The 113610-nt window shown below is 39.1% G+C and overlaps 1 protein-coding gene and 1 pseudogene across 1 annotated transcript; both read right to left on the bottom strand.

Moving 5' to 3' along the window:
• Positions 1-731: 731 nt before the first annotated feature.
• LOC123805340 (glycerophosphodiester phosphodiesterase domain-containing protein 4-like) lies at positions 732-96618 on the bottom strand. Its single transcript, XM_045817814.1, is given in 18 exon segments — positions 732-980; positions 1033-1223; positions 9387-9439; positions 10170-10252; positions 14082-14229; positions 26074-26228; positions 27012-27233; positions 39504-39660; positions 53183-53265; positions 53671-53790; positions 53792-53817; positions 54615-54692; positions 55519-55612; positions 55683-55781; positions 59808-59867; positions 62256-62349; positions 93151-93254; positions 96433-96618. Coding segments are annotated over 18 exon segments (2202 nt in total).
• LOC123805535 lies at positions 16589-18723 on the bottom strand (annotated as a pseudogene).
• Positions 96619-113610: the final 16992 nt, after the last annotated feature.

A 113610-nucleotide genomic window follows, 5' to 3' on the forward strand; every position in this document is an offset into this window, starting at 1 on the left:
CACCGCAGTGGTCTGCCCTCCTGCATCATCATATATATAGATGGAGATACTGAGGCCCAGAGACGAAGTGTGAATAGGTGGTGGTCACCTCCTGGAACTCAGGTCACTGCTTCTACCATTGCTCTGCCTGATAGAAGGGGCTCCAGAGCCTTGTTTGGGCTTTAGTTTCCCTTCAAGGCCAAAGATCACTGGGTGGGCTCGGGATTATGGCACATTCCCAGTGGGGAATTAGCCATCAATAAGCTATAGAGATGCATCCCACAGCAAACTAGGTCATAGAACATGTGCGTGGGGTGAGATCTTTGCCTCTGACTCATGCCCAGGCCACTTATTTTCTGACTCAGGATAGCATAGGTTTCGTACTCCTTCTCTTGTCTTTGTCACCCTAAGTGACCATGAGGGCCCCAAAGAACACACCACTCCCCTCTGCCTTCCTGAAAGGCTGCCTTTATTTACATACTGATGTCCACCCAGCCACCCCGTTAGCAGCGGGTACTGTGAGGGGAGGAGGAGACAGACCCTGTATCACCCAGAGAACAACGAGCTCCAGCTGCAAGACCACAGCGGCTGTTTTTCCCTTGCCTGTGCGCTGGAACTGCAGCCTTTATAAAGGGGCTTGACCAGAATCTTATCCCAGAGTCGTAGTGGCTTTTCTGTACTCCTTTCTTGACCGATTCCGACTACCACTAAACTAGCGCAGAAAGGAAGCAGAAGAAGGTGGCAAGATGGGGCTAATTCTTCTTTGCAGACAGCCCAGAGGAGAAGGACATGATGGTTGTGGTAGAAAATATAAGAGATGATTCTTGGGAGGATTCAATAATGGAGGTCCTTTTGGGTTGTGTTTCAGAATGAGGGACCTCTATGGAGGAAATTGTTCATTCATCCACCTTCAAGGCAAGCACTGCTGTTTAAAGGGTGGCCTTCCTGGTGGCCTCCCATGTGGGGGTTTGGATGGAATCAGAATCCTTAAAGGGTATCAGCTGTCTAGTGTCACCCTTGCAGGCATCAGTGGTGTTTGATGGTTTTCTTGACTGGCTCTGGTTTGTTCTCTTTCTCCTCGGGGACTGCTGACAACTCGGCAGGTCGTACGCTCTTGGCTATGGCTGGGTAGAGGGGTTTTACAGTCCAAGGTATTTCTGCAACTCGGGAGGGTGGCTCTACAGAGACATTTTTTAAAGCTCGTTTCTTACTTTTTCTCTTTTCGAGGCTTATATTCTCGGTATCTGTGGGACAGAAAACACAAAAACACAGATGCCTCACATGTCGCTTCTTCAGTCTTTGCTGAAGATCCTAGTCGTCTTTAAAATGTCAGTCCCTCACCTGCCATCTCAGGTTCTTCCCCCCTATTTCTTGCCCTAATGCAAACTTTATACAGATTTTATCATGGTCCACCAGTTCGGCATGGTACCAAAGTTTAAGACTTCAGTCTATTGTGTGAGGTTCTAGCCCCCCATGGAAGCCGCCAGAAGACAGAAACTGACATCTGCTTAAAGTTCATGCATTTCACAACCACTGCTTCCAAATCAGTTTGAATAGAAAAATGAATAATCTCCTATTAAGATGTTAACTTTTTAAGTTCAAATCCTTTGTCTTGTCTGTCACTATATGCACAGTGCCCAGAAGTGTCTGTCATGCAATAATTTTTATTTAACTGACTGACAGAAAAATTAGATGGTGGAGTTATCTTCTACTAATGGAACTAGAAAATGGACTCTTACCAAAGGCAAATTAAAAACTGGATAACATATGAAACCAAGAAAACATCTTAAATTATAAAACAATTTACAATAAGGGGAGGAACTATGGGGCCAAAAGCTAAAAGAGAGAATTCAAAGAGGTAAGCCCAGAATTCGGTTATTTTTGTGCTGAAGGTAATTGATTTTTTTAAGTTACATTTTATTAATCATCCTATTACAGTTGTCCCAGTGTTTCCCCCTTGGCCCTGTTCCACCCAGCACCCCTCACTGCCTCAGGCAATGCCCACACCATTGTTCATGACCGTGGGTCATGCATATAAGTTCTTTGGCTGCTCTGTTTCCTACGCTGTACATCCCCATGGCTATTCTGTAACTGCCTATTTGTACTTCTTACTCCCCTCACCTCTTCACACATTTTCCCGCAACCCCTCCCATGTGGTAACCATCAAAACACTCTCAGTATCCATGATTCTATCTCTGTTCTTATTTGCTTAGTTTTTAGATTTAATTGCTTATAGATGTGTAATTATTGCCATTTTATTCTTCATACTTTTGATCTTCTTTTTTAAAATTTTATTACTTTTTTTATTGTTCAGTTACAGTTGTCCTGCCTTTTTCCCCATTGCTCTCCCCTATCTCATCCCCACCCATTCCTACAGTCAATCCCCCCACTGTCCATGCCCATGAATCTTCTATTCATGTTCCTTTGCTTGCATCTTTCTTTTCTTTCCCCCATTACCACCCTCCCCCCTCTCCTCTGGTCACTGTCAGTTTGTTCTTTATTTTATTGATTATGCTGTTACAGTTGTCCCATTTTTTCTCCCCTTTATCCTCCTCTGCCCTGCATACCCCTCCCTCCAGCATTCCCTCTTCCCCTTAGTTCATGTCTATGGGTCATACATCTAAGTTCTTTGGCTCCTCCATTTCCTATACTATTCTTAACCTCCCCCTGTCTATTTTGTACCTACCAATTATGCTGCTTATTCCCTGTACTTTTCCCCCAATCTCCCCCTCCTCCTCCCCACTGATAACCCTCCATGTGATCTCCATTTCTGTGATTCTGTTCCTGTTCTAGTTGTTTGCTTAGTTTTTGTTTTTGCTTTTGTTTTTTTTTTTAGATTCAGTTGTGAATAGTTGTGAGTTTGTTGTCATTTTACTATTCATAGTTTTTGATCTTCTTCTTTTTCTTAGATACGTCCCTTTAACACTTCATTTAATAAGGGCTTGGTGATGATGAACTCCTTTATCTTGACCTTATCTGGGAAGCCCTTCAATTCTAACTTGACTTTATCTGCCCTTCAATTCTAAATGATAGCTTTGCTGGATACAGTAATCTTGTATGTAGGTCCTTGCCTTTCATGACTTGGAATACTTCTTTCCAGCCCCTTCATGCCTATAAGGTTTCTTTTGAAAAATCAGCTGATAATCTTACGGGAACTCCTTTGTTGTTAACTGTCTCCTTTTCTCTTGCTGCTTTTAAGATTGTCTCCTTATCTTTCACCTTGGTTAATGTAATTATGATGTGTCTTGGTGTGTTCCTCCTTGGGTCCATCTTGTTTGTGACTCTCTGAGCTTCCTGAACTTCCTGGAAGTCTATTTCCTTCACCGCAATGTGGGGGAAGGGGAAGGGAAGTTCTCCTTCATTACTTTTTCAAATAAGTTTTTGATTTCTTGCTCTTCCTTTTCTCCTACCAGCACCCCTATAATGCAGATGTTGGAATGTTTAAAGTTGTCCCAGAGGTTCCTAAGCCTCTCCTCATTTATTTGAATTCTTGTTTCTTCATTCTGTTCTGGATGAATGTTTATTTCTTCCTTCTGCTCCAAATTGTCGATTCGATTCTTGGCTTCATCCACTCTAGTGTTGTTTTCCTATAAATTGTTCTTTATTTCAGGTAGTATATCCTTCATTTCTGATTGGATCTTTTTTATGTTGTTGAGGTCATCATTAATTTCCTTGAGCATCCTTATATCTGTGTTTTGAACTCTGCATCTGATAGACTGCTTATCTCCATTTTGTTTAGTTCTTTTTCTGGAGCTTTTATCTGTTCTTTCATTTAGGTTATGTTTGTTTGTCTCCTCATTTTGGCAGCCTCACTATGTTTGTTTCCATGTATTACACAGAGCTGCTATGACTCCCTGCCTTAGTAGTGAGGCCTAATGTAGTAGGTGTCCTGCAGGTTTCGGTGGCACAGCCTCTCCTATCAGCCAAGCTGGGTACTCAAGGTGCACCCTTTGTGTGGGATGAGTACACCCTCCTCTTGTAGTTGAGACTTGATTGCTGTTGGAAGATCAATGGGAGGGATTTACTCAGGCCAGTCAGCTGCAAGGACTGGCTATGACTACTGACCATGAACCCCTGCCCTGCCCTTCATGGAGGATCAGCTGTGCTGAGGCGGGTAGTGGTGCTCTGATGTGCTCTATACCTGTCCACTGCATGTGCAGGATCTGGGTTTTCCTGGGTGGTGCAAGCTAAGATCAGCCCTCACCTGTGTTTTGCCAGGGACCACTCTGCCTGAGCTATAAAGCAATCTGAGATGCCTGCTACTTGTACTGGGCTTGGAGCTTCCCAGGCAAAGTCAAGCTTTGAATCTAGGCTGGTTGCTGCTAGTGATGGCTTGGGACCACTTAGCAAGAAGTATGGAGGTTGGGGACTCACTGAGGCTGACTATCACTTGTCTGATAGGATTTAGGAAATTGTGCAGCATGAGCTAAGACCAGCTATTCATATGGAAAAGCAGCTTGTATGGTCGCATAGGTTGGGTAGGATGGCATCTCTGGGGATCTTCAGGGCAGTGAAAACAGTGTTAGCCAGGTTGATGGACTCTCAGATATGACACGCCTGTCGGTGCTGTGGCTCTGTGTGGGGAGGGTGCAGGAAAGGGTCAATGGCCTCTGCCCACCTTTCTGTCTGGGAGAAAGCTGTACCCCAGGCTTGCCTTGATGCCAGACACTTCAGTTTCTCCCTGAATGCCCCACTGGTATCTTTCAAGCTGCTGTCCTGGTGCTGGAGCTCAGAGGGAGTGAGTCTGAGTGTCTGTGTGTGGGTTCTTGAAGAGGAACTGCTTGGGACTCCAGAAGTTTCTTCCACTGACTCAGTCCCTGGTGGTTTTGCAGCCAGAAGGTATGGGGACTTATCTTCCTGGCACTGGAACCCTGGGCTGGGTGACCTGGTATGGGGCTGGGACTTCTCACTCCTGAGATATCCCTCCTGAATTTTTATCCACCACACATGGGTGTGTCTGTGCCCCTCCTACCAGTCTGGATGGATGTGGTTTCTGGCCGGAGTTGTCAGACTTCCATTCAGTTTGATTACTGATGGTTCTGAGTGATGGTTGTTCTATAATTTAGTTGTAAGAGCTTCATCTTTTGTCAGCTTCACAGGAATAAGGGGATTTGTTTTTTATTGCTCTTAAGTTGACTTTGTAGGTCAATTCCATGACAACCAATATCTATGATAGTTTCTCTCATTTATGAATGTGGTATACTACCCCATTTATTTGCATCTTCTTTCAGTAAACGTTTGTAGTTTTAAGTAAAATGTCATGTATCTTTTTTGCAAGAACTTGCAAATTTTCCCTTAAATTCATTTCTATTTTGTACTTTCATGCTGCTGTAAATAATGTTATTTAAAATTTTTTTAAGTTATTGATTTCTGTATCCTGAGATATTGTTTAACTAACGTATGTTTCAGTAGGATTGTTGCTGTTTGATTCCTTAGAATTTTTTAAATGTAAATTATTGTATCTGCAAATTAAAAGTTTCGTTTCTTCCTTTATGCCTGTCATTTATCTTAATTAAACTGGCTAGGATCTCCAGCACAATGCTGAATAGAAGTTGTGAGAACAGGTATCCTTGTGTTATTTCTGATCTTACAGGGAAAATATTCATTGCTTCACCATTAAAAATGATATTGGCTTTTTAGTAAATATATTTGTAAATGTCTTTGATCTGATTGAGGAAGTTTCATCCCTATTCCTAGTTTGCCCAGAGCTTTTCTCATAAATTAGTGCTAACTTTTGTCAAATGTACTTTTTCTAGTTTATTTTGTGAATATGGTGAATTATATTGAGTAATTTTGAAATGACATATTCATCTTGCATTACTGGGATAAACCCCATTTGCTCATGATATATTATCCTGTTTAAACTGATGGATTCAATTTGCTAATACTTTGTATTTTGAAGTTTAAGTTCTAAATGATGTGTATATTTAGTTCTCCTAATGTTTTTGCCAGGTTTTATATGAGGGTATTGTTGGCCTCAAAAATCAGCTGGGAAATCTTCTTCTTCTTCCTTTTTTTGGAGTTAGCATAAGATTAGTATATCTCTTATACATTTGATTAGTGAGTGAAACTCTTTGGGCAATGGACTTTTCTTGTGGTGAGGTTTTTGATATACAAATGATTGTGATAGTGGGTTATTAAAATTTTCTATTTCCTCTCACAGTTCTGGCAAGTTGTGTATTTCAAGGAATTTGTCTACTTCATTTAATTTGTTAAATTTAATGGCATGGAAATGTTTGTAATTTATCTTTTTATGTCTAGGTTCTAAAGAGATATTACCTGTTTCATTTATCATTCATCATATTGGCAATTTCTCTTCCCCTCCTCCCTCCCTCTCATCTTGCTAATAGTATATCAATTTTATTTTTTTTCAAAGAAACTTTTGATTTTTTTGTTTTCTGTATTGTTAGTACCTTTTCTATTTGTACCATTGATTCCTGCTGTCTTTACTATTTCCCTCCTTTTCCTTGGAAAAAATTTCTTAAGGTAGAAATTTAATATGAAACATTTCTTCCTTTTAACATTTAAAGTTATAAAGTTCCCTCTAAGTCCTGCATTAGCTGGTAACCCACAAATTTTACTGTTGTATATGCATTATCCTTTAGTTTAAAATATTTTCTAATTTCCATTGTGATTTATTCTTGATCAATGGGAATACAGTTAGAAATACATTAATTTCTAGCATTGAGAAGCTTAGCTAGATATTTTAATGTTTATTTCTTATTCAGTTTTGTTGTGGGCACAGAGCATAGTCTAGAAGATTTCAGTCATTTGAAATTTATTTATTGAGACTATTTTATGGTTTTTCATATGATCTGTTTTTGCAAATGTGCCATGTCATATACATTTGAAAATACTGCATATTCTACAGTTGTCAGGTATATTGTTTTATGTTATTTAGGTCAAGGTGAATGAAAATGTTTTTCAGACACGTACATCCTTTCTGATTACTATATTTTTCTGTGTTCCATCTTTCAGGTACTGAGAGAGAAATGTTAAAATCTCTGACCATAAATGTCTTTCATTCAAGGTTGTTTCATGTGTTTTGAAGCTGTATTATTAAGTTCTGACCCAGTTATAACATAACCTTCCTGATATAGTGACCTTTTCATCATTATGAAACTTTAGTTTCCAATAATACTCAACATTTTCAAGTGTGTTTTTTTCAGATACAGTCATACCTCACTAATTGTTGGCTTCAGAACTTCTCAAACCCTGTACTCATCATATTTTGATGAGAAAAAAATGTTTCAGCATTTGGTGCTTGCTCACTCGGCACTTGCCCTCTGGCTAGAACTTGTATGAGTCACAGTGCCACCCCACAAGAGAAAATGTTTTATCACTCATCACTTGAAAAATTCTTTCGGTACTCATCGGTTGTGACACTTGTCAAGAGTTCCTGATACCGCTGTACTTCTTAGGCTGAGGTGGTTGTGGCGCAAGATGTTCTCTGTGTTGGCGGCTCTATTCCCTTCAACCTGAATGGAGCTGGACTCAGGTTCTGGCTTCTGTCCAGTCTTCCTGTTCCTTCCCTGATTCCAAACTTAGTCCACAAATGCACAGCCTTTCGATGCATTTTCTTTTTGCTTAGTTTAGGCAAAACTTGTTTCTGTAACACCAAACTAAAAACTTAAAAATAGGCAAACTTTTACATTTATTTTCTACTCTCCTTATTTTCTTATCATCATTTCAACATGTGGGGGAGTTGAGGTAAGTAAAGTTAACTTTTTCTAAGTTAATTTTCTAATCCTTCATTCAATGTGAATACATCTCCAAATTTTCCTTCAAAACTTCACTCCCATCCATGATTTCCTCACCATTTCCATGCTCTTCCCACTTCATGGCTGGATTACTGTTATGGGCTGAGCCATGTGCCCCCAAATTCACTATACTTGATGGGGCCTTTAAAGAGCTGATTAAAGTGAGGCCATTGAGGGGGCCCTGAGCCACTCTGACTGGAGGAGGGAAAATCTGGAGACAGACAGACAGACAGACAGACAGACACTGAAGACGCATGCGCACACAGAGGGAGGGCTGCGGGAGGGCCCAGCATGGAGGAGGCTGTCCGCAAGCCCAAGGCAGAAGGCTCAGAAGAAACCGAACCTCCTGACGTGCTCATCTTGCATTTCTAGCCTCAGAAAACGTGAGATAAATAAATTCCTGTTGTTTCACCCGTCCAGTCTGTGACATTTTGTTATGACAGCCCTGGTTTAATCATACAACTGCTGAAAACAATAAGGACCCTGGAATACAGCCTTCAGACCTCTTACCAGCCAGGACAGTGATCTTGAGACCCATGTAGCTCAGAGTCACCTGAGAACTCTCTGCCCCTCCAGAGAGTCAGGCAATCTCGGTTGAACCTTCAGTTTCACAGCAGGAAACACCACTGCCTTCCATTTAACTTACTCCAATTTCTGGACTCATTTTTTCACCATCTCTGTGGATCCGTTCCTGACTCTAAGCATTGATTGGATCGTTCAGTCAGCTGCCCCTGGTGCACAGCATCTCAGGATAGTCACCCCTGTCCACAGAAACTGAATTCCTTCATGACTTTGTGGCTTTACTGAGGCTCCAGGAGCTGTGTGAGGAAACTGAACCATGTGCTGCAGTCCCCTGCTTCCTGACGGGCTTTCCTGTTGCCATTGCACTGGCTCCCTGAACCCGTAACGCACTGTGTGGTTGTCTCCTTGTGGAAATTAAAGCCAGCTGCCCTTCCCCTTACTGGCCCATCTCACTTCTTCAGCCCCTGAGTTCTCCTGCTGAATAATAAATTATTATGATTCCACCCCTGTACGCAGAAGTCCAGCACACCGCTCCCTGGTTTGAATCTCACTTGCCATCTCCCGATTGCTTACACACAGAGCCCAGATTCCAGTCCCGCATTTCGGGACCTCTGCAGTGTCCCCCCCACTCTCCAACACTCGTGACCCGCAGCTGAAGCCCCGCCCATAAAGCACACCCAGCCCTGCCGGGCACAGAAGCCTCTCTGGCCTGGACCTGGGTGCTGGGCCCATGGTGCCATCTGCTACCCTCTCGTCTGCTCCTGCACTGTTCTCTGTGGGCCATCCCTCTGCTCTCTTGGGCCACCCTCTACAGACAGTTTTTTGTTATCTTCAGCCCTTCTCAGAGTGCCTGGTACAAAGTGTGATGAAAGAATATATGAACAAGTTAACAAATAAACACCATGTTCAAAATTTTCCAAGGGGGTCCCACTGCTTAAAGACTAAAGTCAAAAACGAAGCCTGATGTCAAGGGCCCTCCAGCATCTGTGCCCAGCCACATCTCCCAAATTCTCCCTGGTCCCCACCCTCAGTTTCCCAGACTCCCTCGGCCCCTGTCAGACACGCAAAGAGCAGACCCTGTGTCTCGGGGGCACTGGGCAGCCCTGGGCAGGCCTCGGGCATTACCTGTGGAACTGCGGGTGCTTTCAAAGACTTTTTGTTTTTTGCTCTCTCTCCACCTGGAAGGAAGCAGACCATCCTTGAATCTCACAGATCTCTTCCAGAAAAAACAATAATCTAAGGCAGTAGCCAGAAAAGAAACATTACCCAGTCAAGCTCTCACTTAAGAACTCGCACTTTCCCCTGCAAAGGAAAACTACAAATGAAGACGTGATGGGCGTGACGCGGCCCACACAGCGCGTCTCCTCTAGCTAAGCTCCGCTCCCTGGATGTCTCCTCTCGCACTGGAGCCTGGCAACCCTGTGGCCTTTTCCCGGCGAGGATTCTCCAATGCCATTTTCCTGGACAGAAACACACTGTTGTCTGGGGAGGGGCAGTGGTTTCCCTGGTCGCCGACAACGACGGGGCAGATCCAGGGCTAAGGGCCAGGCTTCCACGTTCACGGACTTGCTCCTTGCACCGCATCCCGCTGTGTCCCGGTCTCCACCCTCTGGCGCCCCTCAGTGGGATGGCACTGAGCCTCTGGCTACAGGCTGTAACTGAGTGCTAGTGACAGCCCTTCCCCCCAAATACTGTCCCATGCTGAGGAGGTGGAAGGGGTGTGAGGAGTTGCAGGCAGCAGGAGAAGAAATGAAGGGCTCAGATTATTAACCTGAGAACCTTGCTGAAAACTTGCCTCGGGGGATGGATTAGAGGAAGCGTGTTTAACTCTTTTCTTAACTTTCCACAAGAACCATTTATACTTTTATTTTGGGAAAAATTCATTTAAAATTATAAACATATACTTACCAATGAAAACAAAATATGGCAATAATAAAAATAGAAGAAACAATGTCCAGGAGAAGCCACGTGAACATATAGTAACCTGGTGTCTGCAAAACAGAAAATAAATCACTTTCAAGTCAAAGAACTTTACAGACGGAAGTGATGTTTGACCATATGGGCCAAGCCTCCCGCTCTGCTGCCCAGCCTGGGGCGCAGTGGAGGGGCAGCAGACCCGCTGGAGAAGCTTGTTCTGAGCGGGGGGCCTCAAACACAGAGAACGCCTGGGGCTACCAGCAGTCACCTCCCACGGTTGGGGGCTCTACAAGGGGTGGAAGGGCACACCTCCCCACCTCCCTCGACCTTCCGCACGGGGGGCCTGGGGGAGCCCAGAGAAGTCACACAGCAAGTCTGCTCGGAACCCAGGACTACGGCCTAAGTTCCGGGGCTCCCCTGCCCTGTGTGTTCATAGCACGGCTTCCCCAACCTGGCTGTGCGCCCAGATCTACCTGGGCAGTGACACAGGTCCCGGGTCTGCCTGCAGACCTCGGGAATGAGAACTCCTGTGCTTTTAACGAGCTCCTTGGGTGATACTGAAGCAACCCACCTGTGAGCTAGCATTTAGAAATCACTGTTCTGCATTGCGATGCTTCAGGTAAGTAGGCTGAAACTGTAACTCTCCCTGAACGTGCCCCCTCCTCCACGCTCCTGGGTCGCCCCTGTCCCAGAGCTCCATCTCCTGGGGCCTCTGGTGTGACTTTCCTAATTCCCTGGTGGGACCCTCCCTCCCCCTCCCCTGTGCCCCCTCCAGTGTTACTTGATGCTACTGGGTGGCACTTTTTACTCTTTCTTAGGCCATTCTCCCCCATCCCAAGGTCTTTCTTGGACTGAATCATAATATTAATAAAAATACTAGTCGTCATGATAATAATATGAACAATTAAAGAGCATTTACAGGCCCTAAGGAAGCGTTCTAAGCACGTTTAGGATATTTTCACATCGAATCCTCACAACAGCCCTGCTAGGCTGGTACCGTGGAAGCTCTAAACCAACGTCCACTAAAACTGAAGTTCTTACTGAGGCCCCCTGAGCAACACACCAGCTGGGGCTTTGACCTGCTCCAGGATGCGCACCAGGTGGGCATCACCGAGCAACGCCAAGAATAAGTTGTTCTTGCTTCTAAATGGCTTCGAATAGATCCATCTTTTGCATAATTTTGCAGTGTAATTAAATGTTACTGGAATTTCAGGGAAATAAAAGTATGTCATTTTCAAGAAAACTAAGTCAGTGAGTTGAAAAACTCAATGAAGAGCAGTAGGTCATTAGACAATAAACTGCATTTGAATTAGGTGTGAGTAGAATACTATAAGAAATGCGGCAGGAAGATTATAAAACTTTGGTTCACGAAACCTTATTCAGATTGTTTCTCCCTATGATGACATTCTTGGTCTGCTTTAATGAAATGAACCTTAGAAATCATAGCTAGTTCATCTGGATATTTAAATAAGCAAGAGAATACCAAATCCAATTAGCTAAATTATCCTCATAGACTCTGACTCTCTGTCAAAAGGTGGATGGATATTTTAAATTAAAAATAAAATGTGTAAAGCATGTGTGTGGTAGATTATAAAATGACCACAACATTCCTCCCAAAATGGAAGCCTGTGCACAACATGACTTTGCTGTTCCTTCCCATCAGGAGGTGGAGTGTGTTTCTCCCCTAGCCCACCTTGAATCTGGACTTGGATATGTGATTTTCTTTGGCCAATAGAACATTAGCAAGCAGCACACTGGGAGAACCTTGAAGAGTATGTGTGCATCGGGGCTTGACCTCTCCTGCGGCTGGGGGCCCGTTGCCACCAGGCGAACATGCTCAAGCCTTGAGGATGACCGACCCTGTGAAGAGACACCCACCCAGTCATCCCAGGGAAGACTCCAGACACATGAAGAAGGCCAGTCTAGATCATACAGCCTAGCCACACTGGTCCAGACCAAAGGAACCACTCTATCCATGATCATACAGACTATAGCAAATAGTCTAAGCAATAGTCTAAGCAACTCAGTTTTGGGTGGGTTTTCTTTTTCTTTAGGTAGGAAAAGCTGATGGACTATATGTCTTTTTTATGATTCCCCACTTCAAATTTTTCAATTAACAGACCAATGATCAGAGGAGACTGTGTTGGATAAAAGTGCTTCTGTGTACTGTTATCATTCCTGGCTTACAAATAAACAAACTGTGGCACAGCAGGTTAACTAACATTTCAAGTTCACACAATGAGTGATAAAGCCAAGATCTGAACCTGCATATTCTGATGCCAGAGCGTGGGCTGCTTGGGAAAGGCCTGGAGCCACTGGCCCCGCCTCCTGGAACAAAGTGACTCGGGGCCTTTAAAAACAGCGCAGGCCCGGTGTAGAAGAAAGTTTGTTGTATTTTTTTACTCACACACTTTTTTTTTTAAATTTTGAATCACATGAATTTATTATTGATTCAAGTATTAAAATGAAGTTTTACTTAACAAAGTTTTATTTAATATATCCACAGAGACAACTTTGAAACATTATTGATTTAGGGGGATAGGATTATGGAGGAGTGTATAGCTTTCTAATTTATGCATTTTTGTAATGATTGAATTTTATGTGACAAACAAGTTTTCTTTATAATCAGTTTCAAAAACAAAAAAGTTAGAAAAATATATGGTACACACATAATGGGAAAAGTACAAGGACAGACACGGGGAGAGGTTTCACCTTTGCCAAGGGACCTGCCATCCAAGGTTTCTTTCAGGGTCACCTCGAGAGAGCTGCTCAGGCCACCCGAAGAGGTTGGCAATTTTACAATGCCACCAGAGGGCCTCGACGCACTGCTGGCCCTGTGAGATTGTGTCCTCGACCCTGACCCCTTTCTCCTGGCCCTGAGCCTGAACTGGTCAGAAAAGAAGGTTAGTCAGGCTGGAGGACGGAGACGACAACCTGAAATATTTAGGCTTCTCTTGCCTAAAGCTTTAACTTTCAAGGCTGTTTGGAGTTTGGGTCAGTACTCTGCAGCAGACACACCTGATTCTGATTTGAGGCTTTTTGGTGTACTAAAATAAACTTTTAAAAATTATCTAAGGGTGACTAGAAAAGCTATGGGACCTGAGTACGATTTCATTCAGGGGAACAGAAAGGCCTAACTCACAGAGCATTTTAAAGTGGCAATGGAAGGAAAGTAAGCTGTCCTCTGGTGTGCGCTGCTGTGTCCTGTTTAGGAAACCTACCGCACACAGATAAGAAAAACAGTCTTTGTGGCAGTTAACCAGTTAGCCGGGCTCTGTCTAAGTGATGAGACTGAGCTAGGACTTTTACCCCAGGCCTGCAGGTCCCTAAGCCTCTGGGAATACGCAGTAGCAGGGCCAGAACGGAAAATCACTAGGTGACTGGACCATGACTCTCTTCTTCAAAAAACACCTTGTTCAGGACACACAGGTGTCACTTTGGAGTCGAGTACACTTGTTTTTCTCTCCAAACTCCATGCCGCTATCATTGTGCCATGCCTCTAGAAAGGTGGGGGCAGCGGTACCAAAACTCTTGGCTCCAACCTCAATCTGAATCTTGCATTGTGCAACAATGTACAAGAATCTTAATATCTTCAAGCTTCATTTCCTTGTGGGGATAGTAATAGTGGCAAATTCAGAGGGCTAAATTACATAATGCATGAAAAGAACACTGTAAGGAGTCAGTTAACGGCAATTATTAGAATAATACTAATTTCTCCCTCAAAATCACAAAAGGACCTGGGTGAGAAAAGGGAGATCACTACACCTGCAATATAATACAGGTCTGTGCTCTTAAGCAGTTCTCTAGACAACTGACTACACAGTGGGCAATGCACAGGTCGGGTAGGGAACATCAACTCCTACTACATCAGACTTGGGAGACCAATCTGGGCAATCAGCTCACCATGAAGTAGTAAGGGCGATTGATCTGCCTCAGGAGATGAATATTGTCTGTGGTCACTGAGTGAATCCTGGAGCACCATGCCAGTGAGAAGAGCCATGGCTCATTGACAAGGTACAAGTTGATGGTGATGTTAGCTGCTTTATAATCTCTGGAACAAAAACAGAACCCATGGGGGATTGACACTTAATCTTAGCCTCATAGCTACCATGTCTGTGAAAGGCTTAAATCACTAGGAGCACCCAGTCCTTAATAAACAACTTAAGATATGACATGCAGGCAGGTCCGTTTTGCAGTGAGAGAAAGGAACGGGTTGAATACCTCTGCTCCCACACCAACAGTGGCGCTAGTCAACTGGAGGGCCTAAGGGTAAAAACAAAAAGAGGAACAGAAAGGAAAAAGGAAAAGAGAAATGGAAGGAAAAGGGACAGGGAAAGGTAGGCAAAAGGGAAGCCCCATACGCAGTATTTGCTAACTTCCACAGTGTAAGTACTCCTATCACAGTCAATTTAAGCCACCACTGGTAAAACAGGTTTTCAAAGTTTCTGAATATTTAATAATTGACTCTCATAAGAGTATGAACAAGCTCTAGCACATCATTGGGTAGCGGCTATACTTGCTTCCATCAAAGCACTTGACAGCACACTCCTCTATCTGCTTTCATGTGTGTCTTCTTTACTTGAGTATAAGCAAATGAAAGGCAGAGACAGAATCTTATTCATCTTTGTGTATACAGAAGCTAGGGTAATACCTGCCTTCTAAAATAGTAATTGAAGAAATGAAGAAATGAATACCAATCTGGTGAATATTTAATTTCAAACATAAAGAATTTTTACAAGCACTAAGGGAAATGCAACCAGACTTTCCCCAATGTACTAAATGTCAGTAGATACTCCTGCACTGTCTAGAGAAATAGGAAGAAGATAAGCAGAGAAATATTTAATAATTCAAGTTGTCATTTTCAGGGATTCAATTTCTTTATTTTTTTTCTTTTTGGCTGGTGACATTTTATTTGTCCTTTTCCTTCAAACAGGATAACTGAAGATACAGACAGTATTCAATAAAATAAAATGGATGAAACAAATTCTAAGAAACTGCAATGCCACATGCTACAATTTAACCTAATTTTATTCATGCTTGCCTTGAGATGGGAATGAATCCTTCAGTAAAAACATACAGTAAAAACAAAATATGTCTTATCATATACAACTTTTCGTTTGTTTGTTAAAGGACTTTTATTTTTTTTAAGATTTTATTTATTTTTTTTAGAGAGAAGGGAAGGGAGGGAGAAAGAGAGGGAGAAAAACATCAATATGTGGTTGACTCTCATGTGGACCCCACTGGGGACCTGGCTTGCAACCCAGGCATGTGCCCAGACTGGGAATCGAACCAGAGACACTTTGGTTCACAGCCCATGCTCAATGCACTGAGTCACACCAGCCAGGGCTATCATGTACAACTGTTAAACTACAATAATGATGTATTTTAACTACTTCCATGCATGCCAGTCTAACATAACAGTTTTTTTTTTAACAAACACAATTAAGAATGCTAGGAGCAATTTATAATAAAGTAATTCCTAATTTTTCTTTGTAGATAGATCAAGCACCTCCAAAATACAAATTCCTATACACAGTGAGCACTTTACTTAAAATGAATACTTAAGTGAATTAAGCATGTGGACAGCCTTAGAATAAGCTGACATTATACATTCAGCTAAGGAGGCAAGAAACTATAGTGCCAAATGGAAAAAGTGTATTTGCAAATAAACCTCAAAAACCAAGTTAATTTTTATAATTTAATGCAGCAAATATACAGATTTGCTAAAATAAATAAGATGTGATGTAGTAACACTTCACTATAAAGAATGCATACCAGAACATTTATAAATGGTGAGTGAATCTTAAGAACACTTTACTACAATAGACGCTGGCTAAAGAGAAGTGCATATTGCGAAGCACAAGGGGTGCTATATGTTTTCCACATACTTTTGTTACCTCCAGGTAGATAACACATGTGTACCAAATTCAGCATTCATTTTCAGTTGCTGCTGGTATCATGTATTTTAAGAAATGTGTACAGTATGAGAAACTTGAAAATACTCATGAATGAAAAATGTTTTAGGAAAAAAAGATATTTTCATGCAATTATGCACCGACTCACTGTGTAAATTTCAAGGCAAGATTTTTGTTTCCTGTACAACAGATCACTGTTCTATGACAGAATGTTTTTTACTTGTCTTAGTGCATTTTTGTCTCCTCCTGCATTGTATAATTTTGCTCTATTCTTTATTTTTGTGTGCAAACGACATGCCAGTTAAAATGAAAACCATCTCACATGTAGAAAAAAGGTCTGGATTTTAAAAACCAAGAACTAATAAAATCCTTTCTAAATGACACAAGATTCAGGTTTTTTTTACCAATTCAAGTAAAAAAATGACTTAAACACTAGTAAAATAAAAGACAAACACATTTCACGAAGGATACAAAGAGAAATGTCTGCTGAGTGTTTCAGTTCAGATGTTTCAGAATGCTGCTGTATATTTCATGAGCAATCTGAGGGGAAGATTTCATAGCAGAAGGTGTTAATGTGGCCTGCATTGACTTAAGTGGTGACCCAACTGGACTGTGAAGCTGTGGGATGCCTGTGGATTCAAGCTGCTTGTTAAAGAGGAACTCACCACTGTTACTCAGAAATCCTTCCTCATTTCCTCTCTCCCCAAGCTTCCCATCTCATACAGGCTCAGTTTCTAGCATTTCGGTATCTTCTTTCCTACTGAAGAATGTGTCCAAGTAATTGGTGTAGTGCTTTCCTTCTCAATTTGTTCATCCTTCCTTATCTCACAACAAAACTGATTTATGAGAAAACAGTCATCCCCACTCCCCACAAACTGGCTATCCCAAGAAGACTGGTACAAAGTTTCTAACTGAGCCAAATTTGCCATTTCCTTTTTCTGTTTTTCTTGTCTTGCTGACTTTGATATCAAACTTTTCAATTCTACTTGGGACACTGAGCTATTCAAGTCATTTAATTTATCAACAACATCAGTAGGTTCATGTTGTGAACTAAGCTGAATAGTTCCTGCAATAAAAGAATCAAAGTCAAATCCCTGGTTCTTTTCCCTTTCTTTTTCAGGCAGTTGCTGTGATGCCTCCCCTAGAGCTATCTGGGCTTTAACCAACCCACTCCTTTCACATTTTGACTTGCCTTTCTTATCAGATTTTCCTTTGTTTTGTTCTTTCCAATTGGAAAGATCTATAATAAGCTTGGGTTCATAGTAATGGTTAACGTCACTCTCTCTCCAAACTAAGTTATCTAAATATGACGATGACCTCATTTTGTAGTTGCAGAAAACAGTTGTAGATGGCTACACTCCAGAACACAGTATTTGTTTTCATGATGATCTGAGTACTGCCAACAAGGCTCAGTAGAGTAATTGGTATCAAAAGCAAGATCCTCCAAATACTTTTTGCAATTTCCATCCAAATATTTTCGTGGATCAACTTGTACTTCTTCATCAGTGACATCAGACAAAGCCCTGAGGTCACACTGAACTTCATCAACATCAAAGTTGTTATATATAGGCTCATCATGCTCTGAAAATTGACAATCATGATATCTTTCCCAGTTATAAATGTGGCTATGAGATTCATCCATAAGCAAAATATCATCAACTTCATCTTCAATATGAAAAGGATGGCTGGAAATTGGGTCATCCACTGGAGAAGAATGTATGCTCATGCAAGGATGGGAAAGTGCCTCTTCTGCTATCAACCGATCCATGGGGCTAAATGTCAAAATTTGTTCCCATAATCCAGTGCTTCTTGACTAATTCCTGGAAGCAGCTGAGTTAAAGGTTTGTGTGGCTCAGTCATGTCATTTCTAATGTAAACTGGAATTACACTGAGAAGCTCCTGATGATCTTCCTCATGAACAACAGGAATAGATTCTACAATTAGCTACATCTGTTCAAGTTCATGTGCACCTGAAAAGAGGGTTTTACCAGTCAGCATTTCAGCAAAATGCAGTGTGCAGTCCACATGTCAATGGCTTTAGTATAATTATTACAAGAAAGTAAAAGGCATGGAGATCTGCACCATTTAGTAACCAGTCCTTCAGAAAGATGACCCTTATGGGAATAATGGGGATCCATGATTCACTCTATCTTCAGCACCAAGTCTTCAGTGTCATTGAAAAGATTAGCTGGTTTGAGATCTCTGTGTAGTATGTTTACAGAGTGAATATATTTGAGCCCACGTAGCAGCTGATACATGAAAAGCCAGTATGCTCTTCCAGTAAAGGACCCTGCTCCAGCAAGTTAGCTAAGTCTGTCTCCCTGTACTCCTGAACAGTGTAAACACTGTTCTGATTGGTAAGAAAGCCCACCATCATCAACTGGCTCCACTAGGACCAAGAATTTCAAACATTTCACAATGTTATCATGGTCAAGTCTTCTAATAATTTTGATTTCATGTAGAGCATGTTTGACACTGATTTTCTTGATGGCTACTCTTTTGTCACCATCATTGTCTACAGCAGAAAAAACCAAGCCATTGCCTATACAACCCAATGGTTTTAAGTCCGTATACCTAGAGCCCAGATCAAAACCATGAATGTTCATGTGACTTTCAAATTTCTCTGCCATTTTGAAACTTTTACTATTGCCTTTTCCTTTCAAATTGTTGAACTTGTGTAAACAAGGAAGAAAACTGGCATCAAAAGGAAAGATCTTTCAAAAAGGAAAAAGAAAAATAATTTTGCTTCCACAGCAAGAAGGTTTCATGATGTTCACTGCATATCCAACCAGGCCCCTTGAGTTCCCCTTAGATTTAAAGCTAAAAAGCTCTCCTTACATTGAGCATTGAACAGACTGTAGTGTTCATAGTTCAAGAAAGGGGCAGCAACTCTGCAGACATCTAAAAAAATTCGAGCAACTCAAACAGAATCAAATGACACTATGCACTCAGATTTACTGTGCTAAACGATTTAACATTTAACAAAAACGTGAATAAATATGCACACAACAGGCTTCTGTGAACATTCTCCTCACAGTGCAGCTACATTCAGTGTTGGAGTGGCCCTGGGCAGCATCATTTTAAGGTGCCAGTAAGCACTATTTCCGTTTTGCTTCTTTTCTTCCTTTGTTGCTGTATATTTCAACAGGAAGCCCTGGCAGCTGTTGGTTAACAGATGTCTTTTGTTAGTGATCAGTTGGCTCCAGGTCACCACAAACACAGTCAGAGCTACCGTCCATTTTACTCGGATACAACGGGACTTCTCCGACTCATCGAGGGAGTGCGGGGCCCGCAGGCAGCCCCCAGTGTTGGCTCAGGTCTCCGGCTGTGCTGGCGGCAGCGGAGTCTCCGAGGCTCTTGCTTTGCCGCAGTTGTCGCCATGAAACCCTGACCCTAAATTTCTTAGAAAAGACATCCTGTCAGCAATGTCAAAAATTTTCTTGAAAATAGAGTTGGTATAGCATACTGATAATAGCTCTGTACAAGCCTGAGTTTCAATCACAGCTCTGTCATATGCTGGTGAGGCAGGGTTCTTACACGGAGTATATAAATTAAGATAAAAGTAGCAACAGCTTTGCAGGAGGGTTGTCAATTAGTTACCCTACATGTCTCTAAGACAATTCTACAGATCACCTAAAGATAAACAGAAATAAGAAAACAGTGGTAAAAAGCTACTTAACAAAATTTTTTAAATTGTATTTACCCCATTACCATTTAGTCCCCCATAGTCCCTCCCCACCTCTGCGATTGCCATACTGTTGTCCATGTCCGTGAGTCTTTTTTACTTTTTGCTCAATCCCTCTACTCCTTACCCTCCCCCAGAGCTGTCAGCCTGCTCTCTATCTATGAGTCTGTCTCTAATTTGCTTGTTAGTTCAGTCTGTTCCTTCGATTCCACGTATGAGTGAAATCACATGGTATTTGTCTTTCTCTGATTGGCCTATTTCACTTAGCATAATGTTCTCCAGGTCCATCCATACAGTCACAAAGGTTGAAAACTTCTTTTTTACAGCCAAGTAATATTCCATTGTGTAAATGTCCCACAGCTGTTTTATCCACTCATCTACTAATTAAGATTTCAATGACTTACTTCACAGAACTAGAACAAATGTCTCAACAATTTATATGGGACCACAAAAGGCCCTGCATAGCAACAGTGATTCTGAGAAAGAAGAACAAAGTTGGATGAATCATGGTACCTAATATGAAACTATGCTATAAGGCCATATTCATCAAAACAGCACGGTACTGGCATAAAAACAGACACATAGATCAGTGGAACAGAATAGAGAGCCCAGAAATAAACCCACATGTTTTCAGTCAATTAATATTGGACAGAGGAAGCAAATACATAAAATGAGCTAAAGATCATTTATTCAATAAGTGGTGTTGGGAAAACTGGACAGATACAGGCAGAAAAATGAAACTAGACCACCTTATTACACCACATACAGGAATAAATTCAAAATGGATCAAAGACTTAAATGTTAGACCCCAAACCATTAAAATTGTAGAAGATACCATAGGAAGCAAAATCTCAGACATTGTTCCTTGCAATATTTTATCAGATATATTTTCCCAGACAAGGAAAATAAAAAAAAATAAACAAACGGGACTACATCAAACTAAAATGTTTTTGCACAGCAAAGGGAACCATCGACAAAATAAAAAGTCAACCCAGGGAAAGGGAGAACATATTCACCAATATATCTGATAAGGAGTTAATATCCAAAACTTAAAAAGAACTTACAAAACTCAACACCAAAAAAACAAACAACCCAGTTAGAAAATTGCCAAAGGACTTGAACAGACACTTCTCCAAAGAGGATATACAGATGGCCAATGGATATATGAAAAATTGCTCAATGTCACTAATTATCAGAGAAATGCAAGTGAAAACCACAATGTGATATCATCTCACACCTGTCAGAATGGCTATCATCAGTAAATCAACAAACAAGTGCTGGTGAGGATGTAGAGAAAGGGGAACATTTTTGCACTGTTGGTGGGAATTCAGACTGGTACAGCTACTGTGGAAAGCAGTGTGGAGATACGTCAAAAAATTAAAGATGGGTCTTCCTTTTGACCCAGCGATCCCACTTCTGGGAGTATATCTGAAGAAACTCAAAACACTAATTTGAAAGAACATAAGCACCCCTATGTTCATTCCAGTGTCATTTACAATTGCCAAGATATAGAAGAATCCCAAGTATCTAAAAAGCTACTTTAAAATTTTTTTAAATAATGCACAAAGAACAATCCCATTTCTGTATATTAATAGTGAACATATAGAGACTGAAATTAAAAACACTATATCATTTAAAACAACCTCAAAGAAAATGAATAACTTAGGTATAAACTTAACAAATAAGCATAGGAACAGTAACTTGAAATCTAAAAAACACTGATGAAAGTCATCAAAAATTATTTAAATAAACGGACAGATGTACATGTTCATGGATTAGAAGACTCAACATGGTGAATATGTCAATTCTCATCAAACTGATTTGCAGGCTCAATGCAAATCCTATCAAAATCCCAGCAACATGTTTGGTATAATTAGGCCAGCTGATTCCAAAATTTATATGGAAAAGCACAACTCCAAAGAAACTAAAACAATCACAGAAAAGACTAATAAGTTGAGAGGGAATCACCCTATTCCATATGAAGGCTTATGATATAGTTACAGTAATCAAAACAGTATGGAACTGAAAGGCATAGGCACATAGATCAGTGGAATATAATTTAATACCCAGAAATTGCCCCGGCTGGTGTGGCTCAGTAGACTGAGCACTGGCCTGTGAACCAAAGAGTCACTGGTTAGATTTCCAGTCAGGGCACATGCCTGGGTTGCGGGCCAGGTTGCAGGCACATGAGAGGCAACCACACACTGATGTTTCTCTCTCTCTTTCTCCCTCCCTTCCCCTCTGTCTGAAATAAATAAAAAAAAATCTTCAAAAAAATAATACCCAGAAATAGTCCCACACAAATATGCCCAAATGAATTTTTAAAGATTTTATTTATAGAGAGAAGGGAAAGGAGGGAAAAAGTGAGGGAGAGGAACATGAATGTGTGGTTGCCTCTCATGCACCCCTAACTGGGGTCCTGACCTGCAATCCAGGCATGTGCCCTGACTGGGAGTTAAACTGGTGACCCTTTGGTTCACAGGCTGGCACTCAGTCCTCTGAACCACACCAGCTAGGGCCCAAATGAATTTTGACAAAGGTACAAAAGCAATTCAATGGAATAAGGAGGGGTTTTTTTCTTTCAACAAATGGTACAGGAGCAATTGGACAGGCAACTGAAATCATAGGAATGGAGCTGGAAAGGAACACAGTTTCACATGTTATTAAAGTAAAGCTGTTACAGATTCAAAATATTATAACTTTAAGTTAAATGTAATGCCCATGGTAACCACAAAGAAATAGTCACGAAGTATACACAAAAGAAGATGAGCAAAGGATTTAAACATTTCCCTAACAAAAAAATCAATTAAACATAAAAGAAAACAATAAGGCAGAAAACTAGGGACAAACAAGCTATAATGCATATAGAAATAAAAAAATATCAAATGATGGAAACAAAATAACAGATATTTACAGAAATGACTGAAGTAACAAAATGCTAGAAGTCCCTCCCTATAAGCAATTATTTTAAATGTAAATAGATTAAAGTTTCCAATAAAAAAATTGACATAATAGATAAAAACACATTAACCAACTTTATGCTGTCTGTAAGAGACTCACTTTACATTCAAAGACACAAATAGATTGCAAGTAAAAGGATGAAAAAAAAAAAACCCAACTCCATACAATGAGTAACCAAAAACAGCAGGGGTAGCTGTACTAATATCAGACAAAATAGATTTATATCAAAACAGGTTATGCGAGATGAAGAAGAATTTTATACATCAGTAAAAAATTCAATACATCAAGAAGATATAACAATTGTGAACATTTACACACATAATGACAGATCAGCCAAATTTATAAATCAAAAACTGACAGAATTGAAGAAAGAATAGACAGTTGTACAATAATAGTTGGAGACTTCAATATCCCATTCTCGATAACTGATAAAACTAGCAGACAGAAATTAAGGAAATAGAGGATTCAATCAACAGAAGAAGCTAACTACCTAACCGACGTATACAGAACATTAAACCCCAAATAACAGCATACACACTCTTCTCAATTGCACAGGGGGCATTTTTTCAGAATAGACCATACATTAGATTACTAATTAAATGTCAGCAGGTGTAAAAAGATAGATATCATACAAGATATCTTCCTCAATTACAATAGGATAAAGTTGGAAGTCAATAACAGAAGAAAAACTGGAAAATTCATGTATTTGTAAAAATTAAGCAACACAGTTTTAAACAACCAAAGGATCAACCAAGAAATCACAAAGGAAGTTAGAAAATACATAAATGAATGAAAATGAAAACACAACATATCAAAACTCATGGGGTGCAGCTAAAATGGTTCTAGGGGAGAATCAATGCTTACATTTTAAAAAGAAAGAACTCATATCAACAACCAAACTTTAGAAAAATTATACTAAGAGAAAATTGACCCAACATAACAAGGGGAAGAAAATGATAAAAATTAGAGAAGACATAAACAAACTAGAGAGCAGAAAACCAACTAAGAAAAATCAATGAAACCAACAGTTAGTTCTTTGGAAAGACTGACAATATGATACACTAAAAAGAACAGAGAAAATACTCAAATTACTTAACTCAGAAATAAAAGTGAGGACATTACTACCAATTTTACAGAAACAAAAAGGGTCATAAGAGAGTACGAAGTATGAAAAACTTTTCCCCAACAAATTGGATAAGCTAGATTAAATGGATACATTTCTAGAAACACAAAACCTACCAAGACTGACCCAGGAAGAAATAAAGGAGGCCTAAGGAGTAAAGAGATTAAATCATTAACCAAAATCTCCTGAAAAAATTCTAGGCCTGATGACTTTACTGTTGAATTCCCCAAACATTGAAAGAGGACCGATACCAACCCATTAAAATGGCTGCATGGAACAGATATCAACAAGGACATGAAAGATGTGGAAAAACTAGACCCTTGGGCACTGTTGGTAGAGCTGCTATGGAAAACAGTATGGTAGTTGCTCAAAAAATTAAAAATAAAACTACTATATGATCCAGCAATACTATTTCTGGGTGTAACAGTTATACCTTGAAGATATTTTGGGTTTGGTACCAGAACACTGCAATAAAGAAAGTACTGCAATAAAGCCAGTCACACAAATCTTTTGGCTCCCCAGTGCATATAGAATTCATGTTTATACTATACTACAGTTTATTAAGTGTGCAATAGCATTCTGTCTACAAAACAATGTACACACCTTAATTTTAAAAATTCTTTATTGCTAAAAAATTGCTAACCATCCCCTGATCCTTCAGCAAGTTGTAATCTTTTTTTTCTGGTGGGGGTCCGGCCTCAACGTCGGTGACTGCTGACTGATCAGGGTGGCGGTTGCTGAAGATGAACGTGGCTGCGGCAATTTCATAAAATAAAACACTGAAGTCTGCCCCATTGATTTGACTCTCCCTTTCACAAATAATTTCTCTTCAGCAAATGATGCTGTTTGATAGCATTTACCCACAGAACTTCTTTCAAAATTGGAGCCAGTCCTCTCAAACCATGCATGAGGGTTAGAATCAACTTCTTCCAATCTCCTATTAATGCTGATATTTTGACCTCTTCCTATGAATCATAAATGTTATTAATGGCATCTAGAATACTGAATCCTTTACAGAAAGTTCTCTATTTAATTTGTCCAGATCCATCAGAGGAATCACTATATATGGCAGCTAGAGCCTCATAAAAAGTATTTCTTAAATAAGACTTAAAAAGTCAAAATAACTCTTGATCCATGGACTGAAGAATAGATGTTTTGTTAACAGGCATGAAAACAACATTAATCTCCATCGGAGCTCTTGGGTGACCAGATGCATTGTCAATGAGCAGTAATATTTTGAAAGGGATCTTTTTTTCTGGATAGTAGTTCTCAATGGTGGGTTTAAATGTTCAGTAAATCATGCTGTAACAGATGTGCTGTTATACAGTCTTTGTTGTTCCACTTATAGGGCACAGGAAGGGTATATTTAGCATAATTCTTAAGGGCCTAGGATTTTTGCAATGATAAATGAGCACTGGCTTCAACTTCAGCAGCTGCATTAGCCCCTAACAGAAGAACCAGCCTGTCCTTTGAAGCTCTGAAGCCAGGCATTGATTTCTCTCTAACTATGAAAATCCTAGATGGCATCTTCTCCCAATATAAAACTGTTTAATCTACACTGAAAACTTGTTTTTTTAGCATAGCCACCTTCATTAATTATCTCAGCTAGATCTTCTGGATAACCCGCTGCCACTGCACATCAGTGGCTGCTGTGCAGCTCCCCCTTGCACTTTCATGTTATAGAAATGGCGACTTTCCTTAAACCTCATAAACCTCTGGTAGCTTCAAACTTCTCTTCTGCAGCTCCCTGAACTCTCTCAGCCTTCGTGGAATTTAAAAGAGTTGAGGACTTTCTCTAGAGTAAGCTTTTGATTAAGAAAATGTTATAGCTGGTTTGATCTTTTATCCAGACCACTAAGCTATTCATGAGGCACTGCAATTCATCTCGTAACAGCAGGAGGAAATAAACACCTTTCTTAGTTCTGACTTTTCAACAATAACCTTATAAAACCCAAAAAATGCCAAGCATACAAAAACGTGTGTTGAATGATGAGAGACTGAAGCACAAAGGAGAAGGGGCTAGTCTATACTTGGTAAATGTTTGTTGGTAGAGGGAGAAAGAAGGAAAGAGAGGGGGATAGGGGATTCCGAACAGATGGCCACACACAGAAATCCCGAGATGGAAAGGGGAAGCTGAGTCATTTGGTCAGAATGCAGGTTTTGGTGCAAGGGAGGCAATACATGCCAAGAGCAGTGTGGCCAGACACTTACCTCAACCCGTTGTAGAACAACCTCTTGTAGTCAACATTTATTATACTGATATTTTCTCTTGTAAGTTCTTCAATGGGATATAGCCGGCCCACTTGCTGAAAACCAGGAGCTTCTGACTTGACATACTTCCTATCACTACCTGGCAGCCAATAAATCTGTAAGAAAACAGGAAACCTTTCAGTTTGTACCTGTCTAGGTACAATCCCATGTAGGATAGATAGAGCCCCATTCCATTACTCATAACAGTCTATAGGGAGCAGAGAGGGATTCCAGCCCTTGGCCTAATATTGTCTAATAAACTCTTACAGTGGGGCTTTCACCAGTCGTTCTGCAGCTGAGTTTTCTCAGGTAACATCATGGGGGTCAAGGGCCCACTGTGTGCAGATAGCCTCACACTGCCAAGGTGGATGAGGGGGTAGCAGGTGTGGATGAAAGATGAGAATCATAGGCATCTCCTCTAGCTGATGCTGCTAAACATCATCTTTGAGAGGGTTCATTTCCTGCCAACAGGGAATGCTATTATGACTCATCTGTGCAGATAGTTCCATTGGTATGAGATAAATATAACCCACTGAGATGAATATCAGTGAGTCATTTTTGGTTGCCACATGTAGCTGTGTAAGAAACAGTCTCCAGCCCTGGCTGGGTTAAAGCATCATCCGAATATGCCAAGGTTGCTGGTTCAATATGAGATCAGGGCTCATACAAGAAGCAACCAATGAATGCATAAATAAGTGGAACAATAAATCAACCTTTCTCCCTCTTTCTTCCTCTCTAAACTAAATTTTTAAAACAAGAAACAATCTCAATTTCTATAGAGAACAAAATTATTTAAGGATGACAGGAAAGATCTATAGGTTGGTCAGTTTCATCTGCTATGCTCCAGGGACATGCTCCCCACCTCTCAACCTCTACCATAAATACTGAAATAGACGTACCAGATGTTGCTCAATTTTAGAGTCAAGGATCACACGTACTACTTGTTGGATAATCGTTTTTCTGAAAGGGTTTTTTCCTGCAGGGTTATTCAGATCAAATATCACAAATTTTCTCTCCTTCTGTGCAAGTTCCAATAAATCAGTAAGTTTTGGAATTTTTTGATTTTTTGCTTTTTCTCTATCAGCTTCTGATAAGGGTTCCATATCATAAAATGGTTTGAGCTAAAAAAGAATAAATAGAAAAGAGCATGTGTTAGCTTCCATCAGAAGCATTTTACAATACTCCTGCCATATAGCTTGACACCTAGTCCTACCTATGTGTTGCTCCATTACCATTCAGCCCACCAGGCCATCTGAAATACTGGTCCTGAGCTAAGAGTTACCAAAGAGGGAAATTAAATGCAATCTCCATAGGTAATTATGGTCTGTGTTGAAGAACCTGTTACCAGTATATTTGCACTGAAAGTCTTTCATGTTCCTGTCTTAACCTTTCTTTTCAGACTTGTTTCTCTAACTCAAGGTAATCCAATTCCTTTTCAGATGCATTGGCTTCCAATAATTGCTCTCACTGTTCTAGAAATAGCCTATGGCTTCAGACTGAATTGGAGTCCATCCCAGCTCTACCACTCATTTGCCTTCTGGGCCATATCTTCCTCTCAAAATTCTACCCTTCACCTACAAGGTCCAGTTCAAACGCTACCTTGTTCATGAAGCCTTCTTTAAATATTCCCGAGCTAAAGAGACTTTGATGGTGTTAAACTCCAATGGACCATTTTTGTGCCTCTGTAATTGTATGTCTCATTCTGTCTTCTACAGTTATCTGTGGATGTCTTAGACCAGATGAAAATCCTGGTTTCATATGCTTCTTGCTAAGTAACCTTGTAAAACCACTTACATTTTCAAGATCTTCATTGCCCAAACTATAAAGCAGGGGATGGGAGGGAAGAGATAATCTATTAATTTCTCCAGATTATTTTGAAGATCAAATATCATAAAATATTTATAGGGTCTAGGACAGGGGTGTCAAACTCATTTTCACAGGGAGCCACATCAGCCTTGTGGTTGCCTTCAAAGGGCTGACTGTAATTTTAGGACTGTATAAATGTAACTACTCCTTAACTAGGTGCAAGGAGCTTGATGCTGCCGCTGGGTAGAAATAAAGTATCGGGCCAGATAAAATAAGGTGGAGGACTGGATTTGGACCATGGGCCTTATGTTTGCCACCTGTGGTCTACGAGCATGTCTGGGACACAGAACAGTGCACAATTCACTTAGTTCCCTCACTTTCTACTGCTTCGACTGCAGTGTAAACTCCCTTACAGCAGGAACTGTAATCTGTCTTTGCAACATACAGTATTTCACCTTACACCTTAGCCTGTACATATGGCTGCTTTTATTATAATTTACCTATTGCAGATTACTTGTGAGTGAAGTCAAAGAAGCAGTAGCCACTATATTTTCTTAATTCAAATAATCTTCTCTCTGTACAATTTTATCTTCATTCTCATTCTCTCAATATACAGCATTTTACCTTATACCTTAGCCCATACATACAGCTGCTTTTATTATAACTTACCTATTGTAGATTATTTGTGGGTGAAGTCAAGGAAGCAGCAGCTACTATATTTTCTTAACTCAAATAATCTTCTCTCTGTATAATTTTACCTTCATTGTCATTTTCACCCTTTCTATTTCTTCTCCTTCCCTTGACCTACTTAGCAAGTTGCCTTTTCTCAGCTTTCTCTCAGGAAGAAACACATTGCACAATACCCCCATGTTAGACTGGAAGGCAGATCATAGAAGCTAAATTAAACCATAGTTCAATGAGAGTTTTTTTTCATTCTCAGAAAAATAGAAATTTCCTTCAGGATTCAAGATTTTGTTTGACTGTACCACATCTAAGACACCTGATTCATTTAACTGTTAGAACTTAATGTGGAGAAGATTGTTAATAGAACAAGATGAAATAGGCCCACCAGGGATGCAAGAATGGTACAATATTCACAAATCAATAAATGTAATACATGACATAAACAAAAGCAAAGACAAAAAATCACATGATCATATCAATAGATGCAGAAAAAGCATTTGATAAGGTACAGCACCCATTTATGATAACAACACTCAGCAAAATGAAAATAGAAGGAGCATTCCTCAACAAAATAAAGGCCATATATGCAAGACCTATAGTCAACATCATACTCAATGGGCAAAATCTAAAATCTTTTCCACTAAGATCAAGAACAAGACAAGGTTGTCCACTTTCACCACTTCTATTCAGTATAGTATTGGAAGTTTTATCCACAGTGATCAGACAAGAAAAAGGAAATAAAAGGCATTCAAACTGGAAAGGAGGAAACAAAACGGTCACTGTTTGCAGATGACATGATAGTGTACATAAAAATCTTATAGAATCTACTAAAAAACTACTGGACCTAATAAATGAATTTGGAAAAACAGCCACATGAAAGTCAATACTCAGAAATTAAAGGCATTTTTGTACATCAACAGTGAAATATCAGAAACATAAATCAGGGGAAAAGTCCCATTTGATATAGCAACAAGAAAAATAAAGTACCTAGGAATAAACCTAACCAAGGAGGTAAAAGACCTATACTCAGAAAACTATACAACCCTGAAGAAAGAAATTAAGGGAGACACAAACAAATGGAAGCATGTACCATGCTCATGGATTGGAAGAATTAACATAGTCAAAATGGTCATACTACCCAAAGTGATTTATAGATTCAATGCAATCCCTACTAAAGTTACCAATGACATATTTCACAGATACAGAACAAACATTTCAGAAATTTATATGGAACCATACATGACCCCAAATAGCTGCAGCAATTTTGAGAAAGAAGAACAAAGCAAGAGGGATCACAATGCTTGATATCAAACTGTATTACAAGGCCACTGTAATCAAAACAGCCTGGTACTGGCATAAAAACAGGCACATAGACCAATGGAACACAACAGAGAGCCCAGAAATAAACACAAGTTGCTAAGGTCAATTAATGTTTGACAAAGGGGGAAGAAGCATAAAATGGAGTAAAATTAGCCTCTTCAACAAATGGTGTTGGGACATCTGGACAGATACATGCAAAAAAAATGAAACTCGATCACCAACTTACACCATACATAAATAAATTTAAGGTGGATAAAAGACCTAAATATAAGTTGTAACACCATAAAAGTCCTAGAGGAAAACATTGGCAGGAAAATCTCAGACATTTCACACAGTAGCATCTTCACAAATATGTCCCCTAAAGCAAGGGACATAAAAGAAAGAATAAACAAATGGGACCTCATCAAACTAAAAAGCTTCTGCATGGCTACAGAAAGCAGCACTAAAATGAAAAGAGAACCAACTATATGGAAAAACATATTTGCCAATGATACCTCCGACAAGGGTTTGATCTCCAAAATATATGAAGAATTCACATTACTCCACTCCAGGAAGACAAAAAACCCAATTAAAAAATGGGCAAAAAACTTGAACAGACACTTCTCTAAGGAGGACATATAGAGGGCCCAGAGACATAGAAAAGATGCTCAACATCACTAGCCATCAGAGAGAGGCAAATTAAAAGCACAATGAGAAACTGGTGAGCACACTTCACACTGGTCAGAAGTGGCCATCCTTAATAAATCAACAAACAAGTCCAACAAACAAGGAGAGGATGTGGAGAAAAGGGAACCCTAGTGCACTGTTGGTGGGAATGCAGACTGGTGCAACCACTGCGGAAAAAAGTATGAAATTTCCTCAGAAAACTAAAAAGTGGAACTGCCTTTTGACCCAGCAATCCCACCACTGGGATTATATCCTAAGAGCCCTGAAACACCAATCCAAAAGACCCGATGCTCCCGTATGTTCACAGCAGCACAATTTACAATGGCCAAGTGCTGGAAGCAACCTAACTGCCAATCAGCAAATGAGTGGATCAAGAAACTATGCTACATTTACACAATGGAATACTATGTAGCAGAGAGAAGGAAGGAGCTCCTACCCTTTGAGACAGCATGGATGGAACTGGAGAGCATTATGCTAAGTGAAATAAGCCAGGTGGTGAGGGACAAATACCATATGATCTCACCTTTAATTAGAACATAATCAACAAAAGAAAAAAGCAAATAAAATATAACCAGAGACACTGAAATTAAGAACAATCTAACAATAGACAGAGGGGAGGGGGAAGGATGCAATGGGGGGATAGGTTTTCAGGAACTCCTACAAAGGACACACGGACAAAACCAAGGGGTCGGGTGGAAGCAAGGGAGGGAATTGCGTTTGGCTGGCATTGGGGGGAAAATGCAGACAACTGTAGTTGAACAATAATAAAATAATTTTTTAAAAATTAAAAAAAATGGGACAGGCCAAGACAGGATTTAAATGACCAATCTATACATAATATTTAAAATGTCACTGAATGGACAAAAAGAATAGGAAAAGCACTATAGGAAGACACATATGAAGCTTTTCCTTTAAGGATAAGCTGTATGAAAAATTCAAAGTAATAAATAAATAAATAGATACATAAATAAAGAAATAAATATTAATTAACAACAGAGCTTACAAGTATATAACACAGGTGGCAAACACAAGGCCCGTGGGCCAAATCCGGCCCTCCACCTTGTTTTATCCCTCCTGGAACCTTGTTTCTATCCAGCAACAGCACCGAGCTCTCACTTAACTGTTATGGAGCAGTTACATTTACACAGACCTAAAATCACATTTGGCCCTTTGAAGGCAACTGCAAGGCTGATGTGGTCCCTGGTGAAAATGAGTGTGACACCACTACTATATAGGATCCAGTAACCTATAAGTGGTACTATGGGGTAGATGTAACAGCTGAAGCAAAGTCTCTTTTTTTGTATATGACATAGGGGATTTAGTAAAAAAATAAACTGGAATGGGACCATGCCAGTTTAGACTATCTCCAACATGCAGTTGTGTATTTTCAAAAGCCAAAGGAAGTAACAATACAGAGATGAAAATGAACTTCTACTTCTCCACAGAAGACACCCAGTTCCTCAATTAAGGACTAAAGGGTCCTCAGTTCTCTTTTCCCATGCTTAGAGAAATCACAAGTAGAAGAGCCATTGGGTGATTCAAGGTATCATAATGTTTATTAAAGAGGACGATTGTCTAAATCTGCCCAATACTCCACATAAAGGAAACCACTCAACAGACCATTTGTGAAGTATCTGTAAATACAGAGGAACAACAATACAGTTTCTGTTGATACAGGTGCCACCACTTCACTATTAATCCCCATACCATAGAAAATCAGAGTGCTCAGAGTAGCACTGAAGTAGTGGGGCTTTCTACCAGTCCAAGTCCTCTCCCCCATCCCACACTATAACTGTGATTTTGAGGCCACTGTCAGACACACTTCTTCCCTGTGGCGCTTTCCCATAAGCTTCATCATTAGGAATCTGCTCTGTAAAAATTACCTCAAGAAGAAATGTATGCAGACAAATGATTTGTAACAGTCACAGAAAATTCTACTGCACATTATCAAATTATAGTGATGGATATTAGTATATTGATTCAACAAATAACCAAATAATTGGCTATGGTACCAAAACCCCTGAGGGCAAAAGAGGCAGAATAATTGTAATCAAATCCGTAAGAATTCAGATAACTCTGTGGACACTGTTGGCCTAACATCCTCTTAATGCTGAAATTGTGGGAGTTCTAAGCCAACTGTAAGAGGCTCAATGTAAGAAAGATTAATTATCCCTGTCATTATCTGAGCAGTATGTCTGCTTATCTGCTTCAAAACAAAACAAAAACCGGAGATGGTGGAGGATACAGAGTCACCCAATGTCTTTGAGCTATTAACCAACGAGTTATACCTCATTTTCTAGTACTGCCTACCCAGTTATTCTCCTGTTGGTCCCATTTCTACTTTCCTTTGAGGAAGACAACCAGTATTTATTGCCTTCACTAGGAAGAACAATCAACAATTGCCCTGGGAACTTATGCTTCAGGCATTTACTGAATGCCCAACCTACTCTTCTCAAGCCAACCAAGATCTTAAGAAGATGCAGCAGCCCATCTTAAAATTCTAAGACTGACTCTATAACTGTTGCAGGAGATCGCATAGAAAGAATTCTGAGGTTGTCCTGCTATTGCTGGCCAGCATTTAGCATCCTGGTTTCCAGGCAACACCTTTTAATACTTAGGTAGCAGCTAAGAATGTGCATCCAGAAGAGAAATAAAGGCAGGGCAGTCACCATTGCAATCTAACAAAGAACTTAATAGAGGAGGCTAAAAGCAAAGGAAGATATGTCTCACCCATGACCCAGTAGTCCTGAGCCTGGTTTGATAAGGCTGCTGGGCATTCCAAACAACAAGATACTGCAGAGGGCAAGCCCTTGAAAGTCTCTATGTATCATCTTCACTAGCTGGGAAAAGGAAAACCTTGAGACTGTGTATTCATTACAAGCCCTGGAAGGGGAGGGAGTCTACAGTGCCCAGAGAAAAGATCCATGAAACAACTTTGGTTAATTGCGCGACCCCTGTCATGTATGCAGAATGAACAGAGTCTGGAGCAAAATAAGAATTCAGGCTAACAGACCCCCACCCATACCTACATTTGGGTAGTCACGTCTCCCTAGAGGAAAGCTGGCATCACCTTTAGCCATTAATCAAGATGTAACTTCTTCATTCCCGCCACTCCCAACAAGTAAGTCCTCAGAATAAAGGACTTGTTCTCTTCTCTTGGAATTTTCTTGCCTCATGGGGGTCTCCTGGCCACTCAGCCTCTGGTCCAGGGGTCCCTGATAACCTAGGCTCTGGCCATCTGGGTGCTGGCCACCCGACTTCTGGCCACCCTGCTTTTGCCACCCTTGCTTTTGCTCTCCCATTAGAACTTTGCAGTAATAAACTTTGCATTCATGCTAATAGGCTCACTGATCAGTAATTCCTTACTGCGTAGGTGAGGGAAGAACCAGGGTTTTCTCCCATAACTCTGCTCATAAAAATTTTAAGAAAAAAATTTAATTCTACAAGATAACAGTTCATTATCCAGGGTTCAGCATACTTATTCTGTGAAGGACCACATGCTAAATATTTTTAACTTTGTGAGACAAACAGTCTATCCTGCAACTGTTCAGCTCTGCTGTTGGACTGTAGAAACAGCCCTCGACAATTCATAGGTGAGTAAGAATGGCTATGTTCCAATAAACTTTGTTTACTGACAATGAAATTTCAGTTTTATATTTTTTAACACATCATGAAACATTATTCTTTTGTTTTTACCCCCATCATTAAAAACGTGGGGGGAAACAATTCTTAGCTCACAGGCTGTACAAAAACAGCCAGTAGGCTGGATTTGGACACTGGCCATACTTTGTCAGCCTTTGATCTGGGCCATGCTATATTGGCTAAGGAGGGATATAATGTAATGAGATTACAAAGTATCCAGAATTATCCAAAACCAACCACTAAAGACTATTAAGATGATTTCTGGGATTCATGGGATGTTGCAAAATACAGAGAAGGCTTCTGTGATTTGACTTAAATAAGTTGGAACCATTCTCATGAATCACAGAAACCAAAGACCTTCAGTGATCTCAAATGTTTCCTCAACAATCATCTTTGCTGGTCTCCCAGATCATCACAAACCTTCCTTTTTGAAAGTACACAGAAGGGGGAGACCATGCTCCTTAAGGTACTAACTCAGCAGCGTGGCACGTGTCAAAGACTCACTGTTACCACTGCCTACTCCCTGTCCCCGCAGCAAGGCTTCTTTTCTCTCCTCAGAAAAAGTGCAGTCCTGGCTGAATTAGTCTAAGTGTCTCCAGATCCTGTACTAGCTTCACCTTGCTACTGTGTGATACTACATTTCTACAATCCCTATTGTTCACCGCAAATACCCAATATTTTTATGTTAGTTGACTAATTGCCATTCAGTTATAGTCTCTTTCTCATGTGACCACTCACCAGTGTAACACTCTTAACACAGCAACGGTATTATCCTTACCAGTGAGAAAGACTCTCAGGATTTCTGTAATTTAATGGTCCAGGCCAGGAACAGTTATTTTGGATGGTCCTATATCAAATCTTGATTTAATATTGTTTATTGATAGGTTTTATTTTTTAATGAAAAAATAACAATAGGCTGATTATGCAATAATTTTTCTAGATTTTCTTACAGAAACTCCAGTCTATTCCCAGAAATCAAATTGGCTCAAGTGGCCAAAACACGGGCTTCCCTAGGGGGGTGTGAGATGGCTAAAAAATAAAAAGGGTGACTCTCTACAATGACTGCTTGTCTGCTTCTGAAGCAGTTCACTGAAGAATGTGATGGAGGGAAAATGAGGATTTTAACCTTCTCAGTTATCTATATTAAAAGTAAATAAATAAATAAATTACCCAAGCCTTGAGGCTTCCCAAACAAATTGGGATTGTAAAGGCGGAGGTGCACAGTGGGAGAGACATGAGAGGAAATGCTGCGGCACAGCATCATACTGAACAGAAAGCTCCCATAAAGTCTGTAGACAGGGAAGGGCCTCTCACAGAGAAGAAAGACCATTCTACGGAGTTCAAGAGTTACATCGTTAATGCACAAAATGTGGCCCCGATTCTGGAAAACAAAACACTAGAACTAATCAGGTTGTCAGGTTCCTGATGGCCACCTGGTAGCACCAATTACCCTCAAATAGATACTTCCCCAAATCCTCCAGGATGGCGCAACTCATCACAGGAGGGAAACATTGACTGCAATATTAAACAAGAGCTGATGGGCAACTTTTCTAAGATATCAACATATGTGACCAGTTTTCTTCATCAGCTGTAACTAACATAACCCCGAAAAACCTACAAAAGTGAGACATGGATTGAAACCTTGCCCAAAGGGACCCACTCAAAACAGGTTTTTACAGTTTTTTCCCTCTGTGGGTAAAGAATTTGTACTAGTAATTTCATAATGATTTTATGGACAGGCTAAAGCATTTCTCTATTAAAAAGTAACCATCTTAAAATGGCTTTAAAAACTATTATATATTTGTTTTCTCTACCTAAGCCATTCTACCTTACTATATTGTAGTAGAGGAAAACATTTTACTTGGATATTTATTTTAAATTATGCAAAACTTTGCTTCTTACTGAAACACCTCCTGTCCTTATACTCACCGTACCCTTGAAATTGGAAAGAATACATGAAATGTGGAAACTAAAATCTGCCAAACTACCAAATACCCTTGAAGTTCTGTGCCCTCAAGCACTGCCCTTTTCTCTTAAGCTTTGCGTTCTTTCTTACGAGGAAGTCCTAGGTTATCTCTCTGTCAACTACTCACATGCAACCCCACGTTTTGGGAATATCTCCACCCAAAATTCCTACCAGTCCTTTATAAAAACCTCTTTTAGTTGAATATCATAAAGGATTAACCAAGATATCTCAGTCCTATCATTAGAGGAACATGCTGGAAAACAGCTCACAGGAAGACTACCCTGAGAACGACCATACCAGATACTCTGCACTGCAGTAGAGCAGTTAAAGTAGAAGGAATTCATCCTTGGATGCCCACTTCCCAGCTAAAACGACATCACCCATCTACAAGAATAGGGAAGGTTCAGCCATTAGAGAGCAGAAACCTAGGTTCTCCAGGGAACCACTGCAAGTCAAGGGCTAACCCAAGGTCCTTGTAACTAGCAAACAACTACTTGAAGTAGAACGGCAGCCATGAAAAAGCACTAAGAAAAGATTCTCCTGATAAATGCCAACCTCGCCTTTAATGCTTTTGTTCTTTATCTCATGGTCATACTTGTGTTTTCATTAAATTCAGATTATACACTGCTGATTTAGCCTATCACATTCCTCTTACTTAAAACAGTAATTTGTCCAATTCTGTGATTTTCTAGACAACCATCACTGTAACTAAAATTCAGCTCCACTAAACTATTACTACTGTAAACAACTTCAAAATATACTGGACAAGTGATTCCACTTCTGGGTATATACCCAAAGAGAAGTAACACAATAATTCAGGAGAGTATGTGCACCCCTATGTTCACTGTAGCACTATATACAATAGCGAAGTTATGGAAGCAAACCAAGTTGACACTGACACATAAGTGGATAAAAAAGCTGTGGTGAATATGAGGTCTGTCCAGAAGGTATTCTGCACGTAATATTTAAAATAGAGACATTTTAAAAGAGATACAAGATATAAGAAACATTGTACCTAGGACAAAGATGTCTTAGTCCCCTTCAAAGTAGGCACCTTGGGACCTCATACAGTTCTCCCAAACACCATCAGCTGCCCATCACATTTTCCTGAATCTCATCGATGGTCTCAAATCTCTTCCCTTTCAAAGGTGATTTTAGTTTTGGGAAAAGCCAGACATGACAGGGTGCCAAATCTGGGCTCTAGGGGGCTGAGTCACCTGGATGATTTGATGTTTCACCAAAAACCTCTGTACAAAGATGTGATGCATGAGTGGGCATATTGTTGTAAGGAAGCTGCCATTCAGTTGTCCATACCTGCAGCTTTCGGATTCATTTGAATAGTTTCTGCAGAGTAATGTCAAGCTTAACTCAAAATCTAATGCAGATTTGTTGTTGTACTTGCTCAGTCATTTTGAATGCAATGGCCACATAGTACACATGCTCACTCAACAATGTCTATGATCCCCACTGACTAGTACAATGAAGTTGTCATTGTTCACACATGCACATTCCAGTCCACTCTCCATGGCTGCCAGGTTACATCAATGACACACAAGTAGAGTATCATCAAACATAAAAATAAACAAAATCTTACTGTTTGCAACAGCACAGATGGATCTAGAGGTATTATGCTAAGTGAAATAAGTCAGTCAGAGAAAGACAAATACCATATGATTTTACTTTTATGTAGAATCTAAAGAACAAAATAAACACACAAAATTTAACCATATTCATAGATATAGAAAGCAAACTGGTGGTGGCCAGAGGGCGGCAGTTTAGAGGACTGGGTGAAAGAAATAAAGAAATAAGGAGTACATATTGGCATCTACACAGTAGAGATGGTCATGTAAAGTAGAGCACAGGGAAAAGAGTCGATAATAATGTAATGACTATGTATGTTACCAGGTAGGCAATGGAAATATCAGGGGGAATACTTTATAAAGTATATAATTATCTAACCACTACAAGTATACCTGAAACTAATATAAAATAGTAATGAATGTAAACTTTAATTAAAAATAAAATAAAAGTAATAAAATAATATAAAAATAAAAGAAAATATTCTGAACATACCATCGCTTGTAAACTCCTAGAAAATCTGAAATTAATGCTTCTAAAGTGAATATGATAAAAAAATATTCTAATCCACAGATGTTAGTCTGCTATCAAGTGACATGGATGAATGGATGGATGGATGGATGGAGACATGGACACACAGACACGCACACGGACAGCCAGTGGAGGATTGCCACATTTAAAGACTGTGACTCAACTTGATTGTAGAAATCAGTCTAATTCCCAATCGGATTTCTCTTTATAGGTTACACTTGCTAATGTAGTATTATGGTATAATTTTTTTAAAAGGCTCAAACATTGAAAGCAATTACTTATTCCTAGGAAGAGGACAAAAGTCAAATGTTACATATAGAAATAATGGAAGAAAATACAGATGTGTTGTACTGACTGCATTAGTTTCCAAGGGCTGCTATCACAAATTACTGCAAACTTGGTGAGTTATAAAACACAAATTAGCAACCCAAAATTGACTCTAGTTTAGCACTTACCACAATGTATGGTAATTTACTGTTTCATATTCAAGGCACTAATCTCCATTAAGTCTAAATCTATGTTTATTCATCATTGTATTCCTTGTATCTAGTACCCAATAGGTACTCAATAAATATTTTTTGAATGGTAAGAAGAGAGAAGGAAGAGAAAATGTTTCCTAGTCTTCCTTATCTATGATTTTGAGCTATTCAAAATGGCCAGGAAAATGTAATGTACACAGTAGGAATCCTATAAAAGTTTACACAATTCTTGGATAAAAGGGAACTAAATGGCAATCATAAGATTGCAAGTTTGTCTTCAGAATTTCCAGTGAGTGTAGAAACAGTAATGAGATTGACTGCATTATTGGAAAAGTCCTTCTGACAATGCTATAATCCTGCCACCAAACTGGAATGAAATTGTGTGCATTCTTTTTAAATCATCTCCCAAGGACATGTTTATTGATTTTAGAGAGAAGGGAAAGGAGAGACAGAAACACCAGTGTGAGGGAGAAACATCGATCGGTTGTCTCTAGCATGGGACCAAATCTGCAACCTAAGCATGTGCCTTGACCAGACATCGAACCTGGAGCTTTCAGTTTACAGAACAACACTTCAACCAGTTGAGCCAAACTGGGCAGGATGAATTGTGTGTATTGTTGACTATCTTCATCTAAAACCTTTATCTCCAGGAGCAGCACATGACCTTGTACTAGAGAGGGAATCAATGCAGGATTGTTGAGCTGGATAATGTGTCTTACCTGTGGTTGTAGAAACCAGCGGCCAGCATTCAGAGTTGACAGGAAATCCCAGTAGAAGAGGTTAGATGTTATATTGGAGGCATTTGGCATGATCTCCCTGATGTTGGTTGTTCTTCTCAGGTCATAGTCATGCATGAGGAAAGGCACCCCATCACAACTGTAGGCCGAGGGGGGAAAGAGAGGAATGAGTGAGCAGCTTAAATTCAGCCTCCTGGGCAGCCAGAGTTCTCAGAAAGCCCATCAAGGTCACAAGTCTTACTGGGTTCTGTACTCCCTCCCAAATCTCAGCAAAGGCCTAGGTACTAGTCATTTATCCTTTGATGCCCATATTTTTCTGCCCTAGTGATAAATTTTTTGTGACATATAATAACTTTATCAGTGATGGTAAAAGATGAGCTTCCCTATTCAGGGGCTTTCTGGCACCAAAAAAACAAAAACAAAAAAAAGATACAGTGTTGACCTGAGTGTTAGGTGAGTGGGGTGGTTATGGAGCAAGGCCCTGGGGTTCCAGAACAATACTAAGCAGGCATTCGTACAATCCCCATGACTTTTTCTGACCCATTTACCAGCAGGCACCTGCCCTGAGTGTTTCTGGTACTATTCAGAAACACTGTGGTGACCATTCACATTCGATGGTATCATTAGAAAAGTTCCTCATTCTCTTAGGAAAGATGAACAAATGAAATAAGCTCTACCATCACCCAGGCTTCCTTTAGCAGGTGAACACAGGACTGCGGCACAGGGAGGGCGGACCCTATGTGCACCCGCTACCACGCTGAAATGGGGAGATGGAGGTCAGCTGAGGGAGAGGTCAAGATGGCTAGAATTTGTGTACTGGGGTCCCAAAGATGATGAAGGTAAATTAATACATAAATACATAAATAGATTTCTAGGGAAATATGTACAGATGTCTTTATGTATGTCTAAATATCAATCTCTACAAAGGCAGAGTAAAACTAGAAATCTTGTTATTTAAAACATGTAAAGTATTTACTTAACAAAATACGATTAAGTATTATTCAAAAACCTCCAAAAAAGATGATTAAAATGTTAGACTTATAAATGCAATAAGGTTTAGAAATAAATTTAAAAAGCTATGTTATTAAGTAAGAACTAGTGTCCTGAATGTAACAAGCTAAACAGTTATATTTTTTTAAATCTTCACCTGAGGGCATTTTTTTTCATTGTTCTTTAAAGACAGAGGGAAGGAGAGAGGAAGGGGGAAAGAGAAACATTAATGTGAGAGAAAAAATTGATCAGTTCCTTCCCACACCAGTCTAGACTAGGGATAGGACCACAACCTATGTATGTGTCCTTCTTGGGAACTGAACCTGCAACCCTTCAGTTATGTGATGATGTTCTAACCAACTGTGCCACAATAGCCAGGGCTAAACACTTATTTTGATTTTACTCATAATGTTTCTGGCACACAAAACTCACCTCAAGGCACAAATCAAAGTTATATTTAACCAAAAAAAGGAAAATAAAAATGTTCTATATACACAAAAGACAGACTAATTCATTTCTAGGAGACCAGCACAATAAGAAAAATGAAAAGACATTCTTAGGCAAATCATAGGTGCCAATTAGAAATCTGCATCTACATAAAAGAATGAAAAGTATAAGACATGATAAATGTATGAATAAATATTTAAAACTATTTTATCATTTTTAATTTTAAAAAATACATTAATAAGAAAAATTAATAACAATGTAGGTGCAGCAACCACCAACACAAAGCATGTGTTCCTGTTAGAGACAAACTTGCTTGCCAGCCAGGATTTTTTAAGATGGTGGCAAAGTAAGTGGATCTTACTCTCACCTTCTCCCAGAACCAAATTGGAAATACAGCTAAAGTGGAGAACAATCACCTTGAATTACCAACTAAAGGCTATCTGACAAGGAGATTTATAACGAAGGAAAGGTAGAAAAAGCCACCTCAAGACTGCTTCAAACAGGTTGCCAAGGGCCAGGCATAGACAGCATCTGCCACTAGCTTACATCGAAGTTCCTCCCTAGAGATCCTAAATGAAGACATCAACTGACCAGCTTCAGACAACATGGGAGCAGGTTCCAAGAAGCTTAGCAAGCATATACAAGGGAGAGCACCGCAGGCACTAAACTGTGAGAGGTGAACTCTACTTTTTTATTCTTTTGATTCATTTAACTATTAGAACTTAATGTGGAGAAGATTGTTAATAGAACAAGATGAAATAGGCCCACCAGGGATGCAAGAATGGTACAATATTCACAAATCAATAAATGTAATACATGACATAAACAAAAGCAAAGACAAAAATCACATGATCATATCAATAGATGCAGAAAAAGCATTTGATAAGGTACAGCACCCATTTATGATAACAACACTCAGCAAAATGAAAATAGAAGGAGCATTCCTCAACAAAATAAAGGCCATATATGCAAGACCTATAGTCAACATCATACTCAATGGGCAAAATCTAAAATCTTTTCCACTAAGATCAAGAACAAGACAAGGTTGTCCACTTTCACCACTTCTATTCAGTATAGTATTGGAAGTTTTATCCACAGTGATCAGACAAGAAAAGGAAATAAAAGGCATTCAAACTGGAAAGGAGGAAACAAAACGGTCACTGTTTGCAGATGACATGATAGTGTACATAAAAATCTTATAGAATCTACTAAAAAACTACTGGACCTAATAAATGAATTTGGAAAAACAGCCACATGAAAGTCAATACTCAGAAATTAAAGGCATTTTTGTACATCAACAGTGAAATATCAGAAACATAATCAGGGGAAAAGTCCCATTTGATATAGCAACAAGAAAAATAAAGTACCTAGGAATAAACCTAACCAAGGAGGTAAAAGACCTATACTCAGAAAAACTATACAACCCTGAAGAAAGAAATTAAGGGAGACACAAACAAATGGAAGCATGTACCATGCTCATGGATTGGAAGAATTAACATAGTCAAAATGGTCATACTACCCAAAGTGATTTATAGATTCAATGCAATCCCTACTAAAGTACCAATGACATATTTCACAGATACAGAACAAACATTTCAGAAATTTATATGGAACCATACATGACCCCAAATAGCTGCAGCAACTTTGAGAAAGAAGAACAAAGCAAGAGGGATCACAATGCTTGATATCAAACTGTATTACAAGGCCACTGTAATCAAAACAGCCTGGTACTGGCATAAAAACAGGCACATAGACCAATGGAACACAACAGAGAGCCCAGAAATAAACACAAGTTGCTAAGGTCAATTAATGTTTGACAAAGGGGGAAGAAGCATAAAATGGAGTAAAACTAGCCTCTTCAACAAATGGTGTTGGGACATCTGGACAGATACATGCAAAAAAAATGAAACTCGATCACCAACTTACACCATACATAAATAAATTTAAGGTGGATAAAAGACCTAAATATAAGTCATAACACCATAAAAGTCCTAGAGGAAAACATTGGCAGGAAAATCTCAGACATTTCACACAGCAGCATCTTCACAAATATGTCCCCTAAAGCAAGGGACATAAAAGAAAGAATAAACAAATGGGACCTCATCAAACTAAAAAGCTTCTGCATGGCTACAGAAAGCAGCACTAAAATGAAAAGAGAACCAACTATATGGAAAAACATATTTGCCAATGATACCTCCGACAAGGGTTTGATCTCCAAAATATATGAAGAATTCACATTACTCCACTCCAGGAAGACAAAAAACCCAATTAAAAAATGGGCAAAAAACTTGAACAGACACTTCTCTAAGGAGGACATATAGAGGGCCCAGAGACATAGAAAAGATGCTCAACATCACTAGCCATCAGAGAGAGGCAAATTAAAAGCACAATGAGAAACCACTTCACACTGGTCAGAAGTGGCCATCCTTAATAAATCAACAAACAAGTCCAACAAACAAGGAGAGGATGTGGAGAAAAGGGAACCCTAGTGCACTGTTGGTGGGAATGCAGACTGGTGCAACCACTGCGGAAAAAAGTATGAAATTTCCTCAGAAAACTAAAAGTGGAACTGCCTTTTGACCCAGCAATCCCACCACTGGGATTATATCCTAAGAGCCCTGAAACACCAATCCAAAAGACCCGATGCTCCCGTATGTTCACAGCAGCACAATTTACAATGGCCAAGTGCTGGAAGCAACCTAACTGCCAATCAGCAAATGAGTGGATCAAGAAACTATGCTACATTTACACAATGGAATACTATGTAGCAGAGAGAAGGAAGGAGCTCCTACCCTTTGAGACAGCATGGATGGAACTGGAGAGCATTATGCTAAGTGAAATAAGCCAGGTGGTGAGGGACAAATACCATATGATCTCACCTTTAATTAGAACATAATCAACAAAAGAAAAAAGCAAATAAAATATAACCGGGGGCACTGAAATTAAGAACAATATAACAATAGACAGAGGGGAGAGGGGAGGGCACAGTGGGGAGAAGGGTTTTCAGGAACTCCTACAAAGGACACACGGACAAAACCAAGGGGTCGGGTGGAAGCAAGGGAGGGAATTGCGTTTGGCTGGGGTGGGGGGAGTTGTGGGGAGAAAACTCACAACTGTAGACAAATGCAGACAACTGTAATTGAACAACAATAAAGTAATTTTCAAAAAAGAACACTGAAAAACATGCAAAGACATGGAAGCTAAATAACATGTTATTAAACAATGAATGGGTTAACAATGACATCAAAAAAAAATTAAAAGATACCTTAAAACAAATGAAAATAAGAATACAACCCAAAATCTATGGTGCACAGCAATAGCATTCCTAAAAGGGAAATTCATAATATTACAGGCCTACCTCAGGAAATAACAACAAAAAAACTAAAATAAACAATCTGACTTTACATTTAAAGTAACTTGAAAAAAAAACCCAATAAACAAAGCCCAAAGTAAGTAGAAGGAAAGGAAAATAAAGATCAGAGCACAAATAAACAAAATAGGAGTCTAAAAAGCAATACAAGAGGTTAATGAAACCAAGAGCTGGTTCTTTTAATAGATAAACAAGATAAACACACCTTTAAACAGATTCATCAAGAAAAAAAGAAAGAGGACCCAAATAAATGAAATTAGAAATAAAAGAGAAATATATATTTCTCTTTTAGAGAAATACAAGGATTTCTCTAAGACACCAAAGAAATATTAAGGATTGTAAGAAAATATTACAAACAACTATGTGCCAACAAATTGGACAATCTGAAAGACATGAATAAATTCCTAGAAAAATGGAATCTTCCAAAACTGAATCAGGGAGAATTAGAGAATCTGAATAGACAGATTACAACTAGTGAAGTTAAGGCAGTAATCAAAAAACTCCCAACAAACAAAAGCCCTGGACCAGATGGCTTCACAGGTGAATTTTACCAAACATTCAAAAAACTAACACCCATCATTCCCAAACTTTTCAAAAAAAATTCAAGAGGAGGGAAAACTCCCAAGCTCATTTCATAAGGCCCACATTATCCTAATTCCAAAACCAGAATAAGACAGTACAAAGAAAATTATAAGCCAAAATCCCTGATGAATATAAATGCTAAACTCTTCAATAAAATATTAGCAGACTGGATCCAGCAATACATTAAAAGATCATATACCATAATCAAGTGGGATTTATCTTGGGGATGCAAGGTTGGTACAATATCCACAAATCAATAAATGTGATACACCACAAAAACAAATGAATAGTTGCAGAAAAGCATTTGATAAAAATCCAGCATCCATTTATGATAAAACCACTCACCAAAGTGGAAATAGAGGGAAAATACATAAACATAATAAAGGCCATATATGACAAACCCACAGTCAACATCATGCTCAATGGGCACAAACTTAAAAGCATTTCCTGTAAGATCAGGAACAAGACAGAGATGTCCCCTGCACCACTCTTATTCAACATAGTACTGGAAGGCCTATCCACAGCAATCAGCCAAGAAGAAGAAGAAATAAAAGAGCTCTCCAAATTGGAAAGGAGGAAGTAAAACTCTCAATATTAGCAGATGATGTGACATTGCACATAGAAAACCCTAATGACTCCACCAAAAAGCTACCAGAACTAAGAAATGAATTCAACAATTAGCAAGAAAGACAATTAATATCTGGGAATTGGTGGCATTTTTATACGCCAATAATAAACTCTCAGAAAAAGAAACTAAGAAGACAATCCCAAATACTATTGCAATAGCAACAACAACAACAAAAAATAAGGTACCTAGGAATAAACTTAACCAAGGAGGTAAAAGACCTGTACTCGGAAAACTATAGGACAAGGAAGAAACGAGGAAGATACAAATAAATGGAAGCATATACTCTCTTCATAGATTGGAAGAATTAACATCATTAAAATGTCTGTACTACCCAAAGAAATCTATAGATTCAATGCAATTCCTATTAAAATGCCAATGGCATATTTCACAGATCTAGAACAAATATTTCAAAAATACATATGGAATAAAAAAAAACAAATAGCCTTGGCAATCTTGAGAAAGAAGCATGAAGTTGGAGGGATCACAATACCAGATATGAAACTATACTAAAAAGCCATTGTAATCAAAACAATCTGGTAGTGCCATAAAAATAGAAACTAGATACACACACACACACACACACACACACACACACACAATAGCCCTGGTTGGTGTAGCTCAGTGGATCGAGTGCGGGCTGCGAACCAAAGCGTTGCTGGTTCGATTCCCAGTCAGGGCACATGCCTGGGTTGCAGGCCAGGTCCCCAGTGGGGGCCACATAAGAGGCAACCACACATTAATGTTTCTCTCCCTCTCTTTCTCCCTCCCTTCTCCTGTCTCTAAAATAAATAAATAATTAATTTTAAAAAAACAGAATAGAGTCCAAAAATGAACCCACACCTATATGGTCAATTAATATTTGACAAAGGAGGCAAGAACATACAATAGGGTTAAGACAGTCTCTTCAATAAATGGTGTTGGTAAACTTGGGCAGGTTTATGGGAAAAAATGCAACTTTGTCACCAACTTACACCAAACACATAATTAAAATGTGTAAAGAACTTAAATGTAAGTTGTGAAACCATAAAAATCCTAGAAAAAAACATACTAAAATCTCAGACATCTCTTGGAGCAATATTTTTGCTGATGTCTCCTAGGGCAAAAGAAACACAGGAAAAAGTAAACAAATGGAAGTACATCAAACTGAAAAGCTTCTGCATAGCAAGAGAAACCAGGAACACAATGCAAAGGGAACCCACTGAATGTGAGAACATATTCTCCAATGATACATCTGATAAAGGGTTAACTTCCAAAATATGAAAAGACCCTATACAACTCAACACCAGGAAGACAAACAATCCAATTAAAAATGGGCTAAGGACCTGAATAGATACTTCTCCAAAGAGGACATAGAGATGATCAAATTAAATTTGAATAGAGTTCCAAATTAAAGCCACAATGAAGTAGTTTTACACCTGTCAGAATGACTGATATCAAGGAATCAACAAACAACAATTGCTGGCAAGGATGTGGAGAAAAGGGAACCCTAGTGTACCGCTGGTGGGAATGCCCATGGGAGCAACCACTTTGGAAAACAGTATGCAGTTTCCTCAAAAAATTAAAAATGGAACTGCTTTTTGACCCAGTTATTTCACTTTTGGGAATATATCCTAAGAATCCTAAAACACCAATCATAAAATATATATGTACCCCAATGTTCATAGCAGCATTATTTACAATAGCCAAGATCTAGAAACAGCCCAAGTGCCCATCAGTAGGTGAGTGGATAAGAAAGCTGTGGTACATTTACAATACTATGTGGCTATAATAAAGGAAATCTTACCCTTTGAGACAGCATGGATGGACCTGGAGATTATTATGCTAAGCAAAATAAGCCAGTCAGAGAAAGACAAATACCATATGATCTGACTAATAAACAAAATTAACAACAAAACAGAACCAGAGGCATGGATACATGGAACAGACTGACAAATGTCAGAGGGGCAGGGGTGGGGGGGGTGCTGGATAAAAAGAGGTGAAGGGATTAACAAAAGAATATATATGCATAGCCCGTGGACACAGACAATAGTGTGGTAAAGGCCAGGGGGAGAGGTAGGAGGGGCTGGGTTGAGGTGCACAAAGCAGGGGGCAGGTGGGAAATAGGGAACATCTGTAATAGTGTCAACAATAAATAATTTTAAAAAATTTAACCAAGGATGTAAAAGACCTGTACTCAGAAAACTATAGTACACTGAAGAAAGAAATTGAGGAGGATACAAATAAATGGAAGCATATGCCATGTTCATGGATGAGAAGAATCAACATCATTAAAAGGTCCACACTACCCAAAGCAATCTACAGATTCAACACAAGTCCTATTAAAATACCAATGGAGTATTTCATAGATCTAGAATATTTCAAAAATTTATATGGATCTAAAAAAGACCCCAAATAGCCCCAGCAATCTTGAGAACAAAGTACAAAGTTGAAGAGGTCACAATGTGTGACATTAAACTATACTACAAGGCCACTGTAATCAAGACAGTCTGTCTGGCACTGGCATTAGAATAGACACACAGATCAATGGAACACAAGAGAGAGCCCAGAAGTAAACCCATGTCTCTATGGTCAATTAATATTCAATAAAAGAGACACAAGTATATGATGGAGGAAAAACAATCTCTTCAATAAATGGTATTGAGGGAGATGATCAACTTACACTATACACCAGAATAAACTCAAAATGGATAAGGACTTAAATATAAGTTGTAACAGCATAACAGTACTAGCAAACAACATAGGCAGTAAGATTTCAGGCATCCCACATAGCAATATTTTTACTGATATAAGTCCTAGAGCAAGGGAAATAAAGGAAAAAATAAACAAATGGAACTTCATCAAATTAAAAAGCTTTTGCACGGCTAAAGAAATCATCCTCAAAATGAAAAGGGAACTGACCATATGGAAGAACATATTTGCCAATGATACATTGGATAAGGGTTTAATCTCCAAAATATATCAAGAACTCATATGACTGAACACTAGGATGACAAAAAATCCAGTTAAAAAATGGGCAAAGGACCTGAACAGACACTTCTCCAAGGAGGACATACAGATGGCTCATAAACATAAGAAAGGATGCTCAGCACCATTAGCCTTCAGAAAGATGCAAATTAAAAGCACAATGAGGTATCACCTCACACCTGTGAGAATCGCCATCATTAATAAATCAACAAACAAGTGCTGGCCAGGATGTAGAGAAAAGGGGACCCTAATTCACTGTTGGTGGGAATGCAGACTGGTGCAGCCACTGTAGAAAACAGTATGGAATTTCCTCAAAAAATTAAAAGTTGAACTACCTTATGACCTGGCAATTCCCCTGCTGAAAATATACCCTAACAATCCTGAAACACTAATTCAAAAGAATCTATGCACCCCAATGTTCATAGCAGTTCTATTTATAATAGCCAAGTGTTGGAAACAGTAGATGAGTAGATTAAAAAACTGCGGTACATTTACATAATGGAACATTACGCAGCAGAAAGTAGTCCTACCTTTTGTGACAGCAGGAATGGAACTGGAAACTGTTATGCTAAGTGAAATAAGCAAGTCAGCAAAAGACAAATACCGTATGATCTCACTTATAACTGGAATCTAATGAACAAAATAAACTAATGGAAAAAAAACTGATTCGGAGACATGGAAACATGGAACAGACTGATAGTTATAGGAGGGAAGAAGGGAGAGTGGGAATGGTGGAAGGAAGGGGAAGGGACTAGTCAAAGAATATGAAGAACATATATGAATGACTCACAGACATGGACAACAGAGAGGTAATTGACTCAGGGTGATGGAGTGGGCAAAAGGGGTAAAATTGGGACAACTAATAGAATAAACAATAAAAAAAGCTATTTATAAAGTATGACAGTAAATAGTAAATGCTATGATATTTTTTAAATAAACAAGCCTTTTGATCAAAATAACAAAAAAACAAAAAATGTCCATTGGCAGATGAATGGGTAAGCAAAATGTGGTATGGACATACAATACAATATTTTTCAGCCTGAAAAAGGAAGGAAAGTCTGTCACATGCAACAGCATGGATAAACCTTGAAGACATTATGCTAAGTGAAATAAGACAGTCAGAAAAATACAAATTCTATATGATTCCACTTATACAAGGTATACAAAGTAGTAAAATACATAGAAACAAAGAGTAGAATGGTTGTTACCAGGGGCTAAGAAGAGACGGCAAGAGAGAGTTGTATAATGGTGACAGACATTCCGATTTCCAAGATGAAAAAATCATTGAGATGTTTCATGACAATGTAAATATAGTTAATGCTTCTGACCTGTATACTTAAAAATGATGAAGATGATGAGTTTCAAGTTTTATGTTTTTTAACACAATAAAAAAAGGAAGAAAGTTATGACATATGCTACAGTATAAATGAAACTTGATACTGTGCTAGGTAAAATGAGCCAAAAACAAAATGACAAATACCATATAATTCCACTGGTATGGGTTAGAGTAGACCAACTCACAGAAAGAGGAGACAGAATAGTGGTTGCAAGGGCCTGAGGGAGGGAGAGATCTAGTTCCGACCCTGGCTGTGTCACGTGCACTCCAGCCCAGTGACCTGACCAATACATTTCAAACCACGTTTCCTCATCTTTGAATTAAATGTTCATTTCTTTTCTGTTTGCCTCAGAAAGGCTGTGGAGGGAGTTTGTACTCACCACATTCACTAATTTATTCATGCTACAGACAAAGCCTCTCTCCTGCCAGGTGCTCAGGTACACAGAGTTTTACAGCTAGCAGGTCTTTTGTCCACACCCCTGCCCTGACCCTTTGTTTTCCCTTGGACATTGCTACAGCCCACTACCCAGCTCCCTGAGAAGTCTCCCTCATAGACTGCCCAGTGAGTCTTCCTAAAACAAGAAGGGAATCTGTTAAAACCTACCGCGGCTGCCCTCCACACATGGAAGCGTCTCCTTGATCCAGCCTCAGTGAGCCTTGCAGCCAATCCTCCTCCTCATGTGGCCCTCTCCTGTCCCCACAGCACGCCAATTTGGCATCCATGCAGGTTAGCGCGCTGATGTACGAAGTTGTCGTTTCTGATTTATATGCCCTTGAATAAGCTGCTGCCCCTGCCTGGAATACCATCTTTCTGCATATATATTTGGTAAAATAATATTTTTTCCTTCAAGACCCAACCCGAAAACAATTCAGAGTACACAGGTGTTTTTCACACAATAGGAAATGGCCTTTTGCTCCACTGAGGTTCCATTGCATTTGACTAAATCTTCTCTGGAAGGCACTCCCCACAAATGGCTTATTTATTTATTTGTTTATTATTTTATTTTTCCATTGCCATTTAGTCCCCTTAAACACTCCACCCCTCACGATCAATCACCACACTGTTGTCCATGTCCATGAGTCCTTTTTCCTTATTGCTCAATCCCTCCACCTTTTACCCCCCTTAGCTATCATCCTGCTCTCTCTAAGTTTGTCTCTATTTTGCTTGTTAGTTCAGTTTGTTCATTAGGTTCCACATATGAATGAAATCATAGGTATTTGCCTTTCTCTGACTTCTCTTATTTCACCTACCATAATGTTCTCCAGGTCCATCCATATTATCAAAAATAGTAAAAAAATTTTTGTTTTTGTAGCCAAATAGTGTTGCATTGTGTGAACTTCCCACAGGTGTTTTATCCACTCATCTACTGATAGACACTTGGGCTACTTCCATATCTTGAAGATTGTAAATAATGCTGCAATGAACATACAGGTGCTTATGTTCTCTCGAATTAATGTTTTCAGGTTTCTTTGGATATATTCCCAGAAGTGGGGTTGCTTGGTCATAAGGCAGTTCCATTTTTAATTTTTTTGAGGTATCTCCATAGTGCTTTCCACAGTGGTTGCACCAATCTGCATTCCCACCAACAGTGCAAAAGGGTTCCCCTTTCTCCACATCCTCACCAGCACTTATTGTTTCTTGGTTTAATTGATGATGGCCATTCTGACAGGTGAGAGATGATTTCACACTGTGGTTTTCATTTCCATTTCTCTGGTGATTAGTGATGTTGAGCATCTTTACATATGTCTATTGGCCATCAGTATATTCTCTCTGGAGTAGTGTCTATGAGTAGTGTCTAGGAGTAGTGTCTTCAGGTTCTTTGCCCATTTTTAAGGGGTTATATCCAAAAATCAGTTGCATTTTTATGTGCTAATAATGAACTAACAGAAAGGGAAATTAAGAAAACAATCCCATTCACAATTGCTTTAAAAAGAATGAAATACCTAGGAATAAGCCTAGCCAAGGGTCCTTCATACATATTCCCTGACATGTATACAACAATAAAAAAGAAAGAAAAAAAAACACAATAGAAAAAGAAAGAAAAAAAACTAACCAAGGATGTAAAAGACCTGTACTCCAAAAGTTACAAGACACCAAAGAAAGAAACTGAAGAAGATTCAAATAAGTGGAAGCACATACCATGTTCATGGATAAGAAGAATTAACATCATTAAATATTCATACTACCCAAAAAATCTATAGATTTCAATGCAATTTCTATCAAGATTCCAATGACCTATTTCACAGAACTGGAACAAATATCTCAAAAATTAAATAGAACCAAAAAGGCCTCACATTGCAACAGTAATCTGAGAATGAAGAACAAAGTTAGAGGAATCACGATACCTAATATCAAACTGTACTATAAGGTCACAGTAGTCAAAACAGCACGGTACTGGCATAAAAACAGACACATAAATCAATGGAACAGAATAGAGAGCCCAGAAATAACCCCACATGTTTATAGTCAATTAATATTTGATTGAGGAAGCAAACATATAAAATGGGCTAAAGATTGTTTATTCAATAAATGGTGTTGGGAAAACTGGACAGATACAGGCAGAAAAAGGAAATTAGACCACCTTATTACACCATGCACAGGAGTAAATTCAAAAGGGATCAGACTTAAATGTTAGACCCAAAACCAGAAAAATCAGAAGAAAACATAACCAACAAAATCTCAGATATTCTCATAGCAATATTTTTTCAGATATATCTCCCCAGACAAGGGAAACAAAAGAAAAACAAACAAATGGGACTACATCAAACTAAAGAGTTTTTGCACAGCAAAAGAAATCATCAACAAAATAAAAAGACAACGAACAATGGAAGAACATATTCACTGATACATCTGACAAGGGGTTCATAATCAAAATTTATAAAAAACTTACAAAACTCAACACCAAAAAAATACAAATCATCTTATACTGTGGTAAACACACCACATCTCCTTCACTGGCTGGGAGCATCTCCTCAGTAGGAGTGCATTGTACTCATTTGCCTCCCAATGGCACTCAGAAGAAGGCCTGGGATACAGTGGGTGTCCAGGGACTGTTAGGTAAGCACATTGCTAGGTAAGGGCATGGGGTTTAAGGTTAAGCATGGTTTGCAAGGGGACAAACATGAATTATGTGTGGAGTCTATACAGAGTATGATGATTTCTGAGCTCATACTAAGAGACTGACTTGGAAGGGAGCAGTGGTCCCTGTGAGTGCGCTCTGTGCATCCACGGCACATGAGCACAGGAGGTACCCCCGGGGCTCGTCCTCTCTACAGCTCGCCCAGGCTGGTCATCTTCCATCTCATCAGCCTTCTCTCCTTCCCACCAACCTCTGCTTTCCTACCTCACGTATATGTCAGTCTCCAGCCCATAGGCCCCATTTTCAACAGCTTTCTCAAAGGACATCATGGTATTCTCAGGCCCCAGCTGTGGAAGAAAAGGACATCAGACCATCTACCTCCGAGTTTCTCCTCCCAACATCCCTTTAATAGCAGGGAGGGAGCCCAGTGACAAAAGGGCTTCAGGGAGCAGCGCTTGGCTGCCTGGGAGATTATTTTTCAAAGAGCCTGCCTTTATTCCCCTCCACCCAATACGGACCTGGGACTATGCTCATCTGAGCTTCTGAGGCAATGCCACTGGGCACAGTAACGAGAAATGGACTGAGAGGTGACCTGGGTTCAAGTGCAACCTCTACAATTAACTCTTTATCTGGTAATCTGAAGCCAACCCCTTTTCTTCTCCAGAGATTCCTGAGATTCTGAGGTCCCCTCCCCTTATCCATAAAGCCCACGCACACAGGTACTCACCCATGGACACCAGGCTCACACCTACCATGGGCGCACCTCTATGTCCAAAGAGGCCCGGCTTGGGTCCCAACTCATCCTTCTCCTGAAGGCAGGGAGAATGAATCCCCAATGGCACCAGAAAGAGACAGCAAAGGATAAGAAAAAAATGGCAATCCAATAGCCACTTGTACAGCTGAAAAAGTTGGAAGGAGGGCAGAGTAAGAAGAAAAAGATAAAGAGAGATGGAGACCCATTCAAAGCAACTAACTCTCCCAAAGCAGCAGTCAGCGAACACGCAGTGTGTGGGTTTCATGGGCTCTGTGGATCGCCTGACGTCCTCTCTAGTTCTGTCACATCCCCACTTGGTTTCAGTGATTTGAAAGAACAGGACTATCCAAGTGTGAGCATTATTATGAAGGCAATATTATTCTATGGAAATCTACAGGAAATGAACTGTGCAGGGGGTGGGAAGGAAAGGAAGGAGAGGGATGTTAAGGAATTCCTCCTCAGGAGTAGGGGCACAATGGCTGCTGCTGAGAAAGCCCTGAAGCCTGTAAAGATTGGCCTAAAACGCCCCTATATAGAATGCAGTGCAGGACAGTGGAAGGGGTGCCGCTGAGAGAAATCTGAGTTCAAAGCCAGAGACTACCACTGACAAGCTGTGTGACTAAGGACACATTGCTTAACCTCTCTGGCTCTCCATTTTCTTCCTTCTGAACATTGGGGCCATCTTGCTGCTACCATCTACCTCACAGAGTCGATATGCCCATGTTGACTCATAATGGGTACTCAAGAAACATTAACACCTCATTTGCTTCTGTGTCTCTCTGTGTCTCTCTCTCACACACACACATTGCTCATCCAGAATGCCTGTTAAAACTGGTCACTCCCGAACACTTATTATTGCAGACTGAGAATTTTACCCATTTGTGTATTTTAAGTTACCAGCGATACTTTAATCACTTTCAAATACATATCTCTAGCTCTAACCTCTCAGCTTTGTGAGTCTAGTACATCTCTTTACTCCTCTTCTCCCATAGTGTATCATCTTTTTTCTTCTGAATCTAGCTAAAATTTCAGAAATGGAAAAGAGTTCATTATTGTTCCCTTTAAGCTCTTGCCCCAAAAATTTCCTATTTTTCACACTACACACACACACACACACACACACGTACAAACACACAATGGCAACACTACCAATCTAGTCACTCTCTTGTCTCCAGCCTTGTACAGTCAGGAAGCAAACACTCCTTGTTTAACCAAGAGTAAAAAGAGACACATAAAAAATGATCCTGCTAGTCTCTCAGTCAAGATCCTGAGAAATAAGTTCATTCTCAAGGCAATGTAATGTATAGCTCTGATTCTCACTTGTTTCCATGATATTTGGGAAAGAATGGAGAGGAAACCAGTGGCAGAGGTAGACATTCTCAAGCAGGTGTGACAGTGACTCACAGTGGCCTGTTTTGCATTACTAGAGTATAAGCAGGGACCTCTGACCTAGTCTAAGCTCACTAGTGAAACCAGTAATGTTTGAACACAATCTGAAAGAACAGAGTGACTAGTACCATCCCTGTGTCAAATAACATTAATGTGGCCTCTACCCTCCCCCCCCCCAACCCCATTCCCTTTCAGACAGTCACTGTGTTAACAACATGGAGATCTTTCTTACTTTCCTAGGAGAATCGTCTTAAGAAGCAGGCCTGTCTGGTCAGGAAAATGTGCTGACAGGCCACGTGGGCTTGTGAGTTTGACCACAGGAACATGCCTGAGTAATAAGCTAAAGGAATTTCAAAAGGGCAGAGTGGTGACTATTTACCAAGCTCGTGTTTTGCTGAGTGGAGTATGCAAGCTGAAGCCAGAGCTGAAAGGATGAGGCTCCACCCACATGACATACCTTCTTGTTCCCAATGGACCAAGTAGAAGGCCACAGGCCAGGAAAGGAGAACCATCATGGTTATGCTGCTCAGGTGTATGTAGGGAGCCAAGATCTGGGAAAAAGCCAAAAGTCAGGCTGGATGCACTGGACAAACAGTGCTAGCCCTGCAGGATGATGCGTACCTTCAGTGAGAGCCCCAGTGTCAGCCACCGGTCATGCCAGAATTTGCATAAAACCGTCATAAAAAACGTGCATATCCCAATCACTAGCACAATCAGGATCTGGGGAAACAAAACAGTATCTCCTGACTGCCAGGCACTAGGCTTTGATGATCAGAACTGTCCTTGGGAATTGGGTGTGTCCCCACAGTGCCAGGGACCTCATTTCCTCATCCTTTACTCTGACCATCCTGCAAACCCCCGATGTTGGATAAATCCAATCATTTACCTTCTTTGCTCCCGAGTATTTGTTGTATAGCATGGCTGGGGAAAGAATCACACAGCTACGTGGTCTGCTGCCTTTACTAATTATCATCTCCAGCCTCCACTCAGCCCTTAGCATTTTCTGGAATCTCTCACTCGGTTCAACAATGAGCATTACAAATATCCACTACTTCTTTTATTCCAATTTATACCATCACAGGTATATATTTTATAATTACCTTTGCAATGTATGTTTTCCCAATAGACTGTAAACTTCATGAAAGCAAGGGTAGTATTATGATTACATCCACACTGCCCTGCAGAATGTAGTGAGGATGTAATCATAATCACATTTTAAGCATTCAATAGTTTTTGAAGAGATTAAAAGAATCCACCTGACAGAACACTATATACTTCATAGAGGAAAAACATTGAGACCAAGTAATATAACTAACTTCTTCCCCTTAAAATGTAGTCTTTTATAAATGTGCTGCCCTCTGGAGACTTCTTAGTTCCTTTATTTCCATAATTTCTATATTTATTAAAGTAATTGTATCAATAATTGAACCTTCTTCCAAAATAACTCCAGGGCTTTCTGGCATGAATGCTTAATTTTACCAAACCTTTAAGAAAGTAATATTTTCCAATCTTTACCAAATTCCTCCAGAAAATTGAAAAAGAGATAACATTTTCTAACTTCTTTCATGAAGCCAACAAAACATTAACACACAATCTCTATAAGGGCATTACAAGAAAAGAAAAGCACAGTCATGTACCACAATAACATTTCAGTCAACAATAGACCATGTATATGATGGTGGTCCCATAAGGTTAAAATGGAGGTGAGAATTTTCTCTGCCCAGAGAGGCTGTAGCTGTGGTAATGTCACTGCGTGATGCACTGGTCAAGGGTTTATGGTGATGTGGTGTAAACAAACCTACTGCATCGCCAAAGATATAAAAGCATAGTACCTTTTCTATGTTTACATATGTTTAGATACACAAATACTTACCAATGTGTTATAGTTGCCTACAGTACCAAGTACAGTGACTTGCTGTACAGGTTTGTAGCTAAGGAACAATGTGCTACACCCATCGCTTCGGGACACAGTGTGCTCTGCTGTTTAGAGTTGATTAAGTACACTCTGTGATGTACGTACAATGATGAAACCACCTAAGGACACATTTCTCAGAATGTATCCTTGTTGTTAAGCGGCACATGTACAGGCCAATCCCTCCTATGCACACCCATGCAAAAATCTTAATTCCCCATTAGCAAACTTAACACACCACGACACAACAGTTTAACTGTCATATCAGACTCATATGAATCTCATGGGATTCTATGATCTTAACCAACATGAACCTTAACTAATAACTTAAAGAGTGCAAGCAATTATAGGAAAAAGTTTAAAATTATAGGAAAAATAAAACATCTTCCCTTGGAGAAATCTGATCTTGTCAAATGCAGATATTCATAATAAATTCTTCCCTGTCTTGTAATAGGATACATTCTGTCTGATCTTGGACTTAAAATGTGTGCTGCTTTTTGAGCAAAGTATGTGGAGACAGTGCTTCACAGAGGGCATCTTTGATGGTTATGGAACATGCTTATCTGATATCCATTAATTATACAACTCCAGTCAGCCATGCCTCCCACCCTACAGATCTATAAATTCCAGGGTTCTTTAAAATAAACAACTCAGATGCACTAGGTTATGACATGCTAGAAATTTTCATAGATAAAGAATCTCTGTTATCTTTAGCTAAGAAGTATTTTTAGTGTGTATGTTTCCTAGAAGGTTGGGATATTAGCATATTACAAGGAGTTTTGATTGAGGTCATTGATTCCTCTCTGAGCATCCCTAAGTAGAAGAGGAATGGGTTATAGGCCCAGTGCTAACCCTTTCCTCCTAGGTTTATTCCGAGTACACTAAAACTAAAACTCCAAGCCAACAGGATCCCCCTTGCCAATAGAAGCAGTCTTTCCTCCCAAGTTTTATATAAATAGTCCTCAGGTTTAAGGTAGTTACCTTCCAAGGAAATGCCAACTCTTATCATACACCACCTCTATCTCTTCTCATTGCCTGCAGACTCAAACCTGGAATTAGATACCAGAATGCCTCAAGAGATAAAGGCTTTGTTAAATTATATTGACAAAAAACCTAAAGAATGTGTGTGAGAATGAATACTAAGAGTGCTAGGAAAGGAGAAAAGAACATAGTTTTAGATCAGGCTAACTGTATTGATATGTGCACACAAATTCCCTTCAGAAGTTTATCAGAATCTAGTATTTTGCATCTCAAAGTGGATCTAATTGTTTCTTTGGTTATCAGAAACCCTGGCTCAACAGTGGCCCAGGCTTGATGAAATCGGTGTAATACAGAAGGAAGTACACAAAGATGTAATGAGAAAAGTGTGCTGGAATGCTCTCACCCATGATAAGCCTACCCTCTCCCTGTCACGTTCTGTGGGGTGATGTCTCAGAGGACACTGAGAACCGCATGGTACGGAAAGGGTCAGCATCCTTGAAAGATGCTGCAGGGACTCTCCCCTGTGCCTGAGGAAAGCTGAGAGATGCTGCCATTGAAGCTGGCTTCCTGACTTCAAGGCAATGACAGGGTCCTGCTGTGGCAGAGGCCATGCAGCAGCAGGGGCAAGGCGAGCGTGATTCTACGACAGGCACGAGCCTGGGACGTAGCAATCAGATGGTTCATCCCAGAGGCATCCTCTGTAGTGACTAACAGATCACAGTGCCTCAACTTGAAAAAAGGCAGTGATCTCAATGAGACCTGTTTTCTTTGCTTCTCAATCTGCATCCTTTCCCTGTGAGACCTTATGACTTCTATTTCCATCTGTTCCAATAACTCTGTTTTTTCTCCAGCCACCTGTAATTAACAACTCTTACATTTATATGCCAGTTCACATGTCTCGAGTATAAGGAAATTGAAGGGGACCCCTTCTGAGGGGTCTGACATGTTCCCGCGTTTCAGGAAACATGAGGAAATGTGTCAAACCCATGCCTGAAGCGGTGTGTCCAAAAGCAAGGGGCTGTGCTCTGCTGCACAAGCACGTGGCAGAACAAAACGAGGGGGGAGGCCATGCTGGAATGACTTGCACGTTCACAGATGGTGGGACACTGAGGCCTGCTCCCTGGGGACCAAACACCGATCCTTTGACAGAAGTCATGCTGGTGTCATCTTAAAAAGCTTCAAGTGAAGGGGCCTCACCAGACAAACTTGGGGGCTATAGGAAGACAGGCATTGGCTCCACCAAGAGTTGTGGTCAACTCTCAGCAGGTTCTCAGCAGGAGGGTCTCTGAGAAACACTTGGAAAAAGCCCATGGGCAAAGGGCCAACTCTTGTTGCATGTACCTGGTCCTGATGGGTCAACCCCAGGTGCCCCGCTAGCCCTTCCTTGTGGGACTGTGTTCTCTGATCCCATCTGCTGTTCCCCTGAGCCCGCCCTCCTTTGGTGAGAGAGGTAATGGGACCACTGTGCTCTCTCCACAGTGGGGGACGGGGGAAGTCATCAAGCTAGAGTTTGGGTTTCTACAACAAACTAAGTTTTTAATGACTAAAATGAGCATGTCCTTGTGACTATATAGGACTGGGAAAGGAACCTCAGATTTTAATGGGACAGGAAGAACAGAGTCAGAGACTAAGTTTAATAAGAAGCGGTGAAAAAAAATAAAATTTGTGCTCAGATCCTTCAGAAAATCAGTTCTATCTGTTAGAAATTTAATGATTTCAGTTGAAACAGAGTAAGTAGATCTGTTCCTTCTAACAGGAACAATGAAAAAAGCACAGCTCTGCATTAACACTGAGTGCCAAAAAGGCACATTCAGTCCTGGTTTGAGGTCCCCTTGAAGATTCAAATGTCCCACCTTATGACACCAGTGCAGGTAGAGTTCACAGCCTTCCCAAATCAACAGAAATCCAAGTACCTGAGAAAGCAAAGAAGAAAACAGAGGTTATTCTGAAGTCACCGAGTTGTGGCCCACAGCACTGTTCTGCAGTCAAACACCTTTCCCTTCTGGCACTTCTTGCCATACCTGCACTTCTCAGCCTCTGGGAGTTTGCCACGCTGTTCCACTGCCTGAAAAGCTCTCCCTCCCCAGGCCGCTGACCTTTCAAAGCTGGTTCAAATGTCCCCTCCTGTCGTAACTACTACCAGCATCCCCAGGAAGAACTAATTATTATGCTCTCCACACTCTGACATCCTGCCTAAGTTCCTCCAACTTCCCTCCCCCTGTAATGGACCTTACTCCTGGAATTATTGCTTAGACCCACTTGTGAGAGAACAGAGGACAGGAGACAGCATGTCCAAGGGTTATTTAAAATCTCTTTCTTGAGGAACCAGTGTCATTGTCACAACTGTTAACCATCCCTGTTAACTCTGGTATTTAGGTAATAAATCTTAGTTAGATTTCAATCTCAACTTAGCCAGGCACTCAGTTTGTGTGGAGATGAAAATTGAAAACTGGAGTTCTCAGATGCTTAGGATACAACTAAGTGTTGGGATGTATATGGCACTTCCCTTTTTACCAAATTAATTTTATGTACATAATTTCATTTCTTCTTTACCCAGCCCTATCAAATACCATTTTATTAAATATGATCATTCTCATTTCAAATAAAAGAAACTGAGTCTGAGAAGAGTAATCTGACTTGATCAAGTTCAAAGTAACCCAAAGATAGAGCTGGAAATAGAACTCAGGTCTCCCTCTTTGTTCACTGTTGTTGCCACTGTATGCATGCAAAAAAGGTAGGGTAGAGTAGGGTTGTTAAAATACACTTGTTATTAGACAGTAGAACTCATTCCCCCGCAAAAGCCAACTACAGCAGTTCATGTTTACTGTGTGTGAAAACAGTCCCATTCAGTGGCCAGAGTTTGGCTCAGCTACTTCATTCATCTGCATTTTCCCCATTATAAAGAAAAGTGTCTAACTTGTCTCTCCACCTATAGTCACCCTCTACGCAACTACTAAAGCGATTTTCCTAAAATGGAAATCTGATTTATGCTAAAAGTTTTAGACTTATTTTCCAGGCTTCCGAAAGCTGTCACAGGCCTATGTTTGTAGCCATGTCCCCCATTATTCTTCATTAAGCCCTTCGCACTAACAGACTAGCCTTTCCCTCTTACATTGTCACACCCCATATTGTTCTGTCTTGCCAATTTGTCATGATGTCTCTCACCTGGAATGTTCCTCTCCATCCGCATACACTCATGTCCAAGGCCAACAGTCCTTCATGATCCCACTCTAGTGCCCACTCTTCCAAGAAGCCTTACTTAATCCTCTTGACAGAAGTCACCTCTTCCTTTCCAGAATCCATGTAGAAGTTTATTTAGGTCTCTCTAATGACAATTATAATGCTCTGCCTGTGTTAGTTATTTTTCTCTATGATTTAGTGACCCTGCTAGATCTAAACTCATTGAATTAAGGAACTGTTGTAACTTTTTATCTGATACATATCTCTTTGAAATGCACTGCATAGAAACAAGAACTACTTATGGTTTTTTTAAATCTCTCTATAACTCAGTAATTATCACTCACAATGATTAATATATTTTGTTGAAAAAAATTAATGCAAATGGCATCTGATTTGACAGTTTCATTCTTCTATATCAAACCAGATATCAGCGGGAACAAGAAACCGTGATATAACAGATGCATATGCCCTGTGCATAAGTGGGGACTGAACAACTCTCATTACCTAAAAGTTATTCTCCCAGAAGCTTTCCAATCCACTTCCACAGGCCTTTCTCTGGCCTGGTCTGAATTCCTATCCCTACGTGACACCACTACGTGACAACAGAAGCAGGGTCACTATTGCCAAAAGACTTTTACTAAAATGTAATTTGCACCTGGACTAGTAGACTAGCAGTTGTACATTATAACAGGTTTAAAAAGCAAGCTAATCTGTGAGGCCCAGAAAGACTGATTCTCAGGAGACAGGAAATGAAATGAGTCAGTTCAGTCTGTAAAGGTACTGCTAGGGTGCCTGAAGGTAAAGCTGTGGGTGCCTAAAATAACAATACTGAGTGAGCCATAAAATAGGCTATGAAACAGCAGAATAGAAAAAGGATGTTTTGCCAACTTTTCAAAAGGTCAAAGTGACAAGATGCATCCTCTAATAGCACAGGTCTGTTTTTCTCCACCAATCCCTTGTGCCTAAAATTTGAGCAGTTGATGCAAACCACAGCTCTACTTAGACAAGAGCAATCTTAGGTTCCGAGGGTTCCCGGCACCAATTGGGCACCATATCATAGGCAGGAGCACCTTGTGAGGTTACTCAGGAAGGGAGTGGGGGGAACAAGGAACATTACTCACCAATAGCAATGAGGAGTAGGCAACCAGGATTCCAAATAAACTCAGCAAAAGAAGGGACCAAAAGAACCAGCATTTTGTAATTAGATAAACAACCCTGCAAAAACATGTTTCAGTCCTTAAAATATACAAGAAAATAGCAGCATTTGTGTCAAGACTGGACTAGCTGTGGCATAAAAACACCGAGGGAGATAAGAAGAGAAACATTTCGGAACATATCTGTAAACAGCTCGGGGACATTTAGTTAGGAATTTAACTTCGACCTATACACAATGTGATACCTTAAAGGGGTCTGTGTAAGTGGTATGAATTTTTTGTTATTTAGGATATATACTAAAAATTATGTCCTCTTTCAAAAGCAATATATTAATACAGAAATTCTGAAATTCTAAAAGAGAAAACTCACCCTTAAGTTCACCACCTTAATAAAACTAATGCTTTCCAGTTTGGCAGGTTCCTTGTCTACGTGCCTGTATATTTTCCTACATAAATGCCATCACGGACACTACCTTAATTACTCTCTTTATATATATATGTTTAGGGTTTTTCTTATGCTTGATTTCTTCACCTTTTTCACCAATCCTGCAACCCACATCCCCTCTGACAGCTTAGTCTGTTCTCTACAGATGAGCTTGTTTCTATTTTGTTTGTTAGTTTATTTTGTTGATTAGATTCTACATGAGTGAAATCATATAGTACTTGTCTTTCTCTGACTGGCTTATTTCACTTAGCACAATGCTCTCCAGGTCCATTCATGCTGTTACAAAGAGTAAGATTTCCTTCTTTTTTTTTTTTTGGCTACATAGTATTCCATTATGTAAATGTACCACAGCTTTTTTTATCCACTGATGGACACCAGGGCTGCTTCTGAATTTTGACTGCTGCAAATAACACTGCAAGAAACAAAGGAGCACATATATTCTTTTGAATGTTTCAGATTTCTTCAGATATATTCCCAGAAGTCGAATCACTGGCTCAAAAGGCATCTCCATTTAAAATTTTTTGAGTTAACTCCATATTGCTCTCCACATTGGCTGAACCAATGCATCACCACCAACATGAGAGTTCCCTTTTCTCTACATCCTTGCCAATACTTTGTTGGTTGATTTACTGATGATGATCATTCTGGCAGGTGTGAGGTGATATTTCATTGCGGTTTTATATGTTTTAAGTATATTTTATTGATTATGCTATTACAGTTGTCCCATATTTTTCTCCACTTTATCCCTCTCTGCCCTGTAAACACGTACCTTTCAGCATTCCCACCCCTTCCCCCCTTAGTTCATGTCCATGGGTCGCACATGTAAGTTCCTTAGCTTCTCGATTTCCTATACTATTCTTAACCTCCCCGTCTATTTTGTATCTACCAATTATGCTTCTTATTCCCTATACCTTTCCCCCACAATCTCCCTCCTCCCCCTCCCCACTGATAACCTCCATGTGATCTCTGTTTCTGTGATTCTGTTCCTGTTCTAGTTGTTTGCTTAGTTTTTGTTTTTGAGGTTTAGTTGTTGATAGTTCTGAGTTTGTTGTCATTTTACTGTTCTTAGTTTTTGATCTTCTTTTTCTTAGATAAGTCCCTTTAACATTTCATATAATAAGGGCTTGGTGATGATGAACTCCTTTAACTTGACCTTATCTGGGAAGCACTTTATTTGCTCTTCCATTCTAAATGATAGCTTTGCTGGACACAGTAATCTTGTATGTAGGTCCTTGCCTTTCATGACTTCAAATACTTATGTCCAGTCTTTTCTTGCTGGTACAGTTTCTTTTGAGAAGTCAGCTGATAATTTCATGGGAACTTCTTTGTAGGTAACTGTCTCCTTTTCTCTTGCTGCTTTTAAGATTCTCTTCTTGTCTTTAATCTTGGGTAATACAATTCTGATGTGCCTTGGTGTGTTTCTTCTGGGATCCAACTTCTTTGGGACTCTCTGAGCTTCCTAGACTTCCTGGAAGTCTACTTCCTTCACCAGATTGAGGAAGTTTTCCTTCATTATTTTTTCAAATAAGTTTTCAATTTCTTGTTCTTCCTCTCTCCTTCTGGCACCCCTATGATTCAGATATTGGAACATTTAAAGTTGTCCCAGAGGGTCCTCAGCCTCTCCTCATTTTTTTTGAATTCTTATTTCTTCATTCTGTTCTATTTGGAAATTTATTCCTTCCTCTTTTTGGTTCTAAATTAGGAGTGTCAACCTCATTTTCACCAGGGGCCACATCAGCCTCGAGGTTGCCTTCAGAGGGCTGAATGTAATTTTAGGACTGTGTAAATGTAACTGCTCCTAACAGTTAAGTGAGAGCTTGGCACTGCTGCTGGGTAGAAACAAGGTGCCAGGCTGGATAAAACAAGGTGGAGCGTTGGATTCAGCCTGCAGGCCTTGTGTTTGCCACCTGTGTTCTAAATTACTGATTTGAGTCTTGGTTTCCTTCCCTTCACTCTTGGTTCCCTGTATATTTTCCTTTATTTCACCTTGTTTAGCTTTCATTTCTTCCTTCATTTTGCAACTTAATTCAATAATTTCTGTGAGCATTCCAATTACCAGTGTTTTGAAGTCTGCATCTGATAGGTTGTCTATCTCTTCGTTACTCAGTTCTTTTTCTGGAGTTTTGATTTGTTCTTTCATTTGGGCCATATTTCTTTGTCCCTGCACACCTGTTACATTGTAAGGGGCAGAGCCTTAGGTATTTGCCAGGGCAGGACAACCCTTTTCCTGCATTGTGGCACTGTACGTGGGGGCGAAGTCAGAGAGGGAACAGTGCCACTTGACTGGCTCTCACCCTGCTTTCCATCACTTCCCTCACTCCCCACAAGCAGATTGTGCCCTTTCAGGTGCTGCTTCCCAGGTGGGTGGGTTTGTGTACATTCTAGGACCCTGTGGGTCTCTCCAATGGACTCTCCTATGAGAGTGGGAGTTTCTCCTGCCTTTGTCACCCCCACAGGTTTTACAGCCAGAGGTTTTGAGTCTTTAGTTTCCCCATGCTAGTACACTGGGTTTTCCAGTCTCACTCCCATTGTTCCTCCCAACTTATCTGCACATGAATGTGGGACCCCTGGTTAGTCAACCCCTGCCTCGCCCATGTGGTTTACAGCCTTGCTGCATGTCCTCTCTGCCCATTGGCTACCTATCTCCATCCCTCTTACCAGTCTAACTAAATTTTTCTTTAACTCCTTGGTTGTTGGACTTCCATACAGTTCAAATTTCAGGCAGTTCTAGTTGTTTTTTATTTTTAAACTAGTTGTTATCCTTCTTTTGGTTGTGTGAGGAAGTGAAGCCTTTCTACCTATGCCTCCATTTTGGCCAGAACTCTTCATTGTGGTTTTAATTTTCACTTCTCTGATGGTTAGTAATGCTGAGCATCTTTTCCTATAGCTATTGGCCAGCTGTATGTCCTCTTCAGATAAGTGGCTATTCAGGTCCTTTGTCTATTCTTTAATTGGACTGTTTGTTTTTTTGGTGTTGAGTTGTATAAGTTCTTTTCATATTTTGGAAATTAGCCCCTTATCAGATGTATCATTGGTGAATATGTTCTCCCATTCAGTAAGCTGTCTTTTCATTTTGTTGGTGGTTTCCTTTACTGTGCAAAAACTTTTGTTAGTCCCATTTGGTTATTTTTTTATTTCATTCCCCTTGCCCAAAGCAAGACATCAGAAAAAAAATACTGCTATGTGAAATGTCAGATTTTACTGCCTATGTTTTCTTCTAAAACTTCTATGGTTTTGAGTCTACCAGTTAAGTCTTCAATTCATTTTGAGTTTATTCTTGTGTACAGTGGAAGAAGGTAGTCTAGTTTCACTTCTTTTGCATGAATCTGTACAATTTTCTCAAAACCATTTATTGAATAGACTACCTATTCCCCAATGTATGTTTTGCCTCCTTTATCAAATATTGACTGACTATAAAGGTGTGGGTTTATTTCTGGGCTCTCTATTCTGTTCTGTTTATCTATGTTTCTGTTTTTATGCCAGTACCATGCTGTTTTGATCACTATGGACTTACAGTAAAGTTTGATACCAGGTAGTGTGATTCCTCCAACTCTGTTCTTTTTCAAGATTGCTGTGGCCATTCAGGGTCTTTGCAGTCCATATAAATATTTGGAATATTTTTCTAGTTCTGTGAAATATGTCATTGGTATCTTGATAGGAATTACACTGAATCTATAGACTGACATTTAAAAAAATTTTCTTAGATTTCTTTAAAAAATTTTTTTATTATTGTTCAATTACAATTGTCACCATTTTCCCCCATTACTCTCCCCTGACCTATGCACCCCGCCCCCACATCCCACCATATTGTCCTTGTCCATGGGTCCTTTATATATATTCCTTGATCACCCTTCCCCTTCTCCACACATTTATACCCCTCCCCCATCCTCTCTGGTTACTGTCAGTTTGTTCTTTATTTCAGTGTCTCTGGTTCTATTTTGCTTGCTTGTTTTTGTGTTGATTAGGTTCCACTCATATGGTATTTGTGTCACCACCTGGCTTATTTAACTTAGCATAATACTCTCCAGTTCCAATGCTGTTGTGAAGGGTAGGAATTCCTTCTTTCTTTCGAGTAGAATTCCATTGTGTAAATATGCTATCGTTTTTTGATCCAATGATTTACTGATGGGCACTGAGGCTGTTTCCAGCACTTGGCTGTTGTAAATAATGCTGCTATGAACATTGGGGTGCATAGGTTCTTTTTATTGTTTTTTGGGGGGATTCTTAGGCTATAATCCCAGCAGTGGAATTGCCAGGTCAAAAGGCAGTTCCATTTTTAGTTTTCTGAGGAAACTCCATACTGTTTTCCACAGTGGCTGCACTAGTATGCATTCCCACCAAGAGTGCACTAGGGTTCCCTTTTCTCCACAACTTCATTGGCACTTGTTGTTTGTTGATTTGTTTATGATAGCCATTCTGACTGGTGTGAAGTGGTATCTCATTGTGGTTTTAATTTGCATCTCCCTGATGGCTAATGATGCTGAGTATCCTTTCATATGTCTATGGGCCCTATGTATGTCCTCCTTGGAGATATAGATTGACATTTTAATTATGTTAATTTTTCCTAGTAGTGAACATGGTATATGCATCCACTTATTTGCATCTTCTTCAATTTCCTTCTTCAGTGTCATATGATTTTCCAAAAAACAAGTCTTATATATCACTGGTTAAATTTATTCTGAGGTATCTTTTGAAGCAATTGTGAATGGAATTTGTTTCTTAGTTTCCCCTTCTGATAGTTAATTATTGGTGTATAAAAATGGAACTGATTTCTGGATGTTTATTTCGTATCCTGCTACTTTCTTGAATTTATCAGTTCTAGTAATTCTTCAGGGTTATCTCTATATAGTATCATGTCATCTACAAATAATAATAGTTTTTCTTCTTCCTTTGCAATCTGGATACCTTTTAATTCTTCTTCTTGTCTGATTGCTGTGGCTAGGACTTCCAGTACGATATTGAATGAGAGTGGTGAAAGCAGACATCCCTGTCTTGTTCTTGATCTTAAGGAAAACAGTTGTAGCTTTTGCCCATTAAGTATGATGTTGGCTGTGGGTTTGTCACATATAGTCTTTATTGTGTTTAGGTATGTCCTCTCTATTCCCATTTTTATAAGACTCTTTTTCATCATAAATGGATGCTAGATTTTATTGAATGTTTTTTTCTGTGTCTGATGATATGATCCTATGGTTTTATCCTCCATTTTGTTTATATGGTGTATTATGTTTAGTGATTTGTGGATATTGTACTAACATTGCATCTCTGCAATAAATCCTACTTGAACACAGTAGATGATCTTTTTAACACATTGCTGGATCCAGTTTGCTAATGTTTTGTTGAAGATTTTTGCATTTATGTTCATCAGGTATATTTGCCTATAATTTATGTTTGTAGTGTCTTTATCTGCTTTTGGACTTAGGACAATGCTGGCCTCATAAAATAAGCTTGGGAGTCTTTCTTCCTCTTGAATTTTTTTGTGATAGTTTAAGAAGGAAAGGTATTAGTTCTTTTTTGGATGTTTAGTAAAATTCACTTGTGAAGCCATCTAGTCAAGAACTCCTGTTTGTTGTTTTTTTTTTTTTAAATATTGTTTTGATTTCACTAGTTGTAATCTGTCTATTCAGATTCTATGGCTATTTCTGATTCAGTTTTGGAAGGTTGTATGTTTCTAGGAATCTATTTCTTTCAGATTGCCCAATTTGTTGGCATGTAGAAGTTCATAATATTTCCTTACAATCCTTTTTATTTCTTTGGTGTCAGTTATTACTTCTCCTCTTTCATTTCCGATTTTATTTATTTGGGTCCTCTTTCTTTTTTTCTTGAGGAATCTTGTTAAAGGCTTGTCAATCTTGCTTATCTTTTCAGAGAAATAGCTCTGGTTTTGTAGACCTTTTGTATTGTTTCTTTTAGACTCTATTCTGTTTATTTCTACTCTAATCTTTTTTTTGTCCCATTAACTCTTTTTTTTCCTTTTTTAAAGATTTTATTTATTTTTAGAGAGGGAAGGGAGGGAGAAAGAGAGAGGGAGATCATCAATGTGCGGTTGCTGGGGGCTGTGGCCTGCAACCCAGGCAAGTGCCCTGACTGGGAATCGAACCTGCGACACTTTGATTCGCAGCCCGTGCTCAATCCACTGAGCTACGCCAGCCAGGGCTCCCATTAACTCTATTTTTTTTATTGTTGTTCAAGTATAGTTGTCTCCATTTTCCCCTCACCACTCTCCCCTGCCGTACCCATCCCTGCCTCCCACACTCAATCCAACTTGTCTTTGGCTTTGTCTGTGGGTTCTTTATACATGTTCCTTAATGACCCTTCCCCTTGTTCTCCCGTTATTCCCCTTCCCCATCCCTCTGGTTACTGTCACTTTGTTCTTTATTTCAATGTCTCTGGCTATATTATGCTTGCTTGTTTGTTTCATTGATAGGTTCCACTTATAGGTGAGATCATATGGTATTTGTCTTTCACCACCTGGCTTATTTCACTTAGCATAACGTTCTCCAGTTTCATCCATGCTGTTGCAAAGGTAGAAGCTCCTTCTTTCCTTCTACTGTGTAGTATTCCATTGTGTAAATGTACCACAGTTTTTTGATCCACTCATTTACTGATGGACACTTAGGTTGCTTCCAGCACTTGGCTATTGTAAATAATGATGCCATGAACATTGGGGTGCATAGGTTCTTTTGAATTGGTGTTATTTCCTTCCTTCAACTCACTTTGGGCTTGTTGTTCTTTTTCAGTTCCTTTAAGTGTAATTTCAGATTGTTTATTTGAGTTTTTCCTTTTTTCCTAAGGTAGGCCTGTAATGCTATAAATTTCCCTTTTAGCAGTGCTTTTGCTGTGTCCCATAGACTTGGGGTTGTTGTGTTTTCATTTTCATTTGTTTCAAGGTATCCTTTGATTTCTTCCTTGATCTCTGTTAAGCCATTCATTGTTTAGTACCATGTTATCTAGCTTCCATGTCTTTGTGTTTTTCAGTTCTTTTTTGTGACTGATTTCTAATTTCATATCATTATGATCAGAGAAGATGCTTGATGTGATTTCAATCTTCTTAAATTTACTGAGACTTGGTTTGTGTCCTAACACTGGTATATCCCAGAAAATGTTCCATGTGCACTTGAAAAGAATGTATATTCTGCTGTTTAGGATGACATGCTCTGAACATACCTATTAAATCCATCTGATCTAGTGTCATTTAAGGCCACCATTTCCCTGTTGATTTTCTGTCTGGAAGATCTATCCATTGACATTAATGGGATGTTAAAAGGCTATGCTATGATTCTATTACTGTCAATTTCTACTTTACATCCATCAAAACTTGCTTTACATATTTAGGTGCTCCTATGTTTGGTGCATAAATGTTTACAAGGTCCATATTCTCTTGACTGATAGTTCCTTTTACCATTTAAAAAAATCTGTTTTGTCAGATATAAGTATTGCTACCCCAGCTTTTTTCTTTTTTCATTTCAACCTGCATAAAATGTTTTTCTTCATCCCTTTATTTTTAGATTGTGATAATTTTCAGTCTAAGGCAGGTCTTTTGTAGAGAGCATATACCTAGGTTTCATTTTCTTATCCATTCAGCTACCTATGTATTTTGATTGGAGCATTTAAGCCAAGCATTAAAGTATTATTGACAGATACATATTTATTGCTATTTTATTTTGTAAACTATGTTCCTCTGTTTTTTTTTCCTTCTTAAATCAAGTCCTTTTAACATTTCTTACAATGCTGATTTGGTGGTAACAAACTCCTTTGGCTTTTTATTCTTTGGGAAACTATGCCTCCTTCAAGCTCAAATGACAGCCTTGTTGGGTAAGTAGTCTTAGTTGGAGGTCCTTCCTTTTCATCACTTTGAATATTTCCTGACAATCCCTTCTGGCCTAAAATGTTTCTGTTGAGAAATAAGCTGACAGTCTTATGAGAGCTCCCTTGTAGTTAACTAATTGTCTTTCTCTTGTGGCTTACAATTCTCTTTGTCTTCAACCTTTGCCATTTTAATTATGATGTTACTGCCTCTGCTGGGCATGGGTGCACACAGAAAGGGCCACACTGGATACCATGGCCAGCTTTTACCACCACCAGCTCCAGGTGCAGGTGAGCAAAAGTCCCAAGACACTCCAAGATCTGCTTCTGCCTGCCTCTGCCTGCCAGCTGTCTGTTAGGCTCAGTCACTGAAAGACCCTCTGGTGGTACTTGAGTTGCATGAGGTAGGTTCACAGTGAATCACCAAGAAGGTTTGAGTGATTGTCCCATGATGGAGAGATACTGGTCATTCTTCAGGGAAGGTGGGGCATGTGGCCCTTGCACCAGACCCACACAATTCAATCTGTCCCAGAGTTTGTTCTGACCTCAGCAAGACAGAGTCACTAGGAATCAGGTGTGTGGGGCCTCTGGAGCTCAGAGGGTGAATCTACTAGAAGCCCAAAGGGTGGTTCTAGAGGATCTCCAATGAGGAGAAAGTGCCAGTGAGGTTCACGGGAAAATAGGAAAAATGGGCCCTGACCCAAAGTCACCCAATTCAGTCACAGACACCCCAAGTCTGCCCAAACTTCTACATCCTGGCCAAGGCAGCTGACTCCTCAGCAGATCGTACAGGATCGGGCAAAAGGTAATTGTTCTATTCCATGTAAGATATCTGGGCCATTAAAACAGTCCTGATGTGTTCTTTTCCAAAAGTTTATGAGAGAAAACTACTGATTATTTGCTAAAAGAAACAGTGTCATATTTTGTCTAGGTATCATATGTCAAAAAATCTAGACTCTTCCATGTGGTGGTTGTGGAGGAAGGGAGTCAGTGAAGTTGGATGAGGGGATAGAGGGCATAAATGATAATGGAAAAATTAATTAAAAATAATTTAAAAAATAAAAATTAAAAATATTTCAACTCCATTTCAAGATAACAGAAAGTTGCTTCTCTCCATATAAAACCAGGAGAAATTAAATTTTGATGACATAATATATAAATTAGTGAACATATAACCACATTAAAAATAAAACAGTAAATTCTTTTTGGTCAGGGGCCATAAGACACACCAAGAAGAAAGAAACAGGCAAGAAGCCACCCTGGTGAGAGCCACCTCAGATCAAGCCACTGGTAGGAGTACTGTGTAGAAGATGAAGTTACAACTAGAAATCAGAAAACATGAGGAATGTCAAAAAGTGAATGCAATGAATCCGACTAATAGGGTAACATGCACCCCAAAAAATACAATTCAGAAATTAACCACAAAATAAATATATTTAAGATCTTCAGAACTCCAACAAGATGGCAGAATAGGAAAATGTGTTTGCTTCCTCCCACAATCATATCAAAATTGTAACTAAATTATAGAACCACATGAAGACTAGCTGAACAAAACTCCTATAGCTAAGAACATAAAGAAATTATGTCAAAACTGGTAAGAGGGGCCAAGAGGAAAAACAGGCTGATTCCAAAACAATGTGTAGTAATGAAAAATCAGGAATGATATCTTGGTTATAAAGGCCCAACTGAGGAGCCAGAGGTCCCAGCCACACACCAGGCCCCCCAGTCTCAAGCACCAGTGCCAGGAAAAAGAGTTCCCAAATAGCTGGCTATGAAAATCAGCAGGGATTGCACACAGTGAAATGGAGGGCTTCTGTAGACCCACACATCTTCTTAAAGGGCTCAAGAACAGACTCACTGACTCACAAACGCTCACCCTAAGCTCAAGTGAATGGAAAGCAGCTCAAAAAGTGCCAAGGACACAGGGGGAGCAACAGAAGAATCTGGATTCAGGGGGAGGCCAGGAAAGATAGCACTCTCTGGGACTAACATTCCAACAGGTACCATTGTTCCTTTGTTGAGCACCCCTACCCCCTCCACACACACATGCAGCCTTCTGGTGCACACACACCAAATCTGAGTCTCCATTAACCTGGATAACACTGCTCTCACCCCACCCTGGTGATTTTCTGAGACCCTATCCTACCCAATTCACGCAGGGGACCTGCGTGAAGTGTACCCAAAACACTTTCAGAGGCTAATCCACACAAGCAGTGGACTGGGTCCAAGCTACATACTTTCCTAAAATCTCTAAAAGGTCCACAAACTCAAAACTAGCAGTGGCTGGCCTCAGCATGCCCTGTAACTCTTGCTAAATGGCACAAAACCCAGCACTAGTGACAGCTAGCTTCAGTTCCCAGGTGTCTCATAACCACTCCCAGGTGTCTCAAAGTCCAGCACAGATGCTAGCAACTGGATCATTTTGTACCTCCTTACAGGGGGCCTGGGTTGGACACAGACAGTGGCTAACCTTGGCCTTCAAACCAAACCATCCCCAAAGACCACAGAACCAACACCTGATGGCTGGCTTCACCACACCAGAGCACCACCATATTAGTGACACAAACAACACACAAAAAGGGTAGATCTACTAGGCACCAGAGCCCCACTAAAGCAAATCCCATTCCATGGAGTCAGCTTCCACACAACAACTCATCCACTGTAGTCATAGCTCATGCTCACAGCCAGTCAGACTGAGGTTCAATACCACTCACTGACATACAATAGCAATTAAGGCTCAACTGCAATAGCAGGGCACACACAACCCAAATAAGGGACACACTCAAAGCAACCAATTCAGGTAACCAGGGAGACTGCACCATTAGACGCACAATACACCTACTACAAAAAGCCATCCTGCCAAGACTGGGAGATATAGCGGATCTAATACATAGGAAGTCTTCTTGGGAAAACCCCCTCATTTCAATCCACACTCTGCACTAATACATAAAGAAATCTTCAGGACCTTTTCCCTCCTTCTCATCACTGAAAGATGCAGCTGTCTTGCATCTTCTCCCAATTCATATGTACAAACCACAATGCTTTCTACCAGCACCAGTTGTTAGCTGATGGTAATAGCAGGGGGAAAAAAAAAACACCTAGTAGTGAGGCATTGGGAACATTCACATAGCAAGGAAGAGGGAGACAAGTCTAACTCCACAACACACTGCAGTGGAGAGAAAAGTAACAGCTACCCCATGAAAATTTTGCTGTACCTCTCACTAGCTAAGGGTAACAACTACAAATCTGGGCAATATATTTTTTAACATCTAAATGAAGGAAACAAAAAAGCCAACAGGCAGTCAAGTGCTAAGGAAATTAAACAATCTAGCCTTAGACCTAAAGGAATTAGAAACAGAACAAAAAAGCCCAAAGTGAGTTAAAAAAAAAGAAAACAATAAAGATCAGAGTAAAAATAAACAAAATATAGTCTAATAAAATAATACAAAAGATCAATAAAACCAAAACCTGGTTCTCTGAATAGATAAACAAGATTGATGAACCTTTAACCAGACTCATCAGAAAAAAAGAGACAGGACTCAAATAAATAAACTCTGGAGGACTTCTGGCCAAGATGGAGGCATAGGTAGATACACTTTGCACACAACCAAAATAGGGACAACAAATTGAAAAACAAAAAAATAGCCAGAACTGCCAGAAAATTGAACTTATGGAAGTCTGACAACCAAGGAGTTAAAGAAGAAACATTCATTCAGACTGGTAGGAGGGGTGGAAACCGGCAGCTGGGATGAAGAGGACATACAGCAAGGCAGTGGCTGGAGGACCAGGCAGTCCAACATTTGTGTGCTGATAAACTGGGAGGAACAAGTGGGGAGCAAGACAGGCTGTGAAATCCAGGGTTCCAGCATGGGGAAATAAAATCTCAAAACCTACAGCTGTAAAAATCTCTGGGGGCTTCAGTGGCTGGAGAAACTTCCAGCTTCACAGGAAAGTTTGTAGGAGAGACTCACAGGGTCTTATAATGTACACAAACCCACCCACCTGGAATCAGCACCAGAAGCGCCCAATTTGCTTGTGGGTAGCAGGGGAAGTGGCTAAAAGCCCACCAGGAGCTGAGCAAGTAGCAATGTTTCCTCTCAGACCCCTCCCTCACATAGAGCGCCACAACACAGACACGTGAGTTGCCCCGCCCCTGGTGAATACCTAAGGTTCTGCCCCTCACAATGTAACAGCCACAGGGAGACAAAAAATAAATAAATAAATAAATGGCCCAAGTGAAACAAGAAATCAAACCTCCAAAAATAGAACTAAGCAATGAAGAGATAGCCAACCCATCAGATGCACAGTTAAAACACTGGTAATCAGCCCCGGCTGGTGTTACCAGCCTGTGAACCAGGGGTCACTGGTTTGACTCCCAGTCAGGACAAATGCCTGGGTTGCGGGCCAGGCCCCCAGTACAGGGCATGCAAGAGGCAACCACTCATCGGTATTTCTCTCCCTCTCCTTCTCTTTCCCTTCCCCTCTCTAAAAATAAAATAAAATCTTAAAAAAAAACCCTGGTAATCAGGATACTAACAGAAATTGTTGAGTATGGTCACAAAATAGAAGAAAAAGTGAAGGCTATGCAAAGTGAACTAAAGAAAAAAATATACAGGTAACAAGCAGTGAAGGGAAGGAAACTGGGACTCAAATCTATGATGTGGACCAGAAGAAAGAAATAAACGTTCAACCAGAATAGAATGAAGAACAAGAATTCATAAAAATGAGGAGAGGCTTAGGAACAATTTTAAATGTTGTTTCTGATGAGTTGTCTCCGGGACCACTTTAAATGTTCCAACACCCAAATCATAGGGGCACCAGAAAGAGAAGAGGAGATCAAGAAATTAAAAACTTATTTGAAAAACTAATGAAGAACTTGCCCAATGTGGTTAAAAAAAAGAAAAAGACTTCCAGGAAGTCCAGGAAGCTCAGAGAGTCCCAAAGAAGTTGGACCCAAGGAGGAACACACCAAGGCACATCATAATTACATTAGCCAAGATTAAAATGAAGAAGAGAATCCTAGAAGCAGCAAGAGATAAAGAGACAGTTACCTACAAAGGAGTTCCCATAAGACTGTCAGCTGATTTCTCAAAAGAGACCTTGCAGGCAAGAAGGGGCTGGAAAGAAGTATTCCAAGTCATGAAGGGCAAGGACCTCCATCCAAGATTGTTCTATCCAGCAAAGCTATTATTTAGAATGGAAGGGCAGATGAAGTGCTTCTCAGATAAGGTCAAGTTCAAGGAGTTCATCATCAACAAGCCCTTATTATATGAAATATTAAAAGAATTTATCTAAGAAAAAGAAGATAAAAATATGTGCAGTAAAATCACAGCAAACTCACAATTAGTAACAACCACACCTAAAACAAAAAAAGAAGCAAACTAAGCAAACAACTAGAACAGGAACAGAACCACAGAAATGGAGATCGTGTGGAGGGTTAGCAACAGGAGTGGGAGAAGGAGGGAGGGGGAAAAGGTACAGAGAATAAGTAGCATAGATGGTAGGTAGAAAATAGACAGGGGGAGGATAAGAACAGTATGGGAAATGTAGAAGCCAAAGAACTTATACGTATGACACATGGACATGAACTAAAGTGGGGGAATGTGGGTGAGAGAGGGTCAGCTGGGCAGAGGGGAGTGAAGGAGAGAAATGGGACAACTGTAATAGCATAATCAACAAAATATATTAAAAATGAAATAAACAAGAAAGTAGACAAACAAACAAAAAAAGAAATATTCAGAATGGGCAAATCCATAGATACAGGTAGCACACTGCTAGTTTTCAGGAGCTAGGGGAGAGGAAGAAATGGGAATTGACTTCTAATGGGTATAAAGTTTCCTTTTATGGTACTGAAAATGTTCCGGAACTTGATACTGGTGATGGTTGTACAACACTGTAAATATAGGAACTGTCACTGAATTACACACTTTAAAGTGGTTAAAATCATGAACTTTATATTACATGAATTTTACCACAGGCAAAAAAAAATTCTCCACCCTTTTGCACACCTTCTTAACTGCTGCTGTTTGAATGGATCACTCCTTTGCACCAACACAATACTGAGTTTGTACCTTTACTGAGCATATTTCACATTACACTGCAAATTATTTGTCCTTGTGACTGTTCCCCTACCAGACTGCAAGCATTTTCAAGAGAAGAGCTGTGTCCTATCAGATTTGTTTCTTTGTTGCCTTACTTAGTGTCTGGCACAGAGTAAGCCCAACAAATACTTGCTGAATAAATGAATGCAAAAAAAAAATATATCAGGAACAAGGCAGGGATGTACACTTTCTCCTCTCATTTCAACATAGTATTGGAAGTCTTAGCCATAGCAACCAGACAAGAAGAAGAAATAAAAGACTTCAAACTGAAAAGTAAAGAAGTAAAGAAGTAAAATTGTCATTATTTGCAGATAACCTTATACTGTATATAGAGGACCCTAAAGATTCCACCAAAAACCTACTAGAACTTGTAAATAAATTCAGTAAAATAGCAGAATATAAAATAATTATCAGAAAATAATTGCATTTTTATACATCGATAAGGAACTATCAGAGAGGGAAACTAAAACAAATAATCCCACTTACAATTACATCAAAAAATACCTCAGAATAAATTTAACTGAGGATATAAAAGATCTGTATTAGGAAATTATAATAAATGAAGAAGGTATTATGCTCAGTGAAATAAGTTAGAGAAAGACAAATACCATATCATTTCATTTACATGTGGAATCTAAAGAACAAAACAAACAAACAAATAAACAAAATTGAAATAGACTCAAAGACACAGAGAGCAGACTGAGGGATGCCAGAGTAAAGGGGGTTGGGGAGCTGGGTTGAAGATGTGAAGGGATTAAGAAGTACAAACTGGTTGTCATAAAACTGTCATAGGGATGTCAAGTACAACATGGGGAATATGTCAATAATATTGTGGTAACCATGTATGGTGCCAGGTGGTGCTAGAAATATTGGTGGGAACACTTTATAAAGTATATGATTGTCTAACTAGTATGCTATCCACCTGAAATCACTACAAAATAATATTGAAAGTAAACTGTAATTGAACAAATTTAAATGATATTGAAGAAAGAAACTGAAGAAGATACAAATAAATGGAAGCATGTACCATGCTCATATCTAAGAAAACTTAACATCATTAAAATGTCCATAATATCCAAAGCAATATATAGATTCAACACAATTCCTATCAAAACGTTAATGGCATATTTCACAAAAGTAGAATAATCCAAAAATTTATATGGAACCACAAAAGTCCCCAAATAGTCACAGATATCCTGAGAAATCAAAATAAACTTGGAGGTATCATGCTACCTAATCTCAGACTATACTGTAAGGCTAGAGTGGTCAAAACAGCATGGTGCTGGCCTAAGAACAGACACACAGATCAATGCAACAGAATTGAGAGCCCAGAAATAAACTCACCCTTACTTATATCGTCAATTAATGTAGGATGAAGGAGGCAAGAACATACAAAGAGATAAAGACATTCTATCCAATGAATGGTTTTGGAAAAATTGGACAGATACATGCAAAAAAAAAAGAAAGAAACTAAATTACCTTCTTACACCACATACAAAAATAAACTCAAAATGTATTATAGACTTAAATGTAAGACATGAATTCATAAAACTCCTAGTAGAAAACATAGGCAGTAAAATCCCTGACATTTCTCTTAGAAATTTTTTTTGACATATCTCCTCAGGGAAGGGAATCAAAAAAATTTAAACAAATGGGAATACATCAAAATAAAAAGTTTTTGCATAGAAAAGGAAACCATCAATAAAATGAAAAACAACCTACTGAATGGGCAAAGATATTTGCCAATGACACATCTGATAAGAGGTTAATACTCAAAATCTGTAAATAACTCATACAAGTCAACTCCCCAAAAAACAAATGATTGAATTAAAAAATGGGCAGAGGACCTGAATAGACACTTTTCCAAAGAGGACATACAGATGGTCAATAGACATATGAAAAGATGTTCAATATCAATAATCATCAGAGAAATGAAAATTAAAATCACAATGAGATATCACCTTACACCTGTCAGAATGGCTATCATTAATAAAATAACAAATGATGTTGGGAAGGATGTGGAGAAAAGGGGACTCTCATGCACTGTTGGAAGGAATGCAAATTGGTGCAGCCACCATGGAAAACAGTATGGAGGGTCCTCAAAAAATTAAAAGTGAAACTGCCTTATGACCTAGCAATTCCCCTTGTGGATATAAATATCTGAAGAAACCCAAAATATCAAAGCAAAAGCATATATGCAGCCCCCCTATGTTCAATGCAGCATTATTTACAATAGCCAGGGTATGGAGGCAACCCAAGTCCCCATTAACATGAGTTGATTAACAAGAGTGGTGGTAGATATATACAATGGAATATTGCTTAGCCATAAGAAAAGAATGAAGTCTTACCATTTGCAATAGCATGGATGGACCTAGAGGGTATTATGCTAAGGGAAATAAGACAGAAAAAGGTCACTACCCTACGATTTCACTTATATGTGGAATATAAAGGGCATAATAAATGAACAAACAAAATAGACTCATAGATATGGAGAAAAGACTGATGTTTGACAGGTTGACAGAGAGGAGTGAGCTTGGAGAAGCTGGGTGAAAGAGGTGAAGGAATTAAGAAATACAACTTGTTAGTTACAAAACAGTCACAGGGATGTTAAGTACAGCTTAGGGCATATAGTCAATTATATTATAATAACTATGTACAGTGCCAGGTAGGTATTTGAAAGATGAAGAAGACTATTTTGTAAAGTAGGTGATTGTCTAACCATTGTGCTATACATCTGAAACTAATACAAAATAATTTTAATGTAAACTATAATTGAAAATAAAATTTTTACATAAATAAATATCATTAATAGGGAAGGAAGACAAGCTTTGGAAGAACAAAGAACCTATATGTTAGAGAGAAGAAAAAATCTCAGATGAGAGTTTTCTCTTCAGATACCTGGACAAGACAGGTACAGACAAGAAGTGACAGATGGGGTCCTGGCTGGTATGGCTCAGTAGATTGAGTGCTGGCCTGCGAACCAGAGAGTCACTGGTTTGATTCCCAGTCAGGGCATATGCCTGGGTTGCAGGCCAGGCCCCTGGTGGAGGGGTACATGAGAGGCAATCACACCATGATATTTTCCTCCCTCTCTTTCTCCCTCCCTTCCCCTCTCTCTGAAAAATAAGTAAGTAAAATCTTTTTAAAAAAAAGTGAGGGCTGGAAACGAAACAGACCGGAGTTAGCTTGTCATAGATGCAATTAGCCTTAAAATTTTCCACAAGGTAAACTTTAGCCCTTCTTTATAAAGTAAAGGAAATCTCTGTTGATGTGGGAAAACACTGAGGGATGCTTTGCAAAGTACTTCCAGGTCGAAGATGCTATGGTATAACTCACTAAGCAACCATGTTAGTAATACTGAACTCACTGTTCCAAAGAGAGAAGGGTATTCCTTAAAGATACTTTGAATGTTTAGATACTTGATCTGTGTACTTTTCCAAATGTGACAATATTTTGATTTATTACTGTGTGAAAGAACTGGAAAATATCCTGAGATACTATTTATTTCTTAACTACTTTGCAGTAAGCTACAGTTTTAAGTTCAAAAACAGCTTAATAAAAACTTTCAAACAACAGCAACAATATAAAAGGAACCAAGATGTAAATAATAGAGGAAATCCAGTGCTATGGCTGGCATTTAGGATGATTTTTCTCTACAAGTAGTGGGTGAAACACAGGAAAGGGGGTTTCCTGCACCTTGCAGCACTGAGGACAAATGGGAGAAGAAAAATCTGGTAAACGTAATAAATATACTTTATTTTAGGGATGTTCAGGGAGACAGCCTAGGAGTAAGTACAAACTGGAAATAAACTGCTTTTTGGGACTGAATCCTAGCTTTGAACCATCTAGGAGTAAAACTGGATTAAAATGAACAGTGTTTGCTAATACCCTTGCTTGTCTGTCAGAGTAACTCTCTGAGAAGACATAATATAAATTACCTACACAACTTTTAAAAAAAATCCTTACCCAAAGATATGTTTACTGATTTTAGAGAGAGAAGGATGGGGAGAGAGGAGAGAGGAAGGCAGGGAGGGAGGGAGGGGGAGAGAGAGAGAGATAGTGATCGCTGCCTCACACACTCAGACAGGGATCGAACCCACAACCTAGGTATGTGCCCTGTCAGGAAATCAAACCTGCAACCTTTTGGTGCACGGGATGACATTCCAACCAACTGAGCCACCCGGCCAGAATGACCTGCACAGCTTTTTATATACAATGTCTGGTGCTCAAGCAAAAGGCATACCAGGAGAGGAGACCACATTAGTGAATGCGAAAAGAAACAAGGGACAACATAAAAAGATCTTCAACAAATCTAGAGAATAGAAGTATCAGACACAGACTTCTAAATAACTATCCTTCAAATGTTTAGACTAGGAAAACATTAAAATTTCAGTAAGGTACTATTAAAGACAGGGTCAATTAAGAATTTTAGAAAGGAAAATACAGCAACAAATATTAAGAACTCAGTGAATGGAGTTAATAACAGGTAGGGCAAAGCTGAAAAGAATTTGTTAAACAAAAGGTTAAAAAATCAAGAATGAAACGGAGACACATAAAAAATATGGAAAATACAGAAGAAAGTCTGAGATACCTAGGGGATAAAGAAAAAAGGTCTAATGTGCATAAAATTGAAATCTCAAAAATAGAGGCAATAGAAAAGAGGGTAAAAGCAATATGTGAAAGGGTAATAGCTGAGAACTCTTCCAAAATAATTAAAAATATTGTATTGGTCTGGGATCACTGAGAAATGCATTTATTGTTGGGATTATACCTTGTGCTATTATAGAAAAAAGCTATGTGAGACTGCTACATCTGTTGTGATAATTTGGCCTGAAGTTGCCAGAAGTCAGACAGGCCAGCAGCTGGGAAAGAGAACTGAACATGACATATGAAAGAAATCAAACCCTGAGGAGAAACCAAACCTGCAGGAATAAACTAAAACACCTGAGGACAGACTGGAACCCACGAGTGAACAGAAAACGTGAAGCCTGTGCCTGTCTATCACTGTGTCAAGAGTTGAGCTAAGTTGCTCCGGGCATTGCTGTCTCTGCAACCATTCCACTTCAGCCAGCAGCCTCAGGGACGTGTGCACCCTAGATAGTGGCTCACTGAGTCAGAAGCAAATGTAAGTTCCTGATATGACAAGATCAACAGTCTCCTGCTTGCCAGAGCCTGGATGCTCTATGCACCCTAGGTTAGACCTGCATGGGTCTTACCAAAACACTGCTCTTTCTGTTTGAATTGACTGATTTGGCCCTAGCCCAGGATGGCCCCTCAAGGCCTGCCATGTACTTCCTCCAGTACTTATGAGTGATAAATTTCTCTATTTCAATTTTTCTTGTGGTCTGCTATTTAACTTGCAATCGCCATTACTGTAGCCTGAAATCACCATCCAGCACCCTGTGCTCCAGTTAACAAATGTTAATTTAACAAAGTCATAAGACGCTACCTCCAAACTTGATGATAAGGGTGACCAGCAGGAGAACCTGGCACCTTTCATCACTGAGCTGCAACTGATCTGACCTAGGACACGTAGAACCTGAAGACCTGGCAGCAGCAGGGAGAATGCAGGCCCACGTGCTGCTCGGTGCCCACTAATTGAAACACCAGATTCTGACAGTGCACGAGGGTGGCTGCAATGCCTGGGCCTGCCACTGGTCTACAGAGTGGGAAAGAAAAAAAAGGCTTCTGATTCACTCCTAACTTCCAAATTTTATGCAAATTTCTCTTGTGACTAACCCTAACCCAATCCCACAGTGAGAATGGAATCCTGGGAAATGCAGCTTCAGTTAGCTAAGCTGACCCAGCTAGTGCACTACAACATTCCACTCTTGTTAACTTGATGTCTGCACACACCTCCTGTAGTCATCTTCCTTTCTCTCTACCAGGGTGCAACTCTCTCTCACACAACCACAACCACAACCACACCAAAGCTCTTTACAAAAAAAAGAAAAATACAGTGTACCTTTATCACCACCAGATGATGTTTTATACCTCTAATTTAAGTACTGATACATGGTTAACTATAAACACATCTTATTTTCAGTGATAGAGGAATGGGAGAAGAAAAAGTTTCATATATGTAATCTTATATATGATATACATATATATCATAAATCTATGTCATATATATGTCATATATGTAAACACTGGCAAAAGTCTGGCCCGTGACTTTTGTCCTGTGATGTCACACCAGTGATGATATTATGTTAGATGATAAAAAAAAACTTTGCAGATGTAATTAAGGTTACTAAACAGCTGACTTTAAAATAGGGAGATATCCCTGAATCATCTAGGTGAATCCAATGTAATCATATGAGCTCTTAGTGTCAAAAGAGGAAGTCAGAGAGATGAGTCAAAAGGAGAAATCAGAGCAACCTGAAATGTGAGAAGGAACTGACACACCATTGCCAGCTCTGAAGACAGAGAAGGCCACAAGCGAAGGAATGCGCTGGCCTCTAGAAGCTGAGAACAACTCTCATCTGACAACTATTAAAAAAGGGCGTGTCATTCCTACAACTAGAAGGAGATGGATTCAACCAACAACTTGAATGACCCTGAAGGTAGATTTTCACTCAGGGCCTATAGGTAAAAGTTCAGTCCAACAAGCACAATTTTTTTCAGTCTTATGAGATCCTATGTAGATTACCCAGCCAAGAATCCCTGACTTCTAACCTACAGAACTGTGAGATTATAAATGAATAATGTTTTAGGCCACTCAATTTGTGGTAATTTGTCGTGGCGGCAATGGAAAACTACCCATTAAAGTACTTGTGGCTTCAGGACCTACTGGAGTTCACCCTTACAAATACAGCTTCTATTTGAAAATGAAATATTGCTATGGAAATTCTCTCTGCTGCTGAGTATGTTTATGCTAATTATGCATTCCAGAACTAGAGAAATAACCACAGGGTGGGTTTGGGGACCCACCAGATCCACTATAGAGATGGGCTTGAGCCAAAAGTCCCTACTCTGACTGGTGTATCACAGTGGTATTTATCTCCCTAGGAATAAATGTCAGTTCGGAATCAGTGTCCACAGATTTCCTCTGAAGTGTTTCTTCCCCCCATTGCACAGCCACCATGGTAAGTGGCCAGCATCTTTTTGGTGGGAGGCAAGGAGGAAGACTGACAGGACACACTTTTTGCTATCTAGCTTGGTTCCTCCTCAAGACGTTCCCTTCATTCAAGGGCCAACTTATTCAATAAATAAGTGAAACAGAGAACAGAAAAACAACAGAAAAGATTAATGGAACTAAGATAAACAAACTTAACAAACTGTTAGCAAGACTAACCAAGAAAAAAAGAAAGGACCCAAATAAATATAATTATAAATGGAAGAGAAGCCATCACAAACATATCATAGAATAGAAAGGCTCATGGAAACAACAGTGAACAACTATATACCACAAACTAGACAACCTAGAAGAAACGGATAAATTCCTAGAAATATACAATCTACCAAGGCCAAATAATGAAGAAATGTAATATCTGAACAGGCCAACACAGAGTAAAGAGAATAAATCAGTAATCAAAAACCTCCCAACAAAGAAAAACTCAGGACCACACTTTCACTGATGAATTTTACCACATACTTAAAGAATTAACACCAATCCTTCTCAAACTCTTCCAAAAAATTGAAGAGGAGAGAACACTCCCAAATTCATATTACAAAGCTAACATTACTGATACCAAAGCCAAATAACAACATTAAAAGAAGAGCAAACTAAGGGCCAATATCCCTGGTGAATACAGATGTAAAAATTCACAATAAAATACTATCAAACTGAATTCAACAGCACATTAAAAGGGTCATGATCAATTAAGATTCATCCCTGTGATACAAGCATAGTTCAACAAACACACAAGTCAATAAATGTAATGCACATATTAACACAATGAAAGACAAAAACCACATGATCATCTCAATAGATACAAAAAAAAATATTTGGCAAAATCCAAGATCCAATCAAGATAAAAACTCTCAACAAATTAGATATAGGAAGAATATACCTCAACATAATAAAGGCCATATACAACAAGCCCATGGCTAACATCATAACAATAAAAAGTTGAAAGCTTTTCCTCTAAGATCAGGAACAAGACAAAGGTACACACTCTCTCTACTCCTATTCTACATAGTACTGGAAATCCTAACCAGAGCAATTACGCAAGAAAAGGAAATAAAAGGCATCAGAATTAGAAAGGAATAAGTAAAACTGTCTCTATCTGCAGCTTACATGATTTTTTTGTTTGTTTTTAAGATTTTACTTATTTATTTTTAGAGAGGGAAAGGGAGGGAGAAAGTGAGGGAGAGAAACATCAATGTATAGTTGCCTCTTGCGTGCCCCCTACTGGGGACCTGGACTGCAGGCTATGCATGTGCCCTGACTGGGAATTGAACCTGCAACTCTTTGTTTCACAGGCTGGCACTCAATCCACTGAGCCACACCAGCCAGGGGAAAATTACATGATTTTATATAAAAAAATCCTAATGATTTAACCAAAAAACTGTACATCTAATTAATGAATTCAGTAAAATTGCAGGATATGATATCAATATACAAATATCAGTCATGTTTTATGCATTAATCATGAATTTTCTGAAAAAAAAAATTCCTACATTAGCATCAGCAACAGTAAAATGCTTGGAATAAATTTAACCAAGGTGGTGAAGGACCAGTTCACTAGTAACTATAAGGCAGCAATTTCCAACCTTTTTCATCTCATGGCACACATAAACTCATTACTAAAGTCTGTGGCACACTAAAAAATATATTTTTGCTGATTGACAAAAAAATGGTATAATTTTGATTCATTCACACCAGACAGCTATTGCTGCATTGGCTGCTGCCATTTTCTTATTTGACAGTCTAAGGGAAAAGAGGTCAGTGCCCCTGATTAGATAGTCAAGTATTGAATGTTTTAAAAATTCTTGCACCACACTAGTGTGCCATGGAACACCTGTTGAAAATCGCTGCTATAAGACATCGATGAAATAATTGAAAGACACAAATACATGGCAAAGATATCCCATGTTCATGGATTAGTATATTAATAGTCAAAATTTCCATACTACCCAAAGCCATTTGTAATTTCTATGCAATCACTATCTAAATCCCATAGTGTCTGTATATATGGCATTTTTTATTTTAAAAAGTCTTAAAATTCATATGGAACCATGAAAGACCATGAACAGCCAAAGCAATTTTTATTTTAAACTATATTGCGAAGCTATAGTAATAAAAATAGTATAGTATTGGCATAAAAACAGAAACATAGACCAATACAACAGAACCTAGAGCTCAGATATAAATCCATACAGATATGGTGAACTAATAATTGACAAGGCAGCAAAGACTACTCAATGGAAAAAAGAGTCTCTTCAATAAACAATGCAAGGAAAATTGTAAATTCACAATTAAAAGAATGAAATAGACCGCTATATTACACCACTCACAAAAATTAACTCAAAATAGATGTGAAACCATAGACTCCTAGAAGAAAATATACAGGAAAAGCTCCTTGATATTGGTTTTGTCAATGACTTTTGGACATGACACCTAATGCAAAAGTAACCAAAAAAAGTGGTACTACATCAAACTAAAAAAGTGTTTGCACAACAAAAGAAATGACCAACAAAATGAAGAGGTAACCAAAGGAAGCGAAATTAGCAAACCACACATCTAATGAGGGTTTAACATCTAAGATACATAAAGAACTGATACAACTCAATAATAATAAAAAAGCTGATTTAAAGCAGGCAAAGAATGACTATTTTTCCAAAGAAGATATTCAAGTGGCCAAAGGCACATGAAAAGATGTTCAACATCACTAATCATCAGGAAAATACAAATCAAAACCACAATAATGAGATAGCTATCACCTCACACATGTTAGAATGGCTATTAATAAAAATACAAGGCATAAGCCCAGAAGTATGTGGAGAAAAGGTAACTCCTGTACAGTTGGTGGGAATGTAAATAGCTATAGCCACCATGGAAAAACAATATAATGTTTCCCTAAAAGAAATTTTTTAAAAAACTAGCATATGATCCAGCAATTCCACTTCACAGTATACAGATGAGGAAATGAAGTCATATTCCAAAGAGATATCTACAACCCCAGGTTCTTGCTGCTTTATTCACAATAGTCAAGACATGAAATCAATCTTAGTGTCCACTGATACATGAATGGATAAAAAATGTGATGTATATTTATATTTACATATACATAATTGAGCTATAAAAAGAAAGAAATCTTGCCATTTGCAACAACAAAGGACCCTATGCTAAGTGATATAGGTCAGACAGAGAGACAAATGCTTTATAATCTTACTTCAATGTAGAATTTTTTAAAACCATCTTCACAGATCCCTGGCTAGTGTGGCTCAGTTGGTAGGAGTGTTGCCCCATAAACAAAAAGGTTGCAGATTCAATTTCCAGGGGCACATACCTGGGTTGTGGGTTCAATCCCCAGTCCAGGCACATATGCTTTCTGGTCCAGGCACAGTCTGGACGCATACAGGAGGCAACCAGTAGATGTTTCTGTCTCATGTCAATGTTTGTCTCTCTCCCTTAGTCTCTCTCTAAAAGCAATGAGGAAATGTCCTGGGGTGAGGATTAAAAAAAAAAAACTTCATAGAAACAGAAAATAGATTGGTGGTTTGCCAAAAACCACCAACTTGCCAAGCCAGCCAATTGGCGGTAATTTGCCAAAAGCAGGGGGTAGAGAGTCAGGGAATTGGTGAAGGTAGTCAAAATATACAAATACCCAGCTATAAGACAAATAAGTTATAGGAATATAATATATAGCATCATGATTATTATAGTTAACAATACTGTATTGTATATTTGAAGCTGCTAAAAGAGTATATCTTAAGAGCTCCACATGAGAAAAATTCACAACTACATAAGGTGATAAATGTTAACTGTTGTGGTATTCATTATGCTATATCTATATCTATATCTATATCTATATCTATATATATCATTATGCTATATATATATATCAAATCATTATGTTAAATACCTAAATATATATGTTTTATGTCAATTACATCTAATTAAACTGGGACAAGCCCACAGCTAACATCATACTCAATGGCAGAAATCAAGATACTTTTTATCTAAGATCAGGAACAAGACAAGGATGCCCACTCTCATAATTTTTATTCAACATATTATTAAAGCTCCTAGCTAGAGCAGTTAGGCAAGAAAAAGAAATGAAGTGCATCCATATTGGAGAGGAAGAAATTAACTATTACTATTTGCAGATGACAAAATATTATACAGTATATAGAAAACCCTAAAGACTGCACAAAAAACTGTTAGAATTAATAAGCAAACTCAGTAAAGTTGTAGAATCAGTATATAAAACTCTGGTGCATTTCTATACAATAATAATGAGCTATGAGCAATAAAATTAAAAAAGCAATCCTACTTACAATTGCATCAAAAACAATAAAATATCTAAGAATAAATTTAACCAAGGAGGGGAGAGACCTGTCCACTGAAAACTAAAAGACATTAATAAATAAACTGAAGAAGGACAAATAAATGGAAAGATATTCCATGCTCTTGTTTGAAAGAACTTATACTGTTAAAACATCCATAATACCCAAAGCAATCTACATATTCGATGCAATCCCTATCAAAATTCCAATGCCATTTTCACAGAAATAAAACAAACAATTCTAAAATTTGTATGGAACCACGAAGACCCCAAATGGCCAAACAATCTTAAAAAATAAGAACACAGCTGGAGATGCCATGTTTCTTAATTTCAAACAATATTACAAAGACATAGCTATCAAAACAATACGGTGTTGGCAAAAACACAGACACATAGCTCAACAGAACAGTACAGTGATCCCTCACCTATCAAGGGAGTTACATTCTAGGGACCCCCAAGACAGGTGAAAATCCGCGAAGTAGCAGCATTATATTTAATTATTTTTATATATTTTAAGGCTTTATAAATCCTTCCCACACTCCTATAAACCTTTCCCACTCTCTTAGTAACCTTTCCCACACTCTTGTAAACACTTCATATGCTCTTAAACACTTTCTACACTCTTAAACCTATGTAATTTTAACAACATATAAAATTCTATATGGGTATTCACTAGTGAAGTATACAGTCATCCCTCACTATATCGTGGTTCACTTATTTTAAAAAACTCGTGATACAGTGAAGCCGCAATAAGTGAACTGCAATATAGTGAGGGACAACTGTAATATAATAATAAGCATACAAAAAAGGCCAGGAATGATGCCAACAAGTCATTTTTACTATGTGTACACACACACTCATGTGCATACACAACACACACATACACACACACAATGAAATATTATTCAGTCATAAAAAAGAAGAAAATTCTGTCATTTGCAACAACATGATGAAACCTGGGGGCATTATGCTAAGTGAAATAGGTCAGACAAAGAAAGACAAATACTGTATGTTCTCACTTCTATGTAGAATCTAAGAAAACCAAAATGGTAAAAACAGAAAATAGATTGGTAGTTGCAAGAGACAGGGCCTGGCTGACAGACAGTGAGTAAAGTGGAAACCAAAGTACACACTTTCAGTTATTTATTTTATAAGTCATAGGGATGTAAGTACAGCATGGTGACTTCCATGCCATGGTGACTATAGTTATTAATATATTATATATTTGAAAGTTGCTTAGAGAGTAGATCTTAAAAGTTCTCATCACAAGTTACTGTGGTGATAATTTCACAAAATATATGCAAATATCAAATCATTATGTTGCACACTTGAAACTAATAAAATGTTATATGTTAATCATATCCTAATGGAAGTTTTTTTTAATTGGGAAAATTTTAATAAAAATAAATAAATGAAAATGTTTTTATTTCAAGTGCTAGAGAATAATTTAGAACTGATCCATAAATAAAGATTACATGTTAACTGATAAGAATACTTACTAAACACTTATTGTCTATAAATGAACAATGGAAGAAAATGAAAAAGAAAATAAGTTAATTAAACTAGTTTTGAAACTTAATGATGACATTAAAATTTTAACAAATTCTATCTTGAAAATTAATTTAAAAATTTTCAAAATTAGATTAGTTAATACTGTTGATGGCAGTTTAAAATGGAAATTCCTCTTACCTGAAGAACATTATGCTAAGTGAAATAAGCTAGTAAGAGAAAGACAAATAACATATAATTTCACTCATTTGTGGAATCTAATGAACAAACTGAACTAACAAGCAAAATGGAGACAGATTCATAGATAGAAAGCAGGCTGACAGCTCATGAAGGGGTAGAGGGACCAAGCAAAAAAATAAAAGAGAAGGAACTCAATAAATGAAAACTTTCATATACCTCTCTTAGGACAGAAATTGCTATAACTTTGAGAACCTACTTGTGGGACTCTATTTTAAGAACATTAGTCAGAATATAAGGATTTGTCTGCATTCCTATTTTATAAAAACAGGAAAATTTGAAAGATTCACAATTCCTAATAATAAAAAATGGTTAAGTTAGTGCATATAGTATCTCCCTATCATGAAATATTTTGAAATGATTTTAAATACTATTCATTAAGAAATTTAATAATTCACTCCTGGACTTCTGGTCAAGATGGAGGCATAGGTAAACATGCTTCATCTCCTCATGCAACCACAGAAAAATTACAACTAGACCTCAAAACAAAAAACATCTGGATGTGTCAGAAAGCCAAGTTGTATGGAAGTCCAACAACCAAGGGTTTAAAGAAGCCACATTCATCCAGACAGGTAGGAGGGGCAGAGACACGGAGATTGGTGGAGAGGTGGTAGCAGTGGTAGAATAGGCCATCCCACATTCATGGATAAAAATCAGGAGGCATACCTTGGGAGCAAGGGACCCCAGCCCCAGGCTAGACCACACAGCACAGGGTTCTAGTGACAGGAAGATAAATTCCCATAACATCTGGCTGTAAAAACCAGTGGAAGTTGTGGCGGCAGAAGAAACTGCTAGATTTTCAGGAGACTCTGCTTAAGGGGCCCACAGGGACTTAGAACATAGAACTTAGAAGCCACACCCTCTCTGGGATATAGCACAAGGACAACCAATGGAAGGTTACCAGTCACATACAAGGAGTGAAGGAGGTGACTGGAAATAGGGCAAGTACTGGGCAAACCTCCAGAAGCCAGGCAGCAGCACTGGCCCCTCTCCAAGCCCTCCCCCAGCACAGAGCCACAAAGCAGTTAAGTGGGTTGCCCTGCCCTGGCTCTGCTTCACACAATTTACAGGTACATTTTCTACAAGAGGCCATGCTACTAACACAAAGAGTCAAAGTAGCTCTACCTAATACACAGAAACAAACACAGAGAGGCTGCCAAACTAAAGAAACAAAGAAACATGGCCCAAATGAAAGAACATAACAAAACTCCAGAAAAAGAACTAAACAAAATGGAGATAAACAACCTATCAGATGCAAAGTTAAAAACAATAGTGATCAGGACACTCAAGGAACTCAATGGCTACTATGACAGCATAAAAAAGGCCCACACAGAAATGGAGGTTGCATTAAGTGAAATAAAGAAAAGTCCACTGGGAACCAATAGTGAAGGGGATGATGCCAGGATTCAAATCAACAATCTGGAACATAAGGAAGAAATAAGCATTCAACCAGAACAGCAAGAAGAAAAAAGATTTAAAAAAAAATGAGGATAGAGTAAAAAGCCTCTGGGACATCTCCAAATGTACCAACATCCAAATCATAGGGATGCCAGAAGGAAAAGAGGAAGAGCAGGAAATTGAAAACTTATTTGAAAAAATAATGAAAGAAAACTTCCCCAATTTGATGAAGGAAATAGAATACAAGTCTAGGAAGCAAAGAGAGTCCCAAACAAGATGGACACAAAAAGGACCACATCAAGATACATCATAATTAAAATGCCAAAGGTTAAATATAAAGAGAGAATCTTAAAAGCAGCAAGAGAGAAGCAGACAGTTACCTACAGAGGCGTTTTCATAAGACTGTCAGCTGATTTCTCAAAAGAAATTCTGCAGGCTAGAAGGGACTGTAAGACGTATTCAAAGTGATGAAAAGCAAGGACCAACAACCTATATTACTCTATCCAGCAAAGCTACCATTTCGAAGGGCAGATAAAGTGCTTCCCAGAAAAGGTAAAGCTAAAGAGGTTCATCATTACTGAGCCATTATTACATGAAATGTAAAGGGACTTATTTAAAGGCTTCTTATAAAGAAAAAGACGAAGATCAAAACTATGAACATTAAAATGGCAACAAATCCACAACTATCAACTGAATCTAAAAAAAAAAAAAGTAAACAAGCAGAACAGGAACAGAATCACAGATATAGAGATCATTTGGAGGGTTATCAGTTGGAAGCGGTAAGGGGAAAAATGGGGGAAAGGTACACGGAATAAGAAGCATAATTTGTAGATATAAACTAGACAGGGGGATGTTAAGAATAGTATAGGAAATGGACAAACCAAAGAACTAATATACATGAGCCATGGACATGAGCTGGGGGTGGAATGCTGGAGGCAATGGGGGTGCCGTGCAGAGGGGGTCAGAGGCAGACAAACTGGGACAACTGTAATAGCATAATAAAATATATTTTCAAAAGAGAATTTCATAATTCACCAAAATGTTTATAATTATATGAAAAGGAAAAGCAAAATTACATATATGGTATGAGCATAATAATGTAAAATAAGCATAGAAAACAAGGCAGGGAATGAGGCCAACGAGTGACTAAGACTAAGCAAATTTTTCTATTTTCTGATTTTCTGCTTTTTTAAAAATATAATCTTTACTATATTTCTTTCCATTACCATTTAGTCCCCTTATACCTCTTTCCCCTCAGCAATTACCACACTGTTGTCCATTTTATATTTAAAATAACAAACCACGTTTTACAACTGTAACGGGGAAAAAAACTGCATACCATTTAAAAAGCTTCATACTCAAATATACTCCTCCCCTAAATACCAAATAATGGGTAAGATTTACAACAATCTGTCAGAGAAACTGCAAGAGCTAGGAGTCGTCCAGGAATAGGAATTTGGCCATGCAAGGGTGCTGATAAGGGACACCCATTTCTGATTCACAGTCCTAGGAAGCCTCCAGAAGAAAAGAGGCAGAGGCTGGAGGTGAGACACGGGGTTCATGGATAGGCCATGAAGACCAACTGGCGTACGCATCAGTAACCCAGACAAAAAGAATGAGAAACAGTCATCAGAATAGAAGGATTGGAAACACTGGAAGAACAGAGAAACACCCCGCTGAACCAAGACTTGGTCTAAGTGGGAGAGCGAGCACAAGTGGACGGGGAGCATGGCAGGTGAGGGTGCGGGCATCCTTACTCTGCCCCAGGTCAGGCCTCTCACCCACCAGGTGTGGAAAGCCTAATCTGTCCACCCTCCCTCTTATGCTGCTGGATCTTTTCAACCTGGGGTAGGATCCAGGCAGCCATCAGACCACAAAACCCTTTCACAAATGAAAATACAAAAAGTGAAACTCACCAGTCAAAGCCATTATATTCATTTGAGGTCTCTCTCCACACCAACAGCAAAACCACAGACATGCAAAATGCAATAACCAAAAATGGGTAAAATAACTGCTCTCTCTGGAAAGAGAAAAAAGTAAGTAAAATTTAACTCCATTGATCCATGTTACCTCAGCGGTACCTGTGCACACTTGCCAAAGGTCTGTGCAGTCACAGTGCCATGTGTTACTCTCCCAGGCTGCACTGAACACTGTATTCTTCTTACCCCTATGGAATTCTGTATGAGCCCACTGTAACACTTATTACACTAAAATGAAATTATGAGTTTATATGTTTGTATCTGTTGTGGCAGTTTCTACTCTGAGGAAAAGGAACTTCTGTTGCACACCTCTGTACTGCCAATATCTAACATAGTTCCTTAAAAGCAGCTGGATCTCAGCAATTATGTGATGAATTCATCCATCTCTCCATCTACCAAATGTTTCTTTAATAACTCACTCATTGAGTAATTCATTAACTCACTGTTCAGCAGCTCATGTAGTCACTTATCTACCAAAATTTGGGTTGACGGGATGTAAGTGGGTTAGGGAATAAACCAGTTTTTGAGTAGCTATTTTGTGCTAGCACAATGCTAGGACTTTATTAGCTACAGTTGTTTATTTCTCAATATTTCTTAATTCATTTATTTCTCAATATACCATATAAGCATTGTTAACCTCATTTTGCAGCACAGAGAGCTAAGGCTCAGAGAGATAAAGTAACTGACTCAAGGTCACATAGACAAGACGTGACGGGGAGACTGCCCAGATCAGAAATGTGAGCCCAAAGCCATGACAGAGAATGTCATTGCAGAACAGATAATCAAACTGAGCCTTGAAGGCAACCCTCTACACTAAAAATCACGTCACACACCAGCCATGCCAGAGGTTGCCAAACCCTTCCTGAAACATTAGGTTTGGGCTGCTACCTCAGTTCTAATCCTAACACTTCTCTATCCTGGTAGTAAGATATCCATCTCTTAGGGACACTGCTTTTACTCTGTTAAAAATGAGTAGAATAACCCTGCTCTGCCTCAATCATGGGGTTATTGTGAAAGATAATAACAAAGAAATAAAACAGAAAACATAGAAAGGCTACTCTAAAAAGAGGAGAGACATTACAGGAATCAGGCACTCACTGAACTACCACTTCTGAGGGTCGGAGGATGAAGAGCATAGGATTTGACTCAGGTCTTATTCTTTACATAAAACTTGGGTGAACTTTTAAAAACATGCATCAGATAATGTCCCTCCCCTGCTCACAACCCTCCCCAAGCTTCCCGTTGTCCTAGAATATCATCCAACCTGCCTGCCGTGGCCGACAAGGTCCTACATGATCAAGCCTGGCCCACCCCTGACCTCATCCCAATCTACACACTGACTCCATTTCTGAACTCCAGCCACACTGGCCTTCTTTCAGTTTCTAGAACATAATCCGATTTGCTTCCACCAATTGCTCTGTACTTCCTGGTTTTCTGTTTGGAATACTTTTGCCCCAAGACGTACATGTGGCTGGCTCTACCTCATCATTTAGGGGACGGCTCACATTCCCCTCAGTCTAAGAGGCCTCGTCTAATCATGCTCCCTTCCCAGTTTCTAATATATGTTTCTTTTTATCCCCTTCAAAGCTCTTACTGCTATCTGAAATCACCTTTCTTTATTTATTGTTTATTACCTAACTCATCTCACTAGAAGATGCAGGAGGGTAAGAGACCTTAGTTATGGTAATTACTGTGGCATATTGTAAGTACTCAATAAAACTGTTTCTGTTGATTAAGTCCATCTGTGTATTTTGATTCTCATTGTTTTTATTCTTGCTCAATTTTTTTAAAGGCTTCCCACTGTTTTTAGAATAAAGTTTAAATATTATAGTGTGGTATAAAAATCTTTGTAATTTAATTAATATATTCCTTTCCAACCCCACCACTTACCATTTATTAACTCACATGTCATGAAATTAAGCATTGAAAATTTTTTCCCCCAAACACACCACTTTGCTTCTCTATCCCTGGACTTCTGACCACATTATTCTTCCTCTTCAGAATCCCCTGAGCAATCATTTCTATATGTGGAAGATCATTTCCACAAGTCAAGGGCTCCAAGACATTAATAAAAATAGCTAATATTTATTGAGACCTAATTCTGTGCTGAACCCAATTCCAAGTGTTTTCCATATATTATCTCTTCTATCCTCACAACAAACACTATTGATGAATACTATTGTTAGCATCTCCATTATCCAGCTGAGGGATCTAAAGCACCAGAATGTTAATTAACCTGCCCAAGATCCCATAGTGACAAAGCTCTAATTTGGTGATAGTCAGAGGTGAAGGCACAATTGAATCCAGGCAGTCTTTCTCAGACATAAGATCTTAGCTCCTATGTTACATGCTATACTCCTTCCCCTGAGCAGAAATGGGGCCATGAGAATGACCGACTTCAATTCTCCAGCTGTAGAGAGGCTCAGAGATCATACAACCAGCCCAACAGCAGAGTTGGAATTAGGACCCAAATATACTACTGAGCTCTGGTTCAGAGATTTTTCAGCTCTACCACATTACCTTGAATGTCATCATTCCCATGAAGCCTCCCCTTATCTTTCCCTCTGTGTCCTTCTTTATAGCTCTCACGTGCCTTACAACCACATCCCTACATAATAAGCATCTGTTGAATCAATTCACTCCTCTCCATCTTTACCATCACTACTCTAATCCAGGTCACCAATGTCTCTTACCTTGAACACTGCTATGGCAATGAGGCTAGGCCACGTGCCAACACTCAGCCTTACCAGAGTTCATTAGGGAAAATCAGGCATTAGTCTGACTAATAATAAAGGAGCACCTTGTTTCTCACTGGCTGCTATTTTTTTTTCTCACAAGCATAGCTCCTTTGGAAACTCACAATGAAGAGAAAATTAAATATTCAGGCATTCCTGTAATCCTAGCCCAAAACATTTAATTATACCAAAACCTCGTTTTTCTTCAAGGTTCACTGAGTGAATAAAAGCAAAAGTCAATGAATGAATGAGTGATATAAAACAGGTAGTAAGAAGAAGGCGAAGTGAAGACTGCAAGTGAAAGAAGACAAGCATGTTTCAGTAAGGTTAACTTTGACTCCAGAATTGTGGCAGACCTTTCATGGGAGAACTAGAGCTCAGGCTCACCCAGTTCTGGAGACTACAGAGCCCTCTTGGCAGCAGGGACCAGCCCGTAGGTCCCCATGTCAAAGACTGTGGTGCATATCCCCCCATCTCTCTGTACCCAAGAGCAGTAGCAGGGGCCACATCTAGATTTTTTCTCCAGCTCAGTGTTCCACTGGCAGCTGTAGCAGGCAGTAAGGCAGGTGACGTAGCATTTGTGGTTGAAGATGCGTGCAATCCACGGCTTATGCTTTTTCCGCTTTTTCTTCTGGTTCTTTACCTCAATCCTGTTGACCTTCTTAAACATGATATACCCTTTGGCTGGAATGACAAATAAAACAATGAGGCCCTAAAAGCTCCTTTAAATGTTTCCTACCCCACCATTCTACAGAAAAATCCATCAAAAATAAATTATTTGTTGAAAGACAAATACCATATGATCTCACCTTTAACAGGAATCTAATCAATAAAACAAACAAACAAGCAAAATATAACCAAAGACACTGAAATTGAGAACAGGCTGACAGTGACCAGAGGGGAGAGAGGAGGGAATTTCATGGGAAGTGGGGGAAGCGTTTGAAGGAACTAGTATAAAGGATACATGGACAAAAACAAGAGGGGCATGGAGACAGGAGGGAGGTGAAGAGGGCTGGGCAGGTGGGCTGGGCTGGGAGGTAAATGGCAGAAAACTGTACTTGAACAACAATTCAAATTTTTAAAAAATTAACTGATTTGTAGCCCTGGCTGGAGTAGCTCAGTGGATTGAGTGCGGGCTGGGATCCAAAGTGTCCCAGGTTCGATTCCCAGCCAGGGTACATTCCTGGGTTGCAGGCCATAACCCCCAGCAACCGCACATTGATGTGTGTGTGTGTCTCTCTCTATCTCCCTCCCTTCCCTCTCTAAAAAATAAATAAATAAAATATTTAAAAAAAAATTAACTGATTTGTTTAAAAAATTATAATCCAAGATAATGCACTAGATTCAGTACAGAAGACTAGAGTTTCATCCCACCTTTCCCCCTAACTTGTTGAGTGTTTATTGTACCATTCAAGGTTTGGTTTTCTCACCTCTGAAGCAGGACCATATCCTCTGTTCTAGCCAACTAATACATGCTGAAAGCATCACATGATGTTTTCTAAACTGCAACATGCTCTCAAAATAACATAAGAACTCAGAGGCATGGGTGAGGTATATGAAAAACACAATCCCTGACCAGCATGTGACTCTCACACGTGCTGAGGTGCCTGCCCCTTCCCTTTCTCCCCGCTCCCACATCGAATCAGTGAGGACAGCCTCAATGAAGAATGGATTAAGAACATTCAAAACAGCAGTGGTTGAAATAAGACAGGTTTATTTTTCTTTTGCCAATAAAACATTTCAAAGGCACAAAGAACAAGGATGTGGCATGTGGCTTCCTAATGTCATTAAGAACCCAGACCCTGTCCATCTTGCTGCTCTGCTGCAGCCCCGGGCTTCCTTCTCAGGGCCCCACCGGCTGCTCAAGCCACATCCGTATCCAAACTCCAATTAGAAGAGGGGAGGAGGGAACGGAGAAGGTGCTCCCTGTATTTTAAGGACATGCACAGAAGCTGAATATGACATGTCACTGGCAGACAGGGGTTTTCTTACTAGTAAAAAAAGGATAAACAGATATTGAGGGACATCTGGCTGTCACTACCATGCTTTCTTACCCCACTGTGATAGGAGAATGTTTTCTCATACATAGAATCTTTCAGAGAGTGCATGGAATTGGGGGGGAGGCATAAACTATTTAAAAACAAACATGAATAGTCTTAAAGGACCTGATCCCAGGCAATAGTCTCTGCCTCTGAAAACTGTTATACTCCACTTTGTTTTTTTGTGAAAGGCACTATAGGACTGTGGTTAATGGTACATAGCCTGAACGTCCACCTCTGGCCAAAATAGAGAATGGGGATTAAAGTAACCCTCTTACCCAAGTGACTAAAAACTGCAGAAAATACGCAACAACACTTCCCAGACTGTGGACAATTGGTGGTGATGAAAGGCAATCCCTGAGAGAGGAAACAAAGGAAGCGAGTATTATAAATGTCCCATCTACAATCTGTACAGAGTTTCAGGCATGAAGCACTGAGGGTCAGAAGCAGGTAGTACTTGGCAGTGTCCCTGAACTGAGCAGATAGAATTGAAAGACTGGGGAAGGGTTCCCCCTGGGCCTCCCCTGACCCTCCAATTGAATACTAATCAGCACATGCTTGTAAAGAAATTATCTGAGGCTTAGGAAATAATTACACAAAAGGAGGTGGTGAGACAATCTTCAGGTCTCATGAAAGGCTAGGGATAGTTGATGCTTCCACCGAAACAGAAAAACCTTGTAATTCATGGGGCACTAAGTAGCATACTCAAAAGGGGATTGCCATAGTGGTGGGGAAAAGTAGGCCTACATTAAAGTCTGTTATAGTCTGGCCTAGCAAAGCTTAAAGGCCATCTTCAAAAGAATCAAAATGTTTCAAGTAACAAAGATCAAGAATATTTTTTAATACAAGCAGCAGCCAAAAAAGCAAAGTTCAGAATGCCTAGAATCCAATAAAAATTACCCAGCAGGGAAGAATTCATCCTGGCAGTAGAGGAAGACCCTGAACTCACCTCCTCCCATGGACACAATAAATTTACAGCTGCATGGAATAATTTCCCTCGGAAAAGGACCTGAGTACTGGATAAACAATACCTACGAACAAAAGATAGAAGAGCCACACGGAGACAGGGAAGAGAGGAAGAGACTCATCTCGGACTCTACCCCAGATATGCGATCCCACAAGTGGGATCTCAAAAATATGGTACTTACTTTGGAGGAGTGAAGGTACTATGCCCCACATCAAGCACCTCGACCCCTGAGTCCAGCAACATAAAGATATGCCCCCAATATGTTTGATCTTGAGAACTGACAGGAATTAAGTCCAGGGGAACCACAGAGCTGTAGGAAATGGAAAATCAGATCTTAAAGTGCTCACATGCAGACCCACTCATCCTCAGATGCAGAGCAAAAGCAACAGTTTGAAAAGCCTCTAGACCACCTGTGAGGGAAAGCCACTTACTTATCCTAAAGTGGCTGCCAGAAACACAGGAACCTTCACATACTTCCTCCAGGGTCAGAAACACTGGCTGGAGCTATTTTTGCAATCTCATTCTAACTCACTGGTAATGGAGCTGACGGGGCCATTCTTGGTCCCCTCCCTGTAGCCCGCTAGCACCAGTGGACATGCTTTGTGCCCAACCCACACTTCACTGAAACCAAGAACTCACTATTGAAGGGCCAGCACAGGCCTGGCTGTGTGGCCCAGTTGGTTGGAGTGTTGTCCTATACACCAAAAGGTTGCAGGTTCAATCCCCAGCCAGGGCACGCACCTACGTTATGGATTCAATTCCTGGTCAAGGAACATAAAGGAGGCAATTGATGTTTCTCTCTCATACCGATGGAGGTTTCTCTCTCTTTCTCTCTCTCTCTCTCTCTCTCTCTCTCTCTCTCTCTCATCAATAACATAACCTTGATTGTGGATATAAAAAATAATTTTAAAAAATAAAGGGCCAGCACAGAGACCCACTCACTATGTGATCAAGTACAAAAGCAAGAGTTTGCAAAGCACACAGCTGATAAGTGAGGGAGGCCCACTTACTAATCCTAAAATGCCCGCCAAAGAGGAAGGTTACTGTAGAGAATTTCTCCAGGGATGGAAATGCTGTAGGTGCCATTTTTGCAGTTTCATTCTAACTTGCTGATGATGGAGTGGGTAGGCATCATTTTTGGTGTCTACCTGATAGACTGCTAAAACCAGTGGATGTGCTGTGCTACCTCCACCCCCACAGAGCAGCTATGTCACAACTGGGAAGGGCAACAGCTATACCACAATCCAGTCAGGCAAGTGCCCTACACCTAGCCCACTCAGCACAGCAACCTCAGCCCAGCCACAGCCAGCGAGAATGAGCAGTGCACATGAGGGATGCCCCTTGACATCCCTTGACAGAGATGCACATCACAGAGGTTCAACACCAGAATGTAACAAGTAGAAGCAAGAATCAGTGAGCTGGAAGACAAAGCAACAGACCTCACTCAGATAGAGAAACAAACTGAAACAAGAATTTTAAAAAGTAAGAATACCTTAAGGGACCTCTAGAACAACATTAAGAAGAATAATGTTCACATTATAAGGGTTCCAGAGGGAAAAGAGAGAGCAAAAAGGCCAGGAAAATTATTTGAAGAAATCATGGCAGAAACATTCCCTAATCGGGAAAAGGAAACAGACCTCCAGGTCATATAAACCCAGAGAGTCCCAATAAGATGTACCAAAGAGAACCATACCAAGACACATTATAGTTAAAATGTTAACATTTAAGGACAAAGAATCTTAAGTGCAGCTATAGAAAAACAATGTATTACATACAAGAGAAACTTCATAAGGCTATCAGCAGATCTTTAAGCAAAAACTTTCCAGGCTAGAAAGGAGATGCATGCTGTATTCAAAATGCTGGAAGGGAAAAATTTACAACCAAGAATACTCTACACAGCAAGGTTATTCAAAATTGAAGGAGAGATAAAGAGGGTACCACACAAGCAAAAGCTGAAGGAGTTCATCCCCACTATACCAGCCTTACAAGAAATGTTCAAAGCACCTTTTTAAGTGGAAAAGGCCATAACAATAAATAAGAAAATACATGGAAAAAATTTCACTGGTGAAGGCAAATACACAGTCAAGTTAGTGGGTTTATCACTTATAAATCTAGTATAAAGATTAAAAACAAAAGTTATAAACTAGGACTATAATAATTAAGGGATATAAAAATAAAAATATATAAATTATGATACCAAAAATATAAAATGTGGATGGGGTGGGAGTAAGAACATAGTGCTTGTAGAATGCATTCGAATTTAGGCTAACATCAAATTAAAATGTACTGATATTATATATATTTATATTTATTGTGAACCTCATAGTAATCACAAGCCAAAAACATATAACAGATACAAAAAAATATAAAGGTAAAGGTATCCAAACATAACACTAAAGAAAGTCATCAAACTACATGGGAAGAGAACTAGACAACAAGAAGAGAAAACAACTAACAAAATAAGTACACACCTGTCAATAACTACTCTAAATATAAATGGACTAAATGCTCAAAACAAAAGACATAAGGTGGTGAACAGATAAAAAACAAGACCCATCTATATGCCACCTGTTATAGACCCACTTCAGATCTAAAGACACACACAGACTGAAAGTAAAAGGATGTGTCTATGCAAATGGAAACAAAGAGAAAGTTGGGGTACCAGTACATATATACTATAAATTAGACTTTAAACAAATACTGTGACAAAAGACAAAGAAAGGTATTACATAATAACAAAGGGGTCAACCCAAGAAGAGGATATAACATTGGTAAATATGTATGCACCCAACATAGGAACACCTAAATATATAAAGCAAATACTAACAGACATAAAGAGAGAAACGGACAGTAATACAATAGTAGGGGACTTTAATACCTCAGTTATATGAATGGATAGATCAACCAGACTGAAAATAAATAAGGAAACAATAGACTTAAAAGTTTCACTAGAGCAGATGGAATTAATAGATATATACAGAAAATTCCATCCAAAAACAGCAGAATACACATTCTTTTCAAGTGCACATGAAACATTCCACAGGACAGATCACATGCTGAGTCACAAAACAAGCCTCAATAAATTTAGGAAGATCAAAATCACATCAAGTATCTTTTGTGATCACAGTGGTATAAAACTAGAAATCACAAGAAAAAAATTGGAAAAAACACAAACATATGGAGTCTAAACTAGATGCTATTAAAAACCAATGGGTAAACAAAGAAAGGAAAAAGGAAGTAACAAATACCTTGAGACATAAAAATGGAAACACAACATTAAAAAATCTATGGGACACAGCTAAAGCAGCCCTGAGAGGGAAGTTCACAGAAACACAGACCTACCTCAGGAAACAGGAAAATCTCAAATAAACAATCTAACTTCACATCTAAAAAAACTAGAAAAATAAAAACAAACAAAGCCTAAAGTTAATAGAAGGAAAGAAACATTAAAGATGAGAGTGGAAATAATGATACAAAGATTAAAAACATTTAGAAAAGATCAATACAAGTAAGAGCTCATTCTTTGAAAAGATAAACAAAATTGATAATTACTAGCCAGGTTCATCAAGGAAAAAAAAAGAGAGGTTTCTAAATAAATAAAATCAGAAATGAATGAAAAGTTACAACCAATACCAAAGTAATACAAAGAATCATTAAAGATTACTATTTACAATGATAAAATACCACCTTGGACAACCTGGAAGAAAAGGATAAATTCCTATAAACAAACAATCTTCCAAAACTGAATCATAAAGAAATAGAAAATCTGAATAGACCAATTACTAGTAATGAAATTGAATCACTAATCAAAAAAGTCCCTAAAAACAAAAGTCCAGGACCAGAAAGCTTCACAGGTGAATCCCATAAAACGTTTCAAGAAGAGTTAATATCTATCCTTCTCAAATTTTCCAAAATTTGAAGAAAAAGGTACACTTCCAAACTTATTTTACATGGCTAGCTATACTCAGATACCAAAACCATACGAATATACTATAAAAAGAAAATTACAAGCTAATTTCCCTGATGAACACAAATGCAGAAACCCTCAACAAAATATTAGCATATTAAATTCAACAATACATTAAAAGGATCATACACCAGGATCAAGTGGAATTTACTTCAGGAATGCAAGGATGCTTTAACATTCACCAAAAAATCAATGAGATATACCATATTAACAAAACAAAAGATAATTACAATAATCTCAATAGATGCAGAAAAGCATTTGACAAAATTCAACATCCATTTATGATAAAGCCTCTCAACAAAGTCCTCATAGGGGAATTCAGCCCAACACAATACATGCTACATAAGACAATGATTAAAAGCTAAAAGCTTTTCTTCTGACCAAGAAGGAGGCACAGGTAAACATGGCTCACATACTCGCACAACCACAGCAAAAATTATAACTAAACTACAAAACAACTATCACCCAGAACCGTCAGGAAATCAAACTATATGAAAATCTGACAACCAAGGAATTAAAGAAGTCATGTTCATTCAGATGGGCAGGAGGGGCGGAGACATGGAGACACAGAGACATGGAGATGCAGAACTGGCTGGTCCCACATGCATGTGCGGTGGATAAAAATCAGGAGGGATAGCTCGGGAGCAAGGGATACCAGCCCCACATCAGACAACCCAGCCCAGGGTTCCAGTGCCAAGAAGGTAAGTCCCCATAACTTCTGTCTGTAAAAATCAGTGCAGGTTGGGGCACAGGAAGAAACCGCAGGATTCTCAGGTGTCTCCTCTTAAAGGGCCCACAATGGACTTAGAACTTTCTGAGACTCACTCCCTCTGGGCTCAAGCTTGAAGGGCACCAGTGGCATATGGGGAGAAAGAGAAGTGCTAGAGGACAACTTCCTCCTGGACAAAACTCCAGAGCCCAGGAAGCACCCATCAGTCCTTTCCTAAGCACTCCCTAACACAGAGCCACAGAACAGCAGCACCATATCTGAGACTCCATCAACCTGCTTCACACAGGTTGCCCTACTTAGTGATTACTGAAGGCTCTGCCCCAACCAACTTACAGGTGTGCTTTCCTACATTAGGCCATGCAACTAAGACAGGGAGTCAAAGCAGTTCTACCTAATATGTAAAAGTAAACACAGGAAGGCTGCCAAAATGAGGAGACAAGGAAACATGGCCGAAATGGATGAACGGAACAATACTCCAGAAAAAGAACTAAACAAAATGGAGATAAGCAATCTATCAGATGCAGAGTTCAAAACACTGGTTATTAGGACACTCTAGGAACTCACGGGGTACTTCAACAGCATAAAAATGATGCAATCAGAAATGAAGGTTACACTGAGCAAAATGATGAAAAATTTACAGGAATCCACAGTAGAGTGGATGAAGCTGAAAATCACATCAATGATTTGGAACATAGGGAAGAAAAAAACATTCAAGCAGAATAGCAAGGAGAAAAAAGAATCCAAAAAAAGTGAGGATAGGGTACAGAGCCTCTGGAACAACTTTAAATGTACCAACATTTGCATTATGGGGATGCCAGAAGGAGAAGAGGAAGAGCAAGAAATTGAAAACTTAGTTGAAAAAAATAATGAAAGAAAATTTCCCTAATCTGGTAAAGGAAATAGACATACAAGTCCAGGAGGCAAAGAGAGTCCCAAACAAGATAGACACAACAAGAACCACACCAAGACACAGAATTAAAATGCCAAAGATTAAATATAAAGACAGAATCTTAAAAATGGCAAGAGAGAAGCACATCGTTACCTACAAAGGAGTTCTCATAAGACTGTCACCTGATTTCTCAAAAGAAACTTTGCAGGCTAGAAAGGACTGGGAAGAAGTATTCAAGGTGATGAAAAGCAAGGACCTACAACCTATATTACTCTATCCCACAAAGCTATCATTTAGAATCAAAGCCCAGATGAAGTGCTTCCCAGACAAGGTAAAGCTAAAGGAGTTCACCATCACCAAGCCATTATTACATAAAATATTAAAGGGACTTATTTAAGAAAAAGAAGATCAAAACAATGAACATTAAAATGGCAATAAGTTCACAACTATCAACAACTGAATCTAAAAAACAAACTAGGCAAAAAAGCTGAACAGGAACAGAATCAGAGATGTGGAGATCATTTGGATAGTTACCAACTAAGAGGGGGAATGGGGGGCATGGGAAATGTGCAGAGATTAAGAAGCATAATTGGTAGGTACAGAACATGCAGGGGGATATTAAAAACACTATAGGAAATGGAGTAGCCAAAGAACTTACATGTATGACCCACAGAGAAGAACAAAAGGGTGCGATTGCCAGAGGGAATGGGGGTTGCTGGGTAGAGGGTAGCAAAGGGCCAAAAATCGGGACAACTGTAATAGCATAATCAATAAAGTATTTATTTTAAAAAATAATTCTTGGAAAAAAGAAAAGTTAAAGCTTTTCCTTTGAGATCATGAATAAGACAAGGATGCCCACTCTCACCTCTTTTATTCAATCTTATATTTAAAGACCTAGCAGCAACAATTAGGAAAAAAAATTAAAGGTATCCAAATCTGAATGAAAGAAGTAAAGCTGCCACTGTTTTCAGATGACATGATACCATATACAGAAAACCACCAACAGATATTAGAAAAATGAATTCAGTAATGTTACAGGATACAAAATTAACATACAGGTATCTGTTGCATTGCTTTATACTAATAGTAAACTATTAGAAAAATAAACTGAGAAAACAATCCCATTTACAATCACATTGAAAAGAATAAATACTTAAACATAATTTAACCAATGAAGTAAAAGATCTGAACACTGAAAACTGTAAGACTTTGATGAAAGAAATTGAAGATGACACAAATAAATGGAAAGATATATCATGCTAGATATACCATGGACTGGAAGAATTAATCATTTTTAAATATCCATGCTACCCAAAGCAATCTACAGATTCAGTGCAATTCCTATCAAAATTCCAAAGGCATTTTTCACAGAACAAGAACAAAGAATTCTAAATTTGTATAGAACCACAAAAGACCCCAAATAACCAAAGCAATGAGAAAGAACAACCAATCTTGAGAAAGAAAAAGAAAACTGGAGGTATCACCTTCCTGATTTCAAAATATAATACAATGCTATAGTAATGAAAACAACATAGTACTGGCACAAAAACAGACGCACAGATATCAAAGGAACAGAAGAGAGAACCAAGAAATAAATCCACATTACATCATCAATTAATCTATGACAAAGAAGGCAAGATTATACAATAGGGAAAAGACAGTCTCTTCAATAGACGGTGTGGGGAAAACTCTATAGCTACATGCATAAAAAAGAAAAGAAAAAGGAGAAGAGAGGAAGGAAGGAAGGAAGGAAGGAAGGAAGGGAGGGAGGGAGGGAGGGAGGGAGGGACAAACAAACAAACTGGACCTTACACCATACAAAAAATAAACTCAAAATGGATTAAAGACTTAAAAGTAAAACCTGAAACCATAAAGTTTCCTAAAACAAAACGTAGGTAGTAAACTCTTTGACATCGTTCTTAGGAATATGTTTTGGACCAGTTTCCTCAGGTAAGGACAACTAAAGCAAAAATAAATGAAGGGAACTACATCAAACCAAAAAGCTTCTGCACATCAAAAAAAAAAAACAACAAAACAAAACAAAGGCAATCTACTGAGTGAGAAAAAGTATTCACAACGTATATATCTCATAGGGGGTTCATATCCAAAAAACATAAAGAATTCATTCAAACAACTCAGTACCAAAAAAATAATGTGATTAAGCAATGGACAAAGGACCTGAATAGAGAAAAATGTGTTATTTTTCCAAAGAACACATACAGATAGCCAATAGGAACATGAAAAGATCCTCAATATCACTAATCATAAGTTAAATGCAAATCAAAACTGGATTGAGATACTATATGACACCTGTCACAATGGCTATGATCTACAAGACAAGGAATTACAAGTTTGGTGAGGATGTAGAAAAAAGAGAACCCTCATCCCCTATTGCTGGGAATGTAAACTAGTTCAACCATGATGAAAAACAGTATGGAGATTCCTCAAAAACATTTAAAATGGGACAACCATATGATCCAGCAATTCCACTTCTGGGTATTTGTTTGAAGACAATGAAAACACTAATTTAAAAAGATACTGACACCCCTATATTCACTGCAGCATTATTTACAATAGCCAAGATATGGAAGCAACCTAAATTTCCATTAGTTGTTCAATGGATAAATAAAATGTGGTATATATACACAATGCAATATTATTCATCCATAAACAGAAAGTTACACATCTTTAAAGAACTGAAAAAAAAAACATAAAACATGTTAACCTAGAATTCAACACTCAACAAATACATTTTTAAAAAATAAATGTGAAATAAAGACCTTTTCAGATATTCAAAACTGGAAGAATCAATCCCCAGGTGACTTATTCTACAAGAAATATTAAAGAGAGTCATTCAGTATGAAGGAAAAAGTTACCAGGTGGGCATGGCATCTACATAAACATATGAGGTGCGGTGGAAATATTAAATATGTTAGTGGATGTAAAATAATGATTTTCTTATTTATAAAATCACTTCAGAAGATAAAATACTGAAGCAAAAACAATAACAACAAATATCACAGCTTATGACAATTGTAAAAGTAAAATGTATGACAATAGTTCAAAAACCAGAAGCAGGGAACTGAATGTGTGTTTTGTATTTATGTGAACTGGTATTAAATTACTTGAAGGTAGATTCTGATAAGTTAAAGTAACCTCTGGGGAAAGGTGTATGTATATAATAAGCCAACAAAGGAGATAAAAAGAAATTATAAATATTATTCAATCCAAAAGAAAACAAGAAAAAAGTGAAAAAGGAACACATAACCGTAAACAAAAAGAAATCAAATAGCAAATACCAGATTTACACCTAAATATATCAGTAATCCCTTTCTAGGTAAATGGACTAAGCAAGTGGTGCAGTTAAAAAAAAATTGCCTAACTGGGTTAAAATGACCAAACCTACCACATGCTTCTCACAAGAGGCTGGTTTAAGACAGAAGATAAAAGACTGGACAAAGAGATGTACCTTGTATATGATGTTTATCAGTGTTGCATTACCAGGATAATGCCACGTACCAACCAAAGACAAAACCTCAGTCACCTATAAAGATAAGCATCTACTGTTTATATACCTGAGCTGAACGATTACCATTTTCTGCCATGTGTAATGCGCACTCATGTTTTTGGCCCAAACTTTCAGGATAAAAAATCTTTCATTTTAATTTTTTTCAGTTTTTATTTATTTATTTATTTATTTTATTTATTTATTTTTTTTTTAAGATTTTATTTATTTATTTTTAGGGAGGGAAGGGAGGGAGGGAGAGAGAGAGAGAGAGAGAGAGAGAGAGAGAGACACATCAATGTGCGGTTGCTGGGGGTTATGGCCTGCAACCCAGGAATGTACCCTGGCTGGGAATCGAACCTGGGACACTTTGGTTCCCAGCCCGTGCTCAATCCACTGAGCTACGCCAGCCAGGTCAGTTTTTATTTATTTATGTTTAAATACTTGTTTTTTGTATTATAAAGGAATTTTAGCATTTTTAACATATTATGGTACAAGACATTTTATGTAATAAATTACAAAACACAAGATATAAGGCATTTCAGGTACTACCGTTGTATAATATGCACCCAGTTTTTCCCTTAAAAATTTGGGCAAAAATGTACACATTATACACGGCAAAATATGGTATCTGTTCTGCTGATCTAGACTGGGCTCAGCCAGTATGACCGCGGTGACCTAGTGCTGCTTCGGGTGTCACTCAACCAGGTTAGCCTGAGCATATTGTCATGAGATGGGAAATGTTCAAGAAAGCACGTTCCCATGTGCAAGCCCATTTACAGCCTCTACTTCAAGGGAAGTCATGAAGTCAAAGGCAAATGAAGAGCTGGTCAAGTCATGGTAGGAGAGCATTATACAGTTACATGGCAAAGGCTGTGAACACAAAGGGTGTACTGAAGCAAGGGTGAGAGTTGGGGCTGTACCTCACTATACTAACAGCAGATCAAAAACCCTTGAGGGGAAAAAGCATTAATAGAGACAAAGAGGTACATTCATAGTGATGAAAGTGATTTTTTGTAAAAAGAAATTTCAATTTATAGGCCCCCAATCCACATAGCCTCTATGGAGAAAAAGACAATTCCACAATCATAGTGGGAGATTTAGCATACCTATCTCAATAAATGATAAACAAATTAAAAAATCTGTAAGGATATAAAAGATTTTTGTGTTTCCCTTGTCTGAAGAGATCTATCAGATAAAATATTGCTATAAGCAATGTCCGAGATTTTACTGCCTGTTTTCTTCTAGGATTTTTATGGTCTTGAGGCTAACATTTGTCTTTAATCCATTCTGAACTTATTCTTGTGTTTGGTGTAAAAAAGTGGTCTAGTTTCATTTTTGTGCACATAACTATCCAGTTTTCCCAACACCATTTATTGAATAAACTATCTTTAGCCCATTGTATGCACTTGCTTCCTCAGTTAAATATCACTTTACTATAAAGGCATGTGTTTATTTTGTGGCTCTCTATTCTGTTCCATTGGTCTACATGTCTGTTTTTATGCCAGTACCTTGCTGTTTTGGTTACTATAGCTTTATAGTATAGTTTGATATAGGTAGCATGATTCTTCCAACTTTGTTCTTCTTTCTCAAGATCACTGTTGCTATGCAGGGCCTTTTGTGATTCCCTATACATTTTTGAAATGTTTGTTCTAGTTCCATGAAATACATCATTGGTATCTTGATAGGAATTGCATTGAATCTATAGATTGCTTTGGGTAGTATATACAATTTAATAATGTTAATGCTTCCTATCCATGAACAGAAAAAACGGGGGTGGGGGACTACATCAAATTAAAAAGTTTTTGCACAGCAAAGCAAACCATCCACAAAATAAAAAAGACAACCCACTGAATGGGAGAACACATTTGCTGATATATCTGACAAGGGATTACTATCCAAAATGTATAAAGAATTTATAAAATTCAACAACAACAAAACAAACAATCCAATTAAAATATAGGCAAAAGACCTGAATAGACACTTCTTCAAAGAGGACACGCAGATGGTCAATAGACATATGAAAAAAGATGCTCAACATCACTAATCATCAGAAATGCAAATTAAAACCACAGTGAGATTATCACCTCACACTGGTCAGAGTGGCCGTCATCAATAAACCAACAAACAATAAGTGCTGGTGAGGATGTGGAGAAAGGGGAACCCTTTTGCACTGTTGGTGAGAATGCAGATTGGTGTAGCCACTGTGGCAAGCAATATGAAGATACCCCCCAAAAGGAAAAATGGAACTGCCGTATGACCCAGCAGTTCCACTTCTGGGAATATACCTGAAGAAACCTGAAATCACTAATTTGAGAGAATATAAGCACCGTTATGTTCACTGCAGCATTACTTACAATCTCCAAGATATGGAAGCAGCCCAAATATCCATCAGTAGATGAGTGGATAAAACAACAAGGGGACAATTACACAATGGAATACTATTCAGCCATAAAAAGAAAATCTTTGTGACAGTATGGATGGACCTGGAGAACATTGTGCTGAGTGAAATAAGCCAGTCAGAGAAAGACAAATACCATATTATTTCACTAATATGTGGAATCTAATGAACAAACTGAACTAACAAGCAAAATAGGGACAGACTCATAGAAAGCAGGCTGACAGCTCTGGGGGGTTAGTGGATAAAGGGATCAAGAAAAAAAAGGATTCACAGACATGGACAACAGTGTGACACTTGTGGGGTTGGCTGGAGGTGTGAGGGGGAGAAATGGTAATGAAAAAAGTACAATTAAAAATAAATTTTAAAAAGATACAGAAGATTCTAACAACTTGATCAACCAAGTAATCTAATTAACAATTATAAAACACTGTACTCAATGACTGCAGAATATACATTCTTTTTAGTGGAAATGCAGTATTTATCCAAAATGATGATGTATTGAGCCATACAAGTAGTTTTAATAAACTTCCAAGTATTGAAATCTTTTTTTTCTAGGATTTTTTTTAGATTTGTATGTATGTATTTTTACACAGAAGGGAAGGGAGGGAGAAAGAGAGGGAGAGGGACATCAATGTGTGGTTGCCTCTCACACACCCCATACTAGGGACCTGGCCCCGCAACCCAGGCGTGTGCCCTGACTGGGAATTGAACCGGTGACCCTTTGGTTTTCAGGCTGGAGCTCAATCCACTGAGTCACAGCAGCCAGGGCTAAGTATTGAAATCTTAAGAGTATATTTTCTATTACACTGCAATTATACCAGAAATCCATAAGAAAATTACTAGAAAATTCCACATTTGGAAATTTAAAACCATCATTTTAAAAAATTTTTTCTTTTACACTTTACATTCAATATTACATTAGTTTCAGGTGTACAGCCCAGTGCTTAGACATTTCTATAATTTAAGTGACCACACAGATAAGTCTAGTACCCTCTGGCAGCATACTTAGTTAATATAACAATATTGGCTATATTCCGTATTGTACTTCACATCCCTGGGACTATTTTGTAACTGCCCATCTGGATTTCTTAATCCCTTCACCTTTTTCATACAGCTCCCATCTCCCTCTCCCATCAGGCAACCATCAGTTTATTCTCTGTATCTATGAGTCTGTATTTTGTTTATTTATTTTTTAGATTCCACATATAAATGAGAACATATGCTATGTCTTTTTCTGTCTGAGTTCTTTCACTTAGCATGATATACTCTAGCTCCATCCATTTGGCATAAGTGGTAACATATTCTTCATTATGACCAAGTAATATCACATCTTCTTTATCCAACTGTCTATTGATGGGCACTTGTATTGCTTCCATATCCTGGCTATTGCGAATAATGCTGCAATGAACATAGGGATGCATATACCTTTTTGAATTAGTGTTTTGTATTTCTTCTGATAAATACCCAGAAGAGAAACTGCTGACTTATATGGTAGTTCTACTTTTAATTTTTTGAGGAACCTCCATACATAAACCTATTTTTTTAAACCCGTGGGTCAAAGTAAAATGCTCACAATGAAAATGAGAAAAATGTTTGAACTAATTAATAATGAAACTACACTAACTTGGTGTTTATGTTGCAAATCTCGAATTACTGAATAAAGATGTTTTGAACAATTGCTCGGTGAATGAGGATGGTGAACAGCTCGAACACTGACTGAAAGGCAGCGTGTTAACCAGAGCCTTTGCCACAACCGCTTCCCCCACACCTACAGGTCCTTTAACTTGGGGTCTACCAGCCGGAGCAGCCAAGTCCACACTGAAAATTCAATAACGTTTAGGGGGAAACCAATCGGCACTGGTTCCCTTCCAGACCTGTCCTCGGATCTGCAAGCCCATACACCCGACAGCCTACTGAGAGGCAGAAGCGGGGCAAGCCCGTCAGGAGGCAGGAACGAGAACCAGACGCGGCCTCCCGCCCGCAGCCGCCGCACAGCGGACCGGAGCGCCTCCACCACCGATTCTCAGACGTTGAAGCCCGCGGGCTGGGCTGAGGTCAAGGAGCGGTGCCTTCGTGCCTGCGGGGACTTCAGGGGAGGCCGACCCGCAGGCCAGGCCCGGGTCTGCGGGGCTTGGTGACGTTGTCCCCGGGGCACCCGCGTAGGTGGAAGCCCCTTGGTCTCAGCTTCCTCCAACGAGTCCCGCAGCTGACGACCACTCCAGGTTCAACGGCCCCAGCGACCTGACTGGTCCACGTTTCCTGAGTTTCACCGCCAACTGGACAACATGACTGTAGCTCCCATTTCGGGACATGCTTCGGTGGGAAGCTCAGAGCCGGACACATTACTTACGGCGACGCCAAAGCCTGAACCCGAATCTGGTTTCTCACTGGCGCAAACCAGCGTCTCTCAAGATGGAGCCGCTGAAGGGCGCGCCAGGGGTGGGCGTGGCCTGGGCGTGGCCTCAGGTGCTCCCTGGGGTTCCAGGAGGCTGGGCTTAAAGCCGGCCCCCAACCTCAGCACAGCAGCGCTTCTGGACTGTGCTTTTACAGTAAGCACTCTGCTTTGTTCTGCTTCAGTTCTTACTGAAGTAACAAGTGTAAACTTAGTTCTTACTCATCATTAAGTTCAGGCATTATTTTTTGTAGCCTGGTTGTTCAGATTGCTTCTTTTTAGTATCTGTTTTTTTCCCCTAACCTACTTCAAACAATGGGTCTGTTTTAGCTTTGTTCAATCGTGGATCCCTCTATTTCTCTAGTTCTGGCCTCAGTTCTGAGCTCTAAATCTTTATATCCAGCTGCCTGGGTTCTTAACAGATGGCTGAGAGCAGACAGAACCTTGTAGTTTGTGCTAGGCAGGATTCTAAGATAGCACCTTGATTTCAGCCTAATAAGAGGCATGCTATCCATCTAAGCTATGCCCAGAGCTCTGATGTATAGAAACTCTAAGATAATATTAGCTATTTTAAGTCATAACATTTGTGGTAATTTGTTACATAGCAATAGAAAACTAACACACAGGATATGGATATGTTCAGTACCAAAATAAAATTAGACAAGCAGCAAATTGTCTGCGAGTAGCGAGTTTCAGAGTTCTCTTGCTTCCATTACTCTCCAGACGTTAGAAGGCATGGAAATTATGCTGTTAAGTTGCCTGAGCATGAAGA

This window comes from Phyllostomus hastatus, unplaced genomic scaffold, assembly GCF_019186645.2.
Source record: "Phyllostomus hastatus isolate PE091 unplaced genomic scaffold, TTU_PhHast_1.1 phas_scaffold_317, whole genome shotgun sequence".
Taxonomy (NCBI): domain Eukaryota; kingdom Metazoa; phylum Chordata; class Mammalia; order Chiroptera; family Phyllostomidae; genus Phyllostomus; species Phyllostomus hastatus.